General features: G+C 41.2%; 4 protein-coding genes across 8 annotated transcripts; all 4 read left to right on the top strand.

The window, feature by feature from the left end:
- The first annotated feature begins 8876 nt into the window (after positions 1-8876).
- map1b (microtubule-associated protein 1B) lies at positions 8877-46929 on the top strand. Of its 2 annotated transcripts, none has more exons than XM_069700783.1 (7): positions 8877-8967; positions 28788-28889; positions 37231-37313; positions 38311-38451; positions 38572-43696; positions 43794-44032; positions 44620-46929. In XM_069700783.1, the coding sequence occupies exons 1-7, from the start codon at positions 8934-8936 to the stop codon at positions 44773-44775; spliced, it is 5880 nt and encodes a 1959-aa protein (XP_069556884.1). In that variant the 5' UTR covers positions 8877-8933; the 3' UTR covers positions 44776-46929. The 2 variants fall into 2 exon arrangements, with proteins under 2 accessions (XP_069556884.1, XP_069556883.1); XM_069700782.1 differs by lacking the exon at positions 8877-8967 and adding an exon at positions 26420-26823.
- A 5371-nt stretch (positions 46930-52300) lies between these two features.
- ptcd2 (pentatricopeptide repeat domain 2) lies at positions 52301-56258 on the top strand. Its single transcript, XM_069700764.1, has 10 exons — positions 52301-52409; positions 52740-52832; positions 53578-53707; positions 53782-53899; positions 54319-54397; positions 54474-54565; positions 54653-54766; positions 54857-54931; positions 55019-55132; positions 55952-56258. The coding sequence occupies exons 1-10, from the start codon at positions 52301-52303 to the stop codon at positions 56171-56173; spliced, it is 1146 nt and encodes a 381-aa protein (XP_069556865.1). The 3' UTR covers positions 56174-56258.
- Positions 56259-57716: 1458 nt separating this feature from the next.
- cacfd1 (calcium channel flower domain containing 1) lies at positions 57717-65082 on the top strand. Of its 2 annotated transcripts, none has more exons than XM_069700789.1 (5): positions 57717-57976; positions 59755-59827; positions 60649-60774; positions 61011-61118; positions 62055-65082. In XM_069700789.1, exons 1-5 carry the CDS (start codon positions 57868-57870, stop codon positions 62143-62145), a joined length of 507 nt encoding a protein of 168 aa, XP_069556890.1. In that variant the 5' UTR covers positions 57717-57867; the 3' UTR covers positions 62146-65082. The 2 variants fall into 2 exon arrangements, with proteins under 2 accessions (XP_069556890.1, XP_069556891.1); XM_069700790.1 differs by having other exon boundaries at positions 61782-62145.
- A 4142-nt stretch (positions 65083-69224) lies between these two features.
- Positions 69225-120310, top strand: LOC138622201 (carboxyl-terminal PDZ ligand of neuronal nitric oxide synthase protein). Of its 3 annotated transcripts, XR_011310993.1 has the most exons (13): positions 69225-69716; positions 71539-71610; positions 96372-96464; positions 96601-96659; positions 97990-98098; positions 98933-99074; positions 100030-100202; positions 102594-102755; positions 103024-103041; positions 104150-104354; positions 106365-106692; positions 113091-113354; positions 118932-119012. XR_011310993.1 is itself a non-coding variant. In XM_069700784.1 (12 exons), the coding sequence occupies exons 1-12, from the start codon at positions 69612-69614 to the stop codon at positions 119494-119496; spliced, it is 2031 nt and encodes a 676-aa protein (XP_069556885.1). In that variant the 5' UTR covers positions 69225-69611; the 3' UTR covers positions 119497-120310. The 3 variants fall into 3 exon arrangements, 2 of the variants coding, with proteins under 2 accessions (XP_069556885.1, XP_069556886.1); XM_069700784.1 differs by lacking the exon at positions 113091-113354 and having other exon boundaries at positions 118932-120310; XM_069700785.1 differs by lacking the exons at positions 103024-103041; positions 113091-113354 and having other exon boundaries at positions 118932-120310.
- Positions 120311-128086: the final 7776 nt, after the last annotated feature.

The following is a 128086-nucleotide window of genomic DNA, read 5'->3' as shown; positions in this document are numbered from 1 at the left end:
ACAAGTGCAGATCTGCGTTTTGTTGTTTATTTTGCTGTTGCGGTTTTATGACTATGCATGTTTTGCTTCAACATGGTGTCGACTGCCAACAGATGGAGAGTCTTACTAAAGCTTAAAGGTCCTCTTTGTTCTAAAAAAATAGGGAACAGATCACTGAACGGCAAGTCCTGATTTGTCCGTCCTCCCATGTCAATTCTTGCACCCCTTTAGTCAAATACACTAATATTTAATGTTTGTAAAAAAACAAAAAAAAAAACAGACTACAATTTTTAAATTTCAATTAAAGACAGGAAAGACAAGTAACATAAAGGGATTTGTCTGTTTGTATTTCAGAGAAAGTCCAGCTAATCACATGTCCCACTCCAACTTCCCATGTCCTCCGGGGAGTCAGGTTACTCCCCTCAGTTCTGTGAAACAGCCAGGGGTTAAAGGTGGAACTTATTGGGAGGAGGATATTTCCTGGGTTTAACCCCCAAAAAAAACGATCAAAAAAAATTCTATCAGCAGTGGGATCAGTTGTTGTAAAAAAAGATGAAAAGCGCATCCATAAACGCTGAGAGAACCGAGGGCAGGAAGCTGCTCAGCTGGCTGCAGCCTGCACGTTTGACAGAGCGCTGACAGCGTGTTACTCCGAGAGGATACCGATTCTGTTCAATGGCAATCAGAAACAACAGTTTTTACACAATCATTCATTAAATATATACTATTATGGATTGGGAATTTATGTAAAAATAATATTGGATGTTCATTTAATAATAATTATTATTATTTATAATTATAGTTATTTATAATTATTATGAATTAATTATTATTATTCGGGGGGAAAAATCTTACTTTGGACGGAGCTGATAAGAATCGTGTCTTTAGATTCATCTTTGAGAGGAGAGCTGCTGTTTGCTGTTCGTCAAACATTAAACTTACTTCGTGTTAAGTTAGTGATTGATTGTTGACCTGTGGATGGACCATCTACTCTGTGCTTCTGAACTTTCTGTTGGTTGTAGTAATTTTTGCATATTTCAAGATATTTGTACTGCAGCATCTAATGTTGCAGCGCTTAATGGTGGTTGATTGGCAAACAGCTTTAAAGGGCATTACCGCCCCCCTACTGGTGGTGGTAACTAGGCACTAGTAAAAAAACATATATAAAAAACGATTCGCAAAAACGATTACATTTTTTAAAATTAGTTATTGACTTCGAAAATTTGAAAATCATGACCAATCCCCTGTAACTTTCCATCCTATTTAGTATTCATAAGCAGTAATAAATCAGATATAATAGCAGTTTGTGAACTTGCTCACTGCCCGCTGTCTGGAAATCCCTGTGATGTTAATGTTTAGCCATTTTGGAACGGGGGAGTTCCGTCTTGCAGCCTTTTATATTGCTCATAATTTACCCAGGGATCTGCACTCATTTCAAAAACAACTCTGCTTTGGAAACTAATAACAAACCTGCAAACTTCCTTGTTTCTTCTTTTCTTTTGTAGAGAACAAAATGTCCGTGTGACTTTTATATACACACCTTCAAATTGCATTGCAATGAGTGTAAAATCTAAACTAATAGTAGGATTATTTATTGCTCTAAAAACTTCCACCCCTGAGTGGATGTAGCATTTCTGGGTCATGACTCATCACCGAATGAGCACTGACTCTGGATGGAACATACAACCTGTTCTGTACTATCTTGGTAACACATGCTGGAAACGGAGACAACTGTGCTTTATCTTTGCTGGCTGCAGGAGAAGTACTCTGTGTGTGTGTGTGTGTGTGTGTGTGTGTGTGTGTGTGTGTGTGTGTGTGTGTGTGTGTGTGTGTGTGTGTGTGTGTGTGTGTGTGTGTGTGTGTGTGTGTGTGTGTGTGTGTGTGTGTGTGTGTGTGTGTGTGTGTGTGTGTGTGTGTGTGTGTGTGAGAAAAGATAAGACCCAGCAGTCCTGCAGGAGGCAGGCTGAACTGTCACACATCTGACCCGTCACTTCTTTTCTTGGACACAGACGGATCCTTCTCCTCTTCCTGGATGTGATAGAATCACGTGACAGTGTGCTTTCTCCTGCGCCCGTCTCTCTCTCTCTCTCTGTGTGTGTGTGTGTGTGTGTGTGTGTGTGTGTGCGCGCACGCTCGCTCTCCTGCATCTGTTTGCTCGTAGACATTGTTTTTAATCGGCACCCGGTTTTCCCTCTCAATCAGTACATTCATAAAGAACCTCAGACACTTATGGCTATAATTATGCTCATCAGTTCGACACTCAGGTGCGGTTTTAACATAAGCTTTAGAGGAACAAGTCCCGACAGTTGCAAAGTATTTCCCCGCGGCGGCTCGATGAGCAAACATCAAGCGCCTCGCGTCCCACAGCTTTCGCTGTGTTTGTGTTTGTGCGAGACAGACACGGGGACATGCATTATACAATTACCAAATTAAGACATACGCCAAAACCTCAGATGCGCCTTTCATCCTATACACAAACAAGGTTCAAGAGTTATAGGTTCACCTCGGATGACCCAACGGACCAGATCCAACAAGCCTCGGCAGGAACCAGCTGCGTGAACGGGTGACCTTGTCTGACCTGGTTGTTTACACTGCTGAAGTATGGCCATCAATTTGCATGGCATACTGCACATGTCTTATGAGCAATGAAGCACATTGCTTTGAGGAAACTTATAAAGGGAAATAGACCCTTAAGGAGGAAAATCTTATTTCGTAGAACGCTATAATATCATCTCTTTCCGAAGCTAAACAGCGTAGAAAGACAGTGGTGATGATCCTCTGTTTACCTAGTGGTGGGGCTTAGGAAAAATATATTTGGCAAGATAGATGTAAGATCAAAAGAGATCCAAACAGGCATCCACTAGTGCGACTTAAAGTTATACTTTAAACCTGCACTGCAGAACTTGTGTCTCCCCCTTTCTGCCAGTGAGAGTAACTACAAAAACCCTGCTGACACGTCATCCTCACTCACTCCGTAGCTACTGATGCGGCCGTAAAATGGTGGATGTATTCTGGGAAAATAGTGAATTAATCAAATACATTGTGTCCCCGCAAAATGACTCTTTTCACAGTGAGAATTTGATCCATTCAGTCTGATGACATTCGAAAAGTCACTCCGCTCTTATTCCAGTTTACGTTCGCGTAAGCCAAACCGGAAATTTGCTGACTCGGCCGTCGGAAGTCTCCATTGAGCATGCTCGGTTTGCAGCGCGGGAATGTCTCACCACACAACAGACGTAAAAACTCTGCATACTATAAAACAGACCGATTTACCTGGTGGTGATTGGCACACTCAGAAATGTGTGAACTTTCTTTAGCAGGGGTTTAAAATTAACGGACATTTATTTACGCGAGAAAGCATCACTGTAGCTTTGAAATTGATGTTAAACTAAACAGCTTTGGGGAATGATGTGACAGAGATGGCTCGAATATCACCTCTCAGTTGGCTTTCATGCCGCGTTGATGTAATTTGCACTTGTGGTTAATGTTAAGTTAACATATTTGAAAAATGTAATCACTTACTCATTTCATATTACTCAAAGTCATTCATTTTTATTCAATTTCTACTTATTTGAAAGTGTAAAATCCCCATGTAGCATGTTCCCAAAACACTTTACAAATGCAAACAACCAATTAGTAAGTGATTAGTTGCTGGGATACTTTACTAATAGCTCAACAGCAGAAGTACTAACATTACTAATTGCATGTATTGCTTGTATTACCTGTTTGCTTCTGTACAACCTCCCACAAACCCAGCCCTTGCATTCAAATCAAAACTCAATAGAGTTATTAAAATAGTTCATGAGCCTCTCCTGTTTTTAACTTACTGTAAAATGACCAACCCTAAAAATTGTCTCTTCATTCGGCGCGCTTGTGTGGGGACATTTTATTTTTATTTATTTTTTTGGAGGGGGGGGTATTAACCCGTATTTGGCAAAAATCACCAGAAAGAGCAGACTCTAGTTACATTTTTGCATTTATTTCTCCTCTGACTTGAGAAACAAATGTTTCTCCTGACAAAGAGTGAAAGATTTACTCTCCTGTGTTTCATATCAGAAGTTAATGAGACAGTCATTAGTCCTGAGCTGTGAACGCTGGCATCTGCTATGATACCACAGTGCCGCACCTGTCAGCTTCGGCATTCCTTCACAATAGACGTGCTTTGACGATGACGGTTGCTGTGCAGCAATCTGCCCTGCATACCAGAAAGACAGTGTGGAGGTGTGCGCTTGTGTTATCTGGACATTTTTGTTGTTGTTGTTGTTGTTGTTGTTTAAAAGCGCACTATGTAAATATTAGGTCATTGCTTGCAATACCACTTTGTACATTAGGAGGCGATAGTGAGTCACAGTTCTGCCTTCCATCGGATACGTAGAGGTTTTCGACATCACGTCAGCTGTTTCTTTTTCTAATTCTATTTCTTTACACACTGGAGATAAGTTTAGTTAAAGTTTTTTTTTACATTTAAAACTAAAAACCTTACATATTTCACCCTTAATATTCCCTGTCAATTAGGCTTCGTTTGATGAGGATAAGATAAACATTGAGATCGAGCTTCTGCAAGTGCACACGCATGCAGATTTTCATGTGTACTCGAACAAACAACCGAGAAACATTTTTCTTACTTCATCCCGAGGGCATCCTACAAGTTTCAGAACAAAATATAATAACTGCTACTGTACCTACAGGGACACAAGTGAACCTTTGTCTAAATTAACTGGCAATGAGACTCATCTGATCGGCAGCTATACTTTGGAAAATAATCACTGTAATTTCAGATTGTTTGCCAGGGTTTCCTCAGGCACTTTTCTTTTCACTCATTTGTAAACAAGTTTTTTTTTTATGGGTAAATATGTGATATAAAATCAAGGACACCAATCTAGACCGCTTTATTAGATTTTTTTTTAAACTCTGTTTTGTTTTGGACAAACTCAATTTTCTTGCTTGAACTCCACAGGTTGCACATGTTTAAGCTCGTCAGTTGCAATCGTCAGATGTTCTGCAGTTTCATCAATCTAGAATTTGCTTTTGTTTACAAAGATTTGCTGCCTTTAGCCCAGATACGATTTTTTTTTTTTTTTACTTGGGTTATATGTGAAGCTGTCTTTGATGTTATAATGATAAATATTGATATTGCCACTGCAGAAACACAGAAGGATGGAAGCTGTGATCTGATGGTGACACTAGATAAAGGGTTTAGGGCGTTTCAGTGTTGACAGTTGGAACTTGAGGAACAAGATTTTCTACTGTAAATGCATCAGCTTAGTTAACGGTGAGGCTGTCTTACAGTCAGAGAAACAGCTGAACAGATACACAGAAGAAATATCACTAAATAGTTTTTACGTGTGCACGTGTTTGTGTTTCTGAGGACAGGATGTGTATGCACAGTGAGTTTTGCCCTGCTTGTTCTCAGAGAGTTTGTTGGATCGAGGGGGAAAGTTCTGCTGCTTTCCAATGATCTTTGACTTCACATCCTCACAAACACGTGTGATTCCTGTCCATCTGTCCCAAACTGTGGTTCTCTGGTCAGACATTCATCTTTGACACCACATCAAACAACCGGAAAAGGATACGGGTAAAATGTAAGGAGAGCTTTATAGCTTGTTGCGTGACCGGTCTGTAGTTACCCTGGTCTGTCAATCGTTCATCTTCCAGCTGATTTTCTGTTTGATTTCAGTGGAATTCGTCCGATCAAACAGAGGCTCAATGGAAGATTTGTTCGTTGCCTAAAAGCTCCATCAGACAAAAATATTCCTTTTACTACCACAGTTTCAACAACCTTTTAGCAGATGAAATATATACGTTTGCGCAACTAAATTGGGATGATAGCTGTTGCTTTTTTCAGTTTTATTGCCCAGTCTGTCAAATCTGCGGTCATTATCAGTGAAAAGTGAGAGGGAAAAGAGCCAGAGAGGAGGAGCAGGATTTAAAATCCCGGAAAGCAAAATATAAAACACGCACTGCTTACATTCGTCTGAATTAAACCGAGCATTGCAGGAAAATAAATGACTTTGTGAAAAAGAGAAACATTTGCTCAGGCGCTTCAAAGCTTTGATGTACTGAACACTGATGTGGGTTTCCCAAAAAGGCCAGTGGTCTTTTCTTGCTACATTGTTTCATATTACTGCATTAATCAATAATCAGACAGTGTGCTCTTTAGCGGTGTGGTTGTTTTTTGAAATTCCTGATTTTCTTACCAGGTGCTTCCAGACCCATAATTCACTTCATGAATACATGGGTCTGCATGGTCACACTCTGAAAGGGATTGCTTCCAGTCGTTGCATCCCAATGGGCATAAACCTCTGGTTTATTTTGGTTGGAAATTATTAGAGCAGCCTTCAACCAGTCAGCATTGACCATCATGTGATGTATGTTTTGGACCCAAACCCACCGAGCTGTAAAGACCCTCTGCAAATGTGAGTGCAACGCCATGTAAAGGACAATTACAGACTTCTTTTTTTTTTTTCCTCGATATTTGCCAGTGTTGCTACAACTGTTCATATCACTTCCTCCAGCTCTACCACTGCTGCCATTGTTGGCACAACATTTAGAAATATATGCTTCACCAACTTCAAAGAATAACAGGAAGTAACGGCTACTTTGATCTTCATTTTTTTTTTTTTTTTTTTTTACTGTACGGCCATGTTGTCTAAGAGCTGCGCGCAAACTGCTGCACTAACTGGTCTTAAAATGGATGAGAATGTCGTAGCCAGCGGAGTTATCAGAGCTTTTTCACTGAAAACAACTGCCAGTTGTGGCTGAAACACCAAAACAGCAATATCCTTCTGTGAACCACAACAAAGAGTTGAAAGAGCTAAAAGGCTCCGTGGAGCTGCAGGAAACTGCAGATCAGGTAATCATTTTACGAGTTTACCGCAAGTGACCCATTTGAAATTATCATTTGATCCCTTTGTCAACATATTTGTTGCAGCTTTAAAAAAAATAAAAAATAAAATAAAAAAAAAAACCCCGCAGCATCATATCAAGCTAAATAACAACTTGTGAAATATTTTCAAAGCAAACATATGATAACGATGAGCACATAACATTTTTGACATGCACTAATCACCTCTTTAACTTCCTTATATCAACTATGTAGAAAGACTGTTGCTCAATACAGCAACAGTCGGCAGCAACGAAGGGCTCGGCCGCAGTCGTCTGTGGCGCACTTATTTTTTTGGTGGGACAAAATGTGATAACCGAAGCGTTGTTACAGAGCAGACGCCGTCTGTGAAAGATTTACTGCTCCATCATGTCAAGCAGACGTGTGTGTGTGTGTGTGTGTGTGTACGTGCGTGCGTCTGTGTGTATTTTCATGTGTCCCTCTCAGAATGCCATCGGGGGCTTGTAGGCAGAGTGATGACATATTTGCACCCCCCCCCCTCAAAAAAAAAAAAAAAAAAAAAAATAGCACTTCCTGTTTGAGAGCGACTGCTTGCACAGGCGGCTTCCTGAGCCAGCTCGGCCGGGTCGGTGTCCAAACTGACAGGAACACAAGATGGAGGGAAACATCCCGCAGAATGTCATCCATCTTCATCACAGGGCTGTGAAGGCGGAGGAGGAGGAGGAGGAGGGGGGGGGGGGGGGGAACACAAAAGAGGTGTGTTTTTTTTCTTCCAGTGAAAGAGGCCAGTGTGACGGGCCTCCATGTGTGGCGGCTGAGCAGCACGCATACATGCTCCATCGAGAAGCTCTCAAAACACAACTCCCCCCCCCCCCCCTTGTCTTACTCATGGTTGCAACATTATTGCAGAGCTTGTTCCTTGGAACAAAAGCTTCCCGCTGTGCGTGCCACAGTTTACGTGGCTAAACGTGTTCTTCGCAGAACTGTGGCACTTGGCTGAACTCCACACATCTCATGTTGGAGAGGCTGTCCGCAGAGTCCACCTTCTCGTTCTCACGCTCTCACCGTCCGCTCGAGTTAAACCCAACTGACCGAGACCGGGAGACAAGTTCGTTTCAAGTTAGCACACGGCTGGAGACTTGCTAAAGAAGAATCATATCTGTCTCCCCCACCCACCCCACCCCACCTCCCTACATTTATATTATAGCACGTAAAAGTAGTTTGACATCTGTTGAAGATGCAGTGTTGTGCCTCCTGGAAACTGAATGTGAAGCTGAGCAGAGACTGTGGGGATCAAAGCCCGATATCAGCCCTGGATTGGTCGCTCCAAGCTAATTTCAGATTCATGCCAAACCTGCTTCCACGCAGTCATTTCATTTACAGTTTGAAGAGGTTGAATGAACGGTTGGATTTGCGGCATGTCAGAAATTTTAGGCTGTTTTGTCGTCTGAGCAGTTGCACTCTCCAACAAACATTGTTGTTGGGAATTTATTTTAGTGTTGCAGGAGTATTTTTCTTGCACAAAGTATCGTGTTCTTTTTCTCTTTTTAGCCAACACTGTTGGCCGCTCAATTGATCAATTGTGTTTACTGGGAGCATAAAAGTCATTGGGCAACACAAATTAGCAATCTTCTCTGTAGTATTGACTCCCATCAGCAATGTGTGGTAATAAAAATGCACAGTGCCTCGCTTAACAGGGACACTGTGAACATGATCAGGTTTTCAATGACAGAGATCTGTATCTGCTGCAGCATCAGCGCATTTCAAATATGACGAGGATATCGACGGCATGAAATCCTGTAACAAATGTTCGAAAGAAAACGTTGGTATATTTCAGCCCGGATCCTTTTCTACCCATTGTTTTGGGTTGAAGTGACAAATGCTCCGGTATTTTTGAAATTGGTTTAGTATTGAGAGAGAAAAAAAAAAGGGCTGCCATGTAATTCTTGGGGACAACTGCGTCTCCTCAATGTGCTCAAAAGTCTTTGTTTTTGCCTCCGACAGGTTCAGATTGAGTTTCGGGCAGTGACCACCGCCGGGATGACCACCGCCAGCCAAGGAGGAGCGGAAATCCTACACCAAACGCCGCGGCAGGTTGTCGGAAGTTTCCATGAGTGGAGAGACCTGCTGCGGGCCGAGTGGAGGTAATGCTGTTTACTTAAGTCGTGAGGCAGTTTTGTACGTACTGCTGGCTTATTGAGGGATTGTTCTCTTGCCCTTATCCTGCCCTGCTTTTCATGTGTGCTGATGTCAGGTCAGACAATCATATAAAGAATTGAAGCACTTTAAGTATATTTGCATTGAAAGGGAGCGACTGCATTTCAGCCTTTTTTTTTTTTTTTGCATCTACCAACTGAAGCGCTCTCACTCAGTACCGGTTTTTTAAAAATGTTTGTCCTCGTCTGTCACTTTGACCCAAAACGATGGGAAAATAGAGCTCAGGTTGAAAAATAACAAAGTTTCCTTTGACGAAGAAGGTCATTGCTAATTAAGGTTTTGTTATGTTCACAGAGGTGAAATTTCAAGGAAGCAGGAAGATGCATGCGTGATTTTTAAATGTATCGTATGTGGATGGAATTTGTTTCTGTGATATTTAGGGAAGGTTTAACGTCCCAGTTTGTAATGTGATTTTTTTTTTTTATTGAGGGCTTTTCATTATTTTATCTTACAATAATCAAACCCAAAAGGCTTCTTTGACAGCAGACACTCAAAATGAACAAACTACTTAATCAAGAAAATATCACAGATTGCCTCGTCTCCTCTTTCCACTCTCCCAACTCCTTGATTAGCACAGATTAACCTAATCATCCAGGCTAATTAGAAGCTGCATTCAGAGACTGTTTTTTTTTGCACAAGCTCTTGAAACAAAGGCTGCTTTAAGGCAAAGCTGAAAGTTTGGACATGTGTTACTTTTACATATGTGGCATTATTTAGTTTTTTTGCAGTGTTTATAAAAAACACAAGTATAACTGAAATTAAAAGTTATATTTGCCTGAGTAAAAAGTGAAGAAAAACATTTGCGTGTGATTTTTCTTTAGATTTTTCGCACTTTTTAGCTTTTTGAAAAACTCACCGCCGGCTGAATTGCCACAGATGAAACTAATCAGCCATTTGACTGCAGTCAAAATCCTTTCAAATCCAAAGTCTTGTATTCACTCCCATCTTTGCGGCTGTTGCTCTTGTCAGTTGTGTTTTGCTCTTTCGCTATTGTTTTGTCTCCAAACTGAACACATATTTGATGACACGTAGCCTGAATAATACAAATAAGAGAAAATAGGGAAGGATTAAGGGTTGAATGCTGGTTTCAGTTGTGACATAACAACAGTTGTTGCCTGTATCCAACACTTATCTAACCAGTTTTGTAACCGATAAGGATTTCATCACGAAATGATGCAAGATATTTTATCTCAGGAGTTGGTCAGTCTTGGCACATTTAAGCATCCAGTGTTATATGCATCAATAAATTCAGTTTTATTCCAACAGTTTAAGGCATCCAGTCTTATTGGTGATAAATATACCTGTGCTTTTTCCCTTTTTGACATAACGTGATGGTCTGGTCTGGATTTTGTTGCCCAGCTACATTCTGGCCTTTTGTCAATTGTTATATTTAGTATTTCTGCATTATTTTGCATGTGTGGGAATGAACAGTATGTTTTTGTGTTATGTTAAAATGTACGTAACATACTCATCAGGCCACTTGCCTATAGATGCATCAAGTCCTATGTGCATCAATATATATATATATATATATATATATATATATGTTATTTCCCAGTACTTTCCACAATTCATCAGTTGTCAAGGTCATTCGCTCTGTTGTCTTTTTCATTCCGGTTTGCTGTGTTGATCCATGCAGGTTTGTTTGAGCTGAGATAAACTTGTCTGCCCGTTTCATTTACACAAGAGACTCTTAAAGTCCAAATTGACTTTCCTCTTTCGACCTGGCTGCTCGTGTATACTCCTATCAAAGGCTAGATCAAAACTGCAGCTACTTCTAAACGGGACAATATACATCTGTTGACCTGGTTGACCTGGAGTCAGTGTACAGAGGGAAAGTTAAACATGATTAAATGTGTAATTTAGGACACATTTTGTGATTTAGATGGATTTTTATGTGACGTTTTATCTACATGATCACACATATGGGGACTAAAAGTGACTGGAAATAAATAATTCTTTATTTTGTTCAATCAATTAATTTTGATTGGGCAATCAATGAAGACTGATTTTTTTTTTCCCTGTTGATTTAGTTTTTGTAGAATATAAAAAATATGAAATTATTTTCATATTTCCAACATTTTCATTATCATACAGAACATGTGGAAATAAATGTAAGGATATAAATAGATTAATAAACATATTTCATTCTCTATTTTCAGAAACAACGCACGCTAAACAACATCACTTCTATATTTTTGCCAAATGGCAAATTCTTACCTGCTGTCCCTTTGCCAGATGTTAAATTAGCCAATAAAATATGCCAGTAGATCATGAAAATGTAGAAATAATCCTTTTTTTTTTTTTTTTTTTTTTTTTTACTTCTTGCCCATTAGCCTATTCATTTTTTTTTTTTTTTTTTTTTTTTTTTTTTTACTTTTTCTTTTTTTTTCTTTCAATGAGGTTCAATGTTCTTTTATCTAATTTTTTTTTCCCTTATGCCACTTTTGGACCGCGCGCAGCAAGGAGCTGTTTGTTAGCATGTGTCACATCCCGATGCAGTGACGTCAAGATGCTCCTGATTGCATTTTCTACGTAGTTCCCTGTCGTAAATTATTGCTCAGTTGTATTTGACCAAAGTCCTCATGTAGTGGTCGTACCGTCAGGATGCACCCCGATCGTCACAAGGTAGATGCCACCTTGCAAACGTTCCCACACTCCTCCTTTCTCTGTCACCAGTAAATCCTACAACAGAGAGCGTACATGTAAATCCTCCAATACTTGTCCTTTCCTGGTTTGGAGATGTGGTAAATTCCAGGGCAGCGTGACATTTATGTGGCCTGGGAATGTTTTTTGTCCAGATGTTTTATATATACTGATTGATAGTATTATGACATTATTTATACAAATACTTGTGTCAACCATCGCATAGTGTCCCGTTCCTGAAACGTAGGCACTGAATTGGGCATGGCCAAATATCAAGAGGCTGTCTTTTTTTTTTTCCACAAATACAGTATGTGGAGGCAAATTCCTTCTCAAATTCTTAAGATTGCTGATGTTTGTCCTGTCTATGTTTTTTCGTCACCCATGAGTCCCACTACTCCTCAATGGCCCACTGGAGACATAACATTACATGTGGATTATCACATTAACTTTCAATCAAATGACATGAAGGGAGGTCAATTGACCTATTCGGACAATTAAGACAAAAAAACAAAAAACCAAAAAACCTGTTTGGTATTATGAAAGGGAAGTTTAGACTTTTTGAATGAAAAAAGTTTGTTCTACCAGCATTAATCCTTTAAGTTTGAATCGAAAGTCCTTCCTTGGCTCTCAGTTGCTTGCTAGTTTCAAACTGCGCTTTACAAAATCAGGTTGCAACATTAAAACTTCAGGAAATCAGTGTGGCATCACAAGCTTCAATTTAAACAACATTACTAACTGAGTTAAAATGTTATCGGCACAATGTTGTGTTATTTTTGTGAAAGATGATTTAAAACCTAAAATGTTTTCGTCACTATCAAACAGCTTTAATGAAGTTTCAGCTTCGATAGGATGATGTATATGTCAAGTGTATATCATTTTTTTTGTACTCTTCACTATAAACTGCTAACATTAGCTTTGTGGTTCAATCAGCTCAAAAACAGGCAAATCTGCCAATTAATTATTTCATGACTAATCACAGTAACCCATTTTAATTAAGTGACGCATAAAACTGCACTTCGTAACGTAATGTGTATAAGATAGTTCTAATTTATTCAAAAGTATACGTTTGAATATGTACAAACTCTCTAATAACCACAGTTTATCATTTTTACGTAACACTGTTTATGTGGATAGATTTTTTTTTATTTTTTAAAAAGACGTGTTGACTGGTTAAGTTTTAACCGTGTTGGTAGTTTCAGAGGGAGAGGGGAGGGGGGGTGGTGCTACCTGTTTCCCCCCCTGCTTCTGCTAAGCTAACCAGAAGCTGGCTCTGGTTTCATAATTACCTTACAGACGTGATAGTGGTATCAATAGTCTCATCTAAGGGCAAGAAAGTGAATGAATATGAATGAGAGGTGTTTGAGGTGGTTGAGTCATTCACAACACTTAACCCTAAACCTGACTACGGTGGTTTCACCCACAGTGGCACACAGCGATCGCTCCTCTATGACGAATCACAGATGTGTGAAACGCTGGTGACACTTTCTGTTTTTCTGTTTGTAGAGAGACATACAGTACGACCACCCAGTATTGTTCCCTTGAAGTGACTTACTTAAAGGAATGTGCTTGTTTATTAGCAAGAGTAGAATGGAAAGAATTGCCCCCCAACGGGGCTTGAAACACATTAATTGATAAGTCTGGATTTATAAAAGCTATAAACACATTAATATAGTGGTTTGTTTGCAAATTATATATCTACAAATAGTGATGAGATTCATGCGTCAGGCAGTGATGGATCCAGGCCGGAGCTTTTTAGATAAAAGAGTGCTTCTAAGTCATGATGAGATATAATCAATGTGGCATTTTTATACTTTTAGACTGAAGGGAGTTGATTTCAGGGACAGACTGAAACTTGATATATCATATATTTAAAAAGAAACATTTCTCAGTTTTTTTTTTTTGTTTTTTTTCATGCAAGTAACATGCATCAGCTGCTATTTAAATCCCCTTTAAAACCACATATTTACTCGTAAGGTTTCATTTGTTTTGTATTTATTTGCAATTAATCAGACTGAAGTTTGTTCTGAGTCTGTATATCATAAAATTACATCAACCGTGGCCACATCTGCTGAACAGTCCAACACACTTGACAATTAGAAGAACAGATCTTATCCTCAGAAACCTTTTCATACTGACATTTTTCAGATGCTTGAGATCCTAAGTGAGCTGCCGATTTGAAAATAATTTCAACACTTGCAACTTGTATCGACAAGTAGGATGAAACTTCGAGGAAAGAGTTGGAGTATGAATTCTTGTTGTAAATTGATGCTGCATTGAAGAAGCTCATCAGACAGTCAATTTAGAAAAACAAAACAAAACAATACTTTTACCTTCCCTGTGAATGAATAGAAATGTTCTTAGTTTATCAGCAATCCGGTTCTTCCGGAGACATTCTTGTTTTTTTAAATGCACCTTTTAATTCCCATAACTGCCTTTGTCTTGAACTCATAAAATGTCCCAATTGCTGGAGAGATGGTGAAATACTTTTTTTTTTTTTTTTTTTTTTTTTTTTGGCACATTCTCAATCAGGCAAAAAAAAAAAAACATTTTTCAGGCAGTATTTCACTGGAATTTACTTCCTTACTGGAAGTCTTACAACATGACAAGTTGAGACAGGATGGGTAAATATACTTAGATTCATGTAACAGTAGTTAACAATCGATAAGGAGATAAGAAGAAATGTATGTTGTAGAGATAATACATACAAATTATGACTTAACAGCCTTCCAAACTGAAATGAAAACCCGCACCTTCGTGCCTTTCCTGACCTCATTTTTCAGCTCTACATATGTAGCCTATTAAAATCACCTGCTCAGAACGGGCAATAGCAAAAATAAGAATATGAGTGAATGCGGCCTTAAATTTCCAAAGAGCAACCATCTCTTATTTTAACATGAACAAGTTTTATTTTAACTATCAATAATAGAAATTGCATCCACTAAATGTAGACCATATTTAAACCAGCCTAACCAGGACCAATTAAACAAATGAGATTCATTTGTTTTGTGTTCAAAAGTGAGCTTTAAAACTGCTATTTGATAGATTTTGTTATCTTTTGGAAGAAGTAAGCTCGCTGTCTCCCGCTAAACAAAGCTAACTGGCTCTTTAGCTTTGTGAATATTGTCACGTGTTGCGTATGAATCGTATATAATACTGAAACAAACCATAAGGCGGACCATACCATGGAGGATGTCGTTACTTTTGAACAGAACCAAGCTATTTCCGTGCTTCGCTAACTGGCTAACTCTTAGCAAGAAAGCAGTTTGTCTCTGCAAATGTCAAACTATCTGTAAAGTATTCTGCAGACTCTTGAGATAGTTTGACATTTTTGCAGGATTGATTGTAAATTGTTCTAAATTAAGAAAAAAAAACTATCATACAAGAGACACTGCGGGCGCGACCCGATGACCGAGTGATTTGACTCCACTGATATGATAGGTTAAAGGCCGTTATTGGAAAATATCGCAGCAGATTGCATCTGCTGTCTATTCAGCTACTGTTCCTCATTTCTGTGGGAAAGGAGTCAGAGCTACACGGCTCTTTGAGTGACCCTTTCTGGATTACGTCTGCGATCAGGATGCAGACTATGGTGTCCCCTCATGACCAGAGACTCCAGGCCAAATAACTGTGTGTGTGATCTGCCAAAGATAAATGTTTTTTCCCAGAGAACGCGGGGACATTTAATGTTTCTCCAAAACCGCTGGAGTCGGCATGTTTGTGGGCATGTCTGATAATGGACTTCTCAATTTGTATTTCAGTGTGCTTCATTTGCCCCTTTGTGAGTGAAAATCTGTGTGCGATTGCTGAGTGAGCATTTTGTTTCATCTCTGTAGTTGTGAGGAGCTGTTAAAGAGTCTCTGCCGTGTCTAATGCCCCAGGAATGGATCAAGAGACAGCTGTATTATTGCAGAGGCAAAAAAAACCCCCAAAAAACCATGCTGAGCAACATACCGTAACTCAACACAAAGTCAGTACCAGGCAGTATTTATTTGCTTATGGTTTTATTTTTTTAATACCTTTTTTTTTTCAACACAAAAGTTCACAAACACATGCAGTTTCTTCCAGTTAGTGGTGCTTCAAGACTTCTTGTGGAGAAGAGGTCAGCTTTGCATTCATACACCAAGCATTCATCTCTAGGTAGATATTAGATATTCATTTTTAAACATCTCACGTTGCAGGAATACATTTACGAGAATATGTGGTGCTGTAATAGTTTGTGATTGAGGTTAACGTTTTAGTTTTTTTTTCTTTTAAGTGTAGCAACTTAGACAATATTGTTGGCTCCTGAGAGGTAATTTCTCAAATAAATAATGTCTGTATCAAACATTTTGGTTAAGTTGTCCCACAGAAAAAAAATGCTGCTTTTCATAAATCCTAAGAGATTACTAGGAATTTATTTTGTGGTTCCACTCAGTTTCACTTAAAAGAGACTACATGAGAAGTGAGATTAGGTGATTTCATGGCTGTTTGTGAGGATCAACTTGACAAACTACGCATCGAGTAGACCGCCTTTTCCCATGTGGCCATAATTCGATTTTGTCCTGACGATTTATAAAAACGAGACGTTCCCAAGGATGGCTGTCTCTTGGCTTCTTGAAAACTGGCCTTACTTGGTTTCATAAACAGTCAGCCCAGAAAACACTGTGAATTTGGAAGTAAGATCAGTTCAGCTGGCATCCTCGTTGGCAGAGGACAGTTATGCTGGCCAGCCCTGACCACTGCTGTCACAGACCAGCCAACACTAAGCAGACACACAGGGGCTGGTTCAGGTTGAGACCCAAGAAAAGGAGAAAGAAGACACTGCCCTTTCACATCTAAATAACGTAAATATTAAGAGACCTGAAACATGAAATTCAGTTGTGTTAATATTACGCATACCAACTTACAATATCAAGTAAAGTTAAACATGTCTGCTTGAATATAAGGATCAGGGCCAATTATGAGATTTCTAATTATAGCGACCCAATAGAAATGCTCTCCAGATGGCCAGAAACACAACAATAGAAAACAATAAAACAAACAAAAAACAATAGGACCTTCACACCACTCAGTCTCAGACCCTAACGAATGCTAATGTTGCTCCCTTTGTTATACAGGATGTGTAAACAAGCAGCAGTATTGCTGACAAGTTTGCTCTAACAGCAATAATTTAAGGTGATAATATGTCAATGTTATTAATGTGTTTGCACTTCGTGTTTACTTCCCCCCCAAGTGTCCATAAATCAACAAACAGAGAATAATATATTAATCATGCAAAGGAAAAAAAAAAGTGTAAAGTAAAGTAACTGAGAGCTGCTCGGCTGCGGCCCTCGTCACAAAGTTGTTGTTTTTTCTGATAGTCAAATCAATGAAAAACAGTTGAACTTTGAACAGAGTGAGAAGTTCAAACATCTGCTCATTTGAGCCTCGTGTTGTATCATTTGCCAGTTTTGCTTGGGGATGCCAAAAATTAAGAGCACTTCTCTATCTCTTCCTCTGGGAATAAGGAAGTGAAAACACAGAAAAACAGTGATAAAACCTGCCTGGTTAGTGAAGTCAGTAACATTAAAAAAGTAACTCTGTGGACATGAGATAATAGAAACCCTTTGGGCTCTAACTCAAAGTCCGTATATGGTATTCATTTTAGTAAAGTGACTCAGCCACTTAGTGCTTTTCTGATTGTGTGCTAATGACAATTGACGATTTCATTACTTTGTTGATTCTGAAATCACTCGGGGGCAAAACATGCCATCAACACCATCCACACTCCGTATTTTCAGCACTTTCTGCCGTGCATGGACGTAACGCTCTTGGAATTGTTTCCATTATGTTTTGCATACATTTTTTTTTTTTTTAAATCTCCACCCTGCCTTTACACCACCCTTAGTGGTCATATTGCATTTTGCATATGCGTTCATTTCTGAGGATGTGCGCAACCAACGCATCAACCCGACACAGGATGCGCGAGACAGCCATCGTCCACAAACAAAAGCAAAGTTTAAAGCGAATGTGTCTCTGGCTGGAGCTGTTCAGGGTAAATCAAACAACCTCCCACTCCAATTGATACCCATTTAAACTGCTTTAAAGGGCAGGTCAAAATGAAGTCAGCCGAAGGAATGTATGTTTGTTTGTTTGCCCTCGTGTGCGGGTGTGTAGTTTCTGTAAAAGCTTTGGAGGAATATCAGTCAGCCCGTAGGTGGATAACTTACAGCCAAGGGGTCAGATAAGATACGGCTGAGCCTTTCAAAAACTGGCAGGAGCCGGCACGGAGACCCACAGATGCAGAGCAGCACAGTATGGAAACGCGAGAGCACAGAACAGCATGTTTCAACATTAAAAACTGTGGGTGAGAGTGTACAGAGCTGACCAAAGGAAGGAGTAGGCCTGATAGATGGGAAATTAGTATGTATAGTCCAACAGGGAGGTCTTTATTCCTACATTTTCTATTAATGGAGTGACAGGCCTATTTATTATATCTAATGCTGATTTGTTAGGCCCATAAGAGAATATTCACATTTACACTTAATTATGATGTTGGAAATACTTTCTTTCATCACTGATACACATCAAACTGGATGTTTTCACTGCATCAATACGTTTTATTGTTCAAAACTAAGAGCAGCAGAGAGTATCTTTCCCCTTTTCGGTGTTTTGGTGTAACGTTAGCTGAGAAAACAAGGGTGACATCTACTCACCGCATTTACTTTCATCAATGAGCAGAGTTGGCTCTATTAGCCGCTCCAGCTCATTGCGAGCTGCCGGGAAAAGTGCAGCCATGTGCAATATTGAGCTGCGGGTGCCAAGTATTTCCAATGAAAAGTGTCAGTGGATTGTTGTATTAATGTACCGGTTGAACTGGAAACATGTGGCGTACAAAGCAGTAGGCTAAGCAGCTGCATTAGACCCCCACCAACCAAAACTTAATGTACCAAAGTAATTACTGAAAGAAAATAACTGCCTTTTAAGGAAAGAAAATCACCTTAAATGAATGAAAATTAATATCTCTCGTATCTGTGGGCTAGATATTCAGTGATAAGCTAGAGCTGGTAAGCGCTCCACTAAAATTGTTGTGTTTACACTTGAATAGATTACAAAAATGAGACAGCACTTGTTAATTAGTTACGGGATTTTGTTATATTTGGACATAAGCAGGCTTGCTGGTTTCCCCCCCCCCCCCCCCGTGTCCTGTCTTTATGCTGGTTTTGCTCTTTTTATCTAAGTTTCAGCAAGAAAGTGATTATTTCGCAATAAAGCCGTAAAATTCGTACATTCAGCTTCAAACATTCAACCATACACTCAGATCCTAAAATAGGCCCTAACAATATTAACAACAGCATAACATCTTCTTGGTGAACATAAACAAAGGGTCTTTCACAGCAGTCACACTTGACATTGAGAGCACTTAAAATGCTTTTAAAGGCAACACCAGATAACAGATAACAGTACATAACAACACGTGGCTACACGTGACCCACACTTGATGCACACTTTAGTTATTCAGAGCTGAGTGAGTCCCCCAGTTCAACACAGTCTGCTGCACAGCACCAGTCCAAGTGTCCAAATAGGCTGGTTTTATGACCATTAGTCAGCAGTTTAAGTATTTAGGCAGTAAGCCGTCACGAATATTATTAGTGTCATATACAACAAAGTTATGTCAGAAACTCTCCAGATGGTTACAGTGTAATATTAATCCGTTCTCTTCAGTGGGACTGATAAGATTAGTATGCATATTGACACCAGACTAATCATTCAAAAATAATATCAATATCTCTTACCTATGATGTAATTACTTTATTAATTGTGCTGCTCCATACCTCGTGCGTATTTGTTCCAAATAATTACAGTATGTCCTGATTGATAAAGCGTGTCACAATCTTGTGTTCATAGTGGGCACTTGGGCTCAGTGGCAGCATTTACCAGGAGGCACACAAGGAAAAACGTGCCTAGTGCAGCGATTGGGAATGACCCACAAACGGACTATAGCGGTTCCGTTTCCCTGTGCAGGTGTCATTTCTTCATGTTGTGGCCCCACAGCTCCACTCTCTGGTTGTACTTTAATTATAAGCAATGGCCCACTATCGAATTTCCCATAAGGAGCAGGCCAACTTTGCAGTTAGCTTCCTCTAAGATTGCTCCTGTGGAGAAAAAAAAAAAAAAAGAAAAGGGGCTGACACACATTTGGCTGATGATAAAAGCTCTGCATGGTGTAAAAACAAGACCTCACAGATTGTACTTCTGTGCCCTCTGTAATTTATAGAGAGTTCACTGCCAAAACCTCCACTTTGTGTGCAAACTTCATGTAATGACAAGTTTGAATGGTTTAAATAAGAATCAGAGACAAAGTGCTTGTTGTAACGATTGAGGTTTCATCAAGGTCAAGACAGCGATGTCATGTTAACTTAGAGAGATCAAGCTTAGAGATTGTGAGCCGAGTAGTTGTGAAATGTTTCTCTTCCTCTGTCGGACAGCAAAAAGCTCTCGACCTGTGTGGGAGTCAGCAGCAGGTGAAGACTGTATATTTAACATTATAGCTGCTCACTTACAGGAGGTTTAGTCATCAGGATCTGTGCCCACGGGAGATCAGGACTAACTGGTAATTTGGGAGAGGTTGTAGGGATAATAATATCTTTAGTGTGTAATTTATTCAACTGTCAGTTCAGGACAAAGTTGTTTATTGTGGAATTGTGTATCTGTCAGCTGCCGTCTTCTAATAACCATGAAAAATACAATTCTTCCACAAACCTGTGTTTACATAAAGAGCGCTCTCTTATATCTTTTCAGTTTTAAACAAATAGTGTCACCAGCAGGAAACCACCGTACAATGCAAGTACATCCACTCAACTGCACTACTTGAGTACAAATTAATTGAGTGTTTTGATTTTGTGCTTCTCTATATTTGTACTCCTTTATTTCAGTCCAAACTAATATACGCTTTACTGCACTTCCTTTATTTGAAAGGTAAAGTTACAAAGTTACAAAAAATAAAATGTTCCATTAAAAAAAGAATAAAATATATAGATAAACAATATACAGTAATTATAGGTAACTACAATTGGCTCTACCTCAATTAACCACAGCAGTAAAGTGCAACTCAAAACCATATAGACCATAGACAAAATTGAAGTCTGTATTCACAAAGTTGATAAATTGGATAAAACAGGTTGCAGTGAACTGTCCACAAAGTAAGTCAGTGACACCAAATAACAATGGCCAAGAAAAATGTTCCACGCAAACTCCAACAACTCAAATTCTGTAAAGTAATAGTGCAGTAATATCATCAGTGATTCTTTGTTTTTGTCCTTGTGTGTCACCACAAGAGGGAGCTGCCAGTCTAATTATCACAAAACCTCTCCTGCTCGCACATCTGCAAGATACTCAACAGCTGCCTCTCTGAACCAAACTAAAAGCAATCTCTTATATTAAAGACAGAGGACTTGATGATACAGTACTCTTCACCACTTTAACGCACTAATTATTATTATTATTATATATATATATATATTTTTTTTTTTTTTAAGTGTCAAAACCTCTGTATCATCTGCACATTTAATAAGCCTCATTACATCAAAAATAATACCTCTGGATCAATACCAAAAAGTCATTTCACTTCACTCCAGCCAGTAAAGTGCAGATCACAGGGTCGAGGAGGCTGTTGACTTTGCTGTGACTGTTTCTCTCCACTTCATTTGAGTGTCAGTCAAGAAATCATGAGCAGTTTTATCTTGAACTAAAAAATTAAAAAAAAAAAAAAGTAATCCGTGAGACACATTGTCAGTAAACACTGAACATAATCCTCACATCGATGAAGACTCAGTTGGACCAAAGTAAAAATCTCTGATAAAGTAGAGTCTGATAAAGCAGTTGTGCAACAACTGAGAACATCATTAGAGACACTTCATGTGACTGCTACCAATACCTGCTTCTCTTGGAGAATGAACAAGAGGAAGAGAGACGGAACAATCTGGCATGTGAAATGTTGGAAAAAGAAAAGAACGCCAGGGCTCTTCTCCAGGATGCATCAGAAAAAAAGAAATGTCTTAAAAAAAAACCTGCAAATATAAAAGAAAAGTGTCCAGAATTGCTCTCAAAAGAAACCCGTGGAAAGTGAGAAATTAACCACAGCTACTCACAAAGCTTTGGCTTTGTAAAAATCACAGATGGCTGCTCTTGAGAGGTCATTGTTCAAGAAACTAGCTGATAAAGCAGCTATCCAGAAGTCCTTTGCGGTAGAAGGTCATCATTTCTGATCTTCAGGCTACGCTTGCAAAAGAGCCGCCGAACTAAAGACTGAAACCCATCCGATGTCTGAGCTCAAAGATTGCGAGAAAGCAAAAAAGAGGAATTTAACCCGACGTGAGAGCGAGCTGAAACAGCCAGTGGAGGTAGAAGCAGCAATGAGAGAGACTTGTCCTGGAAGTACTCCTGTCAGATCTGGAAACACAAATGCATCTTGTACCTTGAATTTTGTCACCTTGACTGTAAATGTTTTAAGTTGCTTTTCCATACACACCATCCATTGTGTCCCTGAGCATCTTGGAAGAAGGAATTGGTCTTCATGGGTTTCCTTCATTTCATATTTGGACATTTCTCTTGTCTGAGTCGGGGGTCTAAGGCAGGCGTCTCCAACCTTTTTTTTTTTTTCCTCCGAGAGCTCCTTTGATCTACCGGGTAGATGGCGACCTCTGGTTGGAGAGTCCTGGTCTCAGGGCGGAGGGTGTTGCTCTACAGATCGTAAAGCCCCTTGAGGAAAATGCGCGATGTCGTTGATATGAATAAAACAAAAATAGAGATGGTACGGCCAAAAATGAAAAGATTGCTGAAGTTATTGCACTCGAAGGGAAACATGAACGTCGTCGCACGATATATTTTCTTCCAACCTATTTATTGGTGTGAAATATTTGCGCTTTTTGGTAGTGCTGGAGGAGTAGTCGCCAAAGGATCACCGAAGTCATAGGGTTCATCCTCTGGGAAACCTGAATATCTTTATATTTCATGGTAACCAATAGTTGGTTAATAGTTGCTGAGATATTTCACTTTCAACCGAATTGCAGGACCGACATCTGTCGATCGACATCGCCCTCCAAACAAACAATAATCTTCAGTTAGGTGGTCGGAAATTTTGGCAGCCATGCTCCTTGTATGGTACTCATCCAACACAGACATGACAGGTTTCAGGCAGACACACACACACACACACACACACACACACACACACACACACACACACACACACACACACACACACACACACACACACACACACAGTGTGGTGACACATTGGTGTTGTCAGCTCAGCAGGCTACAGACTGGCCTCAGAGAAATGCCACCGAGATGCAGGCTTGGCAGAGCGAGGGGCTCCTCAGTGATGGAGTGTGGTCTGTGCACCTGTGTGTTCCTCTCCTGGATAATATTTTGTCCTCGTGTTTACTGGAAGACCTATATTCATTATTAATGCAGCAACTATTGCAGGAAACCAGTTTTCACTTCCTTTCCGCGCACTAATTGCCGTGGAACGTACTTTATGTTGCTATGTTTGCGGCTGAACTTTGCAGCGCTTGTTTCAGCTTATCTGGGTCAATGTTGTATATAATATTCCCCTTAGACAAAGTGATATAAAACTGCGTATTTAAATTTGTATACACTAAAGAGTAGGGTACTTTTTTAGCAGTAGTCATTTTATAATTGATCCACCCTCGATACACATTCACCAAATAACATGTATGGGTTTGTTTGTGGGGTTTAAACACTGCGAGTCCAACACACATGTGATTCCTGTCACATACAGAAGCACGGCATACTGACCTTTCTCAAGGTGACCGGTTTTGTTCTTGTCAAACACATGGCGCCTGTTGGCTGTGTCACTGCTGGGGTCTTGGTCCTGCGGCTGTTGGCACTCACATGACTTACAGGGATAAAAAAAAAAAAAAAAAAAAAAATGCTTTACACGTGTGGTTTTCCTGCTGGGTTAATAAATAGCTGGGATTTTACAGAAATTAAAGTGAATATCTGCATTTGATTTAAATATAAATATTGTAATAATAACTCTGCTGCACGTAAGGCGCTATTATGCGCCAACTTGGCACGGGAGGAGCCAGCGAGATGCAGCCAGTGAAAAGATGTTCCACCTAAAGCCGTTCCAAACAGCTGACAAAATAAAAGCACTAACTGAAGTCATATCCATGCAAAAATTAATAACACTAAAGCAACTCTAACTTAAAAACACTGCTACCAAGGCTTGTTTCACTCGGTTGAACGCCAATTAGCAGCGTCTGTCAGCTGAGCGAGGTGTGGCGAGCCAACACTTTGATATGTCCATTTTCAAAGCAACAATAGAGAACAAAGGCAGCTCTGATTGAGCAGGTGCATTATTTGAAAAAAAAAAAAAAAAACTGCAAAATTATTCACCACGTCACCGACTACAGGTTCAGATATTCAACCACATGAAATACATGTTTGTATTTCTCCGGCTTCCATTCTCACACGGTGCCATCATACAGTGTGTCTCACTTCTTTGTCATTTTTTTTTTATTTATAAGTGACCTGGGGCATCGCAGGATTTTATTTTTTTGTCAGACCCGAAAGAGTTTAGGGATTTTGAATGATTAAAATCCTTCCGTGTTCAGGTTCAGACTGCCTGTCGGCACACAAACACAAATGCATGTGTGCAGGCTAAAATCCCTGCAGTCTTGTCCGTCAAACCTTCACCCAAAAACAACCTCCCTCCTCTCTCTCTCTCTCTCACACACACACACACACACACACACACACACACACACACACACACACACACACACACACACACACACACACACACACACACACACACACACACACACACACACACACACACACACACACACACACACACACACACACACACACACACACATCTCATCCTTGTCTATATCAGGGAGACGTCTGGTGGCACCCCGTTGTATTTTTAATGCCTTCTTTCTTTCCCAGCTGTGTATAATGAATGTTTGATCCCGTCTCCTATATGGCCTTCGTGGAATGCGACCGAACCCGACCCACCGGGCCACAAAGGCCCTGAAATATTCACATCCAGCTGCTGAGTGGACTCCTGCTCCTGATAGTCAATAACACACCTGCAGCGACCCCGTCCAGACTGAATCACATGATCAACGAGGGGGGAAATCCAGGGCGAAAGTCAGGATTTGCGTGCGTGTCCTTTTGTATATCCCGTTTTATCTCTGTCTAATTTTTGTTCCCGCTTCACTCGACTGCAGTTCAGACGTCTGTCTGCTTTCAGAGGGCAAAGTTTCAGCAGCCCGATTATCCTCCCAGGAAAACTGAGCATATTTTATGTTCCTATCATAAGATAGAAAAGTTTATTATTCACTACCAACTGCATTCAACATCTACACACACACATACACTTCCTCTCTAATGCGATATGGCAGACTGGAATCCTGTGATCTCACTTCTTTTCATATGCTATTCATTTGTAGTTGTCCGTCTTTAACCCTCCCTCTGATCTGATATTTATTTCACATGAAAACTTGTGGGTTTTTTTTTAGTCAGCTGGAAGCTCTTCACAATCAAAGAGTTTTCCTCAAGTGACTCTCTCAAACCTCCAATGGACTGTAAAAGATATCAAAGATGGAGAGTTTGTGATCACACGTCCATATCTGCATCCTTATCAAAGATACTAACAGGGGTTACAAGCTGAACAAGATATGCCAGTGGGTTTCAACTGATTTCATATATCTAAGCACTTATTACTTGACAGAGTTGTGACTCCAGTCCAAGTACAAGTCGTTCTGTGAACAGGATTTGCAGCGTTGGAAGAATCTGTGATTTCTGAGGCTCTATCTATCAAAAATATAATGTTTGTTCATGTTTGTTACGGCTATTTCGACCCGAAATGACAAATATCATGGTACAGGAATGTTCGATTGAACCTCACACGCAACAAAAGTATGTTAGTTGTATCAATATTTCTTTGACTATTCAATGAGGGGGGATGTTTGTTAACACTGTTGACAGATGTAAACAAACCTTTCTGTGTTGATTTTACATGCAAACATTGTGAGTGTTGTATACTCATTTGAGTTCATAACCTGCAAAACCAAGAGTTGTGGAGTTTCAAAGACATTTACCAGACAGTGAGGGTCTGCTGACTGCTCCTGTTGAGTTGCATTCTGGGAAATGTGGTTCACAACCTTTTTTCTTCAGCCTCACCCGTAGTAAACTCTAAAGTCAGGATATTGTGGTGTTCGCTGCATCAATTGTGGCCGTTGTTGTTTTTTTTAAAACTGTTTCTTGATATTTCTTAACTTAGTGGAAAAGTGATACAAAATTGCTTCTTTATCTTTTAGTGGCCTAATTTCAGTTTGGTATTTTTGTTTCTTTTAGTAATATGACCCTTGTGGCTCATTCTCAGAAATAGTGACTCATTGTTGAAGAATAATTTAGTTATCAGAGCAAGGCCGTTGTGTTTATTGTTGTGGGCTGGTTTAAGGTGATGTGCCAGATGTGGATACAGTTTAAGACCAGAAAATGAATATTGACTTCAGGTTTTTTCAGGGGGATTTCAAACAAAAATATTCTGCTATGGTGATATGATATCAAGGTTGTCAATTACTGAGCCTTCTGAGTGTTTGTATTAAAGCAACATGTCATAAGCAGAGCAGCACTGACGAACATGTACAATGAGAAGCATCAAATCTCAGTGACTTCCGGAGACGTTTGATTCGTTGCGCATGACATCAGCTGTAGAGTGAGTGTGCGAAAAAAACAAAAACCCGGCGCGCTCTTCTCTTCCCGGTTACCGAATATGACACAATGTCTGCTGGTATAAAAAGCTAGGGCCACTCCTATCGAGGCTCCACTTGTATGTCTGGAGACCACTCCGGTGCACTGCAGCGCAAAAAGGGAGGAGGCTGCTGCTGCTGTTGGGATCCTACAGGCGCGTACAGGAACGAGAGAGAGACAGGCAGACACAGGAGAGAGGATGGCCACCCTGGTAGAATCCGCAGATATGGAGACTTTAGGTGGTCAGAGCCACACTGGGGCATCTCCGTCGTCCTCCAGCCCCTCGCAGCACTTCAACGACGGCAAATTCTACCTGCTGGTGGTTATCGGGGAGATCGTATCGGAGGATCACCTGAAGTGTGCCATTGCGGACATAGAGAAAGGTAAGATGGGAGCTGCGTGAGATGGGGTTGGAGGCGACCCTGGAGCTGAACTTAACGTCTTCTGAACAACTTGAACGCGGATGTTTGGCTTGGAAGTTCGTCTTGTCGCGTAGCCGTAGGACTTCAGAAGCTGCACCTGTTTGCTGCTCAGGACTTTACGCACGATGCGATTATGGCCAATTACGCGTATTAATAAGAAATGAACGATTTCTGAACCGTATTTAGGATATCGGATAAGTAATTGAAGTATATGTTTTTCATAGTAGAGCGACTGAACAGCCCCTCCCTGTAACATCACCATAGTCTTTCGCCAAATCGTCACACTACCATCTTTTAGCCGACAGGTGCTTTCTCTACCACCCACCCGCTGCGTTTAAGTGCAGTTCGGTCGAGTACGTTGTTTTTTTTTCTTGTCACATTAATATCACTAGGCCCAATTGTTGTCATCCACACACGTGGGGGCAGGCCCTCCAATAAAGCCGACAGCAATGATTCAGCAGGAAATCTGGACTATGCGTCAATAATGCAGCGGATCGTATTTCTACGTTCAGCTGCGATTTGGTTTTTCTCCCGCAGCACTCCGCGAGCTTTTATTCAGGTGCGTCAGGCTTTTGTTTCACAGGCAGGGAGACACAACAGGAGGTTGGTTGTTTGTTTTTTTACAGCTGCTTCCTTTACGTTGTTTATGTTGTGCAGCGAAGCCTGTCTGCGCACATGAACCTGAATAAAGCAATCGCTTTGTGTTTTGCATCACGAACACTTGTGAGTAATAACCTATTAGTAATATACACACATCCCTCCCGTTCATCATGTGGGAACATTTCTCCATCATCATCATCATCATCATCAACATCCTGCATCCAGTTCTCTCATCCCACACCGGCTTGTGGGCGTGGCCCGGTCCGCACTGCGGTCCCTACGGAAAGCCACAAGGACCGATGTTCAGGCTGAGCAGGGCGTTTTAGAAATGCTCCAGCTGCTGGAGTGGCCGGCCTCCCAGACCAGAGTCTACTGTTTGTGTGAGAAACGAGAGGAGAATGTGGCGCAGTAACGATGTGGATGAATAATCAGGTTGTTTAGATTGAGACAGAAAGAGGAATTTTTTTTTTTTTTCCTGCACTGGCATCTATCAGGTTGTTAAATATTACATATGCTGCCGAATCATTAAGTGAAAGAGTTTAATTTTGATTTCCACCTTCTATTAGGAATATGTTTACTGTAGTTTAACCTGTTGGGAGTCACAGTCCATTTTGCTTTCTTTTTAAATTCACAACATATTGTGTGGGCCCTGACGTCAAACCACGGTAACATAAAGTCCTTTTGTGTAAATGTTTTCAACTTCAAGGTCTCTTTTTTTGAGTGTTTTCAAACCCAATTTTGTATCAACATGGTTATTCTCTCTCCTCTAATAGGCTTAGATTAGACAAAGCAAAACTACTTCTTGTCATCCAATATTGCTCATTTTAATTAATATATAGTCTCATCATACAGCCACAGCCTTTGTTTTAAGCATGCGAGTTTGAAAAGAGTGAAATAAACCTTTATGTCAACCTGTTGTTTGCACTTTACCTCAAAGAAATTCACTTAATTTTAATGACTTGTTCTCATGCTAACTCTGCACAGGCCTTCATTCATTATGCCTTGACCTTTGATGATACCCCGCATCATAATGCATAAATCCAATGCAAGTGGCCGATGGCAAATCAGAAACCGGGCTATAGATATTTCCTATTATAGATTGGTTTTCTCTTGCCAAATCAATAACAAGTCTATGCATGTTCACCCTAAGACTTTCCAATGAATCGGAAGCAGATGACTAGCAGAATACGTGTGGACTTTTCACATTTGCGAGACCTGCAGAGTATATTGATTCAGGAGACGACATATGATTGTCTTCACCGGCATGTTTCCTTCTCCTCGCTGTTTTCTTGTGTTTTAATTTTAGTGTTCATGTTTTTTGTCAGGGATCCGCTCATGGGACACCAATCTCATAAACTGCAACCTGGACCAGGAGCTGAAGCTGTTCGTCTCCAGACACTCGGCTCGTTTCTCTGCAGACGTCAGAGGTAAACTGGAACTATAAAGGACATTTTCACTGATAATGTCACACAGGCTCGTTGATTGTTGCTTTAATGCGTTTCAAACAGCGTCATTGCATCAGAAACAAAAACCAAGACATGTAGTTTTCCAATGGGGGAAGAAATAATCAGATCATTTTTAATAAATAACACTACAACAATTCAATTTTTTTTTTTTTTAAGTAAGTCCTACATACAAAATCTCACTTTAGTAAAAGTACATAGGTGTTACTGGCTGAATTAAAGTAGCATAAATAAAAGTAATGATTTTTTTTTTAAATGTCCCTTTTAGAGTTGAGTTGAAAATCTTTTTCAGTGAAAACTAAAAAAATATTTTACAGTACAGTTTTAAAACCTTTAATTTAGATCTTTTAAAAAATATTTTTCAAACAAGTGTACCTTGAAACAAAGATTATATAAAGCAGGTTATGGCACTATAAGTATGAAAACTGTGATGTTGGTTTAAATATTCCTGCTAAATCTTTTTTTACTTTTAGAGAGAAAAAGTACATTCCAGAACAAAATGCTTTGATAAAAATGGTAAATGAATGGTAAAAGGTGCATATTGTTTTTATATTTATATTCAGTATGTGTAGCTGTCAGAAAAAAGGTAAAGTAGCTGCAAAGTACAAGTACAAATACTTAATTGTACTTAATTACAGTATTTGAGCTGAGTAATTTTCCAGCACTACATTTCTCAGCAATGTTCGCTGTCGCATCGCAGTCAGCTGTACAGTATAACTTCCTTCCAGTGTACTGGGCCTGCAGGTTTCATGACCTATCCCCGGCTACGCCCTCTCAGCATTTTGCTGCTTTTATGGCCGTATCGTTTGCAAGGTGAAGGAGCGGCTCTGTAAAGATGGAGCAGATCCAGTGTGGCAGGACATGTGGTCTGTCAGTGGGCAGCGTGGCCTTGACGGTCAGCAGCAGTCAAAGCTTCTGCTTGGCTCTGCTCCACGTTGGATGCGACCAGCGGGGCTTCGTACTCGGTTAGGTTGATCCAGCCAACGAACGCTGCTGTAAACTAAATCACTTGATTGATTTGAATGCATTTCTGTGTCAAATCTTAGTTTTTTTTTTGTCAAACACAAAAGGTTAAGAAGGAGGTAAAAATGATTGATTTATCTGTAACGGTAGTCAAAGGGGCTCCGATTTCCCTTTCATCCCACCTTGTTTTGTTACCACGTTCCCATCCTCCATCCTTCACTCTGTCTCTCTTCTGCCTGAGTGCTGTTGCCTTGCAACTAGATGCACAGTTGATTCGGGAGTAATTAGCAGTGTGGAATCCCCCGTGGCAAGAGTGTGTCCGTGAAAATAAAGATGGGAGGGGAACGGAGAGCACTCGGGGAACAGAGAGGGTGAGGGGAAGAAAGAGGAGGAGGAGGAGGAGGAGGAGGAAGAGGAGTAGGAGGAGAAGGGAAAGGCAAACAAGGGCGTAAAAGAAGGTAAATGAACTGGAAGGAAGAGAAAATTCAGGTTAGGAGGAAACAATAAGACAAAGACAGATCAGAGTGATGAATAAGTTAAGGCACAGAGACAGAAAGGCAGTGAAATACAAAGAGAAGCCAAGACTTTGAAAGTCAATGCTGAGCAATGACATTTGTATAATTATATTCCCTTATATTTTATGCCTTGGGCTTTTTGCCACGTACCTTCCTCAAGGGGAGTTTTAAACTTTTAATACATCGGCTTAGTGTGAACAACAATATTTACCTTGACACAAACACCGATTTTATGCAGCATTTTATTAATTCACAAAAGCATTTTTATCCTTGTATATCTCTGTGAAACACAGAATAATTCGCTCTACAGGAATAGTTGAATATTTTGGTAAATACGTTCGTTTCCTTTCTTTCTCAGGAGTTACTGGAGAAGATTGATACCACTTTCATGTGTATCCGATAAATATGAATCTACAGCCGGCAGCTGTTTGGTTAAAAGGTTCGATTCATTCATCCATGAAAAACAGGAAAATTACCACTCGCCAACCAACACCGATGACCAAAACTAGGAAAATGAATACCCACAAAATAAAATAAAATATAAAATATTCCACAATCCAAACAATAGCATACAAACAGAGTGAAATTAAAGATATTAAAAAACAATATTAGGCTAAAACAGCACAGAAAGAAATGTATCTGAGCAGAAAATAATACTCACGAAAAAAAAAAATCAATTTTAGTTTACATCCTCAAAGTTCTGGCTGTGACAGCTGAGATCAAGCTTCTCATCAAACTGTAGACAATTTTAACTGGTTTTATCATTTTCTGTAATCGAGAAAAATCAATGAAATGTCTTTATATGTTTTTGAGGTTTGCCATTGGTTCACGGTGCGTTCATTGTTCCGGTCAGTGTTTGGAGTGAAAAGTCAAATCAGCAGGTGTTGAATCAGGCGCAGGAGGACAGACGCAATTATCTGTCTAGTTGATAGATGACTTACCATCCATCATGTGGCATTTATGCACCGGAGGTCCGGACCCCACAGTGAGGAAAAAGGGGACCAGACAGGAGGCCACTAGTCTCTCTTTATTGGGTATCTGATATTTCTGCTTACTTATAGATTTCCCAGCACAGTGAGGCCTAAAAAGCATTGCTGAACCACAAACCCATTAAGGACTCTTTGCTTTGGTCAACATTACAGTTTATGATCAATAATAACAATAAAAAAAACTGTGTTGACTTTTATTAATAAATTGGTCCCAGATGAAGATCTTTAAACTTGGCCGGTCGGGTTTTGTCGCTGTAAATCAGCAGATTGATTGATCATTCATGGATCAATCAAGCCACACATCCCTTCATATTCATAGCTGGAAGAAATGTGACAGAAACAGGCACAAGGAAATAATTATAATCCCTGGTTTGTCATAATTGCCAAAGATAATGACTGTAAAGGAGCATAAAACGGAATACTATGAAACAGATGATTGACTGTTCTGCCAGACAGACGGCTTAATAGCAGCAGCAGCGCCATTAGATCCGCTGCCAGACGTGTTATACCGGTTCCCTCTGCTCGAGGGGCCCCATGTTTGCTGCTGAAAGTCACCGGGGTCAATTATTTTGTCGTGGTAGAGAGGAAGGAAGAAGAAAGATGCTGACACATACAGGGGGGGGGGGGATCCACCTGAGGAGACTGAATTACAATCCTTACATGCAGGGTCTTTTTTCAAAGCAAAAGGAAGTAGGCGCTGCATTCAGTTGTTCCACTGATCTATTTTTGGTGCGGTGCCATCCACATCGATGTTCCTGTCTGGTTCAGTCGGTGGTCAGACTGGCTACGCCAATCTTGCACTTTCTATTCAGCCAGGAGGAGAATGCTCAGCGGTGCATGTCGCATTACCTCGCCCTCCCGCTGTGGCAGAGCCGTGCCAGGCTTTAAGGATTTTTACATCGATCAAGGTAATTGTCAGGGTCAAGCAAGCTCCACTGAACAATCTGTCATTTTTGACGAGTTAGCTCAGACACGGGGTGACGGTGGTCGGTGGTTGTGATGAAGGCTCCCTCGCTCGGTTTTAACTGCTGCGTTTTTAGGCTTCATCGCATAAAAGGGCAGTGAGCAGGGCGTGACCCACACGGAGAGACAAAGAACAACAAGATGCTTCATGTATTGCATGAGCAGTTACAGATATGGCTCGTGTGCAGTCGCATGAACAGAATGAAAAATACACTTGAGGGATTTGGTTGATCTCTCATTTCACACACAAAGTGAAAAGTGTTTCCTCGATTGTTCTCTGAGCAGCTTCGGTCATCAGTTTGAGAGCGCTGCCTCTTCAGAACAAACCTCAGTGAACCTGGCTTCTCCCGGAGTCGACCGGGGTTTTGATTCTGGGATTAGACCGACGCAAATATCTGCATCAAATGTAAATAAAAAAGAAACAGCTTACTATGAGGCGCTGCTGTAAACATGCGTCGAAAATCAAGGCGTGATGTTTCAGTCTTTAATCAAATAAAACACCAAGTAAATTCACAAACATCTGAAGGACTCTGAAACAGTCAAAAAGCAAATATCTGAAAATAAAACCCTAATTATATCTATGGTCACTGCAGAAAGCCGTTCACCTTGATTATATCATCCAGGAAGTTTGCCCCCGCAAATCAAAAATTTGTTTCTCAAATCAGATCTTTCGGACAGACCGACCGTCTGCACTGTTAATTGCAAGTGAACAGATCAGATCTGGTGTTTCCAGACATCAGCGGCATGTCTGCAGGGATTGCTGTGGTAGCAACGTACATGTAGTTACGCTGGTGACGCAAAGTGCCAGCAGGCCTTGGTTCATGGACTGTTGTCCTTCACTCGATGATAGCGCTCTGCTGTTCACGCCACATCTCTGAAAATATGTGTCGCATTGCGAGTGATGCAAGAAAACCGATCTAAGCCACCAGAGCGTCTCAACGCGTCCGCAGAAATCCGACTGGAATCGCATTTCAAACCACCTCTAAATGTGGTTCGGATCCGGTTTGCAAAAGTGGATTTTTAATGGGCTTTTTTTGCCTTCCCAACTTCCAATCTAGGTATTACAAATCATGGATTTGGCCCGGCAGTCTGAACAACAACCTTAGATCACAAGTGCAAAACAGCCCACTATCATGCCAATATGTGCAATATACCTGTCAGTCCACTAGAGGTCTCAGTGTCACGTTTTGCCTCGCAAAGGCGTGAAAGGAGACATTGGTGTTTCAAGTCTGTCAACATTGATTTCTTTTAAGTCACTAAAGAAAGTTACGTACATAACGCAACATATTTAATTTATAACCTACATTAACTTCAGTGACGTATGTAGCATTACTTACTGTGTGTAAAATTACTTCATTCAACCCAAACCACACTCTTTTCCTGATCCTAACTACATCGTTTTTAGTGCCTAAATCAATTGTTTTCCGGGGCAAAGAAAAAAACCCACAACGCTCTCCTTTCTGCTTCCAGCCCCGCAAAGAGCAGACAACAATGTCCTTTTTTTTTTCATTTAAGGATCCGTCATGATATAAAATTCATAGGCAGCCTGAAAATTAAAGTCCCACTGAGAATATCTTTCCCTCCAGACAACTAACTCCATAAAACAACCGGAGTGCAATATGGGAACTGCTAAAGGCTTGACGAGTGCCTGGAAAATAACGCAACCCGCAGTCATTATTTCTGCCTTCACCCAAGTCCCCAGATGATTAGAGTCTAATGGTCATATACTGTGATAGAGCCTGAGCAGTGAATGCCGGAGTTTTTCCGTATGGAGTGACAGGCCTCTGGGAGGGGGGCGGCACAGTTAATGGTCCTGTGTTCCATGATGAGAATCTGCAGGATGAAATATGTATGGAGGAATCGGCCGAGCGGTCAGATAGCTGCTGCAGTATCACGTCTCTGGAGACCAGGTGCACTCTGTCTCCTGAATTATGGCTGAGCAACACCTCACCACCATCACAAAAACCTCATTCTTTTCTTGAAAATTCTGGTGGCAACGTTTCCTTTGTTTGTACCGGAGGAAAAAAAGATCTCAGTGAACAATATAGGATCTTTCCTTTATCTGTTCGCTTTGTGGAAATGTATTGATTTGTGTATTTAAAAAGAAATGTGACAACAAAGAGGAGAAACGAAGACAGACATGAGGGGACTGAATGAAGCCGGTTGTGTTGGGGTGAATAATGATGCTCGAGATACCGCGTTCATGTCTCGTTAGCGAGAGGTGGGACTCAGCAGAGGCCTCACAATACCATATTATCACAATACTTAGGTTACAATATAGTATTAAAGCAATTTCACACGCAATATGCTGAGTATTGCAGTTTATTACCCTTTTGCAATGGTTAATTATGTCCCATGTCAACATGTTTTGTCTAATAACTTTCGATCTGTTCATCTCACTTCTGTCATTTTTATTGCAGCAAAATGAGAAAAACAGTCATAAAAACCTGTCATAAATGTCGCATGCACCTGATACATTTACACATATAATAAAATAGCAATATTTGGCTTCTGTGTATCAATAAAATATTGCCACACAGAAGATCACAGTTATACTATGCTGTATCACTGTTTCCCGCCCACCCCTGTTATTAGCTGGGGTCACCCACTCCCCCAGCGCACACAGAGCTGGATCAAAGGCCTTATCATACTCAATCATCCCATGTTTTGGATGATCGATTATGAGCCCGTCAGACAGTTTGGTTTTATTCGAGGAAATGTTCTTTATGGCAAAGCTGTTAACATCCAATAACTGTTTAGTCCCTGTTGTACAGTGAATGAACAATTATTGGGTCTTAACAGTGAAGCTACTAATCATTGTGTCTGTGTTGTTCTCACAGGAGCGACTAGGGAGGTCAAGTAGCGCTGAAACAAGCAGTCAACTGTCAGAAAAATAGCTCATTTTAATAATTAATTAGTCACAGATTAAAAAATGTCAAAGCAAAACTGCTAAAATGTCCCCCCAAAATGTTAATATTTTCTGGTTTTCATTTCCTCTGTGATAGTAAATTAAATATTTTGGGGGTTTTGGATTATTGGTTGAACAAAACAAGACATTTGAAAGCATCTTATTTCATTCTGTTGAACTGTAATGGACATATTTTACTTTCTGACATTTTGATTGACAATGATTTATTGATTACTTCAGAAACTGATTGGCAGAATGATCAATAATGTAAATAATCATTAGCTGCAGCCCTGAAGTCAAGGTTTATTTTTAATTTATTTAATTTGTAATGTCTGACATCTTTGTCAAACCTTATTTCGAATAATGAATATTTAGAAAATGTAAGGGTCATTTTGGATTTCTACCAACACATAAATGGTGAAGAGTATGTGTGATAAAGATGCATATTATAAATTTGAGTACTACTACTTTAAATCTGTTGTAGTCAGTATTTTACCCACAATTATCACCAGCTCTACAGAGAATTGTAGCATCTTTGTTTAGCTTTGACTTCGTGGCCTGCGGCTTTATTGTGTTGCTTAAACAGTGTTGTGTTTTTGAGATAAAGCTCTACAGACTCAGTGTATACAACCAACCAACCAACTCCAAACATGAATAAACAAAAAACAGTCAACAAAAAAAAAAAAAATCAGTCATTGCAAGTTTATTTTACTGCTGATTAGTAAGATTGTTTTGTAATGTGGAACTTTGGGATTTTCTGTGCAGTTAAATGAATGAAAAGTGAATTCATTAAGGAAACAAAATAATATTTAATCATACAATAATAAAAAAAATCGTATTGTATAATTGTCACAAAAAAAATGCAGCACCCCGGAGACAAGCTAAAAGATGTAACAAAGGGTGACGGAGGAGGAGTTTAACCCTAAAGCCTGTTTTAATGTCACGGAGTCGGATTAAGTGGTTTTACACCTCAATCTCCAGAGGTTTCATCCATTTTAGTGATGAAGAGCTTTACTCTGCAGAGACCATCAACATTTATACAGCCATATTGTAGCTGCCAGATCGTCTGTCTTTGATGAATCAGTTGATAAATTTGCACAGCGCTGCCCTCCGTAAGAATCACAGGAGCGGAGATTCATTAGGCCTTTGTAATCCCATTTTCACCTCATTAAAATATGGAGAAACAGAGATTATGAAAATATCAAAGGAAAAAAAAGAAAGTGAATACTAGATGTTGTTTTGTCTTTATGTTTTGGGGTTTGTTTTAGTTATTGTGAGACTTACACCTGTTTAAATTAACATGAAAAGGGCAGACGTGAAACATGATGATTTTTGATTGTACTCCTGGTGGTTTCATTTCCATGATTTACATTAGATTTCAAAATAAAGTACTAACTGATCATATTTTCAAAGAGAATTGCTGTAGTTTGATGTGTTCAAGGATATTTTGACCAATTTTCTGTCGTTAGAAGTGGCTATATCTAATTATTATAATCATGATTAATTAATCTACCAATTATTTTCTTGAATAGTTGACTAATAGTTTGGTTGGTAAATTAGTAAATATCCTGCCGTTCTTTCCCGATCGCCAAGATTATGACTTATGACTCTTATTTTCTTTTATGAAACTAAGTCCAAAACCTGAAGATATTCAATGTACTATCCCTTAAAATGAAGAAAAACAGCCAATCCTCATTACTTAGAAGATGTAAATGATGTATTGTTTACATTTTTTTCCTAGATTATAATTAAAATAGCCCTGAAATATTTTTCTCGGTTAATTGGTTAATGCTTTCAGCTCTAATATACACACTGAAAAACTGAAATTTGAAGTGTTTAGCTGCACGTAACAATATAACATACAGGCATGGAATTAAAAACTGTCAAATGTCTTGGTAAAATGAAATTATGTGATGATGAAATTAGTTTATATTTTTTATCATCTGCAACTATTTTCTTTTCTTCAGGGCAGAGAATTCTTCATCATAAAAGTAATATCCTGGAGACGGTGGTGCTGATCAACCCATCAGATGAAGCAGTTAGTACTGAGGTAAGAGGAGCTCTATTTGTTGTTGACAAGCTATGATTTTATTATAACCGCTTCCTTATTCTCTCTGTAACTTGATATTTCACCTTCTATTATCCTATCAAGAGAGTGTTTCAGAAATTCTTTAAAACATTTACAAAGGATTTACAGCTTGAATAGGATTATTACTCAGCCTTGACTGTCCAACATGTTTATTGCTGTCAGCTGGAATAAACAATTAAGGAATCTAAGGGACTAAATCAATCCATCATGTACTGGTAGAATAGCAGCTTTTCCTTATTGTTACACAAGATTTAGGAGGAGGAGCGTAGATGACGCCTGATTTCCTCTTGTGTCACTGCTCCTTTTCAGCGCTGCCTCCACCCGCTGGCCATGTCTGCAGTCAAACTGTGCATTAATCATATCTCACTAAACAGAAGGGTTGACCTGGCCAGATGCCCAGAACAGCTGATTTTGCCGAAGTAGAAAAAAAAAAAAAAAAAAGACCCGCAGAGAGGCAGAGAGGGATGAGTAGAAATTTAGCAGAGCGGACAGCAAAAGAAGTTGACTAATTATCTAATGGGTTTGAGTGACATGGAACTTGTGATATTTAAAATACGCTAAATCGTTAAGCCGATTGCTGCAGCAGAAAGGCTTTCCCTTTCTGTTACATTGTTGCATAATATTTCTTCTCTTTCTTAAGCAGCTGCAGTAAATAAATACTTTTTGTCTCATAAATACTTTTCTTTAAAAATAAATCCCTCGAGTAAAAGTCTCCAAGTATCTGATTTTGACGACATGGTATTAAATGTTTTCTTTTTTAATATCAAATGTACTCAAGTATTGCAGTAAAAGTAAATGCTGTTAATAAAAAAAAAAGGTAACAAGTCAGAATTTTGAGAATATTTCATTAAGGAAATCTAGTGAAGTTGACAGAAATATAAAAACTCAACTGTAAAAACAGTGCTTTTATCTAAATCAGTGTTACAAATAAATGTTATTTTCATCTTTCAATTTTCAGGCTCGTTTAATGATCTCAGACACTGCCAAACACAAACTTTTGGTCCTCTCCGGGCAATGCTCTGAAAACACCGGGGAGCTGATCCTTCAGTCTGGATCTTTCTCTTTCTTCAATTTCATAGACATATTCACTGACCAAGAGGTGAGCCAACATGGGAAACACCCTCAAGAATCAAATACTGAATTTAAAACTGCATTTATTTCACTACTGACTCCAGAATTTAAACAATTATGAACATCACTTACTTTCTCTCTTGCCCAGATTGGTGAATTGCTCAGCACCATTCACCCAGCAAACAAAGCCAACCTTACGCTCTCCTGCCCTGAACAAGGCGACTGGAAAAACTCCAACTTGGACAAACACAACCTGCAAGACTTCATTAACATGAAACTAAACTCTACTCTCATTCTCCCTGAGATGGAGGGCCTTTCAGAGTTCACAGAGTATTTATCTGAATCAGTAGAGATCCCATCTCCTTTTGACATGCTGGAACCACCAACTTCAGGTGGATTCCTCAAACTCTCCAAACCATGTTGTTACATTTTCCCCGGTGGTCGCGGTGACTCTGCTCTCTTTGCTGTCAACGGCTTCAACATGCTCATTAATGGTGGCTCGGACAGGAGGTCTTGCTTCTGGAAGCTGGTGAGACACCTCGACCGGGTGGACTCCATCCTCCTGACGCACATCGGTGATGACAATCTGCCAGGCATCAATAGCATGCTGCAGAGGAAAATCGCCGAGCTTGAGGAGGAACAGTCCCAGGGTTCGACGGCTAACAGCGACTGGGTGAAGAACATGATTTCTCCAGATATTGGCGTTGTGTTCGTGAATCTTCCTGAAAACCTGGGCAACCCTGACCCAAACTACAGAGTGCGCAGGAATATTGAGGAGGCATCGATCATGCAGCAGTTCCTCACCAAGCTAAATTTGAGGATCGAGCCTTTGGAAAGGCCTGTAGGGAACACAATAGAACCAATCATACTTTTTCAGAAAATGGGCGTCGGAAAGCTTGAGATGTATGTGCTTAATCCATCGAAGAACAGCAAGGAGATGCAGCACTTTATGAAGCAGTGGACAGGTAGTGAAAAAGACACCACTTCCATTCTGCTTCCGAATGGGAAAGAATCTGAGTTCCCTCTCTCCTACTTGACTTCTGTCTCTTCACTCATTGTGTGGCACCCTGCAAATCCCTTAGATAAGGTTGTGCGCGTTCTCTTTACTGGAAATGCCACCCAGCATAACATCTTTGAAGGTTTAGAAAAGCTAAAGCATTTGGACTTCTTGAAGCAGCCAGTTGTCACTCAAAAAGCGATGTCCGCTCAAATGCCGTCAACACCAACGCTAAAGCAAGCTAAGATGAAACACAGAACAGACAGCAGAGAGAGCCTGAAGTCTACCCCGAAGCCATCACCAAGCAAAAACATTAGGAAGGAATCAAAAGAGGAAACGCCAGAGAAGGTAAAGACAGATGCAGAATCAGCTCATGAAAAAACACAAAAGACAGAGAAAAAAGAAAAGGTGCCCTTAAAAAAGGTAAAGGCATCTGAGAAAGAATCAAAAGCAAAGGTAGAGCAAGCAGCCCAGAATGAAACTCCAGAAAAAAAGAAGTCTGAAATAAAACCCAGAGCTGAAAAGATTGTAAAAAGGGAGAGCAAAGCATCTGTGGAAAAGAAAAAGGAGATTAAAAAAGAAGCAGCAAAAAAAGACGATACCCACAAACAAGAAAGTAAAAAAGATGAAAAAGTAAAGAAAGAGGAGGCAAAGAAAGTTATGAAAAAGGATGTTAGAAGAGACTCGCCTATGAAAGAGAAGAAGGAAGAAAAGAAAGATGTCAAAAGGCCATCGAAAGACATAAAAAAGACAGCCACTTCAGGTGAAGAAAGGAATCTTAAACCAAAGCCCCTGAAAAAAGATGATGCCTCAAAGAATGCAGGAACTCCATCAAAGTTAAAAGAGAAAGGAAAGTCAAAGGTGACAAAGAAGGAGACCAAGTTTGATAGCAGCAAACTGGCAGCTAGTGCTGCTGCTGTTGCAGAGGATCCAGAGGCAGAAAGAGCTCTTATGTCCTCACCGGAGGACCTCACAAAGGACTTTGAGGAGCTGAGAGCTGAAGAGTTTGTGGAGGATGATGCAAGTGTGCAACAAATTGAGGAAAAGGAGGCTGTGATAATCCACCAGGAAGAAACGACACAGACCAAAGAGTCACCCGAGGCTCTGGAGTCTGTGGATGAGGGGATAACCACAACAGAGGTGGAAGGAGACACTGGAGAGACTCCAGAGGAACAAGTAGTGAAGGGAAAACTCAATGGCAGTGTTTCTGAGAAATTTGAAGATGAGGGGACTGTAATGGAGGAGACATCCGAGGGAGGGGATTATGAAGAGAAAGGAGAGACCGAAGAAGTTTACGAACCTCAGAGGGGGCAATTAGATACAATTAATCTTACTCCCTGTGAAGATGATCACCAAGCCAAACATGACGAAATGAAACAAGGAGGTAGCGTAGAGGACGATGATGTGACTAATAAAAATGTAGAAAATGAGCATGAAGGTCAGAAAGAAGCAGAGAAACAGAATCTGTCTGTATCAGCCTCACCCAAAGTGTCTTCACCAGTTTCTCCAGCTGCATCCATCCACGAAGAAATGCTCCCAGTTGGCTTTGAGAGCTCCACAGCCTCAGACGATGAGAACAGAGACGGCCACACTCAGTCCACCATTGAAATCTCTAGCGTGCCTACTCCCTTGGATGAGATGTTGACTCCTCGGGATATGATGAGTGACGAAGCCGGCAACGATGAATCTCCGTCACTGGATGTTGGCAGGTTCGGGACATCGGCATCTGGAGAGTTCGATAGAAAGAAGCTCTCTCCACTTCAGGATGTTCCAGGGTCAGATCACTCACAGAGTGATGCCACAGAGGGCCAGGACTACAACCATTCTGCTTCTACAATATCTCCCCCTTCATCACTCGAAGAGGATAAATTATGTAGGGAGTTTCCCTCGGCAGAGAAAGCTCAAGAGTCGCATGAGAAGTGTGATGACAACTCAGCTAGACTTACGTCAATATCCACAACAACACCTCTTATACGTTCTCCCTCAGTGGACCGCAAGGATATCTTTGATTCTTCATCAAAGTTTGCTGCTCCAATTGAGCTGTCCACCACACTGGCGGGGTGCAACAAAGCAACAGCCGAGTCCTCCATCAGCCCAGATGACAAGACATTAGAAGGAGGTAATTCACCTCAGTCCTCTGGTCACACACCTTACTATCAGTCACCAGTAGAAGAAAAAGTGGGAGCTCTGCCATTGTCCGAAGACAATGGACAGGGTCCAGTAATTGTGGAGGTCACGAGTGATAAAGAAAATTCTTCCAACATAGTTACCCCAGAGCCTGAGGAGCCAGAACCAGAAAGTTCCTCCCCAGTTAAGCAGTTAATGTCCTCTCCAAAGAGCTCACCACCACCTGAGCCTGATTCCCCAACGAAGAATGAAAAGTCACCCTTTGATATAGATCCTAAGCAAACTGGAGAAAACAGCCATTCAGTCTTGTCCTCAGCACCATTGACCAAACACGAATCAGACACCAATCCTTTCACATCTTTCAAGGAAGACAGTAAAATGTCCATTTCAGAGGGCACCACCTCAGACAAGTCAGGGACCCCTCCGGAGGAAGTGGTAGCAGAAGACACATTTTCACATTTAGCTTCAGCATCCACAGCCTCCCTGGCCACCAGCTCCTTGCCAGAACCAACCACAGACTCTCCTTCCCTTCACGCTGAGGTGGGCTCTCCTCACTCAACCGAAGTAGACGACTCTTTCTCTGTCTCAGTGGTTCAGACCCCAACCACCTTCCACGAGGCTGAGGGATCTCCAATCAAGGAAGATAGTCCAAGGCCTATGTCTATCTCCCCAGACATCTCACCAAAAGCAAAAAGCAGGTCACAGACGCAGGACTCAAAATCCCCAGAGCACTCTACCATGTCAATAGAGTTTGGCCAGGAGTCCCCGGACCACTCCTTAGCCCTGGACTTTAGTAAGCAATCTCCAGAGCACCCATCAGTGGGAAGCAGCTCACGTGCCACGGAGAATGGTCCAACTGAGGTTGACTACAGCCCCTCAGATGGATCAGATGCAAGAGAAGATGCAAGAGCATCTGGAGAGTCCAACTCTGCAGTGGAGAAACCTTTGCTTTTTGAGGAGAGTGATTCAGTTCGTGCCACATCTGCAACCCCATCGGATGCATCTCAGTCCACTCCTTCTGTCACAACCCCATGCCAAATGACAGACATGCCACATGCTGCGGCAGAAAAAACAGATAAGTCTCCAGTCACACCAAAGGCATCCTCTCTTACCCATTCTCCCCAATCCAATGAGCCATCCCCAGGGCCAGGAAGTCCCCCAAGTACAGATAGACCAATTTCACCATCTGTGGAGAGCATAGCTAAATCTGACACACAGCAGAAATATGACAAGTCACCCTCACCTCCCAAAGCAACTTCCCCAACATCTTGCTTTACCCTTTCAAAAGCAGAGACACTTTCCCCGGCAAAGGAGACTAATCCTTTTAAATGTGAAGATGCTACACTTGAGAAAAAATCCCCTATGAGTCCCAAAATTCCTTCCCCATCATATCTACCTCTCTCCTCTTCTCTGAATAATTACAATTCTGCCTGTGGCTCGAGGGACCCAGACTCCACTAAGAAGAGCCCCTGTGCTCCATCTAAGACAGATGTCGACCTCTGCCTAGTCACTTCCTGTGAATACCGTCACCCCAAGACAGAACTGTCCCCATCTTTCATCAACCCTAATCCTCTGGAATACTTTGTCAGTGAAGAGAACGCCATGGATGAGGAGAAGCCTCTGACCAAGTCAGGAGGAGGTCCTCCACCCCCAGGAGGTAAGCTCTCTGCCAAGCAATGTGAGGAAACCCCACCCACATCCATTAGTGAATCTGCCCCCTCTCAGACAGATTCAGATGTTCCACCTGGGACAGAAGAGTGCCCGTCCATTACAGCAGACGCAAACATCGACTCTGAAGACGACTCCGAGACTCTGCCTACCGACAGAACACTGACCTACAGGCATGCCGATCCTCCTCCGGTGGCACTCAGGGACTCCGCTCCATCTTCAGGTCACCACGATGTCTGCATGGTGGACCCAGAGGCTCTTAAAGCTGAAGAAAACCTCCACAATGCTAACACAGATGGAGGAGAGAAGCCCACCAAGAAAAAGCTCTTGAAAAAGTCTTCATCACCAGCTAGGAAGGGTGGTCTATCAAAAGTGAAGGACTTAAAGACTGCTTCTCCCAAGAAAGGTGTCGGAGAAGGGAAAGATGCCAAAAATGCAACCAATACCTCTGCATCCAGAGGTGTAAAAAGTGTCACATCAGGTGAGTGCTTTCCACTCAATTCCATCATTTACGTCTCTTTGCCATTATTTTATCATATTGTTGAAAGGTTATCTAAAAGAAAGGTATGTTTTTTCAGGTACAGGCAGTGGAAAGGTAGCAGGTGGGGCACCTCTGCCCAACTGTCCTCCCATGTACATGGATTTGGTTTACATCCCCAATCACTGCAGTGCCAAAAATGTGGATGCTGATTTCTTTAAGCGTGTGCGGTCATCTTACTATGTGGTCAGTGGAAATGACCAGACGGCTCAGGAACCCAATCGGGCTGTCCTCGATGCTGTGCTGGAAGGAAAGGCCCAGTGGGGAAATAATATGCAAGTAAGTTTAAAGTATTAATACAACATTGATCTTTGTAATACTGCGACACAGTGAAATTGAACATAGTACATAGTTACTTGGTATTAGCTGCTCTTGGGCCAAGTGCCATGGCCGGGTGTATTATGTTTTTGGGTTGCCTGTCTGTCCGTATATACGTCTGTCTGTCCATCCATCCGTCCAGGTGTCCAAGCTCGTGAACACAATATCTCAGCAATGCCTTGAGGGAATTTCTTCAAATTGGGCATAAACGTTCACTTAAACTTAAAGATTAAGTGATTATATTTGGTCAAAGGTCAAGGTCGCCGTGACCTTATATTCGTCTCATCCATTTATCCATTCTTGTGAACACAATATCTCAAACGCCTGGAGGGAATTTCTTCACATATGGCAAAAATGTTCACTTGGAATTTAAAGCATTTTGTTGGTCAAAGGTCAAGGTCACTGTGATCTCATGAACGTCATAAATGAAAACTGCAACTTGACTCGTTGGCAGAGTCATATAACCGCAAAATACCAATTCTAGTTTTGTAAGGATGATGAATTCTTTGAATACCTGAGTTCAGAGTCCTCTTTCTCTCCGGTGTCAGGTCACTCTGATTCCAACCCATGACACCGATGTGATGAGGGAGTGGTACCAGGAGACTCACGACAAGCAGCAGGAGCTGAACATCATGGTCCTGGCCAGCAGCAGCACCGTCGTCATGCAGGATGAGTCCTTCCCAGCTTGTAAGATAGAGATGTAGGCCTTTTCCGCAGGAAATCCAGTGATCGGTAGGGAAACCAATCCATGTAGCATAAAGCCTAAGCAGACACTTAAACACTTACATGCTAGAATGAAATAAATATCTGCAAAGAGGATGAACTAACACCAATACAAATTTGCTTTGAGGGAGTCCATGCAAAGGACAATGCTTCATATATAAAGTAATGCACCCTTGAAATCCTAAAGATTTAGTTGGGCTGAACTAGGCGGGGATAAATAACCAAATAACCCTGCCTAGCCATAATTGTCCAATTATGTCTATTCTGGTAGGCTATAGTTCACATAATGATGTTGTTGTTGATGTCACAAGTTTCCTCTGCATCCTCGGATCAAAATATGAGAGCTTACGATCAATTCAACTGCTTTCAATGAACAAAACTTCCCTGCATCTGGTATGTTCTGAAATAATGGCTGTTATCCACACCAAAGGATAAACTTTTTTTCTGTTAATGCCTTATAGGAAATCAAAGTGAATGTATAAGAACTGGCAGAAGATTTGACCGGTAGACACCAGAGGTTGATCCCAAAAAAGTTGAACGATGGTAAATATAAATGAACTTGAACGTACACTCAACACTGATTAACATTATTAGGATGTTTGACTTCCTGTCAGTCACAGGCGAGTCAAAGTGCCGCTGCCATTACGAAACCGTTCCTTATGTTTTAAGTCGTTTATTAGATTTATTTATTTTTTGACAAATTTCCAGTTTAGGTTTCTGCTGATGTTTGAGTCATAATTTATTATGTTAAATTTAAATTATTGTGCTTGATTGTCCAGACAGCCTTTTACACTGTGCAGCAGGAAGTTGCTTCATAATGCTCTCTCTTGCCTTCGTCACATCTTTTAAAAATCTTTTTAGTGGCTTGCCTTTTATTTCAGATGGATGGATTAATTTGCTGATTTTAAGTTATTTCAAGAAGAGAAAAGAGAATATTATTTCTTCTTATAGACATTTTTTTTTTATGTAATCAATGATCTATAGGGGAGCTAGCCTTTTCCCATTGTAAAGCTGATGAAGCAGGATATTTTCATAAACCTTAAAATGTCTTGTTTTTCTAAAGCATTGTACTATAATTATAAATAGCTTTGTGGCCAATGGAGTGGTTGGAAGACACGCATGAGTTATGATACTTTAGGCTTTTTCCTCTTTTTGATTTTAGTGGGGATTTTGCTCAGACTTGTATTAATGAACAACAGGGCTATATAGGCTGACTAAATACAAGTGTGGAGCATTATATGATTTTTACAAGGTTGTGCCATGACATATGTATGCTACATGAACTCCAGTGATTGCCTGAGGCACTGTATTGACATAAAACTTGATTGTGGGTGCAGCACAGTAGATTTCCAGGGTTGATGGGAGCATTTAGGGAGACTGAAACTTTAGGCCAGAATGAAAGGGAATCAGCTTCTTGTAGAAGTGCAGTCTTGGAGGGGCAGCACACAGAGGTGAGAGTGAGTGTGTGTTTTAGATGGAAGTATGTAAAACAAAAACTAGACACTTTAAACACAGACATGACACAAACCAAACTAACAGCGCAGAGGCCACAAATGAACTTTGACAGGCCAGCTTCTGGAGAAACTTTAACAAATCACAACATGACGATTAATGGCTTTGGTATTTTGTGGCTATTCAGTGGAGTCACCAGCCTCACCTGGTATTTCTCAAATGACATCAGGGTTCATGACGCAACTATCGCCCAGTTTTTCTGCAGGAGAACCTCAAACTAACACCGTGACCTTATTGTCGTCCAACAACATACCTACAAACTCTGATCTGACATTTCTCTTGAACTGACATTTTCTCTGTCTTCTTTCTATACACTTCCTCTTTTTCTCTCTCTGTCTATTTATCTGCCTTTTTCTCCTTATCTTTCTCTCGGGAGAACTTTAATAATGTTTGTCTGCAGCTGTGTGGTATATTTGTCTTGTGATCTTGCATCCTCTCTGCCCTTTTCCCAAACTCATATGTAACCTATAGCAATTAGTTTCAAGTAAAAGATATTCCTTAGTGCTTTCTGATGTTTGTGTGCAATATTTCCTCTACCCATACGGCAAATCTATTGTAAGAGGACCCACTAATGAACAAACATAAAAAAAATAAACCACAATAAAATCTGTTGTGAAAAATAAGGATTGTTGTTTTTGTCTTTTTTTTTCTATTTAAAGAGCCCAGTTGCGTTATCACATATTACAAAGAAAGTTTTTTTACTCCAAACTCATCACATTAAAAAATGTTTCCCTGCTTTTACAAATTGTTCTGCTCGACCTGAAGGGTTGTACATGTACAACTAAATCAAAACAAAGTTAACAAATGTTAAAATCTCTCACTTGCAAGTCTAGATGCATTGCATGCTGACGTCTTTTACGTGTAAAAATTAATAATGTCACTACCTTAGCTGAAGGTGTTGGCATGCTAACATTTGCCAATGAGTCCAGCTAATTGTGGAGTCTTTAGTTTTACAGATATTTGATCTTAAACCAAAAGACTTGACAAGTAAATATTTGTCCCGATGGTGGTGCTACATGAAATTTATTTAAAATTCATCCTGTGGTGTAACCGGACTGCACCAAATTTAATTTTACACGAAACCCAAAAAACCCACTCATGTTGACACCATTAAAAAGTCACAGGATCATGGAAATCAATATTTTTCATCCTCTGAGGACCATGAATGTTTATAAAAAAATTTTTTTACCAATTCATTAAGCAGATGTTTGGATATTTTACAGGCTAAGTTGAACATTTTGCATGCTAAAGACACTGAAATGAAAGGTCAAGGGATCATCACCACGTAATGAGGATTCATCTTCTGAGGGCCATGCATCTCTGTAAATTCATGCGATTCCATCCAACAGTTGCTGAGACATTTCACGGAAATTAACAGGAAAAAAAGAAAAGAAAACAGACATCAACCGCATCATGCCACTAGAGAAAAAGTTTCACCAAAGTCTGCTGGTTTTATCCTCTGGGGGCCATGAACGTCAATCTTTCAGTTCTTTTAACAGCAGTTCTGCTTTTAGAGTCAGTGTTAGTGTCAGCTGGCCTCACCCGCTTTCGTCAAACCTAAATCTATGCCTGTTAACCAGAAACAGAAATCTCTCCCTGGCAACATAGAAACTCATCTATTATACCGAAGGGGAACAGAAGAGTCAAAATTCAAGTGCTTACAAAGTCACACTGTGTTCCAGGAGGAAAAATGGCCTCCTCTCTGACGAGTGTCCCTGAGAGCCCGACAGGATTGAGGAGGGATTTATAAGACTGAACACTCAGTTTTCCTGGTCTGAGGTGAAACACCGAAGATAAAATGAAAGAGCTGTGCGTGAGTGATTTAACACAGTCTCATCCTGTAAATAAGGGTATTTGTCTGATGCTGCAGGTGTGTGTTATAGTATTCAGTTTATCTGTGAATGGAAATAGTATGAATATGTCGAACCCATCCAGTGGCTCTGGGGATGTTACTGCCAGTTAACTGGTGCACCATTTTGAGCAAGGCTAAAACTGTCACCACAACTATGGACTGGTATAAGATTTTGTACAAAAATGTCCTCAGATCGTGCATCCTACTGACTTTGGATATCTCCTGACTTTTCTTCAAGTGCCACCAGCAGATTCACACTTGTAGCTGTTAGTGACCTGAATTTAGTCTTTACAACCAGCAGACAGATTTCCATGAAACCGACCCTTACGTTCCCCTCAGGATGAACTGTGATAACTTTTGGGTGAACATTTCTCTTGATATTCACCGAACTGGCCTTTGGTAAATCAACAATTTTGCATTGCAGCCGTAAATATAATATGCCCTGTTTGTAAAAGGAGGAAACGGTTGCAATGCCAGACGTAAAACTGGCTGCAGCAAGCACCAGCTTCTACTGCCTCAAAATCAAAGGAAAGGTAAAGACAAAATATAAGAAATGAATCAAAAGTATGCAGTTTTTTTTTTTAGCAGATTAAGACATCCTTACCTATTTAAATACATGTTATGTAGGAGATATACCAGTAGGGTAGGAGACAATTAGAAAAATGACATAAATTTGGTGCATATACGTAGTAAACTGAAGGACATCTCAGATCAGACACCCCGGGGAGACACGGGAAAGCAGAGAATACTAAGAACACAGCTAATCAATATAATAGGACGTCTCCACTATTCAGGAGCCTTTTTGTTGTGCAGTGGGAGACCTGAAGCGCCATGTTTGATGTCTTTCAACATTGAGCAATTTTTAGCGAATATACAGCACAGTAGTCAGTGGAAATCTTTCCTATCTCTTTTCACATGCTATTACACTATTATATTGAATTTATGCAAATGAGAGAAAGCATCCCTACTATTTCTCAACCGGCAGCCACAGGCATTCATGATTTAGTAGATGATCAGTCACCGGGTGAACAGGCCTGCATATCAATGTAGCTACATTATAAGTCTTGCTACGGATGGAGGCGGCTAACCTATTTAACTGTCTTTCAAGGACAGTGGCTTTATAACTGTGGCGCAGCCAGTCTATCACAGTAATCAGCACCAGCTGTTTTTTTTTTTCTCTCTGTTCCAAAATTGTTTTCTGCGGGGACATTTATTAATGATGATGGGACACCCCAGGCACTTTCCAAAACCAAAGGGAAGTGCACGCGGGGATAAATCAAAGATGTAAGAGCGACTATCAAAACCTGGCAGTCTGTCAAGGGACATAACAGTCTGGATGCTAAAATAGAGCCACTACAAACAGCAGTATGCAGCGTTTCCCTGTTGATTGTGGCTTTTTTTTTGGGGGGGGGGGGGGTAACTTAAGAGCTGCCACCACACTAAACTCTAAACCTGTAGCTGTAGATGAGCTGCATGTGGAAATGTTTTAAATCCATGCAGACATGAATATGCAGAGACAGAGAGATAGAGAGAGAGAAAGAGAGAGAGAGAGAGAGAGAAACCCACAGAGACACACACACCTTGCAGGATACTATAAATTATCCAAGGCCAAGAGTCTGATTGGCTGAGCAAGCAATCTCCGCTGGATGGGCTGAGATCGTGTTGCCAAGGCAACAGCGGGGAACCTCCCTGTCCCAGCCCTATTTTCTCTGTGCCAGACCGTCTATCTCGAGAGTTTATTTAAGATGCACCTTAATCATTGAAATGAATTACTCAAAACTAACAAATAACTCAGTACTCTTTTCACACATGGCTGCAGGTTTAGTCTTTTTTTTTTTTCTCCACTTAGGTCACTGCCAGCAGTGGAAAATCAGTTTTTCATTGAGGCCTGTATGAAAAAAAAAAATCCATTTCATGATATTTTAAAATATAATTTAAATTTAAATATATGACAGGTAGTTTCTTCATAATTTACTTGCCTTTGTCACACCTGTAAAAATGTTTAGGGGCTTTGCCTTTTATTTTGCATCATCTGTTGTATTTACACATTTTAAGCTATTTCAATAAAAGAAAACCTGATCTCATTATAGCTTATACATCGTATAGCTGTTTATGTAATCAATGATCTATGATAATGATAGCCTTTTCCCATTGTAAAGATGGTGAAGCAGGGTATTTTCATAAACCACTAACTCCAGTGATTGCTAGTGACACTGCATTGATATAGAACTTGATTTTTGGCTGCAGGATATTGTAGATTTTCCAGGAGGATGTAGAAATTTAGGGAGGCTGAACATTTTGACCAGAATGATCAGGAAGCCAAACATGACCATCAATGGGAAAATGCAGCAGGACTCTTTTCAGGACGACAGTCCTTGGTTATGTAATGCTGTGAAGGTCAACGGGTGCATCAACGAGTGGCAAGATTTGGTGTTTACTGCAGCCTTGTATAAATAATTAATAGATGAATGTGCACCAATTTAGATGAAATGATAGGCCTACTTGTAACACATTATCTAACGTGAAATTCTGATTAGTTTTGAAATTACAACATATGTCACAGCTTTCTTACACAAAATTGTATCATGTTTGATTTAAAAGACCAAAATGTAAGCTGGTGTGAAGTTTTTTGCAGAGCTACAGCTGCAGTGTGTGTAATTATAATCACATCTATTCAGAAACAAATATGTGTAACAGAACTACTTTTAACTCACAAGCCTCTTGATGTACAAAATCTGTTTTTCAAAAGAGACCACCGTATCTTTGCAGCGTAGAGTAGATTACATATATAAAAAAAATTGTTAAAGCTTAAAGGAAAGAGCATGTGTTTTAAATATGAAGTATGTTTTCAAGCCCAGTTGTTGAGCTAGTATATTCCCGACATGTGCCTTGGTGCATTTTATGGATATTCAGATTTTCCAAGTTCAGATCCTACTCTGGGAACTCTGACAAATCGAGAAAATCTGTTTTTATAGTTGTTTGAAACAGGGAAGAGCATAATTATATGTTAGACAAAGGAATATATCTGCAGCGCTTTCCATTTCTCTGTGGCAGCTCAAAAACTGTGCAACAGCCTCGTCCTCCAGATCAGGTCACGAACTTGGCATTTCCTGATTTGGCCCAATTTTTTTTTATCTGTTTTTAATTCTAATATCTTTCACTGCTCTTGTAAAACACATGTGTTATTGTGCAAGATATTGTTATTTCTAATTTCTTTAATGTTCACAGATTTCATTGCTTATTTCTTTTTAATGTGTTCTTGTTTTCAGGTCTGTTTGATCTCTTTTGGTCTGATGTTATGCAGCACTTTTGTTGTGCATAAATCTGCTATAAAAAAAAAAGACCTTTACCAGACCTGACTTGACATTTGAAAGTAAAGACTGGCAACAAGTCATATTGCAGGATACATCAGCATCATTATATTTCTTTCCATTGTCCTTTTCCATATTCATTCACTACGAAGAATAAAAGCAGGAGCACAAAATGTAAACACCATAGCAACATTGAATCAATAGTTTTCAATCAATATATTTCAGAATTAAAACAACAGGAAATGTGTGTATTTAACCTAAAATAAAAAAAAAAATATGAACCACTCATATAGGCTTATAAGAAGCTTTTATTCATCTCAACTCGAGGAGTCAAAAATAATTTAAAATCTACAAAATCCTCCTGCAGAACTTCTGCAGGACTGAGTGTATGGTAGAAACGCCTCAGACATATTGTACAGTACAACAGCACCACCTGCAGGTCAAACGATGAACTCTTCTCCGGCTGTCGTGCTGGTCAGTGATCAAATGCTTTCAATATTTCTGGCGAAGAAAACACGTGGCACGAAAATAAGCATAACTTCTTGCTGGACAGAGATAAATGACAATACTAGTATTGATTTAAGAGTAAAACTTACTGTACCTCAGCACAGGGCACCGCCATATTGGATTATACCAATTGTAAATTACGTATTACGGAAATAAAATAAACCGCTGGACATCTTACCTATCTCAAATTAATGCATTTGTAATTTTTCGGTGTGTATCCAAAAATATATATTATTCGTAATAATAAATAGTATTAAAACTCTGTAACATGTCCGTTTTCATGCCCCGTGGTTTTCACATGAATTGGTACAGTCAGTGGTCGTTATGGCGCTGGGGAGACTTGGTAAATGTTGTCGGTCGTTAATACTCGAGCCCTCCAAAGGAGTGTTTTGTGGTGTTTCACAGCCCGGCTGGATTGAAGGCTGCATCGGAGGTAAGACGAACAAAACCCGTCAACATGCGTCCTGTCAGAAAGTCCGGTTCACAGGCAGAGAGAAGCTCGCGCGCGCTGTAAACAAACCATTCACGTGTCCAGCAGCTGTTTGAACTCTTAAACTACGAGCGAGCGTGTTGAGCTTTCAAATAAAATAAAAAAAATCCGCTAAAACTACCTGAGTTTAACGTGTAGAGTTTAGTGTAGAGGTTTTTTGTAACGCTTTGCATTAAAACGTGTTAATTTTGTTGTTGTTGTTGTTGTTGTTTTTTGGTCTATTTACGCTAATTTCTTGCCACGCTGCATTTTTTTTTTTTTTCCTCTCTGCAGCTAAAAGGCATCTGTTGTCAGAAGATGTCATCAAACTGCAGGACTTCCAGCAGAAGAAACTGGCTTTGGCTCACCTGGTCACCGGATCCAAAGGTGGAGTGATTCATGTTACTGGCACTAAACTGCACTTCACCATTTAGATTAGTCATTTTTACGCCCCTTCATATCTAAAAACAACCAACATGAGGACCAGACGGTGCAAAATCCAATGAATAATGCAGGACTAAAATGGTTCATATTCAGACATTATGCACATATGTAATAATAAATGTTCATAAAGTGCATTAAAAAAAAAAAAGGAGGGGGTCCATATGTGTGTGTGAGTGGGTTGATGGGGGTGTTTTGCTCTGAGTTTATGCGTCTACCCACCTGGGGGAAGAAGCGGTTCAATAGCCCGGTGCTTCTTAAAATAAGATAAGAATTTATTAATCCCACAGTGGGGAAATTTAGTCATCACAGCAGCATAGAAACACAGTTAGGAAAAAAACAAACAAAAGGTGCACACAATAAGAAAAATGTACAAATACATACACAGTAAAATAACACACAGACAAACTATACACAAAAAAATAAATAAATAAATTCCTGCTGTTGCTTCTGTACCTATTACCAGACTGAGTGTGGGAGGAGATGATGTTGAGACTATTTTTTGACGATGGCTGGCGGCTGTTCTCGGTGTCATCACTCAGAAGTGCCCTCAGAAACTTAATGCTCTTTACCCTCTCCACACCACAACCACCGATGGTCAATGGAGGATGATGGCCCCTCTAAAGGTCGGCTATCACGGCTAGTTTCATGACGTAGAGGCTTATGTATATTTTTTCAACCTTATTTATAGGAAATTATGTGGAACTATTCAGTCAGAAGCTGCAGAGGAAGAAGCTGATTCTACGAGACGAGCTGAAGCTTCTCCTTCACCTGTGCCGGTCTGCAGATGACATGCTGATAGCCAGAGATGCCATCTACAGGTACACACTCTATAATCACTATGTATCAAATATCTGAGCTGTAAATGGCTCATCCTGTAATTTGTGCTCATCAGGTATCACGCAGAGAACCGTAACTTTATGTACGGAGAGTTCAAGTTTGGTCCTCTCTTCATGAGACTCTGCTACGAGCTGGGTCTGGAGGGCATGGCGGCTGCAACAGTCACAGATCAGGTGAATATTACATCAACCAAAACCATAAAACATCAACAGGTACCTCACAACCAGTTTTTAAATCTAGATTGAACATTTACTTGTTTTGAGTGCCAGTTTCTGTATGGACCCAATTTTACTTCCAAAGCTATCATTATTAATGAATTTTGCTATTAATTTATTGTTGCTTTAAATCATATATATCCTCATGTGTTGTCTGCTTGATGTTGTTCATGTTTTCTCAATGAATTGTTTTTATTGTTTAATTCTTGCCTTGAATTTCTTAGTTATTCTAACTTTTTCAAGTTTGTTTTAATTTTGTCTGACTTTTGCAGCATTTTGTTTAATTTATGTTGCTTATAAATGTCCTGTTTAGATGAATTTGACTTTAGTGTGAATTGACCCGGACTCATAACATTTACTCTCACCCGTCTGAACAGAGTCTAAAAGGATTCTTCAACGACGCAACCTCCTTTAACATCACCATCGACATGTTATTCATGAAAGGCTCATATGAAAGTAAGCGACAGTTGTGTTTCCTTTTTCCACGGCTGTTATCGCATGTACGTAATGTTCCAAACTTTGACGGTTCCAGGTGCTCTGGAGGTGCTGAGAACCATGAGGAACCAAGGTGTACCATTCAACAAAGACACGCTGACACTGGCGACTGCTACCTGTTATAAACTGGTAATTTTAATCTGATTTAACATTACGGCCAGGAGACTTATATTTGTGCGGAGTTCATGTTTTCATGTTCTGGTTTGTGTTGGTCAGAACACGGCCGAGTCGTACAGGATCTGCACCACTCTGATAGAAGAGGAACAGACCAAAGGGACCTTCATCCCCAGACATGCGTACTGCTTCGCTGTAGCACTAGCATTTCAACGGGTGAGTCGCACTTTCTTCGTCTGTTCCTTTCATGCATGCAGTAGGATGTGGAGATTGTAGACTTATCACCTGGTTCTCTTTTTTTTTCAGAATGACCTAGAAAAGACGCAGTCATTGTTTTCACAAATTACGAACACTGACAGCAGATTGTGCCAAAATGTCAAGGTGAAGTTGCAGCATGTAACTGGAGTATACACTATTTCTTGCAGTTGTTGTTCAATCTTTAATATATTTCTTGTTATTGTCCTTCAGGTTATAACTCTAGCGATGTCAGGTTCAGTGGCTGAAGCCGTTTCCGTCCTGTCAGCAGCCTTGTTGCCTAAAAGCCCTTATTTTGTGAGAAAGACAGAATTTTCACAGGAGGTGGTAAGTGACACACAGATCCTACTTATACTTCCAAAAAATTACATATAGATACAAGAAGATTTCTTAGGATACAGCGATTAGCACTGAAACATATTCCTGCAACAAACGTTAGGGCTTGCATCCATGAGGAGGAGTGCTTCTATACTTCTTTAAATGTTTTGTGAACAGAACAAAAAAACCTTCATTTGAAAATATTTTTTAAGCTGGATCAGAATTACTTCAGGGAAATGTGACCCAAAATAGTTAATACATGCTCAAGAGATTGATACTGCATGTAAATCAAAGAGCTGACTCAAGTCTCGTTCGGACCACCAAGTTTTCATTTTAAAACAAAAACTATCTCTGTCCGCAGTGTTTTAGCACGATTTCAAAACTAAGGACACAGAATCTGATGGGTCACCGATTACGGTGCAACGTCGACGCTCCATGTCGGGCTGATAGCGCTGCTGGACAAAGAATATATTACAAATTGCTTGAAAAGTAGCTTTCCTACTGCGCATGTAGGCAGTCGTAATATTAATAAATCCAGATTTCACCTGCACAACAGTTGCAATCAGGAAGGACACATTGTGACTGATAAGAATGTGGGTGTCTGCATCATCGTTTTTAAATGTCTCCATTTTCCACCCGTCCAGACTAAAATTCAGTCAGAGTTTTCAATCATAAAGCAGAGTCAGCAGTGTTTACGTTTCAGGGGTTACAAAAAAAAATGCCCGAATATTGTGGACGCTAGTTCTAAACAAAGCAAAAATGATGAATTGGATCACAAAAAATATATCTGTGGATTTTGCCTCAGCGGCTTCCTTCGACCTGTTTCAGGTGGATTTGCTCCGGTTGCGGAGTGAAGGCAGGCCACACATGATAAAAGTGGAGCAGATAGTGACTCAGATGGAACAAGCCGGTCAGGTGACTCCGCAGACCCTCGATGACATGCTGTGCCGGACGCCCGCAGGGAAGAGGAAACCACCGCCGATCCTGGACGAGAGGAAGACCAGCCGAAGGACTCTGAAGCCTCTGCATTTCACGCTGCTGTCAGACTGAAGCCACAGTCGGTCGTTTAAACACTCTGGCTTTGGCTACAGTGGATTTTGCCACTAAAGATGCAATTAAATGGAATTTCAGGGCCGCTCATAGTTATCTGCTCATTTTTTTTTGTGTGTGTGTTAAAAGCTGCAGTTTCATGTCATCAAGTTTTTTTTTCTTTCTCTAGAATAAATAATATTTTAATTTATTTTAAACTTGTTTATAATAGTTTATTTTCTTTACGTAAACTATGTCAGACAAGTCCTCATTGCCAAGCGTGTTTAGGCTACTTCACATATTTGTAGACTAATCAATGCTAACGTAACGGCCAACACTATTTAGAAAAGGTCACAGACTTTACTGTTAAACTAGCTAACAGCCCTGTGTTATACCCGTTATCCGCTAATATATCGTGCATCCCTGTTGTTCCAATCATCTACCTCTCCTATAACACAGGCACAGTCATCCTTCTGCAGACAGGACTTTGGCCTCACGTCTTCCTTCATCAGAAAGCTGCTGAAGCAGAAGTAACACCATCTAAATTGTTGTAGATTTCACGGCAAGGTTGTCATAAATATCACGAGTGATTAGGGAGGCGTGTGCTGTATATACAAATGTATGCATTTGTGCGAATCATGTTTAATAATAAAAAATAATCTCTAATTTGCTTTTGGAAAGAAGTCAATTTGATAACACTTCTGCTCTCAGAATATTTTCACAATCATCAAAGACTTGGCAAATTATCTGAAAACAACATTGTGAACCAAAATGTGAAAGTTTTTCCATCTGTCATATTCATCTTGAATGATGTGTCATAACAATATTTTATATATTCAGGCCTTTAATCTGTACTGTAATAAGAAAGCTTTCAAACGTGTAGTAAAATATCCACAACAACCCCAAATCTGCTGATCCAATACAATATTGTTTTCCTAGGACGGCGGAGGGATGACCCGCCCTACTCGGCTGCTGATTGGTTTGTCCCGATACTGTTGCCCGAATTCTAACCAATCATCATTCCTCATGCCCAACGCTTGCCCAACCAGTACTAGCCAATCAGAGACAGAGTAGGGCGGATCATGTCTTTACCATACTAGATTAAAAAAAAAGTATTTCAAGCATGTAAACAAACCATGACGCACGTCGGATCCCTCCCAGAATGCATCTCTCACATCAGCTGAGCTCCCGCGGTGGAGAACAACGGAGCCACTAATTTAACCCAAATAAACCGGGCTCATTCTTATTTATTAGTAGAAAAAGAAACCAGGAATAGTTTTTGTTCATTTATAAGCTTGGTTAAAAAAAAAAAAAAAAAAAGTTGCGGACGGGTACTGCGGTGATATTTACTCCTAGCGGCAGCTGGTGGCGGTGCTGTTTAGCATCGGCTAGCCGGTTAGCTGGTCCTGGACTTGACGGGGGGCGGGGAGGAAGCTGCTGGTAAACATCGGACAGCTGCTGGCTCCAACACGGAACAAGACAAAGAAAACAAAAGATAAAGAAGTCCTGGAAAGTGGACAATATATCTGGCGTCACTTGAAAGGGGTCGCCGGCGTCGTTGAAAGCCAGTTAGCAGCGAGTTCGCGAACTTAATTGAGATATTTGTTGGGTGGTCTCAGGTTCACGTTTGGCTTTCTTTTTTTTGTTGTTGTTGTTGTTGTTGTTTTTTTGGGAGCTTTAGCAAACGGAGCTAGAAAAAAAACAACAACAACACAATGAGCGCAGAAGAGACCGCAGCGCAGACGAAACCCGAACCGGAGGATGACGGCATGACCTGGTGGTACAGATGGCTCTGCAAAATAGCTGGAGTTTTGGGAGGAATATGTAAGTAGTTGTCAAAGTCCATTTCTTTTGTCACTTCGTAAACGTCCACAACAACAACAACACCTGCCACAGCTGCATGTATAGTGTTAGTAAATAAAAAAAAAAAAAAAAACATTGGGTGATGCTGTGTGCCATTTCACAGCGACATGTAAGTTGGTGTTTTATTGTCGTGTCAGCATGGGTTTTTATTGTTTATTTGTGTGAAGATACACGATAGAAAGGGCATCAGATTGGTATCTAGAACAGCGGGTGTGTTGTTGTTGTTGTTGTTTTTATTGTGTACATATACCGCACTTCAATTGCTCTGCCACGAAACAAAAGCTTTGCCACAGCTCATTGTCCCATCACTGCCACTGTTGGGCACCGCCTGTTTGCGTGCCTCACGTATTCACAACACCTCCTTCCTCCTAAATTACCTTTATGATATAAACACGCATAGTCAGGTAAGTTCCCACCCCACACCACACCCCTCCCTCTCTCTATCTCTTCTCAGGAGTTCAATGTGAGACGGAAGTGATTTTTCTTTTAAACTGCTGGCTATGCAGTTTTCCAGCAGCATTGCAGCCCTTCCTCCTTCTCCTCCGTGCGTCTCTCCTTCGCAGTGACACCAGAGTCGCAGCGGCTGTATCACATTAACCGCTGCATATTCAATGGCTCCTGTATTATTGAGGAGGCTGCATGGTCTAAAGCAGCGGGACATGCTACGTGCTTCTTCCAGTGTTCGTGACCGTGTGGGCTCGTCTGGCCCGACAGTTCACACGGACATCAGGCGTATTCATCCTCCCTTCTCACTCTGCAGCTGCAGCCTGACACTGCTGTACGGTGTCGACTGCAGTCATCATTATCGGACTTAGCACCGGCGGCAGACCGAGTATTCAGATCCTTTCATAAAGTAAAAGTGCTGATATCAAAATCCTGCATTGAAAATGTTACTTGAGTAATAAGTAGTTTCAGTCCTACCCTGTTTTGTTCAGGTGAGTCAGTGAGTCGGCATGCACAGCATGACGACCGTGATGATGATCGTTTATGATGTCGACATGGACTTTTCACAGCTTTGGCACAACTTATAACTCACCACCAGTGTTCTGCTCACCACTGAGCGTGCGTTAATATTACTTGCAGCCCATCTCATAATGCAGTGTACACATATTTTTAGACATTGGATATACGGCAGGTCCCGTCGTGCCCTTTGTGTCGCATCGGATGGATATAAAAGGATTAATACCTTCAAAACAAAAGCGTACCATCAGCAAAAGCTCAAACGGGCCATTATTCAAACTACCCAACATTGTCATTAAAGGCCTCTGAAACAAATTACCTTCAACATGAAAAAGGGTGCCTGCTTTGATTTTGACACGGTTTTAATTAGTGTTTCAAATTAATATGGGTAATTAATTTTCAGGCTGAGTATAATAGCTCTTACATCAACACAAGACTGTTTTTTTCTTTTTCAGATGTTTGTGTGTGTGTGTGTGTGTGTGTGTGTGTGTGTGTGTGTGTTTACATCAACACCCTGTACATGCTTCATTTGCTCCACATTGCTGATTTTCTCATGTTATTAATGGTGTAAATTCCTTACACTCACCAAGCAGCACATACATGATGGATGTAGTTATCATGTTTTCCAGCGTAGGATTGGCTGAACTGAACCTTTCCCCTGTGATGCATAGTTTAAATAAAAGACCTAATGGTCAGATCTAATGCTCTCTGTACAGTACAGTAATCTGCCATCTGTCGCGTCATTATAACAGCCCTTTTGTTTTGTCCTTTGTCTGCAGCCTGTGCCGTCGCAGGAGTGTGGAACTGTGTCACTGTGAACCCTTTAAACATTGCTGCGGGGGTATGGATGGTGTAAGTCCTTAACGCAGTCACATTCTTCTTTAATGAAGCATTTCATCGTCCATAAGCCTGGACATTTTTATATGCTGTTGATATAGAGCAGCGAAAACCTCTGAACATACTGTAAAACAGCTTTTTAGATGATACTAAGTGCTCTATTCTGTCATGAAGGTTTTTTTTGTTTGTTTTTCATTTAAGCTCAGGTTCCTGTGAGTAGCACAAAGAAAGTGAAGTAGACTGTAGATCTTCTTTTTTTGGTGTGTGTGTGTGTGTTACAGTTTTTGTCAAATTTACTGACGCAAATGTGAGCTGGTTCCAGTCAAGTTTTCCTGAACACCAACTGAGAGTCACAAACACAAGAAAAGTATTGAATATAGAGACCCATCAGAGCCTCACAGGGCAGCTTTTCAGCTTTTTAATAAATGTATTTCATGCGTAGTGTTTACTGACATTCCTCCATTTGTATCTGACATCGATAGTGAGCAGCATGTTGCCAGCCAGCCACACCTCCTCCTTAAATGTGAGCATGTTGTGCCAAAGGGTGCCGAGATTCTTTTGGATTTTAAGTGGAACTCTTGAGCACATGCCCCAACAAAGCCGCTTATGATGGATTTTTTTTTGTTTTTTTTTTTTTGCCGTAGGCAGATGAATTGTTAATAAAAAAAAAAAGAAAAAAGGTTAGTCTCAGCCCTAATTTCACTAAGTAATCTCGCTGTTTCTGCGCCGGCATAACCGTTCTTTTCCAACCAGTTGTGTTCATTTCCTGCGTTTGAGATTTGGAAGTGCACGGGATGGTTCACTGCTGTTTTTGTGTCCTCTCCTCTCGTCTCAAGGTTGAATGCCTTCGTGCTCTTCCTTTGTGAAGTCCCATTCTGTTGCCAGTTCATAGAGTTTGCTAATGCAGTAGCAGCCCGTGCAGACAAATTCAAACCTTGGCAGAAAGCCTTCTTCTATTGTGGGTGAGAACAACTATGCATTGTACGCGGTTGATGTTATTAGACGCTGGACTTCAATATAAAAAAAAAAAAATTAAAAAAAAGTATTTTTGGAATGTGAATTTCTCAGTTATTAACTCTGCACAAGCTATCGAACACACTTTTGGGAATGTGGTTCTTTTATATACAGCATGTACTTAATAAGATTTACTGACATCTTTTGTCTTTTGTTCGCTGTCCCCTCGGCTGCGTGTCGTCAGGATGGCTCTGTTTCCTGTGTTCTTGAGTTTCTCCATTACAACCTTGTTTGGAAACGCCATCGCCTTCGCCACAGGAGTTCTGTACGGACTTGCATCTTTAGGCAAAAAGTAAGATCTCTTCTCGTCGTAATTAGTAACATTCAATGTCACCAAAGCTCTTAAAGGTCCCATATTTGATAGTTTTTATATTTTTAAGATGTTTTTGTGGTTTTAAAACCATCTCAATATAGTTTAACATCACCTCTCTTCAGCTTCTCTCTGAAACTCTCCCAAGATCGGGCTGTTTTGTGTCTGTGTTTTTAAGGTGCATTGATATCAATGACCCTCTCTTCTGATTGGCCGATTCTTGTCCAAGTGACACGACCAGGCCAACCACTGGTTTTCCTCGGTCTTGTAGCTCGCGAGCTTTGCGATGGTATTACCGCTCTGTGTTTCCTTCCACCTAAAAGGTTGAACAGTGGGTCCTGCTGATGGCCCGTTTGTGACATCACAAACTCATGCCGGTCCAAACGGTTCATTTCTAGGCACAGTTGCTGAATACAGGCTGTGCCCATCTCTCCGCAGACTGAGCATTTTAATGCTTTTCTATAGCACCTGGAAGAAACGGATATCTGACTTTATACAATATGGGCCCTTTAAAAGCAAAATTCGAGCTGTTTTTTTTCCTTTAATTTTGATTCAGTATCTATTCGAATATAAGCTGCACACTTCACACGAAGTAATTACCTTTATCTCTTGATGTCCCTCTCACCTTGCATCAAATTAAAACAGGCTCCCATATTAAATGCAGTTTTCCCCACTATAATCAGTTAACACGATTTTGATTTGCTGCTTGGAAATTCTAATAATCCTAATGAGCCTCGGTATTCATGGTAATTAACTTTTGACGAGGTGAGCGACGCGATAACCTCGCAGCTAACGCAGTCGTCTTCTCCCGTCACACCCGCTTTCTCTTTGTTTCCACCCACCTCTCTCCATGGGCGTAACCTCTCGTCACCATCCCTCTCTCTCGCTTCCTGTCTGCCTATTTCCTTTCTCTCTCAGGGGAGACGCGGTGACTTACGCCAGGCTGCAGCATCACAAACAGGGGGATGAAGAGAAGATGACGGGAACGACGAACGGGGCTCCAGAGTGAGGCGTCTGCCTTCCCACCCTCCTGTTCGAGCGCTCTTTTCCTCAGTTCTTACACTTGGAACTTTTTCCTCCCTGTCCTCCAGCCATCCTACCTCTTCCTCCACCCTCCTCCTCCCCCCTCACTGTCACTACATAACAATGGTACTGAGTTTACGTATTTACTTTTAACTGCTGCGTTCTTGTTGTCAGCCCGACTGACAGACTGATGTTGGATTCCAGCTCGTTATTTTGGTACCTGCCGTGTAAATGGGATTCATCATCGTGACCTGATACCTTAAATTGTACGTTTTGTTTATGATTCTCCTTATGGGTTGTGTTATTTGTTTCCGCTTTGTTGTTTGTTTGCTGTTGTTTGCCCTTTATTTCGCACAAAACGTTCGATTTACGTCTTTTCTTACCCCAAAAGCCTTTCAGGAAATGTGAGTAGAGATAATTGTGATTGTAAATTGTACATAACTGACTTCAGGTTATTCGTTCTGACTTGGAGGCTGTGATTCAGAGTTGTGTGACAGAAGGAGTGCAGTGATACTCAGAATTGCTGCTGTTCGGTCTGTGTGTGTCGTCCTGCTTTTGGTACAGCATTGAGAAAAAAAAAACGCCCAGCACACATTTATGCCCGCCAGGATCATGAATTTTTAGTTATCATACAAATTATCACTATTGATCATTTCTATCGTTTTGTTCAATTAATTCTACCGTTATAGTATAAGCTTTACCAGAGTTTAATACGCATACCTTGTCAAGGAGAAGAGCCATTTAATGTCTGCTGCGTTTGGCTTTGCTGCTAAATCCATCATATTAATGTCAATAGATTCTCGTTGAAATACGGTCGTTGTGATATTCTAAGTTTAAGGTCTCAGAATAAACAGTTGGAGGTGCTAATTCGCCGCGAATGTGCCAGTAAACCGTACCAGAGGAAGGTGCGACAACAAGGTGATGTCAGTAAAAGCGCGGCAGTCAAATGACATGTCTGTTTGTTTCATCCAGCTGTTTTTATACAGAAGAGCGATTCTAACAATTATGCAAAATGACTGCGGTCATCTCAATTAATCGCAATCACGCAATTCCATAATAATCGTGACGGGCCTGTACGCAGTGTCGGCAACATATTACACAATAACTGTTCATCCCAATATTTAAAGGTAAAAGAGCTGCTGAGTCACAAAACAAGGTGCAAGGATAAGTCATTATGTGTGAAACAGAGCTGCCTCCTCTGAACCGGAGAGTTGAATTGTCAAGTGGGAAGAACCCTGACTCGACTCTGGAACAACTGCTGACCTTTTCCTGAAGAAAAGGTCTGTTTTTTTGGGGGGTTTTTTGTTAGATGTCATCAGGTTTAAGAGTGTAAAACTACTTTCTCCACAAGACTGAGGGTCCTAAAGGTTTTAACTCACTACAGACTTCATCAGATTTGATGACAAATAATAGGCCTGCCTGTATTTATTCGTTTTAGCTTTATTAATTCATCTTTTTAAAATTGTGTTGTTAATTTTATTGAAAGAAACCGCCTGCCTTTTTAAATGATCCGTGACAACTACACCACAGATGTAAATAACCTCAAGTGTTTCCTTTTTCATTGTATTTGAGTCACAAAAAGTTTCTCTTGAAAGAACTCCTTCGCGTTGACTTCTGATGCTGATTTTTTATCGTACTAGGTTTGATTTAAAAAAGCCAGAGGGGGGGGGGGGCAATTATGTTGTTGTTGAGATGTTTAGATTTCTTGATCAACAATCTAGAAATGTATAGACGAAAGATTTTAGCATGAGTGCATCAAACGTTCGTGAAGTACAACACACACAACTCTGAACTGCAGCCTGAGTGCGTTTGTAAACACGCATAAGCAGAAGGGATATTGTTAACGTTGGGGAATGTATCCATTATACCCAAAGAACAAAAGCTTTTTATCTTTATTTTTGTTTCGAGCTTTAACATTTTCATTTTGGTCAGTTGGTTTAAGCTGAGTTGAGGCATTTCTGCACTGAACTTCGGGGTAGCTTTCAATGCACGGCTCAGCTCCTTTACGTACGTTTCCTCATGAACAAACGGCCGCCAGCGAAGTCGTGGCTGCGGATTTTGTGGTACCTGGTACATTATGTTATGACAAGCTCTCATGTAAAACATTTTGTACCTTCTTCTTTTTTTCTTTTAGAATCTGTTACTGAATATGTGCTGATTGTTCTGTGTTTATTATGAGTCTTAATTAGCGCGCGCGCGACCGAAACCCAAACACAGTTTAATGAGAGGAAGTGTCTTTGGTTCAGGGACTAATTGGTCTGCATCCCACACAGAACCACGGTTTACCTTTTTGTCACTCAGATGAGGAACGCAGTTGTGCGATTTGTGTTGTTTTGTTGCATTGCCTCCGTTGTGTCATCAGTAATAAGGATGCTTTGGGGGATAATTGCTCACACACGCCTCTTACAGCTGTTTCTATCTTAATAAGCTGGTCAGAGATCGAGAGGCTGATTTACACGTCACCACCAGCTCTCAGGTATCATACTCACCAATGCACAGCGCACAGTTACAAAGGAGTTTGTGATCAGATCATAAGTATACTGGAACAAGCATAAGCATGACTGTGAAGTTAACCGCATCACTCGAGCCAATGGAAAAGCATTTGTGATGCATCGAAAACCTGCACAACCAGCATCGACAAGTGTTGACACACTACGTCCGCACCAGTGATATGGTACAGTCCAACACTACAGTTTTACCGCACCGCTTCGGTCCTCCACACCCATCCATTCCACCAGTCCTTTTTTTTTATTATTATTATTATTATTATTGCAGTCACCTCCATCCAATACTCATGAATTGACCGATATAAATCTGCAGGTATCGACTGTGTCCTTTGCTGTAAGGGATATGTGAATAGTGTGTGTTGTGATGTGAATCCTGACCTTCTTAATTAGTGAAATAAACAAACTTGCTACTACCACCATGGTGTCGGCGTCTTATGTTCAGTTGGGACTCCACTGACTGAGAACAATTAAAATCTGATTGATTGCGTCATGATCAGGTCAAGGTTTCGATTTGCCCAACACTGTGGCTGCTAAAACTGCAATTCCCATCACGCTCAGCCGCCCTTTGAATTTAGTCACTATTGATATAAACGAAATGTGTGGTGAAGTAGCCTATAAGCACTACTTAAATATATTTAAGTAAAAAATAAAAAAAATAACTTGCTCTTACATTTTTTTTTTAAAGCTGTTATGTTTTACTGAAACATTTTGAGCAAATATGCTTGACAATTTATGGAAAACATTGTATTTTTTTGCATTTGTTCATAGGACTCAATTAGTACTGTCATTTAAATTGATCAAATAATTTCCCCTTTTTGTAAACTTTGACTTTGTCTCTGAACTGGTCTAAAATCTTTCTTTTCCAGCATTAGTAAAAACCTAAATTAAGGCTATTCCTTTATTGCTGTCATCCATATGTCTTATTGCTTCTGTATGTATGCTGCTGTAGCGAAAAAAATTTTTCCCTCGGGGATTAATAAAGTAAATACCTACCTACCTGCCTACCTACCCATAGGACACATCTTCTTAAAGGTTTATTCTCCTGCATGGTTGTCAAGAATTTCCTTTCACTTTTACTTTAATGAATGATCAAAGAACAACTCCCGTCGGGTTGCGTGTGCTGAAGTCATTGAAGCTATTTGAAGGTTTCCATTTTCACACTTCGTTTGTATACTGTTTGCGTCTTCTTTTTTTTGTGATTGATTGTTTTTCAGTGTAGGTTAATTTTTTTTTAGAAATTAAAAGTTAAATCCATCTATCTTGACAAACCAGCAACCATTTTTAGATCAGCTGTGGCATAAAACAAACACTCAACCAAGTACCAAGGGAAATAATCTTCTACCATGCATATATATTACTTTAAATACTGCTTATTTGCATGTACTGCACATACTTGAAACTTGTCTGAACATCATTATTCTCCCTTTTTGATGTGGTCTGTTCAGATTCTGTTGAAGGAAGCACGGTGTCTGTCACTTTCTTTATAGGCATAACATTCTTGTCATGTATTTATATTTCAAGCTGACTGAAATAGCACATGTGCAACGATGCTTCACTGCAGACCTGCTCCCACTACCTTCCTTCCTGGTGTCTCCTCTAGTCATTTTTCTTTGGCCGTCAGTCACACTTTTGTAGATATAGTCTTGTGTGTCTCTTTATACAGAATCCGTTTATTACAGAATGGTGACGTTCTTAAAAATGTCTCCAGATGTTTTTTGGAGCACAACTGGACTCTCTGACTCACCACAGCCTGGGTATTCCTTTTGGTTTTTCTGTAAAAGTCAGATGGTGAGACAAGGAGTCATATGATTCTCCTGCACATAAATGTGACATTACACTGATACAGCCAGATGGGAATCTCTTTGTAGGTGTTGCTAATAGGTTATAGAAAGCCAGTTATGTTTCCATGAGTGTCTGGCATTATTGATCATAATGCAGAGTAAACTCATCTCTCGGTGTAGCCGTGACAAGTGGAAAGATTGCCCCAGATACTGAGGATACAGAACAACATTGCCATCTTGTAAGAATCTAATATGTGCTCCTAATGGAGAAGAAATGGAAATGATACAGTAATTCAATGAAGGTATTCTCTAATCTTTCTCATTGTTTACATGTAACATGAGTAGCTGCCCTTATTTTAAGGTCAGTGCATTTAACCTCGAAGGGAATACTTCAACATTTTGAAGAAGAAGCGAATCCGTAACTTCCTGGAGTCCTTGCTTGTTGCCAGGCAATCCAGGTGCAAATAATTATTTTCATTTTGGATTAATCTGTTGATTATTTTCTTGATTAATCTATTCGTTTTTTGGTCTTGGTTCCCAGTCTTTATGTAGGCTTTGCTACCGAGCTGCCTGCTTAACATTTAACATGCAGACCAGAGAGAAGCACCAATTTTCTCATCCGACTATTTATCAGAAAGCAAAGAAGCGTGTATGGTTAAAATGTCCGATTTTTTTCTTTCAAAATATCCTGTTAATCACAAAAAAAAAACTTGTTTATCGAGAACAAAAACAATTCACTGAGCTGGACAGCCGAAATGTTCTTAATTGAACCCTTTCAGGCTTAAAATGCACAATTTACAAATGCACAATGCGTCTGCCTGTGATACTCTGACATTCAGGAATTCTTTGTTTGCCTTCTCTTGATGTGTCTGCGACAGCCTTTTAGTCATGGACAAGTTGACAAATCAATCATGTCACACTCTTCCTGCTTGGATTCTATTATGTGGAAGGCTGACACTTGTTTGGATGTGTTGACACACTGCACAGAAATCAAATAGATTGCATACAATATGAGTCTATCTGTGAGACAGACCTCACGTGTATATTGGATGTTTTCAGGTTAAAGCAGTTTTGCTGGTAATTAAGGCCAGTTTAATTTATCAAGTTAATGATAACCACCTGTCACCATTTAATTAAAACGGCATTATGTCAGCATTATCCCTCCCACCTGTTGGCTTGAGGCTTTTTCTCTCATTTATTAAGCTTATACTTCCAGTTTTAATATCTTGCGCTGGGAGTGCAGATTAGTGGGATTTAGCTGTGGCACCTGGCTGCCATGTCCTCACATTAATAGACCCTAATTCATTTGATTTTCAAGGATTAGTCCTTATAAGTGCATATGGTACCTCTCGAGTGTAAGGTTACCAACTCAAGAACAAGACTTTCACTTTAAAGTTAAAGTTAAAACACATCTGGAAACATGGTAAACATGTTTTAACTTGAATAACCTATATTGAGTAACCAACAGAGGGCGCTGTGACACAAATTTCAGTCATATGTCTTGAGAATTGAATTATGTATATAATAACTACTATGACTATTACAAAGGAAAGACACTCTTAATTATTGATGCTCTAAAAAGAACCTGTGAGGCTCCCCTTGGAGATTATTGATTTGTGCATACATGATGTAAATATACCAGCTGTATCATACTAAATACCAGCAGCCGCAGTGACAGCCTGTGATAGATGACAACACGAGGTGGAAGCTCCAGAGTCATCACCCAACCATTTCCACTTTACAACCAGCAAACAGTCTAAAATGGGATGTCATTGTGCAGTCATCAAATCGATTTGTCATGCAGGTATTAGTGGCTGCTTAGTGACTGAACTCTTGTGATCTACTAATAGACTCTCTGGGCTCTTGAGGGGAAACTCAAAAAGGATGATGAAAACGACCATATGGGGTTTGTGTTTGAATCTTAGCCTTTTGATCAGCTTTGTAATCCGGTGGTGCGGTCAGGAAGAGCAAAAATAAAACCCGAAAGATGTCTTTTATGTTGAGAAAAACAGCCCGGGGCTCATGGTCTACAGGAGAGTCACTGAATGAGGCAATGAGAAATAATCTGAAATTAAAAAGTATCTCTTCGTTAATTATATGACATGACATAATTAGACCTTTCTGGGAAGATAGACAAGATGCACTAAGATAATTTACTCATTCAAAAGCAGTGATTGCACACTATAAAATACAAAGTTCTGTATTTGTAAAGTTAAAACATTATGATTGGCTACAATGTTCCTACAAGAAAATGTAGTTAAATATCAAAAGTATATTACATTGATAAAGAGGGAAATGTGGAATTATTGTAAACTTCTTTATGTAATTTTGGGTAGTTTAATCTAATATTTATACAATGCATGTAAAATCTTACTCTGAAAAGTACCTGAGTCCAGCTGTCAAATGCATATAGTGAATACAATACAATAGTTGGTACAAATAACATTTTAAGAAATATTTTCCGCAAATGTGTGAACTTTTTTTTTATAATACTACTGGAAATATTTAAATATGAATTTTCAGATTTTATCAGATGCTAATTCCCTCTGTACTTTCTTTTCTTTTTGTGGACTTTGCAGTAAATCCACCTTCAGTTCCCAGGAACAAGTGTATCAAATTTTCATCTCCTGACGGGAGGACTAACTTGCTTGCTGGCTCTCCTCCCAGCACCGGGTTGCATCATGCTTGGGAACTTCGCTCCAATGAGGGACTTGCTTTGTGCTTTGTGGAGAGAGAGAGAGAGAGAGGGGGGGGGGAAGAGACGGGTGCAGCGTTGCCACCAACAGGACGGGATTCAAAAATACGCACACCGAGGCAGGCAGCATCACCTGCGCACGGAAACAAACGCTGGATTTCCCCTGTGGCAACTGAAAAATAAAACATAAACAGAGATCCCCCGGTGCGTTTTTTTACGCATATGTGGAAGGGCATCCAGAAGTGTCTGTGGGTGTTTTGTCTCAGGAAAAGGGGGCGCGCAGCTCTTGAGGACGGGACCTTTGAAGCTCAAAGCAACAACAATGGACTGCGTCTCCTCTGGGAACTCACTCTTGGAGCCGCGCGGTGCACACACATGGGGATTGTAGCGTTTCAACCCCGCTCGGTGTTTGTCTGTATAGTTGTTGAACAGTGTTTACTGTGCCGGGGGTGGTCGGCTGGAGCCCGTGATGCCCGCGAGGAACAGGTACAACCTGGTGGACGATCTGGCGGACTCGAGGGTGCCGCTCCACAACGAGGAGGCGTATCAACATGGGATATATTTCCAAGCCAAGGTGAAACCAAAAGAGATTCCCCTCATTATTTTAGCCTCAGAGTTGCGTTATACTGTGTTGTTTGGAGTGGCAGGTGCACTGGACCTCTCCAGCTGGGATTCAGCATGAAGTTTGAACGCATGGCAGCTCTTCCTGTCCTTAAGTACACACATGTGGTTTGTCAGTGCAACTATGCAACAGAACTGTTACTGGAGCTGCTTTAAAAGAAGGAAGACACCGTGTAGGGTTTATTTTGGAAGACACAATCTCATAAAATCATTTTTTGATGCCCCAAAAGGGAACTGAGTGTATTTTCAGGTTTTCCAAAGTCCTTGAATTATTAACCTCTCAGGGAAACAGCCAGGCAGTATTCAGTTCTGAGAGACACTTACTATATGCAGCAGTAAGGATGCAGCTCATGATTTAAAAAAAAAAATGTATTAGTAAATTGCAGCGCATTTTATAAGTTAATATTGTTTGAGGGAAGAACATAGTTGTTGTTTTTTTTACAAATTACAATTTTCCATCACAACAGTCCAAGACAGAAAAAAAAATTATGTTTACAACTATATGAAACAAAAAAAAAGGAAGAATGTCTCACTTTGCAGAAGCTGAAAACACTAAACATTGGGCCTTTTGGTTGGACAATGATTGAGTTGGCAAATTTCTGTTGTTGGACTTGAGTCACACGCAAACACACAAATCGAACTTTTTTTTTAGACTGTGTGCTAATTCGCACTTTCCGTGTTAAACGGGAAGCAGAATGGTCGTGGAAAGGGTTGAAACAAGGGAGTGTTACTGGTCCAAAGTTCAATCACAAGGCTGCTTGCATCATGCATCTTATTAGGGCTGCTTATTAAGCTGCACCCTCATTTGAGTTTGCCCTAGCTATATATATATACAAACCAATTATGTGGTGTGGGCACACACAACCACCTTTCCACACATCAGCAAGCGGCGGTTTCCATTATAACACTTAAGTGCAGCACCCAAGTGTGTTTTTTTCACAGCCACTATAGATTCACTAAAAGCAGTGTTTTACCAATGTATTATTTTTTATGGCAGACAGTGCATCTTTAAATAAATGTTGTAATGATGGCTACAATACCACTGAACCTCAGCCCTCCAGAAACCAGGGAAGACCCTGAGCAAGTATATATATTCTACAAACTGTGTTACCTATAAGAAGAAAGAAGATCTCACTGAGTTACTACATTTAGCAATGCACCTTGAGATGTTGAAGGAATTCAAATAAATGACTATATAAGTCACAAAATACAACAACAAAAAAAACAAGAATATTCTTACCAAGCAACCCTTAAATTTAACACTCTAAGGACATTAACTGTAAACAAAATAATAGTAACATCAAAGGCAACATGATCCCACTAATTACACACCCACAACAATATGTATGCAACCCACAAAGAGCTTATTAATAAGGCATGGGTTTGTTCTCTACCATACATTAAACACGTCCTTGTTCTAAATACGATGAGATCAGGAAATCCAGCTCTGGGGGCCGATGCTCAAAGGCGAGCACCAACACAAACAGTATAGTAGGCAGGGTAAAGGCAGTTTATGCCTTTTATAAAAGTTAATAGCGTAAATAATTCCTAATTTATTGCTTGGGTTGCATTCAAGGACCCCTGGTGGTCCCTAGAAACGACTCTGGGAGCTTCTGTTTTTATCTAGTGGCACTTTTAAAGAGCGAAAATGGAGTTGAATGAGCTGCATGTTTCTTTTTTTTTTTTTGGATCAGTCTGTGTAGTGAGAATAGCTGCTACAGCTATGATGAATGGGATAATATCTGACTGATGCTTCTCTCATGTGTTCACTGCAGTACGTGGGGAGTCTTGACGTGCCCAGGCCCAACAGTCGGATGGAGATCGTGGCAGCCATGAGGAGAATCAGGGTAAGATGACAACACAGTGTCATGTGTGTTCAAGAGCAAATACACACACACGCACACGCGCACACACACACACACACACACACACACACACACACACACACACACACACACACACACACACACACACACACACACACACACACACACACACACACACACACAGAGAGAGAGAGAGAGATTTAAACATTCATCTGAGGTTAATACTCCATGATGGAGGACAGAAACTACCATCACAATAACAGGAATCACACACACACAATACAAAGAATGTGCTGCTGTCGGATGAAATTTGTATTGCGAACGTTGTGACGCACGTAGTGGCGGGACAACAGATCACGACTTCTGACGTGGGGGAAGCAGTGCAGGGATGAATTTTGTAGAAGCAATAAGAGTGAGGTGGATTGTGTGGCCTTCTCTGCCCTTTCTAAATTTGTGAGTCTTTGTCTGTGCGCAGGTTATAGCTGCCTGTGATTAAACTCAGTCTGTGCCTTGTTGTTATTATCATTGCCCTGTGCTGAGCTGATTGTTTATTAGAATTTCTCAAAACAACCTTTTATTACTTACGATATTTATTTGTTTACTGTCTTCCAGCCTGCTTTCTCTTTGCCCCCATTTCTCTTTCATACTATCCTATCATAGGTAGCAGATTGCGGTTTCATTCCATGAAGAATCTGTGTTATTATGGGTATCATGTCATCATTTTCCCCTCCTCTCCTCCCAGAAGGCCAGCAGTTTCCTGAAGTAGCTAACACGGAGGCAAATCAGACAGCCAAGGCGGCTCTGTAATCCTAAATGTGACTCACTCGACTAGCTTCATTCAGACACGACAAGGCACTTAGCCTTGGCAGAGTGAATTTGCAGGAAAGCTACTAAAAAGCCATAACGTGCATTTATCCTGTAAAAAATGCACACGTTTTTAGGCAAAACATTCAAACTTATTATTTTTTTTTTTTACCATTTGAACGTATCCTCTAGCCATTTCTTTCGAGGCTCTTAGATTGTTTTGGCTCCTGTAGTGTAAAAGACTGGGTTTGTAGGTGACTGCTCTGTTGCTTTAAGTGTGTGTGTGTGTGTGTGTGTGTGTGTGTGTGTGTGTGTGTGTGTGCGTGTGTGTGTGTGTGTGTGTGTGAGTGAGAGTATTAAATTAGAGGATCCCTACTGTTGGGAAGAAATGAAACCCCATCTGCAGAAGTAGGTCTATAGAGCAGAGACAAACTGTTTATGAGCCTGTGTGGCTGTGAGTGTGCAGACAGCGAGTCTGATTTCCTGCATTTTTCAAACTGGCAAATCGATAGGGTTGCAAAGTAAAAGAGATCATCAGGGTGATCAACGGCAGGCTGAGACGGAACATAAAAGAGGAGCACAGGCAGATGGGAAAGATACTTTTGATTGCTACAAGAAAAAGATTGTATCTCTTGGAAAAAAACAAAACAAGAATCAGTTGTTTTGGCATCAAAATGGGGCCTGTTTATTAGCATCTATTTATGATGTTCGGGTTTAAAAATACACATAATTCGTCAGTACGGCATATTTATGTGAGAGCGTGGATGCATACATGTTTGGCTTATGTATATTTGCATTTTAACTTCCCTTCAGATCTAAAGAAAGCATTGAATCAATAATGAATGAATTAAGTGTGTAAAGGCTGCAACTCTCAGTCTATTGTAAAGAGTTGTTTTTTAATGGCTAATGAATAAAGCACTATGCTGCTGATGACAGATTTGATGGACCAATCTATAAAAAAAAAAAAAAACCAATCTCTGATTTATGAATATGTTGTGTGTGTTTAAAGTAAGCTCCGCTGACAGCGATGAGACGTTACTATTTATAGACTGAGATGTTGCACTGACCGGTGGATGACTTGAGCTTAGTTTTTCCTGTCATGTCATCTTTGCAGTTGGAGATTTAACGTTCGAGCATACTTCTTAACTTTCGCTGAACAGCGGCCCCTGTGGTCTCAAATGGATATTACATGCTAATGGAAAATTGAAGTTCAGTTTTAGTTGCTCGTCACTGAAAAATGTGAGAAAACTACAAGTTGAACGCGAGACTCCAGGAAATCACTTTGCCAAACATCACCAAATAGTTGTTTATTTGTTTCTGCTTTTTTTTTTTTCTGTCATTTTGGTTCTCTCACAGACTAAAGAGAAATAACATGTTTATTGGTGAGCTTTGGAGGTCCTGGTAGCTGGATTTTCTTTCCACTGCTTCCTTGATAAACAATTGTTGGCTGAAGCTTCTACTGGAGTGTATAAGAGTGCTGTGGTAGCAAACTCTCACCAAGACAGCAAATAAGCAGATTTCCTAAAGTGTCAAAGCGTTCTTTTAGGATTAAAGGATCCATATTGCGTCCGTTGAGATTTCCATGTATTTGTTGATGATAAATCATGTCTAGGGGCTACATAAATCCTGTGACGGTGTCAAAACGCTCAGCCCACAATGGAATTCACACAGCCCCGCCCTCAGCAACTGCACCGTTCAAACTAGGGCCACACATATATAAAGATTCCTTATCTTATCCTTGATAAGCAGCTGAACATTAGACCAGTATGACTGCAGCAGAAACCCCCAAAGTTCCATTATGTTGCTTAAAAATTCAGCTTTTCTTTTTGTGAGAGGAAGTTTTGTGTTTTTTCTTCTTTCAGAAGTTACTTGGTCTTGTTTTAAAGTCGGTCTTGTGGACGTGCTCGTCCGCCAGCTGTTCGTGCAGCCTCTTGTTTTAAACACATGGGAAGTATGTTTGTGCCTCTGCCACTTTCTTTTTCGGGCGAACCGTCTCGACACCGTGTGAATGCAAACACGTGAGCGTTTAAGGGCAGGTGTGCACGTTCAGACGTGTTTGCCAAATGTAATTAGCTTTGTGTAGATGAATATTGACTGGCCTTGCTGACTTTCTCGTCATCTTCGTTTGACAAAAGCGAAGGCCTTGCCTTTAATTTCAAAGCGCAGCCCTTTTAAGCTGTGGGATTGAGCAGTGGACTCCGCGGAGTTGAGCGTGATTAAAGAGAGTGAGGAATGAACTGATGGCAGCGGGAGAAATACTTGGGAGGAAGTCCTGGAATGGAGACCCATCTCGCGGTGGCTGGCAGAGCCATAGTCGTTTCATCTCCCTCAACTAATCTCTTTAGTCTCAGTCGATGTAAGAAAACAGGAGCAAACATGAGAAGAGAGAGAGGGAGAGAGCAGAAAACGCAGCCTGATCATCTCTGAATAAACACTGAATCTGGGTTGGACGGAGCAGAAGAGTTGTGCTAGTTGAGACGAGTTTTTCGGCTGTTTTTTTTTAAATTTTTTACAAACTCACACACCTGCCATTCCCACAGCGAGAAAGTGAAAAGACGCAATCCTGTATCCTGTGGCTCTTTTCAGACGAGTTTTTTTTGTTTAACGTTCTCCCATTATGGCTGACTGGTCCTACTGTGTTGGTTTTTAAGAATTTGTTTCATTCAGTTTGTCCAGTGGCATAGAAAGTGTGCAAGCGTGCTCACAGACACGTTTGTAGGCTGTGTGTGTGCGTGTGTGCGCGTGTGTGTGTGTGTGTGTGTGTGTGTGTGTGTGTGTGTGTGTGTGTGTGTGTGTGTGTGTGTGTGTGTGTGTGTGTGTGTGTGTGTGTGTGTGTGTGAGCTCCAGTGCTCCACAATAGTGAGACCTCTTGCATTCTAACAACCTCCACAATCGATTAACGAGGCCGAATGACAAAGGCTGGTGTTGCTGCAACCGCATGGAAAGATTCGCCGTCTTCCACGGCTCACCGCCTCAGAAAGGGACGTGTGTATGTTCTGGAATTTCCTTGGGGAAACAAACATGTACTATTTACAGGGGGCCACTGTCTCTGCACAAGAGGAAAGAAGTTTAAGGCTTTTCTCCTCCTCGCCCCCGTCTACGTTTCTATCGTTCCCCTCTTTCTCTCATACTCCCTCCTCTTTGACCTCCTCCCCAACCCACCCCCTCCGCTGCTGTTTTCTTTCCATCCCCTCACTCTCCTCCCACCAAAATAGACTGTCTCCATTTAGCCCATCTCTGGCTATCTACTCAGTGCTGACAGGAATAGATTTCAGGCTGAGGAGGGCAGGCTATGCATGCTTTCCCTTTGAATTTTGATCATCTCTAATGGGATTTTAAGCCTCCCTCTCATGTCCATCAGGATGCAGCTCCTTTACTCAGACTGCCAAGAATCAGATTTCCACAGCTTTTCTTTCTCTCTGCATTTGTTCCCCGCATCTGTCTGGAACATCTCGTGAGAAGACCCCTCGTGTGCCGCGCAAGAAAGAAAGAAGGGATGAAACCTTATGTTTTTTTTTGTTACTGTCAGTGGCGTATGGGCCTGCCAAATCCTCTGATAGCTCGTTGAACTGTCATGACTCAGCCAGGAGCAGATGTGTGGTTTGTCGAGGGAGGATGTCACGGGAAGTACGATCAGGCCGGACCTGTCAGAGTGCAACAGAAGTTTACACACAAGCTCAGTTTTACTGTGTATATTTAACTTATTTCAATCTATGGGTGGAAAAACTGTGTTATAACACATGACGGTTACATAAAGATAAAAAAAAAAATAAAAAAAATATTGTCATGCATAGATTGACTTACTTACTAGAATTACTTCTAGTTTCTGTCTGAACTGGGGGATTTCATTAAGAGAAGCCCATGAGAACTGCCAAATCATCAAACACCAATAATGCACCAGCCTTTGTACAGCACATATTTATTCATACAACTGTCACTCATTCATACATCGCTGTGGCAGCAAACATAAATAACCCACATCAGAGAAAACTTCCTATTGATGTCCTTCCTCAATTATAATGGGCAGATTTTGGCAGCCAGTAGTTTTGACAAATGCTTACCCATGCCTGAAGGCTGCAGAACACACAAAATACACACAGATTAGTGATAACACCACATATGACTATGCATGAGTGTGAAATGCATAAATCAACCCAAAAGTAGAGCCAGAGTATTTGGATTAAAAACACAGTCGATGATCAAACACCACGGCCGTGCACTCACTGAACAGGAGTCAGGGCCCGACATTAATAGTTCCTAAGTATCAGTGAATTATAGTTTTGCATAACAATCACACACCCTGCTCGCCCCAGAAAACCAGGGGAGAAATGAGAGCACAGCTTATCTCCAGGGGGGGCTACAGATCTATAGCAAAGTGGGGGCGGTTGGTCAGCACGTGTGAAATTGGGATATGCTGTATTTAGGGAGGCATGAACCATAATGGGGTGCATTGTTTTCACTTTGCATTTGTGCTAGCTTAACGGCAGATGTACAGGAGCATAGTGGGTGACCTATATGGGTAGTGGATTAGATGTGATGTCAGCTTTGAATGGGTGCTGTTCCCCTTTGTCTGTCTATCCTTGGAGAGAACCCAAGTCCCATTTGTTTTGATTCGTAATTTTATACAAGTCACAATCCATGATCAGTGTTTAAAAGGAGACCTCTTTATGATTTGTTCAGCTCTGTGAAATTAATCTCAAAATATGTGGTTGTCGAGGCTCTGTGATAAAAAGAATCCTCTCAGGACGAGGTGGTGAGCCGGCAAGCTGGTTGGGAACATGCTAGGGCTATTTGAAAAGTTCCACAATCTTTTTTTTTTTTTAAGTTTTGAGCTGTTTATTCCAGTCCTCATTTTCTTTATGGAATTGTACATCAATAAAACGTTTAATTTAAGTACCGAAGAAGGGAAAAAGCTCTCTAAGCTTGCTTGAATCTCTCTAACTGACAGTCAGCAAACTGGGTCACCGAGTTCACATATTTAGAAGGTTTATTTGTACCAGTGACTCTTGTCTCTCGCCATGTGTTCCCAGACCCAAATTGACTTAGTGGATTGATGGGTCTGGTCACGCTCCATTCAGGATTGTTTTTTTTGGTTTTTTTTAAACTATTGGAGCAACCTTTAAACAATCGACATTAACCACTGTAGGACGCATGTTGGCGCCGTAAACAATAAAGAACTTTCCCCCGACGTGAGCAGAATGCATCACCATGTCACTAAATTACTATTTTAGACTTTTTCTTGATTGTTATTAAATTCGAGGCATTTTTTTCTTACAGTTCCTTTCTTTCCTCCGTTGGTGGGTCAAATGGTTGACTTCAGTGTTGTTGTACTTGGCCACTCCCACTTGTTTGCAGATTGGTCCGCCCTTAAGAGTGGCTGAGCGAACCTTCATGTGAACAGGGTTTCCAGACTGTAATCACAGCGAAGACTAAAGCTGTGGGCAACAGGTGGGCGGAGCCATAGTATCTTGTCGCATTACTGTCTGCAAAACATTTTTTGTCGAGCGTTTTTGGATTCTGGACCAACAGTTGAAAAGCTTCGATTGCTTACTCTGTTTTGGACTCTCCAGCTCTCTGTTACCTTTATAGGCCGGACTGTGAAGATGGCTTGCTATTGGTCAGCAGTGCAAATTTGCCATTCATAATTCACCAGAGACGAACTTGATGCGAAGAAACCTCGCAGATTTACTTTGCCCCTCTGAGAAAAATCCACTGATTGCAGCAATTTAATTGAAAAGAGTTAATTTTACCGCAGAAATGTAGGTGTTTCAAATACTGGGGTGACCAATCAAATCATTTTCTCTTTATGCTGAAGAAAACTTTATTTTACCTTCAAAATACATGGTGTATACATAGTGAATTTCATAACCGTGCACCAGCCTGATAAAATATTTGACTATGTATTTTCTTTTTTGCTCTATTGTATTTTCTGCCTTTTCCCTGCTTTTCTTTTTACACTGATGTGTGTGTGGAGTGGATAAATATACCGCAGGGACAGCCGGTCTTTGCTCACATGGATGGACAGACAGGTGGTGAGTGGTCCCCGTCTCCGCTACCAGCATCATGTCGCACGCATACACAAACACGCGGGTTTCTGCTTTCATCATCTGCCCTAAGGCCATGTCGTGTCTTTCAGCACCACAATCAGTGGATTCTTATGTCCTCTGATGTCCCCACACACTCAACCAAAATAAGCCCCATCCCAAGGAAAAGACATTTCTAAAGCCATGAACTCAATCCTGCAGAGCCCAAGGGCACATTTTCTCCATGGACATGCCCTGACCGTTGCACTCTTCAGCTTCAGCACGCAAAGTTGCTGTAGTTATGGTTGATTTTTTTTTTTTTTGGGGGGGGGGGGGGGGCATTCCTGTGTACTGTGATTAAAGTGTTGTTGAGTGTTTTGTTTGTAGCTTTTGTAGACTAAAAAATAAAAAACAAAACAGATGTCAGCAGATTTATATGAGCTTGAAATGGAAATGTCACACAAACTGATCAGCTTTGACATTTCTAACCAGGTCAGCAGTGTTAGTTTGACTCTGATTTGGGGGTATTTCACCCTGTCAGCAAGTCAAAGCTCGTAGTTATCGTTATAGTGCAAAGGTCCCTGTGAGCTCAGCACCAGAAAGTCATCTGAAAAGTCCTATAAACTGCTGGTTGCTCCTGTTAATGCCTGCCACAATGCCTGCTGTAGCTAATCTCAAGTACAAACACAACTAAAGTCAACACACTAGGAGCTGGACAGGCTGGCATGTATGCTTGTGTGAAAGCCTGCTTGCGTGTATTGGATAGGTATTTTGTGCGTGTGTTTGTGTGTGTGTGTGCGTGTGTGTGTGTGTTTGTGTGCGCGCCTGCACTTGCAATCTGCAGCCATGTGAACTCATTTCCATCAGAGTGCTCATGTTTCCTTGTGTCTGCACAGATAACTGTTGGGGGAGTTGTACCGGCCATATCTGTAAATGTCCAGAGGGAGGTAGAAAATAACACAGTACAATATAATGCAGTCTGGCACAAAAGCAGCACAAAGTTTAGTGATGAATCAACACCCCAATCAACAAGCAATGTCTTGCTGGAATCTCTTCTGGTTGTCTGGCAAACTCGCTGTGATTACCAGACTCCATGAAATCACTGCACACGAGCCAAGAAACAGTCTCAACAAATGAGGGAGCTTCAGAGGTGCTCGTACGGAGTTTTTTTTTCATAGTTGACAGAGCTGTTTGCCTCCGTTTCCAGTCTTTATGCTAAGCTAAGCTAACAAGCTGCTGACTGTGACTTTGTATGGAGGGGTCACACTTTTTCCAGCACATTCCCTGACACCCTGTTGCCAGTTTTGGGTTTGTCTTTCCTCACACCACTACCAGTAGCTACTGACCACTTATGACTAGGAGCAGCTCACAAGCCACGTCATTTCGGAGATACTCAGACTAGGATGCAACCCATCCATTGGTTTATGATTTGCCGTTTTGAGGCTTCGTATCTGGCATTTTGGTTGTTGTCCTTTTGTATTTTGGAGCCACAAGTGACCATATTTGGACAAGCTTGGGAGGAGCGGGTGAGGGTGGAGGAGGGGTGGATAAGAACCAAAGGATACTCGGTGTACCCACCTATACAAGAAACCTGACGGCACCCCAGGCATGTCAATCGAATCAGACACGCCCCCAAAAATTATTTTCAGAAGGACCACCAGAACACTGATCAGAAGGAGGGAATTTAGCTAATGACTTGTGGAAAAAAATCTATTGACTTTGTATTTAATGAGGAAAGTGGATGCTTTTTGAATGGAGGTCTGTTGGGGCCAGAGTTTTTTTGGAGCCAAGCCCAAGCGGCCCACAGTGTTTTTGCACTTTTAGGCATCTCTCCATTGACGTTACTTTTCAGACTCGGAGGCTGTGTCAATTTTTATATTCAGCCATTGGCTCTGACCCAGTCGTCTGGCCCTTGTCAAAGTTGCTTACATCATAACGGCTGTCCATTTCTCCTCCATCCAAGACATTGGACATTGTGCACTTAATATTTCATACTTCCCAGACCTTGGCATGCCTGTTTTGACAAAATAATCAATGTTACTCATTTGATCTGGGAGTAGAAAATGGAAATGTCGGTTGGTTGAATGGGTGGTCAGCCCACCACTTTGGTCCTACTGGATTAATTACCATGGAGTTTAGTACAGATATCCATAGTCCACAGAGGATGAACCTTGATGACTTCTGTGTCAATATTTAGAAAATTACTGGAAGCATTCCCATGAAATTTTGAACAAACACTTAGTCAAATTCATTTCTCTGCAAATTTACAAGTTTGGTTTGGTCCTCCTGATTGATCCAACAAAATGACTAGATTTGTTTAATTACATAGTTTGCCTTGGTTTGCATTGAATGATAAATGGCACTGTTGTGCTCTCACTCCCTCCTTGCTGTTATTCTGCAGCTTTGAATTAACCATAAATGTCAGGCTGCTCCTCAGGTCCCCTCGGCAACCAGAGTAGCCACACAAAAAATGTTGTTCTGAATTCATCTTTAGGTTTGGGATGCCGCTCAAAGTTTAGCATGGAGGAACAGACTCACCCTGTGGGGTTTGTCATGAATACATGTGACAAAAGGAAATGCATATAGAGTACTTTATATGCACTCTTATCTAATATTTATATTCATGGTTAACCGAAACCAAGATGCAGCACTCCTTCTCTTTTCTATAATTAGCTTTCAGTTTTGAAAGACACACAAGGTTAAAAGTGTTTGACTCATATTCACACAAATTAAATTATACATTTTACCAGAAGTGTGTTGTCTATATTACTTAAGACAAACGTGTCAAGTTTGTAAGTTGTGCGTCTCTGCCTGGGAGCGTTCTTTCTTGGCATGAGTAGGGAGATAAACTAGGCCTATTGTATTATGGTATCGTTTGTTGGATAATGATTGAGGAAAGTGCTGCAGGCTTTTGAGCTGGCAGGATAGGCTGCCCTACTTCTAAATGTGATTTGGAGTCGAGTGTCGGAGTGTGTGTGTGTGTGTGTGTGTGTGTGTGTGTGTGTGTGTGTGTGTGTGTGTGTGTGTGTGTGTGTGTGTGTGTGTGTGTGTGTGTGTGTGTGTGTGTGTGTGTGTGTGTGTGTGTGTGTGTGTGTGTGTGTGTGTGTGTGTGTGTGTGTGCGCGCGCGCCCGCACACATTCATCTCACTTCTCTCATCTTCTTCCAGCGTGCTACATGGATAGAAAGCCTCAAGGTCTCCTTCTCCCGTTCCTATCGTTCAACCTCCCCACTCTGATTCTCTTTTTGTTTCACTACCTTCATCTTTCTTTCATCGCAGCTACCTTTGCTCTGTCTTGCTCTCCCATCTTTGGTCCGTGTTGGTTTAAACATGCAGGAAGCAGCTGGTCTTTAAAAGCTCTAAGTTCAAGTTGACGTTAAATCACCACTGACATCCGGATGTCAAAACCTCCATTAACCAGTTACCTACACTGTACGTTTGTAGCTTTAACAGCCTCCTACTGACTTCTTGGAATGACTTAATGCAGCTATATTACGTTTTTTTTTTAATCTATTTATTTTTTTAATAGCATAGCTGATATACCCCTCAGACTCCTGACTGAATGTGTCAACTCACATTAGTCAACCCTCCTCCTGACCTGGGTTGGACGTGGGCTGATTTTCTCCACGAATAGGAAACCTAAATGTGGGTTGCCATCAGATATCAACAGTCTCATGTCATACATGCATCATCTGCATGAAAGGGGTGCACGCCTCTTCTTAAACAAGCCGAACGTGTGATGGTTTTCTAATCATTTTGGGTCTGAATTTTAAACACAAATTCATTTATTTTTGGAAATTTGTTGGAGCTTACAGCGGTGCAGTGGTTAGCACTGAAAAGGTTCCGGGTTCGATCCTGGGTCTGGGCCTTTCTCCCTGTGGGTTCTCTCCGGGTACTCTGGCTTCCTCCACCATCCAAAGACATGCATGTCAGGTTCATTGGTGATTCTATAAATTGCCCTTAAGTGTGAATGAGAGCGTGAACGGTCTTTGTTTCCGTCTGTCTCTATGTGTTGGCCCTGTGATAGAGTGGCGACCTGTCCAGGGTATACTCTGCCTTCGCCCAAAGTGAGCTGGGAATGGCTCCAGCCCCCCCGTGACCCTGTTCAGGATGAAGCGGGTCTAGATAATGGATGGATGGATGGATGGAAATACACTCATTTGCTTTTTGCTGCAAGTTAGATGGCGTGATGCGTGTGTGCTAAATATTAAGCTACAGCCAGCTTGCTTTGTTTGTACAAAGTCTACAAACAGGGAAATCTGCTCGCATGGTAAAGGTAAAACAGACTTACATATTATCTAAATGAAAAAATAAAACAATGCCGTCATTTTGTTGTCTCCTCCTATCCTCTTGTAATTTCACTTTTTCAATAACTATAAATGAAAACATACAGAACTGATGTTTTAGGAAAATTTAACCCACTGTAAAACTGTCAATCCTACTTGTGCTTTAAAACAAAGAAATTCTCTTGTTTTTTCCTGCATGGATCCATGGATGTAATGTATTTGCATATTATTCTGGTAGTGTATTTGCATTATTGTACTCTATTGTTATTAGTTGTGTATCTTTTTCTGTAAAAGTACGGTAAATTTCCATCTTTGGGTATCTTCAACAATTGCATTGTTTTTTTCAATATTCATGTGTGAAAAATGTTTCTTATATAAGTGAGACTTTAGAATATACTGTAAATATTCTAGATCCGCCACCTTCATCCAGTGGATACATGTCCACACCAGAGCTGCACGATTAATCGTATTAAAAACTCAGTTTGACTGATTTGTGGTTCATGGCTGCTTCTAGAAATCCACAACATGTTGGTGGGATTATTTTTTTTTGGCTTTAGTCTGTTCAGGGTTGAGTGATTGCTCCCTCTTATACTCTAATTGGATAAATGATGAGAGCAAACTGCTGCTGCTCATTCTGAGGACTCTAAACTGCTCCAGCGCTGCCATCCACACGGACACTAACAAGACAACGTGTTTTCTGTTGTCCAAATGACACGGCTAATGTGTCTTGTCACTCAGATTAACGACATGTTGGTCTGAGGGTTCCTGCCCATCAAACTCCATCCATTCCTTGAATTAATGTCAGTTCCTCACACAGAGTAGGCTTTTAACAGATAATATAAAATCCAAGCTGTATTTTCAGTCGCTGATCGAACGGAAAAAGATCAGGATTTTTAGGCTGTGTGAATTCTGTCACTAGTGTATTTATGTAACAAACCACTCTGCAGTGAAAGTTTTGCCGCATTCATTGTTAACTCCACTCGCATCAAGCCATCAGGGCAGAAAAACTGAATGGATAATGAGGGAGGAGACAACCCATAAACCGTCTAATCATATGCACTGGAGGCTTTAGCATATTTTTGGAGCGGAATCTCAGTTTCCTAAACTCTACTTTTTCATGTTTTCTTGTGCTTCTTTTGAATAATTTGATCCCAATTGGATCAGAGCTTTGACTTGTCTGGTTTCTTACTTTTTTATGTGTGTTTTGGGGGTTTTGACAAAGCCTCAGCCCCTCAGATGTCTTTTGTTTTATCCTGTTTGTTTGTCTCTTTCTACCGTTGCCACCTATATCAGTTCCATCAGACAAATGCACTAGTGTGTCTTGACTTGCCAACATTATAGCCATTATCCCGGCCAACATTTTTACAGTACTGACCTTCTCCAACAACCTTCGGTCACAGTTATAGGGCCTATGAGACATCTCTAAACATGTCTCTTTTGGACTGATGGTCTGGGTTTCTTGTTTCCAAAAGTAGAACTAGATTCCTGCAGGAGACAGGTGGGCTGTTGCCTATAATTTTAGCACGCTAGCATCATGGCTCCGGGGAGGACAATGTCAGTCTGTCAGTCCTCTTTGGTCCAGACTGAAATATTAACAGCTGTTTGATGTATTGCCATAACATTTTTCCAACCTTGTCGTGGTCCCCAAAGGATTAATTCCTCTGACTTTTCCTCTACCGCCACCAAAAGATTGACATGAAGAGGTTTTAGAGCACAGGAAGTGTCTCGGCAATTATTTATTGTCATGAAATGTAGTACAAACATTCATGCTCTCAAGAGGAGGAGTAACTGAAACCGACTTTTCATTTAGCTCCGTTATAAACTAAAACTTAATTTTTTTTCTGTACTGTTTTATAACCAAATACCCGTTAAACTATTGACATTCAGTTGTATTTTCTGTAGTTCAATAATAAGTATCTATCTATCTGCCGGGTATCGTGTGTAATACATCCGCCAAGTCCACAACAGGACAGCGTGTCAGTGTCACGGTTTTTAAAAACTACATTTGGGTAAACAAAACACCGTGGTTAGGTTTGGGCACAACAACTATGTAGTTTAAGTGAGGAAAAGATTTCTTTAAGGAAGGTCACATTGTCGTGAATAGAAACTTTGGACACCGAGGTGAAAGTCCGTTAATTTAAGTCAATAAAGCCATTAAGTTTGGTTTGGAGTTGGGCACAGAAACATACTTGGTTTGAGTTTTCTCTAAAGAAATATTTTCCAAACTCAAACCAAGTCCTCTTCACTCTTATCGTGAATTCAAATCGCCGTGTCCTGGCTGATTTATCCATCCAACTAACCCCAACCTGCCCTCCTACACAGACATTTATACTTTATACTTTTATACTTCGTCACATGACCTCTGCGTCTACTTTTCACGCCAAAGCAAGGCCAACCGTCACACTGACACGCTTTCCTCGAGTGGACCGGCTTTGGTGTGACACTGGGCTCCATAAGATGGCGACCATGTTAACATTACCTGCTTAAGATGAGCATGTTAGCAAGACCACATTTGATTGTAGATGAAATCACAGCTGTTGTCTTTTGTCTCTGGGTAATAACACAAAGGCAGAACATTGATCATCCTGGTTATCATACTGCATACTTAACACTGCTCATCTCTAGTAAGTCTTTTGATTCTGCACAAAAGGCATTCAATGTATTTGATCCATCTGATTGACTTTAATCTGCTGCAGTGTGTGACTGATGAATAATCAGTCTCAGAGGGGCATCGAATTAAAATGCAATATAATCTACCTGATTAACTTAATTAAACGAATGCAGGTCAGATCCAATCTCTCTCTGTGCCTCTCGATGACTCCACTCTTCACTTTTCCAGATATTGTGTGAATTGTACCATGATTGAAGCAGATCACTTAAGGTTTCAGTGCAGTTTAACCTTGAGGTTGAGCAGGAAGCAGACAGGTGGGGAGAAACACTGCAGAGAGGAGCTGACTGTCATCAATCAGTGCCACGTGGTGGCACACTTTGCCCAACCTTCTGTTGTCAGACAAGTTGTTGCCGGTGTAGTGGGCTGCATGAGACGCTGTCTCCGTCCCCTCAGACACAGATTTAAGCTACTCATGTGTGAGCTTTATGAAAGCTCTCACACTCTTAAAGCCTCCTGTGCAAGGGGGCTTTTTGGGACATGTTTGCATGTGAGGGCACAGATGGCAACCCTGATTGACACCCCGTGTTTACCCCCGTCAACAGGGTTAGCATGTGGTTAAGCGTTGACCTCGAACAGTGTTTTATTTAATGGTGCTTCTTAATTAGAGTTGCCTTTGTTTGTTCGCCCTGGTTTCCCGTCATCACGTACCTCCTTCACATTAAATGTAGCCTCCCCAGAGCTCTGTCCATTCACATCTAGGTTTTATCCTATTGATGGCAGACATATGTCCAGCTTAATTTTACATAGTCCTGACAGATTCTAGGTTTTCATTTAGTTATTATTACTATTATTATTTATCTCTTTTTATGCACTCGAATGAAATGGTTCATTCTTACTGGTTACGATTTCATTCCCTGTAGCTGAGTGTTATTATTTAATTCATTATTGATTGATCTGATTATTCCTTTTCTTGATTGTTCAGGCTGTGAAATAAAAAAAATAAAAAATGAGTGAGTTTTCATCCACTGAAATGATCAGCAGGTTGTCAAAATAGTTCCTGGTTAGTAATAATTAGTTAATCAACTTACTGTTTCAACTGTATGATAAACAGGACCCCCTTTCAAAACCTTAATCCCGACCTCTCATTAGGGGTCATTACGTTGCCTATATAGAAGTATAAACCTCGTGTCTGTGCCCCCCCACCCCACCCGCACTGGGTGCTAAGCAGATTTTAGGGTCCTGTGATCTGACAGCGCTCGTCTCTATAATCCTATTAGTCTGACTGCTACACCGGACACTCGCCATCTCTGCATCACCGCGATACCTGAGGTAACCTCATCCTGCAGGATGCTCTGCTGCCCCAGTGGATACTTCTATCCCTCAGTCTGTCAGCCTGATATTTAGACATAGAGTCTGCTTTTTTTTTTCTCTCTTTTTTCTTTCGAGATCAGTTAAGATGACAATCCCTGCAGGACTTATTTATTGTGATATATAGACCCTTGGCAAAAACAGTCCTGCGCTTGTTGAGCCAAAGAAACACTTTATAAATGATCTGCACCTATTTTCAAGCTCTAGAAAGCAGTGTGGTGCATCTCTATTGCAGACCATAGCTGCAACTAGGATTTTGTTTTCCTTTGTGATTAATATTACAATTAGGTTTTCATGCTTTCCAGCTCTAAAGAATTCCATGTGAAACTGTAAAAAAAAGCTGAAGCTATCTCAGTCGCTGTGTGGTTACAATAGTTCCCTCTCTCTCCCTAAGTGTCCCACCTCTGGAACAAGTAGGATTTTTACACTAAATATCTAAGATCTCTTTGACACCAACAGTCTGGTATCACCCTCAAGCCTGTAATCCACCCGTCAGTCAACTGATACTGTGCAAGTGTCACAGTTTGCTTTGCACTTAAGGGTGAAAAGTACACACCCGTATGACCAGCCTGTTAAGGAGGTCATGTGAAGTGCAAAGAAGCTCAGAGTATGCAGGAGGTTTAGGCTGGTTGGATGGAACAAACACAGAACTTCCAGCCAGGTGAACCTTGTTCGAGTCTGTGAGAAAGCGAAAGTCAACGTGGATTTATTTGAAGTGCATTTACAAAACGTGACATATTTAACCTACATAAAGTTACTTGTTTTAACCCAAACCATCATCTTTTTCTAACCAGGTACAATGAGCCTTTTGAAAACATAACCACACGGATATTAGTGCCCGAATCTGAGGCACCTTACTTTTCATACTTAGGTGAGGCAAAACATGGCACTGACACGATATCCTCTAGTGACCGACATAGATTTGCATTTAGAGGAGACACCGTCACTTGCTTTAACACAATACCAAAGACCAAGTTATCAGTCCAGAGACTGCATGCTGGTGCAGTTCTGCCTTTCCTCCATCTTTTATAGATGTCAGGACATACCTGACTGATTCCTCTTTTTTAAAACATGTCAAAGCCCATCTGAGTTCTTTTGTCTGACACACAGATTATAACTCACTGTTGCATCACCTTGGTTTTTTCTAAGTTATGAAATAATGTACATAACAGCCTCACCTTCTGGTGCACCTTCTGCCCATTTGTCATTGAGAGTAAGTGTTTGGCATGCTCAGGTTGTTCCTTTGTATTTCCTCCTCGTTCCCATGTGACTGACCGCGGAGTAGCTGCCGTCAGCGCTCTGGGACTAGCTGTCCTTTCACTGTGCCTGTCAGCGACTCACTCAAGCGTGGGTCCATTCTCAATCCAAAGGCGCCCACACTCGAGGAGTGCCTGCCTGGGCCCGCGCCGGGGTTTTAGCTGCTTCCTCTGACAAGCCCGCGTCAAGTGTAGTCTAGTCCTCCCTAAAGGTACTCACACCCGCCACAATCACAATCACTGCTTTCCATTGGCGGCAGGTCTGCATCCTGACCTCGCTCTTTTAATTTGAGATGAAAGGACATTATGATGATCAATGAAGTGTGTCCCCTACGTGGCCCGGTGCGCTGGCTGCCCATGAGTTCCAGGGCTTTGATCTTTCTCTGCCTCAGTGCCGACGTATTAACGCCATGATTGATCAATTAAGTTTGTCAGCCACTATAAACAGACTTGCAGTGTAAGTAATGAAAGTCATTTATCTAGAAAAGTCCCAGCTGTAGCTCCCAGATGGAGCTGGTGCAGAGTCGGTGCCAGCTGTGGTTGCTTATCTGTCTGGTGGAAGATAATCGCTGAGATCTGCTGAAGAAAGGTTAAAAATTGTTTAAAAAAACCACAACAGAAACAAAGCAATTTAATCAGCTCTGCTCCCATTCTACATGGAGAGTTTATTTCATAATAAAAGCCCCAGTAATTGTACACCCTTTGCAGTAAATTCCAGTCTGGCGTGTAACCCTGCTGTCATGGAGATGCCCCATTAAGCAAGCAGTTAAGCAGGCTGTTTCCTGGTCGCACCCTCTCTCCCTCTGGGGACTGCTGCTGCTCACCGGAGGCTGCCAACAGGAGCCCAGGAGTCCAATCCATAATATCTTCACACAGGGTGCCAACAGTCAGCAGCACACACACACACACTTTCTTTTTTATTTCATCCGGCTCCTATATGTTTTTCACACGTAACACAGACAGTGTGCAGAAAAAAAACTAACTCCCCCCCACCCCCGTTTCCAATCTCGGCCAAGGTCGTCATCTGTGGCGACTGTCGAGGTAATTGCTCCCTCGTACACACTCCTGCTGACTAATGCCAGTTCTCTCTGGAGGTTTCGGGCATCTCTGCCATCATGGGAGTCACTCCCTCCTCCTCCAGTCTCGCCACGAGGCTTCTCTGAAAATACCTCTCACATGGAGAGTCTCGTTGAGCAGCAGTGACTAAAGCACCATTGTCTTTTCTATCTTTTTTGTCAAATGCAGCTGCTTGCACTTGCAGTTTGACTGACATTAAATAAATGCGCCAACTGTAATTCAAGTAGTTTCTCAGCTCTTTGATTTCCAAGAACTTCTTTTTTTTTTTTTTCTTCGTTAAATGCCAGGCTGTTGGGCAGCTGTTGAGTTTCTCGGCTCCCAACAGTCATCTCTTTGTGTAACCATTTGGGGAAAAAGCAGCGAAATTCCTTGGAACTTCCCAAATCCTGGGGAATTATAATGAAGGGGTTGCTAGGTTGCGATCTATAGAGCCTATTGTGGACTCCTGTATGGATTCAGTGGTACAACAGGGAGCATCAATGACCCACAATGCACCCCGCATTCCTCTGCTTTTCAGGATTGTTGGAGGGGACTGGGGGTTGCCCTTAATTTCTTATTCCACGATTTGGCTTGCGAAACCTAAATCCGGCACATTTATTCATTCTAAAAATATCCATTAGCAGCAGGAAAAAACTTTTCCTTTGACATTTCTCTGAAGCCCGACTTTCAAGCATGAACCAAATACTGTAGGACTCAGCGGCCTTTCATTAGGAGTTCTTTTGGCAGATAGCATTTGTAGCCGGTTGGTTTATTTACAGTATCTGCAGTATAATTACTCCCACTTAATGACCGGGAGCCCCGTTCCTTGAACTGCAGTGTCTCTAAGGAGAAAGATGTCACATCTTGATCTGAGTCTTGGGATCATTAGACATACTTTTTTGGACTTTCTGTGTGTGGTGAAGCATCGGCCCAACAGAAAAATGACCAATAATAAATCATCCCGATACTAATGTTTCTCTACACTTCAAAGAATACTTTAGCATCATAGAAAATACGCTTTCTTGCTAAGCTTTGCTTAGAATGAAGACTGGAAGCAGGGAGAAACAAAGATAAAAACCTCCAAACTTTAATTGTCATTTTTGCTTTTGCACCAATTTTTAAAAAGACTAAAAACATGTAATGTGTTAATCGGTGAGCTTTAGAGGTGCTACTAGGCAGATTTTTTTCATCTGTCTTCAGAAAGATTGAAACTAGTTGGTTCCTCCAGTTCTAGTCTTTATGAAAAGGAAAAGTTTGGGTTCATATTTAGTATACAGATATCATAACAGTATCAATTTCCTCATCTAATCTCTTGACATGAAAGTGAATATGGATATTTCCTGAAATGTGGGGAAGCTAGTCCTTTAAATCGATTCATTCTTGCTAAGTGTTCATCTCATAACTCCTCCTGCGGTAGTTAATATATGGTGGCGCAATACATTATAGTCAGAATACATTATTGAAATTGTAAAGTTTTGCTGTTCGACTGACAGAAACGTTTCCTCTGGTCTGTGCAAATATAATCAACTGATTATGTGCCGCATGGAGCTGAGTATATTTCTCTGCTTATGTATTTGTTTTGTTTTGTTCAAACAAGTACAAAATGAGTTTAAACGTTCATCCTGAAAGGTGCATGAATGAATGTACCAAGATTTTACAATCTATCTAGTAGACATTTCATTTCAGAGACCCCAAAAACAAAAATATCAACCTCCAAATGAATGATGCTAGAAAAACAATCTGAAAAGGCAACAGATTTGTCCTCTTGGGAATATGAATGACAAAATGGTGCAGTAACTCATCCGCTTGTTGTTGAGATATTTCAGCCTGGACCAAATTGGTAAATCAATCAACATTTCCATTCTTAAAGCCACACCACTGGCATGGCAAAAAAAATTAAGACGTTTTCCAAATCTAATAATAATCTGTTCAAATTGAGCTAAACAACACATGAAGGAGCTGAGAGCAGCTATCATCCTCAGCTCTTGCTGACTTTTCAAACAGTGATTATATAATTGGTTTACTCATAGTTGATTATTCATGACACGAAAAAAAAAAAAGATCTCTGAAACTGTCACACTAAATTCTATTGTCTGGGCTTGCTCAGATATCACTAATAAAAAGTGAAGGGCCTCTTGTTCGTGGTTTGATCTTGTAATGTGTGTGTGTCTGTTTTAAAGCAGCTAACTGAACATTTATAACTCAGGGCTAAAATGTTCCGAGAACATTTTGTGCACATAGGAAGAGCCGTCGCTATTCTGTCTGACACTTTCATAATAGATTGCAGAGTGGAACGCTGACTGAAATTTGTTCAGCTGTCTGAGAAGACTGATGAGCCTGACGCCTTGAAATGCACACATCCACCCTGAGAGAGATTTGAAATGAATGCTCTCAGTCTGGTTGCTTTAAGCTTGTACGTTGCTGTCTCGGTGCAACAGTCACCATCAGCATTGTGGGCACAATTTCAGGCTTTAAAGACAACTCTTTGATGACAGCATCTTACAACTTAAAGCCCCATCTCCTTTGCATCTCCGTTCAATTCATATATTAGTCATAAACTTTTCAATTCTTCCCAGAATATTTTTATGCCCTCCTGTTTTCTAACGCGACATGCGGTTTAGGGGAACGTGTGCCGTGAGCTTTTAATTGTTTATTCTCCTGTTGACACCAGGAAAACCACAACAATACAAGTGCATTAAAAGCCTGAATATTTCAAAACACTTTGCACTTAAGCAAAGAAAATATAAAAATTTCATACTTTGGGTGAAGTTGCAAAATCCCATTTTGCTTGTCCAGAAAGTTGGCATAAACTCTTAATTATAGAAGAGCTGAGTGTTCTCACACGGTTCTTTGGATGAAGGTAGTTCTGAGCCACCTGTCTTTGCAGGTGTAAGCTTGACTTCACCTTACACATGTAGACTTTGTCACGGTTATTACATAATCTCCTGATCGTGACTGCAGTCAATTTGCATAACCGTTGGAATCATTTTCATTCATTTGTATAGAAAGAGCTGGATGAAATGCAAATGTCATTTGTGTTTCATCCGGCTGTTTCTATACAGATTTGCAGCAAATAGATGGCGGTCAAAGTAAAATGGAAAGAAAAAGACAATTAAATTGTTAAATGCGGTTATTTCTATGACAATGTATTGTCAACTAAAATTCGATGATGGTGACAGCCTGAACAGTGTGTCCATCTACGTATGGAAAACTTTTTGTTGTTTTAATCTTTTCATTGACTCTTACATTAGATGGACTTTTCTGGCTCTGTTTTGTTCCCAGATGTCATGTTTCACCTCAGAGCTCCAGAACTGACAAAAGCTATGAGATTTTTTTTTTTAATTTTTTTTTATCAGTTTTGGGGATCCATACTGTAGTTGGCTAACTTTGCTGGCATTAGTTTGCCACCTAAATGCTGTAGCTATTGCCATAGGAGTTCAGGTGCACAGTATGTAAGTTAATGAAGGAAGTAAGCCGCAGGTAGCCCGCTAAAAGCACTAGTGCTAACTGTAATTGCTTGCTACACCCATGCACAAACCACACTGTGCCTTCACGTTCTCTTCAGGATCAAAACGGTGTGGCGTTTCCTAGCAGCATTATGGATGAAAGTACGAGGCTGATGGCCACTCAGTCCGGAGTGAAATATACAGGATGAATTGCCATGCTTTTTTTTTTTTTTTTCATATTCGTGGTTCCCAGAGGAACCCTAACGAGTTTGGTGATTCCCTGTTTATTTTCTCCATCACTACCATGTCATTAAAATGTGTACTTATCCTTTGAAATATCTACATGATTAATTGGCATAATTTTTTTTGTACCAACATTTGTGGTTCCCAGACGATGCATCCCTCCGAACCTCCGGTTTATCATTTGCCCTGAACTACGAGGTTCACATTTGTTTGCTTTGAGTGAAATGTCTCAAAAATGATTAAGGTCATTACAAGCGAGAGATTTGATTCACACATTCACGTTCCCTTCAGGATCTGTTTTAACAACTGTGGTGAGCCTTTCACTTTTCAATCCGACATCAGCTTAAACTTTGAATTTGTCCAGTTCTGCTTTATGACCAAAACACCAGCCTCAGCTTCAGTTGTACTCTGTGTTTATTGCAAATTAACAATGTTATCATACTAACAGGGTAGAATTTGATTGTAGGCATGGTGCTTCTTTTCACTCCCTCTCATACTAGATTAGGTTGCCACCACCTGTCTTTGAATTTCCTCGTCTCATTCATAGTGCCAGAGAAAATAGCTTGCTCTCATTATAAGTTGGTTTCAACAGGGCTCACAAGCACACTGCAATAGAGATAATTGAACTTCTGCACCTGTGTTTGGGTTTCCCACTCGGACACTCGCCTTTCATCTCACCGCCGCGCCACTTCACATTGCGACACCGTCATTTCCACCCCCATTCCTCCTCTCTCCGTCTCTGTGCTGTGTTTCCTCCTCTCCCTCTCTAAACCTATTCTCTATTTAATCAGCTCTCTCAGGACTCAGTTCTGTATAATTAGAGACTGAAACTTTAATCATCACGGATCCAGGGCAGGGAGAGCAGGGCATTTCAGAGAGACACTAGCAGAAAATGATCACGAAAGAAAGTATGACAACACACAAACGGATGACAAAAATCGTCTCATTAAGTGTGGGCGATTATTAACTCTCAGTCACAGATAGCGTGGACAAATACAAACCAAAATATCTCCTAATCATACCATGTAGGTCTTGGCTTCATGCGAAGCTAATTGTTACATGGTGGGATTGTGTCGCCGGTGCAAAAGGTCACAGTTTCCAGGAGGTCCTTACATAACAACAGCCATCCCTTCACTTCCTCTCCTTGTGTCTCGTTGTGTCTGCTCCCCTCTCCCCCCGTCTTCTTACCCTTCACTGTCATATTGACATTTATGTTTCACTCTAACGGCTAATTTTCTCATCTCCTTTACTTATTCAACTGGCTGAAGACCAATCACTTCTGCTATAAAGTACCATTTTTGTCAGACTGCGGTAAAAGACTGGACGCTTGTTTTCGGGGAAACTCTGCCAGCTCAAGCGGGAAGTGCCGCCTACTTTGTCTGCAGAGTCCAAAGAGTCGAACGCGAGACGGACTCCAAACGTGCCATTTTTCACTGCAGCTGAATTACACCCCAAATTTCTGCCATATTTGACCCAGGGCAGGCCACAGCATGAAACCAGCTTAATGGCTCATAAGTCGAACACTTGCATTTTGTGACTTGATGGACGGCTGAGGCCTGGCCGTCGCCATTGTAAGGCCTTGATCCGGTGGCTAACAAAAGTTGAACTGCGGTCCGTGTTTAAAAGGGACACAGATCTGAGTTGACAGGCCAGACTTGCTAAGTTCCTCAGCCGAGCGCCCGGCCAGCTGACGAGGTGAAATTGTCACTCAGTGCAGACACAGCTGTTGTGTAGCACTCAGAAAACAGAACGGAGACAAACCCATGTCCTGGGCCTTTTCACTTAAATGTGGTTGTTTAATTTAGCAGGTAGATTTGTGTCCTGAGGAGCAGAAGTGTGGCTCAGCTGTGGATGGCCACATGATCATTTTCGCTCATCGAATTTCTAACATATTGCTTTCTATACATACATTATTCAGTCCCTCCAGGAAATTTGCAATCATGCGATTGCAGCAATTAATGCACCTTCAACCTGTCTCTGCAATATTCACGGAAGCTTGTAATTCTGCAAATTTCCTGCGATTTCTCCACAATAAGCTTTCTCAGTACAAACTCTGCTGAACATACTAATGCACAGTGAGCTTTTTCAAACAAAACTTGCCTCATCAACATAAATAACTCCTCTTTTACGGTCAGCAAGACTGAAAACGGAAGTTTATGGGAAACGTCTCCTTTCAACATCAAAACAAATCGAATTGATGGTAAAAAAAAAAAAACAACAGAAGTTTATGGGAAATTTAGTGTTATCATAAAAATGATGCTTCCGATCATTGCACTTCTCTGCATCAGTCTAATCATACACTTTGTTTAATTACAAATGTTTTAGACACAACACACTTGTATGAGAGTACTTTGTTTTTGTGCATACATTATTTTTCTTATCTTGCAATTTTTACTGGGAAAAAAAATACATCGAAATTTTTAAATAGAAGCGCAATATTTGAGAAAAGCAGCTGCAAAATCAAACATTTTTGATCACAACAATCCCAAAAATTCAGCAAAATCTCTCAGAGGGACTGATTACAGTCAAGGTGAAGTTAGTCAGGTTTATCTGTCTCTGTAATCCAACTGTCCCGTTGCAGATAAACCTTTCTACCTGATGAATGCTTGCAACCACCCACACATAAGCAGAATTTTGATTGTGAACTGCCCAGCTGTTAAATATGCTGATACAGTATATTAAAGTACTGTGCAGATCATGTTTTAATGCTGACTGACTGTGCCCTTAATTCTGTCAGCGTGCCAAAGCAGGACATCTCTTAACTGGAATAAATGAATGGCAGTGGTGTGTGAGTGTAATTCTGTTGCATATGCGTGCACATAGAGGTGAAACAAGTTGACAATCATTCAGATTTGTCAATAGACAGAAAATGTATCGACAACATTGTTGATAATTTATCATCAGTAGTGAAGCTTCAAGAATAAAATCCCAGAATTAGCTGATTTTTTTGCCTCTGCAAGATTAACATTTTTTTGTTGTTCTTGATTTTATATGGTAAAGAGAATATATTCTTTTATGATATTAGGGAATATGATTAGGGGGAAATATTTGTGTCGAACTGTTAAACACATAAAACAAGTATTTTTCACATTTTCTCGACCAAAACCAGATTTTAAAAAAATCATCAGATTAGTTGATGTAAAACAAAAGCTCTTTCTTTGGTGAAATTCATTGTTTCTGAGCTCTTACGAGACTGTGCCTGACTCATTATGCATTTTTCTTCAGTTAAATCCACCATCCTTTCACACATTAAGCAGGTAATGAGCCAGATATTTAACAGATGTCCTGCTGTAATCCTTGTTGCTGCGCGTGTATTTGTTGTCCGGGCTCAAACATGTACGGGGGATTTTTGTAGTTGCCATTTCCAATAGAAAATGAGAAAGTATTTTAGTCAATACATTTACAGTTTTCCTTTCCGCACTGGCAAGAACACTTTAGGGACAGAAGCTAAAACAGCTCGTTTCAGACACAAGAAGAACTGAGGAGCTGCATTAGGGGCCACTATAAAATATATAAGGATTTTCGGTTTAACTGTGATTCATGTAATGCTACTATAGTGGAGCTCCAGAATCAAAATAGAAAGCTGGAAATGAGCATAATAGGTCTCTTTTTTAAATTCACACAGCAAAAATAGGATGCTGTTGAGATGTATTATTAATAATCTGGTGTGCTTCTCATTTGTTTTCCCAGTATGAATTCAAGGCCAAGAACATCAAGAAGAAGAAGGTCAGCATCGTGGTGTCTGTGGATGGGGTCAAGGTGATGCTGAGGAAGAAGCAGAAGGTAAATCAGTGGCGATAAAATCACTGACATTTGAAATGACCTTGGACTCAGAAAGTAACTACCGCTTTTGTAATAGTAATAATAAAGGTATGACTTCTTTATCTGGTGCTTAAAGCTGCTCATTTGTTTCACACAGAGAAAAGAATGGACATGGGATGAGAGCAAAATGCTCATCATGCACGATCCAATATACAGGTCAGTATGTTCATTACTGAAACAAATATAAATCCTTTATACACCCACTGTATAAAACGGCCTGATATCCAGTCCAGTCCTGTTCTTTTCACTCCATGTTCATTAGCTTTCACCAAAGTGATCACTGTGAGTGTACTGCACATAACACATAATGTTTCAGTCAAAATCGTGCCTCCCACGGGTCCTGCCATGAACTTTACCATACAGGTTTAATGTGCTTGAATGTTCTATACGCAGTACGCCAAATGCGGTTACATGTATAATGAATAATCTATAGCTTGTGCATGTTGTTTGTAGAACGTATCTTTGTGCACTTTGGTATGTTGGCCTGTTCTTGTGGGTTTTTTTTTTTCCCAAAGCATACTATTCTCAGATTGTATTTGGTGTTTGAGTTTGCAGGGTGATGAGGGAGCTTGTTACTCAGATATGAATGGACATGCGAAGGTTCCAGTCACTGATCAGCAACTCGGCACTTTCACTGGAAAGTGTCAGAATTGGTGTCAGATGCTAGTGTTACTAATGAGGACTGTGTGTGTGTGTGTGTGTGTGTGTGTGTGTGTGTGTGTGTGTGTGTGTGTGTGTGTGTGTGTGTGTGTGTGTGTGTGTGTGTGTGTGTGTGTGTGTGTGTGTGTGTGTGTGTGTGTGTGTGTGTGTGTGTGTGTGTGTAAAATTTGGATAGATCTGTGGGAGGATCGCATTTAGCAAAACCACACCTCATCCTCGCTTGCATTTCAGTGTGTGTGAATGTGCTTTTCAGTAGAAGATGGTCACAATTTGTTTGCCAGGTTCCCACTGGAGACGTTTTATAGGAGTAGAGCTTCAGATGGAGATGAAGCTCTGACATTTTGCTTTACCGGTTAACTGTGGAGTTTTAGTAGTCTTAAGTTTTCTGGCAAGGACAGAACGAGACGGGACAGCATACTTGTGCGGGATAAAACACAAGGAGTAATAAGTATTGTAATTTTCTAAAAGCATTATACTGTGAATATTCCCCTTTCACCTGCTTCTGAGCAAATGGTAACGTCACCCGTTGGTTTGTGAACTGCTGTTATGAGGCCTCGAGCCAACCCCTAGTGGCCCCCGCTGGTATTGCACTCAAAGGCAGATCCACATTGGGCTCACTTTTCAGACCTGCAAGCCGCGTCCACTTTTATATATAGTGAATGGTTCTGAGTTATGTCAGGTCTTTCTTTTGGATTTTTTTTTGTGTGTTATTTGTCATTAGGAGGACAGTGGTTAAAAAAAAACAACTAGTGGATTGTGTGTTAACATTTAACATTTTTAGCATTAATTATATTTTGGTAATCAAATTTTCTGTCATTTTTTTCAGGATTTTCTACGTATCTCACGACTCCCAGGATTTAAAGATCTTCAGCTACATCGCAAGAGATGGCTCCAATAATTCCTTCAGATGTAATGTCTTCAAATCAAAGAAGAAGGTACAGTTTGAGTTCGCTTGAGTCAAACCGTAGACATGTACAGATCTGCACTATGATAATTCATAACAATTGTTTTTGGAAAATGTGCTTTTTTTTTCTGAGGACTGGATGAGAGCATCGATACCACTCTCATGTCAGTACAGTAAATAGGAAGCTGCAGCCAGCATGGGGTTAGCTTAGTTTAGCATAAAGACTGGAAACTGAAGCCAGCAGTCACTCCGGCTCCCTCCAAGGTAAACGAAATAAATAAAATAAAATAGAATTCTGCTGCATTCAGCAAGTGTACTCTGTTTTTCATTTTTATCTTTTATTTAAATTTTCAATTTATGCCACCTCAGTTAATCGATTGTGGTTTCAAATTTGATCTGAAATTCAATTTTCAGTGGCTTAGTTGCTATTCGGTGGCTCAGCGGATCCACAGCCTGCAGTGAATACAGAATAGATGCACTCGAGGACCAAGATTGAAGCTGCATATTTCAGACAAGCATCTCTTTACCTTTCCTACAGTTTAAGCTTTTCTTATGTGCTTCTGCAGTTTCTGCAGGTTTGGCTCAGATGTCTGATTTTCTCATATCAGTCAGCTATAATGAGAGCTGTCCTGCAAAAGTCACATTATTCAAGCATGTGCTAAGGATTACTGAGAGTCTGTATGTTTTCAGTCCATCCATCCATCAGCAGATTTCACCGGTGAACTGTCAAAGCAGACAGGAGGAGCTGATGAGTGACATTACTCACTGAAAACATGCTCACGTGTAGTTTACTATTGGATTCTTCTGCTCTAAACAATGACCTGTGACCTGTTATCTCCATCCGTGTTCCTCTTCTCCGTGTCAGACGCAGGCCATGCGTATCGTGCGGACAGTCGGTCAGGCCTTCGAGGTGTGTCATAAGCTCAGTCTGCAGCATGCTGAGCAGGACGCTGACGGACAGGCGGACGGAGAGAGTGACAAGTCGACGGAGGAGTCCAACAGCAGCGGTGAGGAAAACCTGAATAGGGTTCACCAATAATAATAATAATAATAATAATAATATCTGCTATCCACAATTAAACCATTGCAGAACACTTTCAAATATACATAGTTTGGTTACTACATTCTGGCTATTAATGATGATGATGTTTATAATAATTACAATATATTAAAATGAGGTATGATGTAATATTTATCATTCTTATTTGATACATTTGGTTTTCCCTCCATTGGATGGATACAAACTGCTGTTAAAGCCTTTTTGTTTCTTTTCATGTTAAGAGACAGAAGCGTGGTGGTGTAAACCACATTTTACCTTGAACATCTGGTCTGAACAACGAAATTGTGTAAAACACGGAGTTTATGAGCGTTGATTGGTCCATATGGTCACTGTGAGTTTGTGTTTCTCCTAGCGAGAGCTTGACTTTGCTGCGCTTTACTTTGATTACACGCCTCGTCATGGCCTAAATTGAACCGTCAAACCTCACTAGCTCGTTAATTTAGTGCAGTGATCAAAGCGTGACAGCGCAGATGTCTGGTTACATTCGACTGTAAACAGATTTACAGAACAAACGTTGGGATAATGTGGATTTGTGTTTCCTCAGAGGCCTCGTGCTGCATACATTTAACGTGAGATGAAGGATCGCAGTGGGAAAGATTCCCGTTGATTACAGCTCTCACATCATTGGACGACACAAGGGTGTGATTGACAGTGTTACCGATAATGAGTGTAATTTGCACACAGAATGAGTCCTTTTCTGGCATCAGAGAGGGTGAATTAGTAGTCGTGTGCTCAAAATAGCGTTAATGTGAGGTTTGGTTATATAAATTTGGACCATCTATGTCTGATTGTTGCTTCATTATTTATTTACTCACATATGACCACAGATGTCCTCTGCACAATAACAGATCCAAACGTAAACCCTGGAGGTGACGTTGTGCCTTCTGTGGACTCCTCTACAGGCCGTAAGCTGACGGGAGCAGAGCGAGTCGAAGAAGACGAGGACGGCAAACATGGAGGAAGACGAGGAGGAGAGGATCCTTCGGCTGGTACTTCTCTGTGTGAGATGGCGGTCAGTGAAATCCTGCAGAGCCTGGCTGAGCTGAACGTCGTCAAACCTGGACAGACTATCATGGTAAGATAATGTGGGATGCTAAAAGGTGCAGCTCAAACCTGACGTCCTCTCCTCTGCACAGCTGTCCAGTCGCTGCGTAACATTAAATGTTGATTTACCCGTTTATAAGTTACAGGAACTGTTTCCACCGCCGGAAAGGCCCAGAGCCCGGCTGTTTCAGAAGCACTAATATCAAAGCACACAACTCCTTTAGTGTGCCAATATTGCTTGTCATGGTGAGTGGTCAGCTCAACCTTGAGAAACAGCAGAATGGATTTGTAAGGGCAGCCTCACATTCACATTTCACTCTCATCATAAACTCCACATTTGTATGCCAGTTTATTCCCATCTCAGTTGTAGTAAACATTGTCCTTTTATTTCTGGCGCCGGCTGTGTGCCGGCAGCAACTTCTCTCATTAAATGATTACAGGTTTCTTTGCTCCGAACTCAGTCTGCTTTTGTAACTACAGGACTTCGCCTCTGCTCTGTTGAGTCATTGCTTTGGCTTTAGTGGTGTTTTGACGCTATTATGTTGGCATAGTGCTGCCAAAATGGCTCGTTGAAGTAAGCAAGTACAGTGCTTTGTCATCTGCTGCAGTATCTGACCACATCATTGACTGCAGCCCTCCATGACTAATACCGGCTCCAGTTTGGCAGCAGATACTGTAGCTTTGAATTGACCTGGTCACTCTTGCATGAGGTAAAAAGACTACTTTTTCTTTTCTTTTTCTTTTTTTTGTTTCACTGTGCTTCAGATTTGGCAGACTGGTAAATCCTTATGAAGTTGGAACTTGACGATTATCTTTCTGTAATGTTTTGACAGGCACAGCATGAAAAGATGCAAAAGGCTTTGGTGTGTCATGATGTGTTCTTTTGGATTTGTCAGCAGAGCGAGCGTGGTAGACACGGTTGATACCATGCTGTGAAAAGAGAGAATGGGAACCTGAATATTCCTACTAGCTGTGTAAGGGGGACACCTAATCCCAAAAAACCCAGTCTGCTCCCTTTGATTTCTGAGAGACGCCACTATAATCCCATTGAGGGGTTCACAAACATCTGCTCCATGAAGATAAGCAAGGAGGGAATGAGAGAGAAGGGAAGACCAAGATGGAGGAAGGATTAATGAGAGATCTGGATAACAGAAAGGAGGACTGGATGAAAGCTATTGATAAAGATGGTGGTTGTATTGGGTTTGGAGGTGGCAAACAGGCAACACAAGGGTGGAGAAAATAAAAGACCTCCAGGACCGTTTGAAGTGTTGAATCAAATTGCTGCTGTTAATGGTTATTTTCTCAATCAATTTAAGACCCTTAAGTCATTTTCTCAATGACATTCTACTATATTAAAAAAAAGTGGTTCTACTTTAGTGTAAAATGGCCTTTTAGAAAGTTTATAACAGTTTCACGAGATAATTTTTTTTGGTGCATTGAAGTATGTGACATCCCCTTTTTTAATTTTCTCATCTTCACCCACTTCAAAGCTGGTAAAAAGGACACAAAACTGTGGCAGAAAAAAGTTGTTTTCATATTGAAGTTTTCAGGACCTTATACTGTACCTGAAAGACTAGATTGTCTAAATCTATTAAAAATAGAATTTAAAGTGCCAAATTTAAATTTCTTTTTACTTTTATTCAGATCTTACTTAAAGCTCACTGACCTGCACTATCTGAAGGACTCAAATTAAATGTGCTGTACTTTACAGTGTGACACTTTGCCCTCTAGTGGCGAAATATAGGCATTACATTGTACTGTGAAAAAAGGTAATTTTGCATGACAGCAGTAGCATTGATGAGACTATACAGCCATGAATTTAATGTGTTTTGGTATGAATATATTGTCTCACTGAAGCCATCCAGACACATATTAAAATCATATTTCTTTTAGATACCACAGATACAAAACCCCTCTTTTAACCTGTCGTATGTGAGGGAGGAGGAGGAGTGAAAAGCTGCTTAGGGAATGGCCTATTTCTCCAGGAAATATTTGTGCTACCAGAGATCATCTGGAAAATCATCTCAAGGGAGGAGGGATAGGGATCGAGGGAGAGAGTTATGTGATATGGTAATGGGATTAGAGATTATTCCAGTGCTGGTGGGGAGTTACAGTCGGACTCCAGGGGGCTCCAGATCAGTGGGTTGCAGTCCTGGTCTTAAGGACTCAGAGGACCAGGAATTTTTCTATCCTACTGGTTTGTTAATTGCATTTATCTGGTGTCCAGGGTCTAAAAATAGGTCCTATTATGTCGGGAGGATGAAAAGCTGGCAGTGCTGTGGGTTCTGACGGCTGAACACTGAAAGCCATTGTGTCTTTAATGTGATGTCAGAGATTACAGCTTCACCTTAAACCATTTTCCTTCCATCAATAATTTTTTTTTTTTTTTTTTTTTTTAAAGTGTTGTTTTTGTGTTCTCCAGGACTTTGATCGAAGGTCCGTCTTCACTGTGACATCCCAAGGCGTTACTCCCAGCAGCCCTCGCTCTCCGTCGCTCACTCCGCTGGCGTCGCAGCACTACCTGCAGCTCCTTCAGCAGCAGCTGCAGCAGCAGCAGCAGCACACACAGGTGGCCGTCGCACAGGTAAGAAACAATCAGCATCAGGCAGCTGGAAAACGCATTATCACCAAACTGTAAAAACAAATTTCATTACATTTTCATTAAAAATAAAAGGTGAAAAATGCCCATCATTGCTTCCCACGGTCAAACATTTTAAGATTGTCAAGTTACAATTTAATTGGTTTGAACAGGAGAATTTTTTTCACTACTTTTGCTTCAAAAACTGACTGAAAAAATAAGATTAATGACCAACAAGTTAATAATATGTCTATTCTTCTATCAATCGACTAAGCCCGACAGCTGCACTGAGGTGAGTTCCTCCATAGAGCTGCAAATGTCACTGTTGACTCTTCATTAATAACACTAACTTTTCTCATAGTCTTTGCTCTTTTATCTTCCTTCGACAAGCTCATTTCAAACCAGTAATGTCACTTTGGAGATGTCGATAATCAATATCAGCTTTTGATCCATTTCTGTGTACCATATGTCTTTTCCTCCGACAGATCATGAGTCATGGAAAGAGTTTAACTCATCCGATGTGGCATTAGTTATTGAACTTTATTTGGCTTGTTTAATGACATTGATAAAACACTTTCATTTTTATGTCTGCTGGGTAATTCATCATGAAGCATGTCGTATCATCCACACATGCACAGACGCACAGTTATTGCTGTAGTCTTGTCAAAATATAGATTTTTATTTTTTTTTCACTCTTACCTCAGAAGAATGCACAATGGTACACTAACTCTACTCGATCCTAACACAAAATCAGGAAGAATTGTTTTGGAGATTAATTAGTAGAATAGAAACAAATAGAAATCATCTTTGTCTTGGCTTCTATCGCATAGCACACTTTAGATATAGTTAGATAGAAGTATGAGCTGTGTGAGTGTAACAGGACAGCCACTTGATGTCCCTGTATGTTTCTCACTGATGCTGTTCCCACTAGGGGGCAGCACTAACACAGTTATGGAAGGACAGTCATTTTAACTTAATTAAACACAACCTGTGCTAAAACGTAGATGCATAACTGTTTGTAATAAAACATCAAAATGTCATTAGAGATTCATCACGCCTCGTATTAATACTGTCACTTAAAGAAAGCACAACACAAACTCATCGTTGCCTCAGTGCATCAGTGTTTGATACACTGTCAAAGCAAAATCGACCACTCAGTTATTGGTGCACCTAAATACCCGACCATCAATACTCTCAGTTCAAGTCTTGTGACTATAGATATGGACAGAATCATTGATCCAGTTTTGTCCCCATGCTGTGTGTGATGTGGGTGGTGAGAGAGAGCGAGGTGTGAGGGAAAAAAACACACATGTTTTTCATCTAGATTTTGAATTTACAGCATGTTAGTTCAAGAGCTGTTCACACGACCGAACGCATCCTGCCTTTTGTTTTCATTACAGGTGCAGCTGCTGAAAGATCAGATGGCGGCGGAGACGGCCGCTCGTATGGAGGCTCAGGCTCGCGTCCACCAGCTGCTGCTGCAGAACAGGGACCTGCTGCAGCACCTGGCCCTGCTCGTGCAGCAGCTGAAAGAGCTGGAGGCCTGCTCGGCAAAAACAACGCAGCCGGGGCAGCCGCAACAGGAGCCTCAAGCTAATGGACACAGTGAGTGACTGGCTGGAACAGTGCGATGCCTCCGACATACTCGTGTCAGGTCAGGTTCTCCCCGTCAGCCGCAGCACGCGGCGCTCACTCTTCTGTTGTTCAGTGGATGATGCAGACAGTCAGGACACAAACATGATCCCTAACTGGCTTCCTGCCTGCCAACACTGTGAGTTGTGTTTAATGGGGGCAGAAGCTGCCAGGGACTGAACTCTGCTCTGCAGGTGGATGACGGTGCTTTTTAGTGTCGTGGTTCCCTGTGCTGTTCTTGTCTCTCCCTGCAGATAGCCGCCCACCTCTGATTCTGTCGGAGGTTTCTTCCTGTTGAAAGGAAGTTTTTCCTTCCAGCTGCTGGAGGATTTCCAGAGGTTTTTCTTCCTGTGAAGAGGGAGTTTTTCTTTCCAGTTGTCTGCGTTTTTTCTGAGAAACTTCATCCTATTTTTTTCCTCCAAGCTCCTGTGGGGATGATTGAATTGTTGGGTTCCTTTGTATAATGTTGTAAAGTTCTGCTGTAAGGACTTTACTATGTTGAGGGCCCTGGAGTAACTTTTTTGATTTGGCACTATATAAATTGAATTGAATTGAATTGAAATTAAATTGCTTTTACCTTAGCACCACATGGGTGTCCTTAAAATGAGCATTTCACTTGTATTGGTTCGGGAGAAAAAAAAACCATTGTCCTCCTTGTGAGCAGAAGCAGTATTATTGAACACGTTAGAAAGGTTATTTCATGCATAATATGATTTGATTGTCGCATCAAAGGAGGCACTTAAGTCAAGAGTAATTGAATTTAGTGAGGAAGAAAATGCTCATGCCGGTTTCGAGAGGATCTGTTTTCTGTTTTTAACTGAACTGTTTTCAGATCTGATATGCTAAGTTTTACATTTTACAGTTTGCCTTTTTGAGGAAAACAAGTTGCTGCACTCAGTTAATGTACGTCATAGTAACAAGATCAAGATTCTGCATACATGCCAGCTGCTCTGTGAGGTGGAAGACACCATCAGCTAAATGCTAACACATACTAATGTTGCATGTTTGCATGCTAACGGTTGCTCAGTCACAGTAAGCGCAGACAACAACTGCAGCTGATGTGAATGTCATTAATTCTGTAGATGCTTAACCGTATCAAGCTGTTGGCCAGTTCACCAAAGTCATTCAAAATCATCTGAAAGAAATCAAATCAGAGTCACCAGGATTCATCGTCTGGCGACCTGACAGTTCTTCAAGATTAGATTTTACTTTGAAAGGATTGTTGCGGTTTTATGTAGTACTGACAATTAAAACGAAGAGCTTATTCATCAACCCACCACACTCCTCTGTGTAACACATAATAGCGTCTCTAAACTTAGTACATCACACTGTATGCAGTGTGGATTTAAAAAGACGTTGTCTTCTCTTGGCGTTATGTCACCTTCACACACTCTGTTCTCAGTCAGACCTCTGATTGTGTTAACAACCTTTATTTTGGTACATACACACACTTTGTCCCGAAGGAGGATTTCTGGAGGGAGGTTGTGTTTACAGCAGCTGAAAAGAACGTCAGATCCTGCCAAAATAATAATGAATAACCACTCTCACACACACACACACACACACACACACACACACACACACACACACACACACACACACACACACACACACACACACACACACACACACACCATACAAACACACGCCAGAGCTGTATGTATGAATCCTTATACATATCAATTGTGTCTTTGCATGTGTGTGTGTTTGTGTGCGTACATTTAAAATTTGACACATCGTGTTTCATGCTTGTGTAAATCCTGTTAGCCCCTTTGATAGAAAATGCTAATCTCAGACATGGCCGGCCTGAGTGCAGTGACTGGCGTCATGCCAGCGCCTCCTTTCTGTAATGAGAGTCAGCACTTAGGCAAATCATTAAAAAGAAAAAGTCCTTTTGTCGGTTGTGATTAATTCTCCCTCATCATCCTCACTGTTGTTTAAAGCTGTGATATTTTGTTGATTTGTGTTTTCTGTGCGTTCCAGATGGCCAACAGTCAGCATGCAGCTTAGTTTCTACGGCAGCAAAGTCCCTCTCCTTGAATCTGAAGAATCACTACAGTCAGACGCTGGACCAGCTCATCACCTCCACACCCGCGTGGCCGCTCCAGACCTCCCTCCTCTCCCCCACCGAGGTGGACTGCGCCGAGTCCTACCTCAACCTGCTCAACCTGGAGAACAGCACCAAACCGGGGGCCTCGGTCGACCACCTGGACCCCTTCATCAGGGCCAACGGCACCGCGGACAACAAGGAGAGCTCCTCCACCGAGATCGTCCCGTTCACGTCGAGAAACTCCGACAACGTGGATGAAAAGTAAGACTGCTGCCCTGCTCCATAACGTCATGTTGGTTAGCAGGGTATCGCTCGGAGTGCGATGTGTAAGCAGATCGGTGGTAGATGAGAAGTTCCACACCACCTTCATATCTCTACGGTAAATATTAAATTACCACAGTTAGCTCAGCTTAGCATAAAGACTGGAAAGAGAGAGAGAGAGGCTGGGTATCGTTGTGAATTTTCAATACTGGTACCGATACCACGACTTGGATACTACTTCCTGAACAATACTTTCAATTTTATAAAATCTATTATGAGAAAAAGAACATGTGCTTTTCTATTATTCTATTATTATCTTATTGCTTCCTGTATGCTGCTGTAGCGGAAAAAAAAATTCCCCTCGGGGATTAATAAAGTAACTACCTAACCTAACATTACGAAACACCTCTTTAGTTTTCATGCAGTTTAGAGGGGGAGAGCGTGACCCCGGTTGTTTTCTGGAGCTACAATTATCAGATGTCCCTTAAATGCCTCATGCAAGTGAGCTAAACGCAGCGAGACGCTAAGATTTACCGATGTTCCCTTAACGCGAAAAACTGCTTAAGACTGTAAAACATCGTATTTTTTTTTACAGAAGGGGATAATCTGCAAGACTACTTTTTGCCGCGGACCAGTTGCCAGGCAACCAGTGGAGACTCCAGAAAGCTTCTGGTCCGAACCAAAAAAAAAAAATTGTCTAGCAAATAATGACCCGTAAAACAACAAACTGAGCTTTTTAACAAACATGATATAACTTATAAGTTCATTTAAAACCTTTAAAGGTGACGGTTGGTGGATTTTGTTACAACGTACCTTTGGACAGAACCTAGTCAGATATGTCCCACGGATTCCTGTCATTGCGCTAACGCACTAGATAGCGGCTTCATATCTAACAGACATCCAACTCTCTGCCAGGAAGGGGACATTCCCCAAAATGTTGAACTGTCCCTTTAAAGGGCCCAAACATTTAATTTGCATACACACTCCTGATGTGGTACCAGTCAGCTTGTGTTTGGGCTAACCAGGCTCCACAGTGACACACACGTCCCGTAGCTTTGAGTGCTATTAGTGGAGAACAGCTCAACTCAGCAGAAAAGCGCCTCCAGCTAATGAAAGTGTGACTGTAATCAGGAGGATTACAGGAACGCGGGGAGAGGGAGGGTTCTGGCTTGACAAACAAAGAGGGGATCAGGTTTGAGGTTGAAAGAATCAGAGACGCTTCTGTGAGAGAGAGAGAATGAGATTTAAGAGAAACAAGAGAAACTCCATCGGCTTTCAACTACTGTCCGAGTCTTTCTGTGTCGTGAAACAACTCATTTTGAGAAGCCATTAAAACCCGCGTCGAGAGAGCAAATGGAATCGTTTTCCTTTGGAATAATTTATGATGAATATGTTTTGCTTTTCAGGAATGTTTGAGCTTCCACTTCGTGCTTCTCTTCTCTACATTTGGTCTGGTAAAGTGCTTTCGGTGTCGTACCTGAATTCTCACAGACAGCCTTTACCTTGAATGCATACATGGAGCCGCAGTTTATAATCACTTTTTAATGAGCTTTTAATCGCCTTACAGCCGTTACAAAGAGCAGCTGTGCTAAAAGAAAAACAACTAAAAAAAAACATTTCCTACATAAGATCAAGTAGAGCTCTGAAGCAGGTCTCCCCTTCGTCCTCCCTCTTCTCGCTCTCATCTTCACTTAATTTGTCCCTCCTCTTCCCTCTCTATCTCTCTCTGAAAGTAATCCACAGCTTAATCTCAGAGGAGACCGTGTTGAAGTTGATTTCAAAACAGACAAGGAGAAAAATAAGGAGTCTGAATTGACTGGGCGGAGTAGTGTGTGTGTGTGTGTGTGTGTGTGTGTGTGTGTGTGTGTGTGTGTGTGTGTGTGTGTGTGTGTGTGTGTGTGTCTGCCGTGCATGTGGATGTAGTAGTTTCACATGTCTTCCTTTTTGTGTGTGTCTGTCAGAGTCTGCAGCTTGCCCAGATTCACATCCTGTGGTTTTCCTGCAGCACAGACTCCCAGCCAGGCCCATCTCCCATCTTTTCACAACCTGAAACTCTACTCTTCTACATATGTCAAGAATATTTTTTTTTTACATCAGCGCAGGGGGAAAAACTAAAAGGAAAAACAAAAGGGAACCTCAAATCTCTTCTAAAGAGCGGCGTCCTGTTACTGTACATTTCCATCTTAATATTGGTTTCATCTGGAAGTGTGTTACACGCCAGGCTTAAACCCACCTCCCCTTTTCCTTTTATATGTAATTATATAACAACTCTTCCTCCTGAGCTTCTCTGTTCCACCATATTTTCTATTTTCTGTCTTAAAAAGCATTAAAAAAAACAATGCAGTAGCTTAGAAATCTCCCACCAAAGTGACTTTTCCTCTTTCTCTTTTATTGGCTTCTGTTTGTTCCTCTCCCCTTAGTAACATCATCTTTTTGTAAATAGTCATAAAGTTTTATGTCGGGCTTGTAAACAAATGGCACATAATATTAAAAAGTCCGGTTATTCCTGCACAGAAAACCCCCCACTATTAATTAATTAATTAATTTCCTGTGGACAGACACTCCGCAAAGAAACAGTTTTGACCTTCGACTGTTTGTAACGCAGCCTGTGTGACTCAACTAGATTTTTTTAATCTCGCCACAGCGTCGGAAAAAAGAGGGTCGGAAAAAGCAGTGGAGAGAAATGGAAACTTCATCTCCTTTGTGTTATTCTGTTTCCCCACCTTTGCCAAACTCCTTTGCATTACCTTCGGTGCAGGCAGACTCCTGTGCCTGCCCTCCCCCAACACCGCACAGCAAATTTTATTGCTTCCATTTGCTTTCGTTTTCTGGATTTCCCCCAGACGGATCAATGTTTACGGCCCGAGTGGCCCGATTTTTATGTTCCGCGAACCAGCAGACAGATACTCCGCTGCCATCGTCTCTCTCCTGCGTCCTGTGCTGGTCGAGCAGGGCGACGGAATCTGTTCACTTCTCGTTATTAATGCAATTTACCTTTAAAGGACCCTTGTTTCACACGTTTCCTGTCTTTTATTTGTAGTCTTGATTTAAATAAAACGTTTTTCAAAGCACCAAAAATCATCTCAACAAAGTTTTACATCTTTTCTCTTTAGCTTCACGCTGAAACTCTACCAACAACAGGCTGTTTTGTTTATGCGTCTTTAAGGCACATTTATATCAGTGACCCTCTCTTCTGATTGGCTCAATCTTTTCTGAGTGACACACGCCCAGGTAAAACACTTTCTTGTTGCTCGTCAGGTCGGCGATGGAACGGTGAACTGTGATTTCTTCCACAATAAATGTTGGACAACAAGCCATGCTGAGGGGCGGACATATGACACGAGCAGGAGTTTGTGACATCACAAACTTAAAGATGTCTAAACAGCTCGTCCTAATGGTGCAGTCCACCCTTTATCACGCCAAAGGATTTAATGTAACCGCCAGATAATTACAGGAAACCGTGTCAGTGTCACGCTTTGCCTGAAAAAGTAAGGTGATGTAAGTTTAGCCAACAAAAACCACCCAGTTATGTTTAAGAAAAACCTACTTGGTTTGGACAACATTTCTTTAAAGACGACGCTGCATTGTTTTCTCACAGACTTGAACCTTGCTCTCCGGGGTTAAGGGCTCTAAAGGATCTTCCCAATTACTTGGATTTTATACCTTTTGTGCCTGATCAAATGACCGTCATCACATGACTTCCTTCTCCGACCCTGCTCATACGTGCGTGTACCTTTCACGCCTACGTGAGGCCAAACGTGACACTGACACGGTGTCCTTCAGTGAACTGACGGGTGTATAACGCCTATTGGCATGAATAGTTGCTGAATAGGGGCTGTGCATTTCTCCGTATACAACATCTTTACAGCACTTAGACCTGCTCTATGATCAAAGACATAGAAATCTGAATTTATACAATATGGAACCTTAAAGTTCACACGTGCATTATCCTCCAACACAGACCATATTTGCGTGTTCACCTTGCCAACAGCCTCGGGTGCTTTAATAATCACAGCATATGGTATGTTGGGATCGTACTGGACACTATATAGCCAACCATGTCGTGAGTCACGCTTTTACACAACAAACAGAAAAACCAAAGTCGGATCAAAACAGGATGTTATCGTGGGCTTGAAATACACTTTGTGGCCGCAACATTGAACTGAGTCAGAGGATGACCCGAGTCTGTCCAGACTCTGGGGGCATGAATGTCTGCGCAGGTGGTAATGTCAAGCCATTGGATAGCTGTTGAGAAATTTCAATCTGGACCTAAGTGGCGAACTGGCCGAAGATCGGCATCCCCAGAGCACATGCGGCAAAAAACTGCCGCCCGCCCACACAGAGCGGAGACAGACACATATGGTGGCCAGCTTATACCAACTCGGTATTATTCACAAGTGAGTCATGCTTTCCTCTGGTATGGTATACGCTGCATTCTCTTCCACTCTCTCCCTGACAGCATTGCGTGTTGCATAATCATATTTCCTGACCGACCTCATCATATTCCCTTCCCATCTATCTTCTGTTTTTGTTTTACCGCCTTATCGTTAACATTACGATCTGTGTGTCGGAGCTGCACCGGCCGATAATGTAATTGCGATCGGGAGTGTTGTGGATGATGTTTCCAGAGACGGTTCTGTCGGCTATATTTACACACCGCCACATGCCGTTGTTCAGGGAGAGATGCTGTCGTTTCTGATGGTTCTTCGCTGCTTTTAAGACTTCCTGTAAGTCAGCCTGAACTTGACATTTGGAGAGATGGAAAAATCTGCCCGAGAGAGTGATGTTTGACAGCGATTCCATGATGAATAGACTTTTGAAGTTTTTGGAGACACTTTTCTCACGTTCATCCACCTACATACATCCCACGCAGACTTCTCACACAAACACTCGGATGGGTGTTGTGTGTTAATTTCTTTTACAAAAGCAAGATGCTTTTACAGAGACTCAGTGTCCCCTCTCAGTTTAAACCTCCTACTTGTTCTTGTTTTTTTTTTAGTCGCTTTGTGTGTGTTTTTTTCTGTTTGTCATTAAGACTGAAGTGTATAGCATCTTACATGTAAGTCAGATAGAGATGTTTGGCTTACTGCCCTTCTTTGTCTGCACCTGTTGATCTCAACTTGGCACCTAATTTCCGTTCGGTTTTTTGAAGATCTTTTGACAGCAGTTCTAGTCTCTGCATGTTTCTGCTGTTTGTACTTTAACATCTAATCTCACAGCGATACATGCATTAGTAATAACCCCGATTGTATATATAAATTTAAAAAAATGGACGTAGCCTCCGGGAAAAGTAGTATTAAAGCTCATTTCTGGGTGACATTGGCCGTCGCCATCTTGGCAATGCCTGGCTAATCCAAAAAAATTGGTGGTGCGTGGGTGGAGCTGAAGTGGCCAAATAAAGCTGGTAGCTTAAACCTGCTGGCACCTAGCCCACTCTTAAGGCACCCACCTGTCACTAAAAGCAGCCCCGCCCTTAATAATACATTATTTGTATATTAAAATTAATCTCCCGTACAGTAGTAATGGGTGTGGAAATTAGCTATAGAGACTAAAACAGTTTTTTGTACCAGGCAGTAAACAAGTTTATTTCTGCTGTAAAGTTGGAGCCTCCAGTGGCCATCTTAGAAACTGCACTTTTTGTCACTTCGACGTTAGATCTATTTTTTTGGCCCTGAAAGGTTGCTGTGTGGTAGTAATTATTTAATGGTTGTTAGCAAACAGCAATTTAGTGCATCACTGCCCCCTGCTGGCAGTAGTAACACATTACTACCAGGTGCTGGAAAAAAAACAACTGAAATAATACACGATGACAGACGCATAAACTAAGAAAATCGTTCCATCTCCTACTGGTCCTTTTCTAAATAAGATGTGCTCCTGCTGTTTTCTTGATTAACTGCGTAACTGTTTGTAATTTTTGAATAGTGAAGAAAATAAACGAGCTTCGCTTATGAGTCAGTTGTATTTCAGACACCGTGCTGTGATTCATTTCAACTTCTAAACACCTTCGCTGATTTGATCTCTTGTTATTTTCATTTGATGTGTAATTAGCACCAAGAATTAAACTCTTCCCTGAAGTGAATAGCCAGACATACATATGTAATGTTAAAAAAAAAAGTGAAACCTTTAAGGACCATACGGTTCAGCTCTCCATGTTTCCATTCACTGATAACAAACCGTCTGCTAATGATGGAAGCCAGTCGAGAAGTGCATCAGAGTGAAATACCCCTGAGGGCCACTAGGGGCTGCCTCCAAAATAACTCCAATCGACTCCCATTCAAAAAGCGTCAACTTCCCTCATGAAATACGAAGTTCAAACATTTCTTTAACTCACTAGTCTTGCTCCCGTTTCATCGCTCCCTGATCCTCTGTAGTCTAACTGTCGCCTCTCTTTGGTACAGGTGTGAGGACCCGCTCCTGCTCATCCTCCTCCTCATCTAACATCCCTCATATCCCAATGAGATACCGACAGTCAGTCCGCTCAAACAAACCCCCCCCAGCCCATGCGTTCCATTCCCCCCCCCCATAATTTTGCCGCACCAGCCCGCCTCTCCCTGGGAGCCTGGGGAGCTCTCTGCCACTGCCTAAGCCCCCTTCCTCTTCTTCCTCCTCCTCCTCCTCCTCCTCCTCCTCTTCTCCTCTCTGCCTCCTTCTCCTCCTTCTATGTGAGTATTACTCATGATAACCAGCATGTGGAACCGGTGTCTGTGGCACAAAAGCATGGGACTGGGCATGTGGTGGCTGAACAGTGTGGGTGCTGGCGGGCTCATGTGTGGGTCTCACTCACCACTGATTTCTCTGCTAATGACTGCATAATGACCTCCATTTACATGCGGATGTGGTTCTGCAAATTAAGAAGCACATTTGCATCGAGGTAATCAAAGTCGAGTCACAAATGTTTAATGCACGGCACCGCTGTCTCTGTATTCCACATTTTGCAGGACTGTTTAGTCGCTCACGTTTGCCAAAAGAGAAGAAACGCTCTCGTCGAGATTCGGTATAATTTTGTGTGTGGAGGCTCAGAAGAGAGGCACGTCTTCATGTGTCTTTGTGATACATTTGTGTGCGTGTGTGTGTGTGTGTGCGTGTGTGCGTGCGTGTGTGTGTGTGTGCGTGTGTGTCACTTGCATGTTTTTGCTTCACTGAATCAACCGTGATCCAGATGGAGAATGCGATAAGCCCATCCTCAGGCATACGGCATCAAAGGTCATACATACTGTGCTGCTTCATGTTTGACCAGCAGCCAGGAGAAGAGCAGCGTATTAGGAAGTCATCTTCATTTGAATTTGTGGCTGGCAATAATTGACAAGAATAGTCTTTTAATAAGTCGAAAGTTATTGGAATCCTACGTCGGCTCAGAGCAGAATAATAGTCAATAAAAAGAGGTCTGAACCAAGCTTCATGTCTTCCTCGCATGTATTTGGTTTCACGTCGCTATTTTGCGATCGCGCCAACGAAATTTGCTGGACGTAACTGCATCCTGTCGTCATCACCTGCGTGGGCTGCGTCTCCTTGTATATATATTTATTGGGTTGTAGGCGGTCATACGTTTGACATCGCTGTGTTAGCAATTTTTCTGGTCGCCTTTTTGATTGGAAGGGAGAAAAATTGATGAACAGATTCATTTCGTTGTCGCCATACAATTATTATAATCGCATTACTAGGAGCACTTATTTACTTATTTGTACGTTTCTGTATTTTATTTTTCTGTATTCTTTTTTTCAAGTTGACTTTAGATTTTTTTCGTCAGACCAAATTACAGTTGAATATTTGATCTCCTCTCCCTACATGGTACCGCGGCTCGTTTTGATTTCTCGCCGGATTATCTTTCTTCTTCTATTGTTCAAATTCCTGTAATTCATCCGCAGGTTTGAACCATCCAATAAGTGTTTTCACACTTCGAACTGATCACACCATGGTTCAGTTTGATCCGGATGGAGACCACCTCTTTTGGTGCGAGCAAATTTTGGTCCTTTGGTCCAATGTACCTTTCACAGCTGCTGTTTTTGGTTCTGATCAAACTGAAAGGTCCAAAGGTCCGAACCAAACGAGGTCGAGGTGAAAGTACCCTCGGTGTCATGTAGAAAGGATCATATACATTTTTATGGTCTTTATTCTCATACAGTGCAGTTTTCTCTTTGAGAATGATGAAGTTGATGTCAAGAGGTTGCCAGCCACAATTGAATCCACCAACTTAGAGGATGTTAAAAAAAAAAATCATTTTCCAACTGCATCTCACTTTGTAAAGAAAATGAATCGCTCACTGTGACGGATCAGCATCAGTGTCACAAGCAACTTTCAAGTCTCTGCCAGTTAATTTTCACTCCACACTGACATTCTTTAAAACAAGTGGCACATTCAGACATTCTCCTGTCACAGTAATATGATCAGCTGTGTTTGCGAGTCCGACTTGATGAGCTCCTAATAATCTCCTGTGACAGGAGAGCTAATGTCATACAAGCTTATGATATAATGAGCAGTGGAAGATTTAAGCGCTGTCGGCCATGTTGTTTTTAGAAGTTTGACCCCCAGTCCTCTGAATGTTTGTTAGTCTGTGCAGATAAAAGAAAAAAAAACATACACTGGGATGTTTAAGGTTCAATGGCCTGTATGTAACATAAAATCTGTATGTTATTGTCAAAGCATATAATCCAATATCTCTAATACTGTATAGATCTAGAGCAAGAAAACAATATAAACGCATTTAGCTGTTAAAGCATGACACAGTTTTGATTCTACACTCGGCATTGAATACTCAAACATATTGGTGGGGGGAAAAAAAGCAGAAATATGGTGTAAATTATCCCAAAAACGTCTTCAGCAGCAGTTCATATTTCGTCATTTGTTTTTATAGCGGTGTGAGGCAAAATTTCCTTTCATAAGACAACTGGAACAGAAATGGCTGAAAGAAAAGGATGCCAGCAGCTGAGGTGGCTGGAAGGCTGAATGAGACACAAAGATGCAGCAATACAAAGAGAGGGAGAATAAACACAGTGGAGGGAGAGACGGCAGCGACGAGGGGTGTCAGGGTGACTGCAAAGAGGAGGGCAGAATCAGACGAGGGAAGCGGCATCGCTTCTTGATTCAGCTGCAATCATCTACCCAGTCTGCCCGCACACGTTCAAAAATAACAGCACAGGAAAACCACAGGAGAACCAGACTTTTAATTGTGCTGTTTGTCTTTTATGAGCCAAGGAGCTGTTACTCCTGGAGGGAGCACAATAGGAGTATTCAAGTATCTAAGGGTTGTTTCGCTTTGCTTTAGGGGAACTACGTGGGCGTCTCTAACACTTAAGGGCTCAATCTCACACCCAGCGTAAAGCATCGGCAAGCACAACACCAGTCTTTGGTGGTTTCAGGCTGATAGTAGTAGTTGTCTTTTTACTGCACAGCACCCACATCGTTTAAATAGGAAATGTACTCATGTCCATCTGAGCACCAATGGACGTGCTGGTCTTAAAGCAATGTCGCGACAGATGCAACAGAGATTTAGATCCTGATATCTGGCTCCCAGATCTCCACATTTATTTTCCAATTTGATCATTTCAGCCGTTAGTTTTACAACCTTGTTTTGCATCGAGACAATGTCGTCAGTGCAGTTCGAGGTTGTTCCATTTCCACTTGGGTTACTTTTAGCGATCCCAATTTTGCTCCAGCTCTGTCGTTGGCCCGCCGAGATGGAAAACAGACAGCGGTCGAGAAGCCGGGTTAAAACTAAGCAACTTAACGCGTTACGAGTTGGCTCAACTGGAAGACTGTCGGTGCATCGCTGTCTTGAGGCAGCAGAAAGCGATTGCGCGGTTGACCAACAAAAACCTGGTGTTAAGTTGAACGCTTAGTATTATTATGATTATTAAGCTGTTATGCACCTACCCGGGCAGCTGTACAACACACTTACACTCTGCTCGCACATGCAGCTGCACACAAAACATGCAAAGATTACAATGGAAAATATTATCGTGTAAAACAGTGTTTCTCATTGATTGAAAATTTACCTGCGGTGGTGACACAATGTGGGACCGATATTTATTCAGGGACTAATGCAGTTTCGCCGAGGTGGTGGTGGTGGTGGTAGAGGAGGGGAGGGGGGCTCAGCAGTAGGTATATAATTGTGCCTACTGCTGTAGATGGATCAAATAAAACGTACTAATGAAAAAATTTAACCAGGAAAATCTTTAATTGGGACCCCCTGCTTCTCCTGGATGAAACACATATTTAGGTCAAAATCTAATAAATGACCGGACTCTGCGTGAAACTAGAAGGCTTTTAATTTGAAATGCAAGTCACGACATTCAGCTGACCAGGGGTTTAACTTTGATCTTCTCACTCACTCAGTGACTGACATTCGCTTAATATCGCTAGTATTTATATTATTTACCTAATTTATGAGCGCCCGTTTCTTTTCAGCTCAGTTTGAAGAGTCTCTGCTGTCTTTTGCAGGCATTGACGGTCACGCGAGTTTCTGTCCTCTGATCTCTGCGTGTTTTTTTTTTTTTTTTTTAAAGAAAGGCAGAGCTTAACCTCTGCTGCACTGACTTGGTGCGGAGCAGGTGAAGGAGAGATTGAAGGGGAGATTGTCGTTAATCGATCTTGTCGTTCTCAGACAGATTAAAAGGTAAATAGATAATAGATGCTGAAATGGGTCACCAAATATACATGTGCGGACATCAATATAGAATAGTAAGGTCTATTTATGGAAAACAAAATTAGTTTCTTCTTCTTCTTCTTTCCTGCTACTTGGCAAATTTGCCGTTTTAATGGTGCAGGCATGATCTGATGATTATTTTAATTTTACGCACCTATGATTGATTTGGGGTGTTAAGTACCATCCCTTTGAACCACGCATCTTACTTTACGCTCAGATTATCCACCATTAAACTAGCAAAAGTGGATTTGGACCTGAGTACGAGGCACTTTTTACATAATTAAAACAGAGCCCTCGCTGTCATAGTCCTCTTATAAAGTTTTGGACACTGACATTTTGACCTGATGATGGTACTAATTAATCCGAAGGGAAACATGGAGTGTCTGTCCCAAATTTCATGGCAGTCGGCCCAATAGTTGCTCAGACATGTCACTGAAAATCGGAAATGTCAGTCTCAAGGTGGCGCGAGAGGAAATGTCAGACGGTCAGCAGAGTCATTAGGAATCATCCTCGGGGCACTCTTGATATGTGTGCTAAAATTCACATCAATCTATCCCATAGTTTTCACTAAAAAGTCACAAGAAGGTGCCTCTAAGGTGTCGCCTGAGGGCTTCGTTCTCTGGGAATCACTTTCACTGCAATCCATTCGGAAGTTGTTGAAGTATTTTTTATTTTTCCTGGACTGAAGAGTTGAACCAGTCAGTCAATCAATCACATTATCGTCCCTCGAGCCACAAAGTTACAACGGCAAATAAAAACGAATGACACCCCTCGTGGCATCGGAGTCGGTGGAGTTTAGCGTGACTTTTACCCCCTGTGCTGTGTGTGTTAACCTCCCTTTATTAGTCTCGGGAAACGGTGGATAATTATCTCTGGAGATGGTTTTTTTTTTTTTTTTTTTTTCCCCAACCATTACAAGTCTGTCATTACTGCAGCTGTCAACATCATCCTGGTGCAGAAGCAGAGACAGTAAATACATCACTAAGTCACATAAGTTCATTACTTACACCAGTATTCGACCGCGGACCGGATTTCACAGGGGAAACGAAGTTAGCAGCCGCCGGTGTGTAATGTAAAAAAGGGGGCGGAGCCGGGCAGGAAGCGAGGCTTGTTATCGGGTGTGTCAGGAGTCATTTTCCGAGACAACTACGGTAATTGTGTGCGGTTGTGTGCGCCGGTGCTTGTCATGTGGTAGAAATCAGACACTGCGATGTTTCCATTTCTGGTGCATTTGATGAGGGATAGCCTGAAGCTCTTTTCTCACTTCCTTACCCTCCTCTTCCTCCCGCCTCGAGTCGCTGCTTCTTTTTTTTCTTCCACTGTCCTTCTATTTTCTCAACAGTGGAGCTGCAGCATGCAGATAAGTTCCCAGACAGCCGGAACAACAGAGACACCGTCTTGTGTAGTAACAGCTTGCGTCACAGTGCACTCAGGTTAATGGGATATAATGATGGAGAGCAAAAGTGGCTTGAGGCTTATTGTTAATATAATCCTACTTGGCAGGGAAATGATGCTGAATATGAAAATGAGCAAAATAAAGAAAACTGTTTTCATAGATTTACTCCACTAAGCACTTCCTCTGTTCTCTCCCCGGCAGGTGCAAACAGATAATCCCCAAACTCGACCCTCCTCCGCCCTCCTTGAACCGCAAGAGAGCGAGCAGGACGTTGTCTCCGGGGTCGGAGGTGGCGGCCGCGCCCGGGCCCGGCGAGGTCACCGCCAGCGACGCGGCCGCGAGCCGCAGCAGCAGCCTCTCGTTCCCGGACATCACGCCCAGCTCGCTGTCGTCCGGCGACTTCCACTCCCTCACCAACGGCGAGGGCAGCTCCTGCTCGGCCAGCGAGGACTCGGGCGTCCGCTCCGAGACCAAGTCCCTGCTGTCGCCCCTGCGCGACGACGACGACCTGTTCGGGGACCGCGGGACGTTTCTGACGGCCTCCAGCCGCTGTGACAGTCCCCTGGAGGAGAGAGGCGAGGCCGTCCTCCCGTCCTCCGAGGCGTTTCCCGCCGAACCCCCGACTCTCACCTCACACTCGGACACCTGCGATCTCCCGCCGCCCTTCTCCACTCCGATGAATAACACCTGCCTTCACATCAGTTTTTCTGAGGACGAGCTGCTGGAGAGCAGCCAAGAAGACCCCGCCGTCCCCCAGCGGAGTTAGTTTCTCTTCACCATGTTCTCCAAACGGCTTTTTAATTTCACCGTCAGACCCTCCTATGTTTGCACTCAGCTCCATTTCAGGACCTTTAATTGTTCCATCCACTCGTGACACAGTACAGACTTAGAAAATACCAGTTACTGAAAAAGTACTTTTATTGTATAAATTATTAGCCGATGGACAGATTTAGTATTTTTGTAATGAAATTAATGATCTAATTTACTTTTTAGTGACTAGAATGTTAAGCAGAATACATGTAGCAATTCTTGCACTGTCGAAGTCACACGTAATCTACGGTAGAAGTCAATGAGGAACACATTTTATTTTTGCTAGTAGTCGACGTTAAAACATTATTTTGTATGATGCTTCACTGTGGCGCAAAACTGTCGTGGAAATACCGTTTCCTGCAGGTTTCACGGGGCGATCCGTGATGAGCGTGTAAACGCTGGTGATGTTGGGAAGAGCCTCATGTTCTGTGAGAGCACCTGATTGGGTGATTGGGTGGAAAGAAAAGAAAAGAACAAGAAAGTGACTAAAGGGGAAGATGGAGGATAGAAGCGAGCAGATTTAGTTGTTGTTTTTGGTTCAAACGCAGCCATTCGTGCTTGTTTGTTGTGTTTTCAGAGGCAAGTTGGTTTTAGAATGTGTTTTCTTGCTCGTATTTTTTTTGGGGGGGGGGTTTCAGACTTGTAGGCCTTAAAGCAGCGCCGAGAGAATCAGTGGCGCAGCTGAAGGTATTTTCTGATACCTGTGTTGTATTGATTCTGTGTGGAGCACAGATGCAGCCCTTTTTAAAAAAAAAAAAAACACACACAAAGGGATTCCTGCATTGAATTTAAAAAGAAAAAATTTGGGGGGTGAAAAACAGCGTAGGAAGAAAGAAAACCCCTCAAACGTTACAATAACGAGCTGAAAGCTTTGATTTGTGCCTGTTTGAGTGGGCAGTCTGGTATTAAGATGCACCGTAAGACTCCAGGGGACGATAACTGGGGAAACAGGGGACCTCGGAGGCAGAGAGTTTGGCAAGTGGATTTTCTCTTCCCTGCTTCTCTTTGTGAAATCCCGAATACCCCCCCCAAAAAAAATCTCCTTCATTTAGCGCTCTCAACATAAATGTGGCAACGTATATCATTGTTGCAACGTATATCGTCTTCAAGTGTGTGTAGGTTCACCTAAACGGTGGGAACTCTGTTGGTATACATCAAATTTATAGAAGGGCAATTCAAACTCAATGGCCTGATAAGAAGATAAACGGGGACTCGAGGGCCACACTCGAGGGTATTTTGTCAATTACTTCAAATGACCTTTATTAATAGATGTATTAGTATAAACCAAGTAATAAACCAATCACGCACATTCCCTCTTATAGTTTCAATGTCAGACAGAAAAATACGAGATGAACATAGTAAAACATTGTGGGCCCGTTTTATAATACTGTCAGAATATTTCCAAGCAGACATAAGGCGCTTAGCAGGTTCATATTCTTATTTGTTAATACAGTGCGGGCCATAAAAAAAACAAAAAAACAATCTGCAACTGTTGATAATGAAATTAGTTAGTTGCAACATTTTATCAGTGTAATATGTAGAAAAAAAGGTGCAGTAGCACAGCTAGATACAGCTGAAATTAATATTGTGTTTCAGTGCAGTTTTATGTCAAAATGCCATCACGTCCTGCTTCCCCAGTTTTCAAATATGAATATTTACTGAATGTTCGACGGGTTTTCCGATTTGATTATGTAGATCAAGCGACACACGGAGAAAATATTTGGCAAACAAATTGATGAAAATAAACATCTGTTCCCTGGTGAGCAGCAGCGGTATTCAAGTGACGTTTTGCTTCGTTAGTTACACGAAGCGCAGTGGCGTCACCTTTGACAGGTAGAAGTGAGAATAAATAGACGGGAGAGGTGAAGCGGCTGAGGTGTGACCGCGGGTGTAAAGGCGCAGGTGTAAAATCCCCACGGGAGGTGCTACAACCAGAAACGAGGCTTTTTCCCAGCATCACGTGTGGCAGGGAGCTTAACAGCAATAACACATGGATGAAAAAAAATAATAAAGAGGACTAGAGGAAACTTCACTGGTGTTTTTCTTTCTGTTTAGTTTTGCATTATATTCGGAGGACCACAAGATCAGGTACCTTTGCCCGCAGGTTAATAACCGAGGGGAAAACAGTGTGGTGTGTTTACTGCTGAAATGACCTGTCATTGCATGTATTTTAATCTGCTGGTTATCTTTGTTGATGAATCTCTTCCATATAATTTCCTGTAACTGCAGCACGGTAAACATAATTTGATCCGTAGGCTGAGTCGAAAAGATTAGGCTACAAATAGTAAAGCAGTAGAGCTTGTACTCAGACAGGTGCAGCTGAGGAAACAGTATCCAGCAGCTCACAGTTGAATTCAAACACTAACAATGCAGCCGAGGGCGTGCTGAGAAACAACCGCTTCATCTCTTCAGTTTGGATGTGAACAGGAATAGTCTGCCTGCTCTCCTCTTCTGCATCTTTTTTTTTTTTTTTTTATCTCTCTCTGAATGTATTATAACTCATTACACTCCCATCCGGTGTTAAAACGTCCCTCAAACTCTTTCCTGTAACATTTTCCAGGCTTGTTGAGACTTTCTGTCCCTTTTTTTGTCTCCTGTTTTGTTTTCCGATGTGCTCCCGAGGTGCGTTTTTCCGAAGGTGAGCTGTTTCCTCTCTGTGGTCCGCGTGCCTTCAAAGCTCCCCCGCCCTCTGCAGTGGCACGCCGTCGCTGCGAGGCAGGCGCGTGTGACTGACGGGCTTTAATGCCTTCAGGGGCCTCGGTGGGATGCAGAGGAGGAAGGAGGCAAATAGGAAAACCTTCAGCCCGAGGCTGTTATTTATTTACCCGTGCCGGCGCTCTGATCTTCGGGAGTGCAGACACGACCGCTGGTGTGGGCTAAACACGAGAAGCTGTGCGCGCGGTGTGTTTTATTTGTGGCATTGCTCCCTGCGCACCTTCGTGCCCATCTTCAGCACGGCATTCCCCCAACTGGATGATCGATAATGCAAGATGTCTGTGCGGCTTGTCCGCTCCTCTCTTCTTCTCTCCTTCTCTCCCTCCAGAGAGAGGTGATTCTGTCCTGTTCAGTGGAGCCTGTTGGACACCAGATCGTATCTGATCTGCGATCAATCGAGCGCCAAAGAGCCGGATCGCAGCTTAATGCCGACACTTTGGCACGTGGCTTTCCATAACAGTTTCAAGTAGATGGCCATCGCCCTCTATGTGCCTATTAACGCTGATGAAAAGTCATTAGTCTGTGAGTGATCAAAGCTTTGTGTGTGCAGGCTTGGTGATCAGCGACTGCCTTTAAGGAGCTGCCAGAAGAAGAAACAAATCTGTCTTTACTTTTTTCTAAACCAGTCAAATATTGCCCGAGCAGTCTTTTGAAATTCTGACAGTATATTTCTACCATAATAGAAAATGCAGAATAACATATTGGGGTCAATATGATTAAAAGAATGAAAATGTTTAGCTGATGATTCTAGACTGACAAATAAGAAAACAGGAGGTACTGGAGGTCAATATATAGGCTAGAAATGTTACAAATGTTTATGTTAAAATCAACAAATATGCAATATAATACAAAAATATTTGGTCTAAAGGCAGCTGAACCACATTAGTTCATGTGAATTCCACAAACATCAAAAGCTAAGATGGCAGTCACCTGCTGGCGAGACTAGTTCAGCTGTTTTTTAGGGCACCGATGGTGCGAAAGCCCTATTGTTATTCAAGCCATTATTATTATCCTCCGTAAACAACTGCATTTTTGGCAGCTTTATCATACTCCAAAACTCATGAAAGTTGGTACACGCGCCTCTCCCGGCGAAAAGTGTCATAGTTTAGTGGAGTCACGAGCGGGCGTGTACCAACTTTCATGAGTTTTCTTTTTATTTAATTAGGTCATGACAAAGGTTTCTAGTTGAAAGGTGATGGTGCTAACCACTGCGCTACCCATCTTCCCAGTCAATAGGCTGCATTGTGACAAGTCTTTAGCTCACTGCAACCTATTACTCCACCGTCCACAAATATTCATTCAAAAGCGACCACAATTGCCGCAGACATTCTTTGGATAGTAGATATACGTGTTTTCAATGGGGTCTGCAGCGATATTAAATATCTTCCTGTAATGTGTAGTGTACGCAGAACTTTTTCAATTTCTCCAAACGTTTCGACTTCACTAAAAGTTGAATCACCATCAACAGGTGGAATCTGAACCGTTAATAGCAACCTTGGCGAAGTGGGATCTTTTACCTGTTGAGTTAACCGGACTGTCGGTTGAGTCTCTGGAAGCCGTGAGTGAACTCCGTGACACACTCTCTCCTGCCGCGGCTCCTCCTCCGGCGCTGAAGATAGTCCAGCGGTCTACGACGCCGCCGCCAAGCAACGACCCGCTCAGGAGCTACTCTTGGTTCACGGAGAGCGAGTTATCTTAAGGGTAAGCCACATGGTACATGAAGGGCGATTCTCTCTTAAGGTGAGCCACACAGTTTGCAGGTTTGCATTGTAAATGCAATAATACTAAAACCAAAAGGTCAACAACAAAACAAAACCCTAATACAAAATGAAACTCGATAACTGTATGAATGGTTCCTAAATCTAACTTTACGACATAGTATGACTTTCTTTTTCTTTTTTTTTTTTTCCATATTTCGGACGACATGAGCATGACACAGTGGTGCAGTGGTTAGAGCAGTTGCCTCACAGTGAGATGTAAAAGTGATATATGAGTTTTTGTAGATGTTAAAGCCGGCAAAAGAATAACAAGGAACGAGATCGAGAAAAAAATTGAAACTGCGAGGGGGAATATGTGTGCTGCACGTCGGGGAAGCCAGCGGCCCCGACCGGCTGGATAACCGACGTGCAGCGTGCGAGGACCGGCATATCACTGCTTGCAGTTTTAATTGTTTGTTTGTTTTTTCTCTATAAAGGGATTTATATTGAAATCAAAATAACAGCTTTTTTTTTATTAAAATTAAGCATAACCACATATATTCATGAGTTAAACGCTAAGATGGTTGTACTTCTACTCTGCTTAGCTAGGCCAGTTACCTTTTAGCATGATTGGTTAAGTTGTTTGTTGTTGTTGTTTTTTTTCTCCATAATGATTTACGTGAGTTAGCCTACTACCTTATTTAGTTATGAGGAACAGGAAAATAAAATTGATCATTTCCTTCCTTGCAGCCTAATATTTTTCTTTCTCTGATGTCTTGTCTGTGCAGACAAAGATCCCAGCAAGCAAACAACAGGGTAGCAAGAAATTCGGCTGATGATAATTGATTTGATTATTTCTGGACAAAAGAACTCGCATCCCGCTGTGCCACAGCATATTGATTAAAGTACCCATTTGGCCACAACCAATCCATCAGCGATCAGAGGAGGCTGCAGGTCCGTTTTTAAGAATCCGGCCAAGCTCGGGAGAGGTGAGTAAACCTGAGTCTGAATATTTTATTATAACGGGTTAATCGCTCGTGGAGAATACTGAGTACAAGAATGACCGAATCGGTATTTATGTGTTTGAATTTCGTTGTAGACATTGTGTAGCATCCCTTCCCAGACCAGGGAGTCCTCTCCCGCTCTGTCATGGTTTCATTAGGAAGACAGAAACCTTAGATATGTAAACACTGGTGTCGGGCAGACAGATGAAGCTGGGAATAAGAAACAGCAGCGGCACTGTGGAGCTGCTTGACTTTTCCATTTACTGGGGCGATAGATGATTGTAGGCTCCATCTTAAATTTGGCATCCAAGCATTTGTTGACATCTCCCTTTATGACTTGAAAATTTATGCTTTTTAAAAAAAATGTATTTGTCTCCTCTTATTACATGTTATATGGTCTAAAATACATATACAGTCTCTTCACACATACTTTCTCTTATTAGATTCTTGTTAACTCCTGTTAGACAGTTATAAAGTGTGTCAAACAGTTGGACCCTGGAGGAGACACAATAACCCCACAGGTTCAAAGCATTTCCTTCAGAAATGTTTCTCTCTGAGGTCAAGCGGAGGAGAACTAATACTCGGAGAATCCGCCCACTGCTTTTACAACCAGCCCTGAAAAAGTCAGCAAAGTCTGAGAGCCAAAGCAGCTCTTGTTATTTGAGACCTGATACAGCTCGGCCCTTTTGTGAAGCTAAGTATAACTTGTTTGATTTTTTTTTTTTTTTTTTTTTTTTTTTAGCCAAGAGAGGTTGTCCAAACAAAGACGGCGAGACGACAAGAGCTCCGCAGGAGATATTTAGTCAGAGCTGCTGCTTGGTTGCTGGGTCAGGAAGGAGCTGAAGTGTGAGATGTCTCTGCTGCACTCTTGTAAAGACAAAAGAGACGTTGATGGAAATTACAGCGGTAACATGGCAGCAATCCAGTCGGCTCAATAAATCTCACTGTTAGTGGAGTAGTTTAACGTTTTGGGAATCACCCGTGATGTCTTTCTTGCTGAGAATTTGATTACGGCTTTAATCTTTGTATGAAGCCACAGCCAGCAGCCGGTTAGCTCAGCTTCACTTAAAGACTAGAAACGGAGGGAATCGGCTCTCCTGGCTCTGCTCAAAGATAACAAAATGTTCCTCAAAGCCCCTCCATTGCGCACTGATTACAAATTTACATATCTATATAGAGAAATATGAATATAGTTTAATAACACAGAGTGTAAAAGCAGCAGGGTTTTACAAGGGTTTTATTTGCTGGATTGTTTTTTTAACCCAGAAACATTCTTTTCTCATTTCGCATGATCGTCACATAACAGGTTTCTTCCTGTTAAAAGGCAGTTTTCTCCATCAACCTTTTGCTAGTATGGATTTGTTGGGAATTGTTGGGTTCCTCTCCATAATGTTGTTAAGGTTCTGTTGTAAAAGTGCCTGTCGATGGCTTATGTTGTCATTTGAAGCCATGTAAATCAAATTGAATTGAATTAAATTGGAGCTTCAAACAGTGGATATTACAGGGAGGTAATCCCAGGAAGTAACTGCGCCCAGACAGGAACAAAATCCAGTCAAATAACCTTCCCCATAAAACCACAAAATGTCATTTTTACTCTTAGGGTTTTGTAAAAATGGAACAAAAAAAAAGTACAATATCTTCTTATCAAACTCTAGTAAGGATGCAAATACGCATAATTCCCAAAACATTGAACTATTCCTTTAACTCATGACCCATGCTCCATTTCTTAATGGCAACAAAAGACACAAATACAATTCAGAAAATACACATAATGGCAACAAACACAGACAGATTGTACATATTATAGAGCATATCTTTACAGTAATAATTCAGAAGAGGGAGAAGTCCCGATGCAATATGAGGACATAAAAAATGAGCAGATGAAAACTGCAGAGAATTATCGTACTTACATTGTGTGAATAACAATGAAAACATTATTTTGTTGAAAGCAAAACATCCAGCGGGACTCCGAGGGATATGATAATGGAGGGTTTTTGCACAGAAAGTATGGGATATGGAATTACAGCATAATATTATGCCTGGCAGCTCTGTGGTTTCTCCCCGGCCGCTGCAGCAGCCTCACATCTCCTCACACAACATCCGAAGGAGCGAGGAAGATCTCTGCATGTTACGCAGGAGGGAAAATGAAGTCGGAGCTTTGGCCCCCTCTGGTCTTCGTAATGGATGGATGGATGTGTATGTGGTCCTGAATAGTGATGTTAGTATTTTGTATGAGTGTTTCAAAGCCTTGGGGAGATTGAGCATCTTTGTCATTAGCACGTTCGTTTTTCAGCCGTGAGGGGAGTTTCTTCTACTCTTGATTATTTTTTTTGTGTTTGCACAACTTTTTAACCTTCACCGGGATACAACATGATCATGAGGAACTTTAGGACTTTAATTAATCCTCTCAATTAACAGCATAACAGCGAGGGGGGGGGGGGAAAGCACAATTACTTCCTTACTATGAATATTACAACCCACAGCCAGCTAAAATTCATCAAACAGTCTACCGGCGTGCAGGACCTTTGTGTATCCTTGACTTTATTCTTTGATAAGAATCACACTGGGCATTGCAGGTAAGTAGTTTTTCCATCCTGCTGCACAGCATATTTAACACTCAAAATACACTGACTTTACTGAATATAGAAAAGAGCCTTATAGCAAAGAGCAGCTGCTTGTCTTTCACAATTTACCTCATAATTTGACACTACCTCCTTTGCAATGAGTCTATATTTCTGTAATGTGTTGGACGTTCTGGGATTTAGTCATTGTCTGCTGATAAGTCTGCAGCCACTCCTCATTTGTCTGAATGCTGAAATAATACAAGACCCATTCAATCATTCCTCTTTATATTTTATATTTACCCATTTTAAAAGTGAGGTGTGCAATATTAAAGCCACTCCATTAGATAAGATGATGTTAACTATTGTTTATATTTATCATCTAAATTTATATTATAACTATAATAATAGAACATTGGAAACTTTTTTCTTTTTTTTGGGAGGGGGGGGGGTTGAGAGGTTTTCACAGAGTCCTGATCAGTTAAAAATGTTGATTGAAATCAGGTGTGCCTTTATGTCCTGTAAACTATGAGGGACTGACCACTGTGGAAAAATAAAAGGCAGGGTGA

The sequence above is a fragment of the Brachyistius frenatus genome, unplaced genomic scaffold (assembly GCF_029030835.1).
Source record: "Brachyistius frenatus isolate BFR_SWC_R1_liver_20210118 unplaced genomic scaffold, ASM2903083v1 Contig_35, whole genome shotgun sequence".
Taxonomy (NCBI): domain Eukaryota; kingdom Metazoa; phylum Chordata; class Actinopteri; family Embiotocidae; genus Brachyistius; species Brachyistius frenatus.
This window is presented reverse-complemented; position numbering and strand designations above follow the sequence as displayed.

Coding starts and splice junctions, on each gene's coding strand:
- map1b (XM_069700782.1), top strand. CDS start 26,640: ATGGCCACCCTGGTAGAATCCGCAGATATGGAGACTTTAGGTGGTCAG. Junction 37,314..38,310: donor ATGAAGCAGTTAGTACTGAG/GTAAGAGGAGCT, acceptor TTCAATTTTCAG/GCTCGTTTAATGATCTCAGA. Junction 43,697..43,793: donor TGTAAAAAGTGTCACATCAG/GTGAGTGCTTTC, acceptor ATGTTTTTTCAG/GTACAGGCAGTGGAAAGGTA.
- ptcd2 (XM_069700764.1), top strand. CDS start 52,301: ATGGCGCTGGGGAGACTTGGTAAATGTTGTCGGTCGTTAATACTCGAG. Junction 52,410..52,739: donor GATTGAAGGCTGCATCGGAG/GTAAGACGAACA, acceptor TCCTCTCTGCAG/CTAAAAGGCATCTGTTGTCA. Junction 54,566..54,652: donor CTGCTACCTGTTATAAACTG/GTAATTTTAATC, acceptor TGTGTTGGTCAG/AACACGGCCGAGTCGTACAG.
- cacfd1 (XM_069700789.1), top strand. CDS start 57,868: ATGAGCGCAGAAGAGACCGCAGCGCAGACGAAACCCGAACCGGAGGAT. Junction 57,977..59,754: donor TGGAGTTTTGGGAGGAATAT/GTAAGTAGTTGT, acceptor CTTTGTCTGCAG/CCTGTGCCGTCGCAGGAGTG. Junction 61,119..62,054: donor CTTGCATCTTTAGGCAAAAA/GTAAGATCTCTT, acceptor TTTCTCTCTCAG/GGGAGACGCGGTGACTTACG.
- LOC138622201 (XM_069700784.1), top strand. CDS start 69,612: ATGCCCGCGAGGAACAGGTACAACCTGGTGGACGATCTGGCGGACTCG. Junction 96,660..97,989: donor ATGCACGATCCAATATACAG/GTCAGTATGTTC, acceptor CATTTTTTTCAG/GATTTTCTACGTATCTCACG. Junction 104,355..106,364: donor GCCTCAAGCTAATGGACACA/GTGAGTGACTGG, acceptor TGTGCGTTCCAG/ATGGCCAACAGTCAGCATGC.